The following is a 144,179-nucleotide window of genomic DNA, read 5'->3' on the forward strand; positions in this document are numbered from 1 at the left end:
AGACCCAATGTTTTTTAGGGCCTAATGCCTGAAAGGCCTGGTCCGCAACTGATCTGGTCTGCTTAACTTCTTCTAATTGCATGGTTGCTCTGACCGCTTTTAATAACGGCTGCGTGTCCTCTGGGGAAAAGAAGGATCTCCCTGAATAATCTTCATCCGAGGAGTCCGAATCACTAGTCAATAGTTGTCCGGATTCTCCGCCATCTTCGGAAGAGTCCAACTCAATACTGTCGTACTCTGTATCCTTCCCTGGTTTATCTGGGGACCTGGCACGGCTCTTACTGAATGCTTTAAAGGACGCCTTAATAATAGACTTCATGGATTTAGTAAGGGTCTGGGATTGCTCTGCTACCAGATTATCTATACACGCTGAGCATAACGCCTTCTGATAAGATGTAGATAGGGGCACTTTACATTCCGCACATTCCTTGTGTCTTGTCTTAGAAGACGATTTTTTAGGTGGTTTAGGGATCTAAAAACAATCATAAGAAACACCACATTAGAATAAAAAGGAACGCTCTCACCCTGAAGCTTTTCCCTTTTTCCCCATCCTCAGACCGGTACCGGACTTGCAGGCCTCAAGGGTTCCTGGGGTTCAGCGCGTCCCTCTGTAGGCTCCAACATGATTGCACCAGGATCGCTACACAGCACATCCAAACTGTGCCCCAGCTGGCTGCCTGAACCTGCCGCCGTATTTATATTTTAAAAAGACGCACTCCGGCCTCTACTTCCGGGACCTGCCAGGTGAAGCCCCGCCCCCCGACGTCATCTCAAAGAGACGGCCCCGCACCTGCGCATAAGCGCACGGACGCGCGGGCGCCATCTTGGAATCGGGGAGAGAGGAAAGCATGGGGAGCCGCCTGAACACGGCCACAGCGGCTCCCCGCAGGGCCGGAGAGAGGGCAGGCGCAGGCAGACTTATGGGGAGCGGCTTCCGGCACGGCCACAGAACTACCGCTCCCCAGGGATAGGACTTCCCACGGCACTCAGCCACAGACCTTCCCCAGCTCCGGTGTCTTGGAGGTACGTCTTCAGCAGTGCTGCTTCTCAGGATCTCCCATCCGGAGGACAGGAAACCTGAACTGGTGTTGTGTGGAGGTGTGTCCTTTTTATCTTCTCAGGTTTCCTGTCCTGATGGGAGGTCCTGAGTCGCACAGGGTGCCGTCATGGGTGAGGCGAAAAATAATATGAATAAGCCCCACCTAATTACCATACATCTAATCCAAAATGAAGATCCTGATTGATCCAAGCAAAAAGAGGAACATAAACTGCAGAGACTACCCCAGACTACCCCAGAGGAAGCAAAAAGAAAGGGACTGTGCTTCCACTGTGGGACGGCCAGGCACATTAGAAGAAACTGCCCCATGCTGTCCCCTTTGCAAAGCAAGTACTTGCTAGGAGAGGACGACTTGGAAACAGGTAACCAGATTGTCCATGAAATGAAGACAGGGAAAATCCAGCACCCAGCTTGGAGAAAAGCATTAAGTCCCGTCATGGATCCTTGGCCAGTCCAAGCCCAGAGCAGCAGCAGCAATTACAGGGACGGATCCAGCGGACTTGATAAAACATCAGCTTTACTGCAGAATTCTCATTAAAAAAAATTGCACATCATCTCAGCAGTCTTGGCGCGTTTCGACCGTACAGGTGTAGCTAGGCTATCTAGCACCCAGGGCAAGGATTCAATACGGCATCCCCAGCAACCACCGCCCACGCCCGCCACACACACACACACACTTGACACCCAACTTTATTAGATCAGAAAGATGGACAGTATCAGCAGCGCACATATTTTTTTTTTATACTAAGCCAGGCCTCTAACTCTGCCCAATGCAACTATACTCACCCAATCCCCTTAGAATTATGGGTTGATAGCTTAAAACGTAACTGTTAATATAGTATTATCCTTACGAATAATTGTACACCTGTTTTAGGAGTAAAAATAGTCACAAACCCATGTTTTTGCAACTATTTAGGAGTGGCAAGGGAGTGACGGTGGCCTGGACTACAGCCTTGACACATTTACTATCTTTTAGGCCGGAAAACAGGTGTAAAAGAGGAGTAAAAACTACTGGGGCCTGATTCATAAATTAGGCTTAGCCTCCGACACCGCTGAGGAGGAATAAAGATCGTCTTTGTACACAAAGCTGGTCTTTGTAAATGACCCCCAATATGTACACCTAATAAAATCTATCATAGGGTACACTGCAGTACCAATTTATTATAAATTGATGATGATGATCTATAGTCTTGTGTACACGCAGTCTTACCCTTAGGGCTTCGATGCGCTTAGCTGGCTGATTCAAGAAGAAGGCATGACACTTTGCCATGGGCTGCAAAGGCCTAGAGAATAAGGCACCTATTCCAGAGACTAATTTCCTAGCACTATCAAATGGAGAATCAAGAAAAAGGGAGGGAAGGTAGGGGGATCTCAAGGTTCAAAGGGTTCGGACGAGATATAGAGAATGTGAAGAGAACAAAATTAATAAACGTGAGGAAAAGGTATCTTTAAAATAGAAGGGACATTACCAACCGTGAATTTATAGACTAAGATTTAGGAAAACCCCCAAAATGATATGAACCAAAAATAAGTGTTATATAGGAAGATCAAACGCCTGTTTGAAAGGTAAGGTTTTCAGGGCACGTCTAAATGAGAGAAGACTGGGAATCAGTTTCAGGGCCAGAGGTAGGTGGTTTCAAAATCTGGCCCCTTGAGCCAAAAAGGATCTACCTCCAGGTCTGATGTTAAAATTCGCATTCGAGTTACTAGACCTCAATGTCCTCAACCTGGTGAATTTACGTCGCAGGTACAAGGGTCCCACACCATGGAATACCCTATGCATGAAGCATGCAATCTTGAACATCACCCGTTGTTGGACGGGGAGCCAGTGCAAGGCATTAAGAGAGGGAGTGATATGCTCTCGGCGGGCAACATTTTAAGTTGTATTTATTGTATGATATGAAAGCAGGAACGTCTCCCTGCCACACAAGGAGCAGATAATCAATGTATCTGCCATGCCATCTCACATTATTAGCTGCGATTTGCATCACTTTATATAAGGCCTCATGCACACGACCGTTGTTTTGGTCGGCATCCGAGCCGCCGTTTTTGAGGCTCGGATGCGGACCCATTCACTTCAATGGGGCCGCAAAAGATGCGGACAGCACTCCGTGTGCTGTCCGTATCCATTGCTCCGTTCCGTGGCCCCGCAAAAAAATATAACATGTCCTATTCCTGTCAGTTTTGCGAACAAGAATAGGCATTTCTACAATGGGCCGCCCATTCCGTTCCGCAAATTAAGGAAGGCACACAAGCGGCTTCCGTTTTTTGTGGATCCGCGGTTTGCGGACCGAAGAAAAACGGCACGGTCGTGTGCATGAGGCCTAAACTGGGACTCCCAGTTAGGCCTCTTGCACATGACCGTATGCCTTCCGAGATATACGGTCCATGAGCGGGCCATATGTCCCGGAGCAGCATAGATCATGTGCACGGGAGCGCGCAGCATCATATATTACAATGATGCTGTGCACATCGGGCCGTCAGTAGGGCTATTGTCCTGCACTCATAAGATCATATGAGTGCGGGACAATAGGGGCGGCCCGACGTGCACAGCATCATTGTAATCTATGATGCTGCGCGCTCCCGTGCGCACGATCAATGCCGCTCCAGGACATATGGCCTGCTCACGGACCGTATATCTCGGAGGGCATACGGTCGTGTGCAAGAGGCCTAAGTCATAGTCAGGTTTGCTAAGGACGGTGAATATTTTGCCCCCATGGAGACACCCCTATTTGGTATGAAAAACTTTTCCTCAAAGGAAGAGAAATTGCAACCAATCAAAAATGCTGTGACATCCAAGATATAGTTACTGAGGTCCAGTGTATAATTCATTATAAAATGTTGGAGATGAAAAGACAATGCCTCCAAAGCAACCAGAGTGTCCACACTGCCCCCATATGCTGCAAACACCTCCTGCCTCATGCCTTGAAAAAGTATTCATACTTTTCCAATTTTTTTCACGTTACACCCACAAACTTTATTGTATCTTGGGATTGTATGTGATAGACAAAAACAAAGTAGCAAATATGTGTGAAACGAAAATGATACATGGTTTTCAAAATTCTTAAATAAAAATCTGGAAAGTATGGCGTGCATTTGTATTTGATCCAATGTGACCAATTGACTTCGGAAGTCACCTAATTAGTTAATACAGTTCACCTGTTTACCTGCTCACTGTCGACAGCGCACCGACGAGCAAGTGTAATTACAAGCTGCCCCATTCACTTCAATGGGAACGCTCGTTACTATACACTTGAAGTGAATGGGGCGACTTGTAATTACACCTGCTCGGATAGGTCATCAATATTAAAATCCCGGAAAACCCCTCTAACCCCTTAAGTTTATTTCACCTTCTAGACTAAAACGCTTTGACTTATCCAGGCCATTCTGAGATAGCTTTTTTGTCACATATTGTACTTCATGACACTGGTAAAATTAAGTAAAAAAAAAATCTTTTTTATTTATAAAAAAATACCAAATTTACCAAAAATTGCACATTTCCAAGTTTCAATTTCTCTACTTCTATAATACATAGTAATACCTCCAAAAATAGTTATTACTTTACATTCCCCATATGTCTACTTCATGTTTGTATCATTTTGGGAATGATATTAAATTTTTTGGGGATGTTACAAGGCTTAGAAGTTTAGAAGCAAATCTTGAAATTTTTCAGAAATTTTCAAAAACCCCATTTTTAGGGACTAGTTCAGGTCTGAAGTCACTTTTCGAGGCTTACATAATAGAAACCACCCAAAAATGACCCCATTCTAGAAACTACACCCCTCAAGGTATTCAAAACTGATTTTACAAACTTTGTTAACTCTTTAGGTGTTCCACAAGAATTAATGGAAAATAGAGATACAATTTCAAAATTTCACTTTTTTGGCAGATTTTCCATTTTAATAATTTTTTTCCAGTTACAAAGCAAGGGTTAACAGCCAAACCAAACTCAATATTTATTGCCCTGATTCTGTAGTTTACAGAAACACCCCATATGTGGTCGTAAACTACTGTACAGGCACACGGCAGGGCGCAGAAGGAAAGGAATGCCATACGGTTTTTGGAAGGCAGATTTTGCTGGACTGGTTTTTTTGACACCATGTCCCATTTGAAGCCCCCTGATGCACCCCTAGAGTAGAAACTCCATAAAAGTGACCACATCTAAGAAACTACGCCCCTCAAGGTATTCAAAACTGATTTTACAAACGTCATTAACCCTTTAGGTGTTCCACAAGATTGGAATCTCGTAGTGATCACAGCACTCTATCTATTCTGACCGGTTTGGGTGCATGTCGTGGTATGTTCCTAGCTCCACCTCTTGGAACGTATAAATATTCAACAATTTAGACAGCACTCCAGATTTTGCTTAGGTAATTTTTATTTGCTTAACCGGACATGGTGGTCCTTTTGGTAACAACGTTTCGGGCAGAAAGAATGCCCTTCATCAGGCTGATGTAAAAAATAATAAACAAAACATTTGTAAATACATGATTCTTATAATACATGATTCTTGTGATACATGATTACAACAGGAAAAGAAAAGGAAAAAACCTATATGGATACATGATTCATATGATACATGATTCTTATGAAAAATTAATAATTGATCCCATTTCCTCCATGGGATAAATTCATGATCAAATAATGTGCAAATTCAATATGGCTGTTAAGTTCATGATGCAGACAATTATATGTCAAAGAAAACATACAAAAACTTAAATACATTAAATACATTAAACATAGGACAAGGGGACCACCAAGTAGAAATATGTACAACAGATAGAGTGAAGGTAGGTAGTAGTACAAAGACAAGGGCACTAATTGTATACACTAAGCTGCGTCGTGTATACATGGAGAAAGAGGGAAGTCTGGACCTTCCCATCATATTAGAGATAAATGAGAGATAAATGAGACGCCGTCTGAGAAGGTAACCATGCAATATCAGTTAAGAAAAAGCCAGGAAAGAAGTCACTGCAGGCTATATGAAGAGTGAAGTGCGAGTTGCTTACCTAGTCGTATGCACATGGGATGTGGATGGCCAGCATGATAGGTGCGCTAATATCCGCTCTTTAAATAGGCGGTTTCGCGCCATGTTACCGGCGGGCGCTCAAAATCTTGCGATATCGCGAGTATGTCACTGAGAAGCGCCGGCCCAGTCAGGTGACGTGTGGTTAGATACACGTCCGCGCGCATGCGCACAAGAGACGGAGGACGGAAAGAGGCCATCTTAGAATAGGGAAATTACTCATATATTGTGAAGGCTAGTATCAATGTAATCGCATGGCTTCAGAAATCGCATGGTGAACAAGAAATGCATATATGGCATAGCCTAAGTAGGGGATAATACTATTACAATGAGGCTATGTGACAGGAGTAATAATATGTAACCGCACAGCCTAAGGGGCGCAGGGGTGTGTACCTACATATGATATATACAGTCATGTGAAAAAATTAGGACACCCTTTGAAAGCATGTGGTTTTTTGTAACATTTTTAATAAATGGTTATTTCATCTCCGTTTCAACAATACAGAGAGATTAAAGTAATCCAACTAAACAAAGAAAACTGAAGAAAAGTCTTTTCAAGATCTTCTGTAAATGTCATTCTACAAAAATGCCTATTCTAACTGAGGAAAAAGATAGGACACCCTCACATGTATTCCCTCTTAAATTGGCTCAGATCTCACACAGGTATATCACACCAGGTGCACATAATTAGTAGATCGTTACTCTGCATGTTGAATGAGGCTTGCCCTATTTAAACCTCAGACATTTAGTTTGGTGTGCTCCTGACTGTTGAAGTGAGAGTGAGCACCATGGTGAGAGCAAAAGAGCTGTCAGAGGACTTCAGAAAAAAGATTGTAGCAGCCTATGAGTCTGGGAAGGGATTTAAAAAGATCTCAAAAGATTTTGAAATCAGCCATTCCACTGTCCGGAAGATAGTCTACAAGTGGAGGGCTTTCAAAACAACTGCCAACATGCCCAGGACTGGTCGCCCCAGCAAGTTCACCCCAAGAGCAGACCGCAAGATGCTAAAAGAGGTATCCAAAAACCCTAAAGTGTCATCTCGAGAACTACAGCAGGCTCTGGCTACTGTTGATGTAGAAGTACATGCCTCTACAATCAGAAAGAGACTGTACAAGTTTAACTTGCATGGGAGGTGTGCAAGGAGGAAACCTTTGCTTTCCAAGAGAAACATCGAGGCCAGACTGACATTTGCCAGCGATAAAGTTGACAAAGACCAGGACTTCTGGAATAATGTTCTTTGGACAGATGAGTCCAAAATTGAATTATTTGGACACAACAGCAGAGGACATGTTTGGCGTAAACCAAACACAGCATTCCAAGAAAAGAACCTCATACCAACTGTGAAGCATGGAGGTGGAAGTGTCATGGTTTGGGGCTGCTTTGCTGCAGCAGGACCCGGTCAGCTCACCATCATAGAATCCACGATGAATTCTACTGTGTATCAGAAGGTGCTTGAAGAACATGTGAGACCATCAGTTAGAAAATTAAAGCTGAAGCGGAACTGGACCATGCAACATGACAATGACCCAAAACATACTAGTAAATCAACCAAAGATTGGCTGAAAAAGAAGAAATGGAGAGTCCTGGAATGGCCAAGTCAAAGTCCAGATTTGAATCCCATTGAGATGCTGTGGGGTGACTTGAAAAGGGCTGTACGTGCAAGAAACCCCTCAAACATCTCACAGCTGAAAAAGTTCTGCATTGAGGAGTGGGGTAAAATTTCCTCAGACCGATGTCGAAGACTGGTAGATGGCTACAAGAACCGTCTCACTGCAGTTATTTCAGCCAAAGGAGGTAACACTCGCTATTAGGGGCAAGGGTGTCCTATCTTTTTCCTCAGTTAGAATAGGCATTTTTGTAGAATGACATTTACAGAAGATCTTGAAAAGACTTTTCTTCAGTTTTCTTTGTTTAGTCGGATTACTTTAATCTCTCTGTATTGTTGAAACGGTGATGAAATAACCATTTATTAAAAATGTTACAAAAAACCACATGCTTTCAAAGGGTGTCCTAATTTTTTCACAAGACTGTATGTGCTAAAGAATCGCAAGGCGACAAAATCATGTGTAGGGGATAGCACCATAATATTAAGGCAATGTGATCATAAACAATGGTGTATGACCACACAGATAATATTGGCACCATTATGGCAATGTGATCACAAATGATGTATGACCGCATGGATTAGGGGGCGCGGGAGCGCGGTCCTACATCTAATATGTATATATTGATATGCACAGGAGCCCTAGCAAATTAGTTGGTGAATATGTAGATCAGAGTCTAGTAAAGGGTTACGAAGTCTTATGAGCATATATGGGAAGAGTAATATGACTTCAATAATTATACATGATGATTATAATCTTGAAACAAACACCAGTGAGGAATATATACCAACTTCAGGACAGGGTGTACAGACACATCAGGCTAGGGCGTGCTTCACGGGTGTCGCCACCTGTCATTAGACGACTCTGGCCCTAGAATAAAATATAAGGAAAAAATTAGAAAGGAAGAAGAGGATGAATTTTCAATAGTCTAAAACATAATCTTTATTAAGTCCATTGGGTTGGAGGGTATTGAGAAGTCGGATCCACGACATCTCTCTCTCCTGTAGTTGCAGCTCACGATTACCACCTCGTCTTAGAGGGGGTATCCAGTCAATAACCTGGAAGCGAAGTTGACTAACTGCGTGGTTGTGTGTTATGAAATGTTGTACCGGGGGGCCTCTATTTTTACAGTGCGTATATTGGACTTGTGTTGGGATATTCGCTCCTTGATTTTTTGAATTGTTTCGCCAACGCATCCTAGGCCGCAAGGACATTTGATTAAATAAACTACATAGTTGGAAAGGCAGGAGTAGTGTCCATTGATGTTATATGTCTTACCGGTAGATGGATGTGTAAAGGTAGGACCTTTAGTGACGTTGCCACACTGTGCACAGAAAAGACAGGGGTATGTTCCCTTATTGGTAGTGCCAGTAATTGTGCTTTGGATACTGTGTACCTTGTTGGAGCCGAGATCGGATCGCACAATTTTGTCCTTTATGTTTTTAGCCCTCTTGTAGTGTAGTGTCCCACTAGGTAAATGTGGGCACTATACAAGGGTCAATTGGGTCACGTTGTTCTCCACCTCCTGTGGAACAGGGCCATTGTATTTTTATATGTCATTTTAATGTATAATGTCATTTTATTCATGTTATTTATGTGCATTTCCAGTTACCAGGCCTGTAGGGGTGTAGTTCATCCTCCTAGACAGTAGAGGGAGCTAGGGAACCCCCTAGTATAAATAGCCAGGTCTAGACCAGAGAGGAGAGTTCAGAGTTGTGGATTCCTGAAGTCAGTGTGCACCCTAGCCAGAGGGTAGCTGGGATCCAGCCTCTGACATGCAGCTAGATAGCCCAGGCTTCTAGTTGCCACCAGGAGAGGGTTTTACCTCCTGAGAAACCAAGTTCCTACAAGAGCAGAGCAGAGCCAGTATTCCAGCCAGACAAGAGAGCTGAAGGGTAGAAGGATTTATTTGAAAGCAAGGACATATACCTGAGGAAGTTTTCCCTAACCAAGGATAAAGCCAACAATAGGGCATACGGACCTTGGGATAAAGACAGACAGGATTTCTGCGAAAAGTGCAGCCTGGTCTGTAAGTGTTAACCCTCTGAGTATCTTGCAAGAACATTGTGCCTGCCATTTGTATAAGCCTGCTTGTGACTGTTGCTGTGACATATGGAACTGAACAAAAGACTGTAAATAGTTAATTGTTTCCAGTAAAAGGAAGTTTTGGTTCACCACAACATTGTGTTCCTCAATTATTCCTATCATAAATCGGTGTGCCACCGTTACCGGCACTGGCGTCACGAACTTAAAGGGATCTTGCCACCGGCACGTTAAACCTGCAACACCCAGGGCACCTCACCTACCACAGGCCTGGTCCCTATACATTGAGAGTGCCCCAGAGGACTCCTGTGCCAGCCTCTCCATCACTGCTGTAAGCCTGCCCAGGGTCTTTCATAAACTGTGAGTAACCAAGAGCAACCCTCGTTTGCCTATTAACCGTGACCTCACCATCGCAATACCCTGCAGGGCTGCGTACTGCAGTAGGACATTAGGGGTTTCTCGTGAAATATATTAGGGAAATTACCTGATAATGTGGACCAATGTTTGTATATGATCCGTTTGATATCAGGGCTCAGGAGAGAAAATGTGGTAACGCATGGGATACGTGTCTGTAGGCGGTCAGGTTTAGGAGGTCTAGGCTTGAGTAGTTCAGTTCTGGAGAGGTGAGTCGTTCTCTCAACATGGTCTTCTAAGACATGTTGTGGAAAACCTCTATTGAGGAATTTATTGGACATCTCTGAAAATCGAGAATTAAAGGTATCTGGATCCGACACAATGCGTTTGACTCTCATGAGTTGTGAACGTGGGAGAGAGCGAATTAGCCCTGGGGGGTGAAATGAATTGTGCCTTAGAAGACTGTTCCTATCTGTAGGTTTGGTTTAGAGGTCTGTATGTAATGTGTTGTTTCTTACCTTGAGGAGAACGTCCAGAAAAGAAATCTTGGTATCGCTGCAAGCCAAGGAGAGAGAGATGGAGTCTGTGGCCGAGTCAATGGTTCTGTGAAATGTATGTAAATCTTCTGACGGACCCTGCCAAATACAGAAGATGTCATCAATATATCTGTACCAACATTTAACATATTGGCAAAACAACTCATTGGTATATACACGATACAGTTCTCGAAATTATTCATGTACAGAACTGCGAAAGTAGGTGCCACATTAGGTGTTCCACAAGAGTTATTGGCAAATGGGGATGAAATTTCAGAATTTCAATTTTTGGGCAAATTTTCCATTTTAATCTATTTTTCCCAGTAACAAAGCAAGGGTTAACAGCCAAACAAAACTCAATATTTATGGCTCTGATTCTGTAGTTTACAGAAACACCCCATATGTGGTCGTAAACTGCTGTACGGGCACACGGCAGGGCGCAGAAGGAAAGGAATGCCATACGGTTTTTGGAAGGCAGATTTTGCTGGACTGTTTTTTTTTACACCATGTCCCATTTGAAGCCCCCTGATGCACCCCTAGAGTAGAAACTACAAAAAAAGTGGCCCCATTTTAGAAACTACGGGATAGGGTGGCAGTATTGTTGGTACTAGTTTAGGGTACATATGATTTTTGGTTGCTCTATATTACACTTTTTGTGAGGCAAGATAACAAGAAATAGCTATTTTGGCACCGTTTTTATTTTTTGTTATTTACAACATTCATCTGACAAGTTAGATGATGTGATATTTTTATAGACCTGTCACGGCCTATGGTGTGTTTTGTGACACTTTCCTTCACTTGCGGTTGCCCGTGGCAACGTGTGGTGTGCATGTGGTGGCAGTGTTTCGGCCTTGTGGCTGTTTCCCAGGACATGGTTGCCTCGCATGCCGTTGCCGGCGGTAACAGGTGGAGTCTGATGTTTGTGTGTACACTTCCCCTTTAAGTGGCTTTCTTCCCTTGCCTGGTGTTGGAAGGGTTAATTCCCTTCCTAGTGAGTGAACACTGGGTGTGTCTGTGTGTGGGTGTGGCTACTTGGGCTATTTAGCTCCTGCTGGATGCCAGTAGCTGAGGGGTACTCCAGCCATGGTGTTTGCTGGAGTCATCCTGGTCTCATAAGCCATCTGTCCAGTGAGGGCCACCCTTGTGGTCATAAGTAATGTTTAGACATAGATGTTCTTATCCTATTATATGTCTACTGGTGTCTCTATGTTCATTGCAGCTTATGGTTTCTGGGTTCCTGTGTGCTTTGTGTGTGTGCTGTGTCCTTTTGTATTTGGTGTGGACATTAGCACTTCTGCACGGGTTCCAGTCTGTGTGTCTGTGGCAGGTAGGTATTGTACTAGTTTTACTACCTGCCATTGCCATCGGCTGTATATGTTCCCCATTCCTTGCAGCTTGGCCAGTGAGACTCCTGTTCATCCGTGCCTAGGAGGAACAGGTCGTCTTACCCTGCTCCTAGTTCCAGGGCTATCCTGAGGGCTAGTAGGGACCCTAGGGTCCGCGGAGTATGAGCCCTCCTACCATCAGGGTTAGGCTCATACAGCTAGGAGTCAGGGTCAGATTTAGGGACGCTATAGGAGGTGACCTGCTCCCTGTTTCCTGTCCTGGCCCAGCAGCTACCCTTTATTATTGACACGGCACGGCTGAGGGTTTCCCCCACCCTCAGCCGTGACAAGACCAGGTTGTCACGGATGCGGTGATACCTAATATGTATACTTTTTTTTTATTTATGTAAGTTTTACACAATGATTTTATTTTTGAAGCCAAAAAAATCATGTTTTAGAGTTTCCATAGTCTGAGAGACATAATTTTTTCAGTTTTTGGGCGATTACCTTGGGTAGGGTATGATTTTTGCGGGATGAGATGACAGTTTTATTGGCACTAGTTTGGGGTGCGTGTGACTTTTTTTTGATCGCTTGCTATTACACTTTTTGTGATGTAAGGTGACAAAAATGGTTTATTTAGCACAGTTTTTATTTAAAAATTTTTACGGTGTTCATCTGAGGGGTTAGGTCATGTGATATTTTTATAGAGCTGGTCGATACGGACGCGGCGATACCTAATATGTATACTTTTTTTATTTATGTAAGTTTTACACAATAATATCATTTTTGGAAAAAAAAAAAAATCATGTTTTAGTGTCTCCATATTCTGAGAGCCATAGTTTTTTCAGTTTTTGGCGATTATCTTAGGTAGGGTCTCATTTTTTGCGGGATGAGATGCCGGTTTTATTGGCACTATTTTGGGGTGCATATGACTTTTTGATCGCTTGCTATTACACTTTTGTAAGGTGATAAAAAATGGTTTATTTACCACAGTTTTTATTTTTTTATTTTTTACAGTGATGAGGTGACGGTTAGATTGGTTTTATTTTGGTGGGCAAACGCCTTTTTGATCGCTTGCTGTTGTACTTTTTGTGATGTAAGGTGACAAAAAAATGGTTTATTCAGCACAGTTTTTATTTTTTACGGTGTTCATCTGAGGGGTTAGGTCATGTGATATGTTTATAGAGCCGGTCGATACGGACGCGGCGATACCTAATATGTATACTTTTTTTTCCCCCTATTTTTTACCAATTTTTTTTACTTTATTTGGGGAAAATGACGTTTTTGTTTATTTTTACTTGAAACTTTTAATTTTTTGGGGGGAAAACTTTATTTTTCACTTTATTTTTTGTCCCACTTTGGGACTTGAACTTTTGGGGGTATATTCCTTTACAATGCATTCCAATACTTCTGTATTGGAATGCATTGGCTGTATGAGTAATACTGTGTGTATTACTCATACAGCTTCCGGGGCCTGTGAGATCCATGGGGCTGGATCTCACAGGCTCTTCATCGGAAGGCAGTGCAGATGCCTCAGGAAGGCATCGCGCTGCCTTCCATGCCATTGGGTCCCCCCCACAGCCCCATGGGGACCCGATGGCACCACCGCCGCACCAGGTGAAAGCCGCAAACCGCAGGTCTGAATTGACCTGCGGTTTGTGGCGATCGCCGACACGGGGGGGGGGGGTCATGGGACCCCCCCGCGCATTTAGCCGAGGTGCCTGCCACCAATGATAGGGGGGGAGATCTTAATTAGGAGGGGGAGGGAGGGGAGAGGGCCCACTGGCCACCAACGAGTTAACTACAGGGGAGGGAGGGGGGGGCCCACTGGCCACCAACGAGTTAACTACAGGGGAGGGAGGGGGGCCGGCCGCACTGGACAACAAAGAGTTAACTACAGGGGAGGGAGGGGGGCCCACTGGCCACCAATGAGTTAACTACAGGGGAGGGAGGGGGGGGGGCCGCACTGGCCACCAATGTGTTAACTACGGGGGGGTCTGCCCCCTGCTGCCTGACAGCACCTGCCAGGCAGCAGGGGGCAGTCATGTACACAGTTCTTTTAGTATATTCTAACCTGAAGCGTCCCCATCACCATGGGAACGCCTCTGTGTTAGAATATACTGTCGGATTTGAGTTTCACGATCTAACTCATATCCGACAGTATATTCTAACATAGAGGCGTTCCCATGGTGATGGGGACGCTTCAAGTTAAAATATACCATCGGATTGGAGAAAACTCCGATCCTATGGTATATTAACTCCTGACTTTACATTGTCAAACGGATCTGTCCCCATTGACTTGCATTGTAATTCAGGACGGATCCGTTTGGCTCCGCACGGCCAGGCGGACACCAAAACTACTTTTTTTTTCATCCTCCAAAAATCAAGGAAGACCCACGGATGAAAAAACGGTCACAGATCACGGAAAAACGGAACCCGTTGGACCGCAAAAAAATACGGTCGTGTGCATGAGGCCTTACCAGCATCCTCATTAGCCGCAGAGGATGCTGGTAAGAAGCCCAGATTATTGCCGGTTGCAGTCATTAGCAGCGGATCTCTGCTGTTTGAAACAGCGGCGACCCGCCGGCCATGACGCCCACTGCACACGCGAGCAGGCTCCTTGTTTTCACTTCGCTCCAGCGCATAGCGAATAGGTTAAAGTGAGACATATGGTTTTTGCAATTTAGACTTCCATGTGCCTCACATTATTAGTAAGTGACCCCATCAAGTACCTCCTCACATAATGAGCAATCAATACTTTGAAAAAAAAACACCAAAAAATTCTCACATTAACCTTATGTTTTTTTTTTTTGTATGGTATAGAGTATTGCAATACCTTTTCTTGGAATAAAAATTGAATCAAAATTATGGTATTGTGACAATTAATTTAATTTTAATAGCAGTTCATTTTTTTACTGTATCACCTAAGTAGTACATTCTGCAACTCCTCCTGAATGGACTGAGAAAGCTAGGAATGAGAATGACACTACCATCATGATGTGCATAGTTAAATACTGGGTCAGCTATGTGACCAGTATAGATTACTGCCTGGTCAGACATTTATTCTGGTGCCAGGAACGGGCCATATACAGCCACTGTCACGTTAAACTTTAAACTAAAAATCACGGATAGACATCTGCATCTGGGACAGACATTGACCCATCATGCACTCCCCTGTCTGGTCACATCCACAGTTCAGAGCCAGGTCGGGAGACAATTAATAACATATTAACTAACAGTCAGGATATTATTCAGATGGTAACCGGGTGTAACCCTTTGTGCTCCAGGTCACCTTGCCCCATGAGCATTATGACAATATTTCTCAATTCTACTTATACAAGCAGAGCTCTTGTAGCACTCGATGGATGTTCTGCTGAAGTAGGGTTCCCACCCCTTTAACAATAGATACAAAGACTCCAGCTAAGTCGTATTTTGATGCAACTTGTTTATTTTGCGTATAAAGGTGGTTGCTGCGGCGGAGTGACGTTTCGGCAACTCTGTGCCTTCATCAGACTAGTGCCGCTAGTGGGAGAATAAGTCACGTTGGTGTGGACGCAGTAAGGAATGTAACATGAGGTAGTACCGCTGGGAGATAGAGGTTGCATCAAAATACGACTTAGCTGGAGTCTTTGTATCAATTCTACTTGTGTCATGATATTAAAGGGATATTCCAGCTTCAGCAAATGTTAATACTTCTGTAATGGAAAGTTTTCCAATATATTTTCTGCATCAGTTCCTCACACGTTTTAATACCTCTGCATGCTGTCATTCAATAGGAGCCTTCAAGGTTTACTTCCAGGGAATATAAATGTGTCCTGGTCATGTGAGCGACACTTGGCTTGTGAGGGTATATTCACATGTGGCGGTTTAATCAGCACCATAATGCTACTTGTAAATATATTATTAGGGCACATTCACACAAAAAATCTGCGGAGATTCTGTGCTGTTTCACGAAGATTTTTGCAGATGCAGTTTTTGACGCCTTTGGGGTGAATACTTCATTTCAAAACCGCATTTTCAGCTTTTGCTTTTGGTGCAGATCCAAGCCAAAATCTGCAGAGACATACACGGAGTATACGTTGCGTTTTTCAGTCATTTTCCATTCATTTAAATGAGAGATTTAGCACTAAAATAGGGCATGCTGCTTCCCACTGTTAGGAGTCACTTTTTGGCACCAATTCCGATGCGGAAAATGCGCCAAAATCAGCGTCAATAAACTCTGTGTTAACGGGTCCTTACAGTGCCTGTGTAGCAGAGCTCTAGTGAGCTGAGCCTGGATATATGTGTCCATCACATTACCAGAATAGATTTTTAACCCCCTTAGAGTAAACAATTTAAGGGGTTATCCAAGACTACAAAATACTGCCCCATATGCCGGGCCCCTCACAATGAATATACTTACCTGGCTGCTACTGCTTCTTCCCATGCGCGAAGGAAAAAATTCGGTGTCGGGGGAGAGCATCCAATGGCAAGTGGGGATGAGCCTCCCTAGGATCGCGGGTGACGCTAGGGAGGCTTGTCCCTGCGGGGACCAGGAGCAGCGCAAGGAGTGGGAGCCAGGTAAGTATATTCATTTTGAGGGGCATGGCGAATGGAGCAGCATTTTATAGCCTGGGATAACCCCTTTAAAGGATAACTGTCGTATTATTATTTTTTTTTGAGTATTGGATTGTGGTGATTAATATCTCCTTGGTGGCCCTATTTCAACTTTTCACTGTGTATTCAATTACCCCTTAATTCCACATTTTTGTTCCCTGTACTGCCTACGTTTACCTGTGCTTAAAATAGGGTTGCTAGGCATGGTCCCTCTAAACCAGGCATGCTCAACCTGCGGCCCTCCAGCTGTTGCAAAACTACAACTCCCAGCATGCCCGAACAGCCTACAGCTATCAGCCTACAGCAAGGCATTGTGGGAGTTGTAGTTTTACAACAGCTGGAGGGCCGCAGGTTGAGCATGCCTGCTCTAAACAGATAGACGGAGCACGCAGCGTGCAAGGTCACATTACTGACAGCCAGGGACTAAATGATTAAAGCCAGGTCCTCCCCAGCAGCTGATAACAGTGCCTGGGCTGTGTGCACTTCTCCCTGTCCCTGCGCTTGGCAGACGCTCCCTCACTCAGCAGAGCTGGACAATGCAGAGTTGAAGCAGCGCAGACCAGGGAAGGGAGATCTGCCATCTGCTCAGTGTATAAATGAAAGCAACATGTGGTAAGAGGACCCCTTTGTGCTGCAGAAGATTAACCCTTTAGGGGGGAGGGCTCTGGTTACTGACACTTTTGGGGGGCTATTGTTACTGGCTAGTGAGGGCAGGCGGGATTAGCCTCAGGGTGAGGGCAGTGGCGGCCATCTTAACTGAATAGTGAAACTGCAGTTTTATGCAGACTGGTTGCTAAGGGCTGAATCTTATTAAATATGGGGTAGGTCAGTCTAATAGTAACTGATTCTGGAATATCATGTTATTACTAACTACATATATGAAAATTGAAATTAGGGTCTAAATGTGACAGTTATCCTTTAAGGTTCAGTTAAATTCCAGCAAGCAAAGATTTTGAAAACTCAGAGGAATACAGAAAAGTATACCGGAAAAGTGGAAAACTTTTTATTACATAAAAATGTGGTAGTTTCATGATTTTTGTTAAAAACAGAAACTGCAATGTAGCGCCAGATCCATCACACAGTAGACCGCAATGGCACCCAATAGTCCCCTATGACTTATAATGGAGTCCATCAGATATTCATACATTTTTAATTTCAGATTTTTTTTATATAATTTCCTGAGCATGATTATGGAAGTAGCCATTTTGTCTGAGCTTTAACAAAATTTAAAACTTTTAACAAAATGGGGGAGAGGTCCGCTGTGACAATCAAATCACTGACAAGCTAATAGTGGTTTGCGTTCCACCATCAAAAATTAAATTACTGTAGATAGTAACGCTATGGGGATTAGATAAAACTAATACTTTATTAAATATACAAAAATGTGTGAGGAAAAGTAACCTACTAAATATATAAAATTCCAAGTGACCAAGATCTATCCACAGACCCTGAAACAGACCGAGGTATTACGTGGAGAACCACGGTCTGCGGTACCGCTCAGGTGTGGACACAGTCACTGGGAAATACACTTAAGGTGCACTACATAGGTTGCAAAACCACGCCAACCAGGCTATAGTTTTCTGTTCACAACCAGGTGTGCGCACCGTGGCACGGACAAGGAGCTCAGCTCAATCACCCAGTCTAGATGGCCCTGGACTAAATTAACAGACTAATCCGTTGATAAACATCTACTCACTAGGGCAAGCCGCATAACGTAGAACACCTGTTCATGTGTATGAACCGGATGCCTGAATGCCGGCCCTGTGAGCACGAATCAAGGGACACTGACTAACTGGGTGTAAGCGAAAAGCTTGAGTGCACCTGTTCACATACTACAGGGGGCTGGATTGACACAGACCACTTCTGTTATGTGAACGCAAATCAAGCATAATTCAAATACATTGGTTTGCCCCCACTGATAGCTCGACGCGTTTCGCCATATTTGGCTCGTCAGGAGCATAAAATGTGGGTAGAAGGACAAACAATCAAACCAGCTGCTAACCTCCGTGTCAGAGGCTGCAGCTACCAGCACTGAGTGGCCGTACGCGGCCGCAAGGACACGCGCTATATAAGGAGGAGACTCCTCCCCTACTCTGGATCAAGCCCCTGGGGCGGGCAATAAGAAGACAGGAGGCACGGCAACGCCGCAGCAAACTCCCCGCCCCATTTACCCGCCCCCTCTTTGAGGCGATCACAGACGAATGTCAAAACATTTGCATACTAATGTTAGAGCGACCAAACGGCGGTTTTTCAAAAAATAAGGCAGCGCAGCATTACAGGGACAGGGATCGGTGTCTTATTCTAGTAAGTAGTTATATGTAGTAAGTAACTGCTGTCGTCTTTGTTACTCATTTATGGTAACTCTGGAGTATTAGGAGTCATGAGTTACCGTAATGTATAGAGGTGATGCACCATATGGGTTACCATAATACATAGAGGTGACACACAGCGTACTCAACTCTGAGATACAAATGTAGGGCAGAGCACAAGATGCCGTATCCTCATTTGAATGTGGACACCGGAGACGCTCCCCATAGTACTGACAAGTTACGTGCACAGGGACTTCAAGGAAAGCAAACAAAAGAGTTGTACTCATTGAGTCCCTGCGGTTGAAGTGTGCGCAAGCGGTCATTCCACTGTGTCTCTTTTTGTAACAGTCGCTTGTCAAAGTCACCTCCTCTTGGAGATCTTCTCACCACCTCTATGGCCTGAAATTTCATCACATCTGCATTTCCACCATGTAAGGTGGATGTGTGTCTCGCAATTGGGGTGTCAGCACCCTTGCGGATGTCATTGAGATGTTCTCCAATTCTTCTGCGGAATTCCCTAAAGATTTTCCCCACATATTGTTTTCCACACATAGATGTGGCCAAATATACCAGCCTTCTAGTTCTGCAATTAACAAAGGATCTGATGGTGAACGTTTGCTCTGTTACACTGGAGGTAAATGTAGCACCTAGCTGGATAGCAGAACACGCCACACATCCTCCACATCGAAAAGTCCCTTTGAGGTTGGTACTCAGCCAAGTGGTTGTGGTGGGGGCTTGAAAAAAACTGTGGACCAGACGATCTCTCAAATTGCGTCCACGACGGTATGTTATCAAAGGTGTATCTCCCAGATGGCCGATGTCGGGGTCTGATTTTAAAATGCCCCAATATCTGGTAAGTAATTCTCTTACCATGTCATGTGCCTCGTCATAGGTGGCCACAATGCGTAATTGTTCCGGCCCAGATAGAACTGTTTTCGGTGTCAGCAAAGTGTTACGATCCAAGGCCAAAGAGTGTTGATAGGCCTTGGCTAACACATATTGTGGGTATCCCCTACTTCTGAATCTTGACTGCAGGTCATTAGAAGCAGCCCTGAAATCAGATATCCTGGAACAATTGCGCCGTACCCTGAGGTATTGTCCTTTAGGAATTCCTCTCTTCAAGGGCAGAGGATGGCAACTGTCCCACCTAAGGAGACTATTCGCGGCCGTTTTCTTCCAAAATAAACGAGTGCCAACGTTGCCATCACAATCCTTGAAGATAGTGAGATCAAGAAACGTAATTTGAGATTCCTGAATCTCAGATGTAAAAAACAATCCTATTGTGTTGTTATTCAGGTCTGTAACAAAGCTGTTAAATTCAACTATGCTTCCTGACCACAAAATCAGCACATCATCGATGTAACGTAGCCATAAATTAATATGGTCAGCCCATTTGTGGTTACTCTCAGCAAACACGACTTCCCGTTCCCACCAGCCCAGGTAGAGGTTGGCGAAGGTAGGTGCACAGGGGCTCCCCATCGCCACCCCCCTGAGCTGGTGGTACATACGGTGGTAAAAAATGAATACATTGTGTTCGAGAATAAAACTTAAAAGTTCAAGGACAAATTCATTATGCTGCCAAAGATGGATGTCACGTTTATTTAAGAATGAGGCTACCACTTCACACCCCTTGTCATGAGGTATGGAGCTGCAGAGTGCCTCCACGTCAAGGCTGGCCAGCATAACGTCTTCACCAATATGAATCTCCTCCAATTTCTTGATAACATCCATTGAGTCACGTACATACGAGGACAGGGCCACTGCAAATGGTTGCAGAATCCGGTCCACGTACGTACTGATGGGATGTGTCAGACTCCCTGTCCCAGAAACAATGGGTCGCCCCTTTAAAGGTGATAGGCCTTTATGTACTTTGGGCAATCCATAAAAACATGGGACCTGGGGATGTTTGGGAAATAGGAATTTATGTTCTGTCAGACCATGCTCATGTGCTGTGTCCAGGAGATTTTTCAGTTTCTTACTGAATAACTCAGTTGGATTTGATTCCAACACACGGTAGCATAGTTCATCACTGAGGATGCTGAGGCACATGATCTTATACTGGTCGTGATTCATGACAACAATGTTCCCTCCCTTGTCTGAAGGTTTGATGACAAGGGAGGTATCACATTCCAGAGAGAGTAATGCATAAATTTCTCTCTTTTTAAGATTCGATTTAGTCCCTCTAACTTTGTCTAGCATCCTCAACTGATCAGTCACAACATTCAAGAAAATGTCAGGGGGTGTACCATCTCCCAGAGGTGGATTCTTAGTAGAGGGCAACTTGAGATCTGTGAATGGACCCTCCCCAGGATCCCTCTCCCCCTCCTCCAGAAGATCAACCAATAGTTGCATATCAGGCAAATCTTGGATTTCAATACCAAGTTCACAACATTGTTGTTGGTTATGGGTTGCAAACATTTTTTTCCATTTTAGTCTCCTTATGAATAGGGTCAAATCCTTTACCCACTCAAAGGAGCTAAAGGAGCAAGTGGGGACAAATGATAGCCCCCTACTGAGCAATTCCATCTCAGTTTCCGTTAGGGTCCTATCAGATAAATTAATGATTTGCAACTTATCTATAGATTTGCCCAATTGTGTGGTATTGGCAACTTGGGGGCAGACTGCACTCATCCTTTGATGATGTGCTACAGATTTTTTTCTGTCCCTCAAAGTGTATGACGTGGTGGGTTGGGTCCCTAAAAAAACAAAAAAACAAACAGTGATCGAGGTCTCCTACCCCTTCCTCCTCTACCTCTAGGCCCTCTATTAGAGGATTGGAAGATGGGATATTGAATGTTAGAATAAGAAGTGCCCTCTGTTTCAGTTTCACCCTCCGAGGATGAGCGTTCCGTCTCAACCTCGAGGGTCCTGGCGGTCTTAGCTGCAATCTCTAAAATACGCCCTTCTTTAAAATATGCTGTGTCTTTCAAGAACTGGGAATGCTTGCGCTCTTTTAACTGAGCTGTGAACCGTTCCACGGTCTGCTGCAAGAATCCCTCCTTGCGAGAAGTCAGGGCTATTGGAAAATTTGTTAATAGCTGTGATTTGCTCCTGCAGCAATTGTGTGTTTTTGTTATAAAGGGCCTTCTCTTCCTCCAGGAGCAATGCCATCAATTTGAGTGAGCTTTCAATCGCCTCTTTTTCCCATTTTTTACGGAACTCCGGCGACTGAACTCTATTGGATGGAAGAAAGGGAATGCGCATACCTCTGGGCACTATCTTATGTTGGATATAGGTTTCTAGGGTCTGTTTCTCCCACCCCTCTGACTTAATCTTTGTACGTCTTGGTGAGTAATTTGAAAGAACCCATGATGCCTTATGTGCGATTTAAAGGGGGTAAATCTGCTTCCGAAAAGACAGCTTTGGCTTCCTCATCCCATTTGTCACTGCAGATGCCTGTTGCCAAAAAAACTGCCATCCCTCTAAAAGAGGGACTAAATATCAAATCACTGACAAGCTAATAGTGGTTTGCGTTCCACCATCAAAAATTAAATTACTGTGGTTCTCCACGTAATACCTCGGTCTGTTTCAGGGTCTGTGGATAGATCTTGGTCACTTGGAATTTTATATATTTAGTAGGTTACTTTTCCACACACATTTTTGTATATTTAATCAAGTATTAGTTTTATCTAATCCCCATAGCGTTCCTATCTACAGTGATTTAATCAGCTGTGACAATCACCTATTGTGATTGGTGTATACTGTGCTATCTATATGCAGAGGTTGTTATCTACCATTGTAATCCTGCCTGTGATGATAATGAGATGTCTGCTGGTAAGTGATCTCTACAGAATAGGAAGTCTCAGCCTATTATAGGTCTCAGTGAGTAAAAACTGTAAGATTTGACACAGAAAACTTAAAGGGGCTATCCTGGAAAAGATAACGATGACTTATCCTCAGGATATGTCATCATTATCACATCAGTGGGGGTCTAAGTCCCAGTATCCCCGTCGATCAGCCATTTCAGGAAGCCGCTACTTTCTGGTGAGCAATGCAGGGTCCCGGCAGCTTTCCAAGGACGCCGTACATTGTATAGTGGCAGTGCTAGGTATTTCAGCTTACCCGCATTGACTTGAATGGGGCTGAGCTGCAACTAGCCCATGTGACTGGTGTACAGTGATGTCACTGGCCTAGGAAAAGGCTGCGGCACTCAAAGCATCTTCTAACAGCTGATTGGCAGGGGTCGTGGGTGTCACACCTCTGCAGATCTGATACTTATGACTTATCCTCAAGATGGGTCATAAGTATCTTTTCATGGATAACCCCTTTACAAAAAAAATATCATTAAAAAAATAAAAAAAATATCCAAAACATGAAAACTTGGTCTGGCTCCTTCTGGTCCCCAGTGTGTAAACTTCCAGATAAGGTAATGTGAACTGCTGCAGAATCCTGTCACCATTGAGGCCATTGATTGGCTACAGCATTGCACATGACCCTTCCCAGAAGTTTACACACAAGGGACTGGAAGGGGCCAGAATGGACCCTCTGCACTTGAACAGAGTGGCAGGAAACAGGTATGGCTACTTTCACACCAGCGCTTTCCTTCTCCGCTATTGAGATCCATCATAGGGGACCGAACTCTCTGCATAAGCGCTGTCAGTCACAGCGAAGGGGCAGGGAAGGGGGCGTGGTTATCTTGACTTAAAGCGAGGAGGCCGCTGCCCCCTTGACTTCAAGCATGACTAGAGAAGCGCAACGGCAGGGGATAGAAGAACGTTTTCTGAGCTTTAGCCGCATCGGCCTTCAGGAAGACGCTGCTGGCTACTGTCAGGTACTGCTGGCGGCTTGGGATGGTTTTTGGAGGTGACAGGTTCCCTTTAAAGATAATACAACTGGATCCGTTCATAACGGATGCAGACTGTTGTATTATCATGACGGAAGCGTTTTTGCTGATCCATGACAGATCCAGCAAAAACGCTGGTGTGAAAGTAGCCTAAGGCCCCTTGCACACGACCGTATGCCCTCCAAGACATATGGTCCGTGAGCGGGCCATATGTCCCAGAGCGGCATACACTGTGCACACGAGAGTACACAGAATCATAGGTTACTATGATGCTGTGCGCATCGGGCCACCTGCGGGACTACTGTCCTGCACTCATATGATCTTATGAGTGCGGGAAAATAGTCCTGCGAGCGGCCCGATGCTCATTAGCATCATAGTAACCTATGATTCTGTGTACTCTCGTGTGCACAGTGTATGCCGCTCTGGGACATATGGCCCGCTCACGGACCGTATGTCTCGAAGGGCATAAGGTCGTGTGCAAGGGGCCCAAGTCCTTTTTTTTATTGGATTTGTATCCATTTATTTGGTATTTTTCCATTGACATAGTCATATGAGGGGTTGTTTTATGTGGGCTGAATTGTATTTTTAATGGTATAATTTTGGAGTACATCAATATATTGTTTAATTTTGGGGGGTGAATGGAAAAAAAACAAAAAACACAATTATATCATTGCTTTCAGGGTTTCATTTTACAGTGTTCACTGTACAGTAAAAATGTTACATTTAGCCCCCAGGTCAGTACAATCATAGAGATATCAAATTTATATGTTTATCATGTTTTAATACTTTTAAAAAAGACTTGAAAACCTTTTTTTAAATAAAAAAAAGTTGTTGTCTTTTATTGATACCATTTTTGTACATGTTTACTCTTATATGTATTCTACCACATCCTGCCAGCGGTTGTCCAAGATTTTGATATTGATGACCTATCCTCAGGATAGGTCATCAATATCATATTGGTGGAGGTCCTCCGGTGATGTCATGTTCATTGGTCACATGGTCTAGGCCAGGAGTCAGCAACCTTCGGCACTCCAGCTGTTGTAAAACTACAATTCCCAGCATGCTCCATTCATTCCTATGATATTTCTTAGAAGAGCAGAGCAAATATGCATGCTGGGAATTGTAGTTTTACAACAGCTGGAGTGCCAGAGGTTGCCTACCCCTGCTCTAGGCGCAGCTCAGTCCAATTCAAGTGAATGAGGCTAAACTGCAATACCAAGCACAGCCGCTATACAATGTATGGCGCTGTGCTTGGTGAGCTGCAAGGGGATCATGGCACTCAACAAAGCTGATCAGCGGGGATGCTGCATGTTGGACGTCCACCTATATGATATTGAAGACCTAATCCTGACAACATTTCATCAATATAAAAAAAATTAGAAAACCCCTTTAAGGGGTTAAGAAAGTCCTGGTTGCTCTGAGCCAAACAGATCCGTCCTGACACACAATGTAAGGCCTATTGCACACGACCGTATGGCTTTTTCAGTGTTTTGCGATCCGTTTTTCACGGATCCGTTGTTCCGTTTTTTGTTTCCGTTTCTGTTCCGTTTTTCCGTTCCGTTTTTCCGTATGGCATATACAGTATACAGTAATTACATAGATAAAATTGGGCTGGGCATAACATTTTCAATAGATGGTTCAGCAAAAAACGGAACGGAAACGGAAGACATACGGATGCATTTCCGTATGTGTTCCGTTTTTTTGCGGACCCATTGACTTGAATGGAGCCACGGACTGTGATTTGCGGGCAATAATAGGACATGTTCTATGTTAAAACGGAACGGAAAAACGGAAATACGGAAACGGAATGCATACGGAGTACATTCCGTTTTTTTTGTGGACCCATTGAAATGAATGGTTCCGTATACGGACCGTATACGGAACGCAAAAAACGTCCAGTAAACGGGAAAAAAAAACGTCCGTGTGCAATAGGCCTAAGTCAATGGGGACGGATCCGTTTTCTATGACACAATCTGGCACAATAGAAAACAGATCGGTCCTCCATTGACTTTCAATGGAGTTCATGGCGGATCTGCCTTGGCGATGTTAAAGATAATACAAACTGATCTGTTCTGAACGATTGCAGGCGGATGTATTATCTGAACGGATGCGTTTGTGCAGATCCATGACGGATCCGCACCAAACGCGAGTGTGAAAGTAGCCTAATACAACCGCCTGCATCCGTTCAGAACATATCCGTTTGTATTATCTTTAACATCGCCATGACGGATCCGTCTTGAACACCATTGAAAGTCAATGGAGGACAGATCCGTTTTCTATTGTGCCAGATTGTGTCATAGAAAACGGATCCGTCCCCATTGACTTACATTGTGGCTCAGTCTCGTCAGACGGACACCAAAAAAACTCTGCAGGCAGCGTTTTGGTGTCCGCCTCCAAGGCGGAATGAAGGCGGAATGGAGACGGAACGGAGACAAACTGATGCATTCTGAGCGGATCCTTTTCCATTCAGAATGGATTAGAATGCAAACTGATCCGTTTTGGACCGCTTGTGAGAGCCCTGAACGGATGTCACAAACGGAAACCAAAACGCCAGTGTGAAAGTAGCCTAATCTGAACGGATGCGTTTGTGCAGATCCATGACGGATCCGCACCAAACGCGAGTGTGAAAGTAGCCTTAGTTTGTTGTCATGAAGGTTTACTATTGTTCATGTGCACAATCTTGTTATTGTATTAAGATGCTGTACTATGGAAGAAATAGATTTTTGATTTACCTCCAAAGTAATTATAGTGAATTTTGAATACATTTCATGATTTGTGTCTTCATTTATTGTCCTATATACTCTACCTATTTATACGGTTATGAAATCAGCCTCCATATAGTAACTGTACAAAAAAAAACACATACATACATAGAATTTTTATGTTCCCAGTATGTGGGGCTATGATGCTTTCAAATGTCTTCTGTATAAGCTAGGAAGAAAGAATGTTTTATCACTGAAGAAAAGTGTTACATCACTGTGTCGCCTGGACAGTCATTACAAAGCAACCAGGACTTTCTTAACCCCTTAAAGGGGTTTTCTACGTTTTTTTTTTTTATATTGATGAAATGTTGTCAGGATTAGGTCATCAATATCATATAGGTGGACGTCCAACATGCAGCATCCCCGCTGATCGGCTTTGTTGAGTGCCATGGAGACGGAACGGAGACAAACTGATGCATTCTGAGCGGATCCTTTTCCATTCAGAATGGATTAGAATGCAAATTGATCCGTTTTGGACCGCTTGTGAGAGCCCTGAACGGATCTCACAAACGGAAACCAAAAGCCAGTGTGAAAGTAGCCTAAATGACCAAAACTTCCAATGTAACTTCCTTCATGTCATGCATCCAGCAGTAGGAGAACCTTCCATGTTTACACATGCTTTGTGTAGATGTTCAGTGGAAGGAGCCTCCATCGTCTCACTGCCTTCAGACTATATATCCTTAAAGGAACCTTCACGTTAAACATGCCGTACGATCTGCAGGCAGCATGTTATAAAGCATTCAATTTGTGGGAAAACATCGGTATAACTTGTAATTTATTCATTAACAATCCTGCTCATTGTGGACTTAGGAGTCTGGTGGCAGAGTTGCTTAAAAGGGTTATCTGACATAAAATATTGGGGCACTGGCAGGCAATTTGTTAGCTCCTTTAGTCGATGTTTCAATCCCCCCCCCCCCCCCCCCGACTTTAGTTTACATGGCTGCAGCAGTGAGGTGTTCATATACCCCACGTGACCACTGCAGATAATCGCTGGTCTCAGTGGTCCTGTGACATATGCAACTGGCTGCAAAAGTCACATGGGGTAAATGGCACATTGCTGCTGCAGTCATGCAGACAAAGCCCAGCAGGGAGGAGCAGCTTGCCTTCTTATCATCTCAGACAACTCGTATAATGACCGACAGTCATAGGGCTCTTTCACACTTGCGTTGTTCTTTTCCGGCATAGAGTTCCGTCGTCGGGGCTCTATGCCGGAAAAATCCTGATCAGGATTATCCCAATGCATTCTGAATAGAGAGAAATCCGTTCAGAATGCATCAGGATGTCTTCAGTTCAGGACCGGAACGTTTTTTGGCCGGAGAAAATACCGCAGCATGCTGCGCTTTTTGCTCCGGCCAAAAATCCTGAACACTTGCCGCAAGGCCGGCTCCAGATCCGGCCTTAAGCTAAACGTCGTTTCGGCGCATTACCGGATCCGACGTTCAGCTTTTTCTGAATTGTTACCATGGCTGCCAGGACGCTAACGTCCTGTCTGCCATGGTAAAGTGTAGTGGGGAGCGGGGGAGCAGCACACCCACCGTCTGCGCGGCCCCCGGGGTGCCCCAGGGCAACGCCAGGGCGCCCCACGAGCATGGACCACGCGACGCCACCCCGGAGCGCCCCGGGAGCCGCACGGGCGGCAAGCACACTGCTCCCCCGCTCCCCACCACGGCAACCAGGACTTTAATAGCGTCCTGGCTGCCATAGTAACACTTAACGCATTTTGAAGACTGATCAGTCTTCAAATGCTTTCAGTTCACTTGCGGTGTTACGGATCCGGCGGGCACCTCCGGCAACGGAAGTGCATGCCGGATCCCAACAACGCAAGTGTGAAAGAGCCCTTACCTATATGATTGTGCAAGCAATTAATCGCAAGGACCACCAATTGGACTCTTAAAGGGTTTTCCCATTTTGACATTTATAGCATATTAACACCCATCTCGAAAATGGGGGTCCCTCCACCATCTTGCGGCTACTGTGAAGAGGGGGGCACATATGCTGCTCTTTCCATTTACCTCTATGGAAGTTTCGGAAAAAGCTGCAGGCTATTTTCAGTATACCCATAGCAGCGAATGGGACGAGACAAGCGCATGTGGCCACCTATCCATTTACAGCAGACAAGAGACAATTGTTGAATAAACTCTCGTGTTTAAGATAGCTGTAGATCCGAGAACATACTGTGCCATAAATGTCAAGATGGAAATAACCCTTTAATGTTAGATTGAGCAAGAGTTTAAATTAAATAGTCGTTAATTTTTCACACATTTTAAAATAAATCAATAGTACAAGCGACCACAAGAAACTTTGTAATATGTCTTATCATGGAGAAATGTCTCTAGTTCTCATGCCATCAGTTGTTTACCTCTCCCCCCTTGCTAATTGCTTTTCAGTTTGAAAAATACTTTGTCTCCAGACAGACCAGATCTGCTGAAGTATATGGCACATGCAAATACAAGTGTATGGAGAGGGGAGGAGTGAGCAGAAGCATGAGTGAGAAATGACTGAGAGACACTAAAGAGGCTGCACAGCCACACAAGAAATGTATCTTTCAGAAAACACAGGTTAGTAAGCTCTGTAATGTCCTTGTGATCTTGAGGCTGCTTTTAAGTGGATAAGAGATTATTAGGAACTGATTCTCATCCCAGTTTCTGTGTACAGTGGATTTTTCCCAACAACAGTATATGTTAATCTGCTCCACTCCTCCTGCTCTAGAAAATGCTGCACACAGATAGCCATATGCTAATGTCAGCTAAACCTATCTAGCCTATTCCTACTTTTATCTATGCCCCCGTTACGCCAGAAATCTAACTTTTATAATATGCTAATTAGCCTCTGTTCCTGCTCCTAGAGGCTCTGTTCTTCCACCTTTGTCGCCTTCCTCCAAGTCCTGATTGACAGGGCCAGGCAGTCCTCGCATCTGTCTGCCAGCCCTGTGCTCTGGTGAAATCTCGTGCCGTTCAGCATTCAGCGCAGGCGCAGTGAGGTAAAGACGCTCGCAGGCTGCCAGCTTCCTCACAGCTCCTGCGCCGAATGCTGAACGGCGCGAGATTTCACCAGAGCACAGGGATGGCAGACATATGCGAGCGCTGCCTGGCCCTGTCAATCAGGACGTGGAGGGAGGCGACAAAAGGTGGGAGAACGGAGCCTCTAGGAGCACGAACAGAGGCTAATTAGCATATTATAAAAGTTAGATTTCTGGTGTAACGGGGGCATAGATAAAAGTAGGAATAGGCTAGTTAGGTTTAGCTGACATTAGCACATCGCTAATGTCAGCCAGCTAAATAGGGTTAAATCTTGTGACAGAATCCCTTTAATAAAAGCTACATAAACAGTGGAGGCACTTTGTAAATATATGACATTACTTATCTTATTTTGATCCTGAGCCATAAGTTATGGTCCGTGGTAGCGGAATGGATAACGCGCTTCTTTGATAACTCGAACCCGAACTTTAGACACCGAACTTAAAACACAAGTTCGCTCAACACTAGTTACAATTCTCCTGGTTGCTATTTGAAATAGTCAACAAGCATGTGGGCAGACACATCCTTAAAAAGGTTGTCCACCTTTGCCTTGCTTTTTTTTTTTCAGACCGCCCGGCGTGGTCAGACCAGTGGTGTTAAGCATACCTAGGCTACTTTCACACTAGCGTCGGGGCTCCGCTTGTGAGCTCCGTTTGAAGGGTCTCACAAGCGGCCCCGAACGCATCCGTCCAGCTACCAATGCATTCTGAGTGGACGCGGATCCGCTCAGAATGCATCAGTCTGGCAGCGTTCAGCCTCCGCTCAGAATGCATCAGTCTGGCAGCATTCAGCCTCCGCTTCGCTCAGCAGGCGGACACCCGAACGCTGCTTGCTGCTGGCCGTGCGGACGCAAACGGATCCGTCCAGACTTACAATGTAAGTCAATGGGGACGGATCCGTTTGAAGTTGACACCATATGGCTCAATTTTCAAACGGATCCGTCCCCCATTGACTTTCAATGTAAAGTCTGGACAGATCCGACTGAACAACTTTCAGACTTAGAATTTTTTCTAAACTATAATGCAGACGGATCCGTTCTGAACGGATCCAAACGTCTGCATTATAGGAGCGAATCCGTCTGTGCAGACACCAGACGGATCCTCTCTGAACGCTAGTCTGAAAGTAGCCTTAGCTGGTCACCGCTGATAGGTACCAGCTCCATCGCTCCCTCTCGTGCACAGCTGGACACATAACCCAGTGACATGACACATGGGTGATTAGTTACTATTGTGGCCAGTCTTTGGCTACAGTGGTCACGTGACCCACGTAAAAAAGGGTGAGGGGGAGCGATGGAGCTGAATGAAGCTATAACCCAGCAGCGGAAACTAGGTAAGTGTGCTCAACTGTGTGCTCAAAGAAAGGTGCTAATCTGAGTTCCTACAAAGCAGGAGGACCGTTTTTATTTTTACTGTACAGTGCCTGGTGTACATATGACACTCATAATGCAAATCACCAGCTCTGTGCAGATACCAAAAAACCAGGAAGAGTAGAGATTTCAGTTCTGAAGCTGCAGAATGTGAATGTAGCTCTGCCAGTATAATACAGGATACTCAGGATCAGTACAGGATAAGTAATGTATGTACACAGTGACTCCACCAGCAGAACCGTGAGTGCAGCTCTGGAGTATAATACAGGATGTAACTCAGGATCAGTACAGGATACATAATGTAATGTATGCACACCCTACCAGCAGAACAATGAGTGCAGCTCTAGAGTATAGCACAGGATTTAATTCAGAATCAGTACAAGATAAAGCAATAACAACTTTTTATGTAGATTAATTAAGTAAAAAGCCGATACAATTCGAGATATTCCTATGCCAGAAGAGAGGCACAATTAAAAGGGGAGATATGGAACTCATGGATGACACATTACAATATTAGTGTACTTTCACACTAGCGGCAGGGGACTCCGGCAGGCTGTTCCGGCGGGTGAACAGCCTGTCGGATCCGTCCTGCTGCTAGTTCACGTGTGCCCCCGGACTGCTGCTCCGTCCATATTGACTATAATGGGGGCGGGGGCGGAGTTCCGGCGGCAGCCAGACTAAAAGTACTGCATGCAGTACTTTTAGTCCGGCTGCCTATCGGCGTGCGCTGCCATCGGAATTCCGCCCACATCATAGTCAATGGGGACGGAGCGTCAGTCCGGCGGCACATGTGAACTAGCGGCAGGACGGATCCGACAGGCTGTTCACCCGCCGAAACAGCCTGCTGGAGTCCCCTGCCGCTAGTGTAAAACTAGCCTTACTCAACTCCCTTTCGGTTTAATAGGGCTATCGGTAACAAGAGACATGTCTGCAGGATGAGGAGGTTAAGGAGTGAGACTCTGACAGGGCCTGTAGTCTAGAGATGATGGGGTTTGTAGTAGAAATGTCGAGCGAAAGTGGCAGCTAGGCAGTATTGGATGAGAGATAGGGGATGGTCTGCTAGCCGGAAATAGTACACGATGAGTGCATGTGAATGTGATGAGAGTCTAATTGTGTGTGACACCGGTGAACAGCAGAAGACATGATCGAAGAACCACACAGAGTCAAGAGATAGGATATAAATCAGAAATTTAATGAAGAACCCTTAACAGAAACGTTACTATGGACAATCTCTATGTTGCAGTGAGGGTGAGTGGGTGGTAAGGGGGGGAGGCTGGGATAGTGGCCTGATTTCTTGAAAAACAACGAAATACAAGCAAAATGTTTAATAAAAATTATCAGTAAAAAGCCCGTAAAATAGTTCTTGTAGGCAAGCAAGTGCATTAATTATACAAGGTATTGTTTAGAGTTGGTTCTAATGCGCAGCCTTCAGAGTCTGACTTTCACGCTTCGTTTGCTCAGCAGGATTGATGGTGGCAAATATGGTTGTGGGTAAACTAGTCAAAATATAGTGACACATACACCATTCGACTATGTATGCGATTCAACACCCAAAAAAGGGTGTATATTTATAACCCGTATGAGCTTCGCTCCTGTTCAAACGCCATTATCTTTATAAAGTGCTGTGTATATCTATGTACCATAAATGACATGGACACATTGCCACAGAAATATTAGTATGTTCTTGGCAGTACCATTTAGATGACAGGAGTTGGAACTTTTGCTCTTATGGCCTGCCCTACATGCTCCTTGCCACCAAAGATTATTGTGGCATGCACTACATTCGCCCTTTTACTAAACATGGGGGGGATGGGTTGACCCGTAGGAGCTCTATCTGCCCGTCTAATAGGGCCCTTAGAAAATGGACTAGATAAACTGTCTATGCAGCTTAACCTTGGATCATGAACATTACAAACATTGTCTAAATAAATATCTCTACCGTGAAAAGCCTGTTTTGTGCCTCTTAAAATGCAAGCAATGAAGTTGTGATGGATTCATCATTACTGATGGTTCTTGGAGTTCCTCAGAAAGGGTTCTAGGATAAGGTCTGAGTTCTTCCCTTCACTCTCCTCATTGTACAAGTCATGTTTCTTGATGTAATCTAGGACAGGATCTGGCACCAGATATCGCACACTCATCCCCCTCCGCAGGGCTCTTCGGACCTTGGTAGAAGAGATATCATTGGTAATCCACTCATCCACCAGATGGACATTTTTCCTGTGCTTCCAGAGAACATCAGATTCATACATAAACTTGTGAGTGTCGCTCCCCATCCTACTGATACAGACCAGACCAAAAGTTGACACAATTTCTATGACGTGTTCAGGTTTCCAAAGGTTTGGGACCCCAAGAGACTCAAGGAAGTCAGCTCCACAAATAAGTTTAACCTGAGGAGAGGCTGAAAGGAAGAGAAGACTATGTTACTGATCTGGTGGCTCTTAGTGATTATCTTAAGCCCCATTCCCACTTACAGTGGAATCCTGACATTTTCTGGAGTTTACCCGGAGGGGCTGTATGTGTGAACGCACACATCAGCAATATCTGTCCCGGATTTTACCCAGACCTTTTCTCCCTAGAGCCCTAGTACTAACTCTGGATTTTGTCAGAGTGAGCACATATGTAAAAACAGCAGTAAATGTTCCAGAAAATCACAGTGGTAGGGTTGGGCGATATCAAAAATATTACCACGATAACGATATTAAGAAATTTATCGCGATAAAGATTTATATCACAATAAATACCTATTTAAAAGAAAAAAAACACTTAGGACCACAAGGAGACATTATACTGTATGGGGGCAGCCACAAGGAGACGTTATACTGTATGGGGGCAGCCACAAGTAGACATTATACTGTATGGGGGCAGCCACAAGGAGACATTATACTGTATGGGGACAGCCACATACTGTATTGACAACAAGTTTTGAACCCCACATCCCCCCTCAGTATAATAATGTCTTGTGGCCACCATACAGCAATGTCATGTTGCTCATAGATCAATGTGCAGACTGCAGCTTGAAGGCAGGAAGGAAGGACCAGGCCACAGGGCCGCAGAAGACATAGACAGACATAACACCTTTATGTATGACACCCGGGGCGGTTCTATTCTATTTTATGTTTAGGGTCTTGTCTCTCTCACTCCTCGCAGGCCAGGAGTCAGGTGAAGTGGCAAACTTTGTGTGTGGGAGTCGGAGAGAGTTTTCCCGCCTCACTCTTCTGCTCGCTTCAGCTGTTATCCAATTCCTATGTCAGTGGGCGGAGACATGACTATGGGAGCGAGGAGGAGCCGGGGACAGCCGCTGCAGGCAGTAATGTGTTTGTGGGTACTGGCATGCAGGATGCAGGGGCGGGCAGACATGGATTTAGAAGCGGTCAGCGCACATGTGACCGCTCCTATGATGTCACAACTTCCTCAGTGTTTAACAAATTACCAAGGTAGGTGAACAGAAAAAAATTGGATATTACTTCATGCCCATGAAAAAAGTATTCCTCCTTTCCTTTCTCCTTTTTTTTGGGATGGGGTTAGTATGGGCCATCATGGTGGATTCAAGGAAACGGAATTACCGGTAAGACTAATTACGGTTTTTCCACCTCATCCACCATGACGGCCACAATGAACTAACAAATAACTAACCTGGGTGGGATATTGCCTGTAGAACCTTCCGGGCAAACTGAATTTCCGTAGAATCAGGGAGACTAAGGCGAGTGTCTAACGAAAGTATTTACACTAGACCAAGTTGCGGCCTTACAGATCTGATCTAGGGATACTCCACCTTTTTCTGACCAAGAGGAGGCGGTGGCTCTAGTAGAATGAGCCCTAACCACCCCCGGGCCGGACTTATTTTGGATGGAATAACAGCACTCAATAGTGGATCTAACCCACCTGGCTAAAGACGATCTAGTAAGTTTCTTCCCTTTATTTTTCCCTGAGAATTGGACCAGCAAGTTATCGTCCTTCCTGAATTCTCTGCTGACTTTTAGATACTGTATAACCGTATCTCTAACGTCTAGGAGTCTCATCTTGTCTTCCACCTCCGTCTCATGGTGATTGGGAATGGAAGGCAAGAAAATCTCCTGGTCTCGGTGGAAGGAAGAGACCACTTTTGGCAAGAACCCTGGATCTAATCTCAGACGAATATGGTCCTCCAGAATCTGAAGAAATGTCTCTCTGCAAGAGAGGGCCTGTAACTCCCCAATATGCCTAGCCGAAGTAATAGCTATTAAGAAGGCCGTTTTTAGGGATAGATGTTTTATCGAAATGTTAGATAATGAAAAAAAGGGGGGCATTGTTAATCCCTCAAGTACAGTGTTCAGAACCCACCTGGGTGCCCTGGACCTTAGAGTAGGCCTTAATCTAACCGCTGCCTTAATGAATCTCCTTACCCACCTATGTTCATCTAGGCTAGTGTCAAAGAAGGTGCTCAGAGCAGATATCTGCACCTTAGCCCCTTAAAGGCCCAATAAACATATTAAAGGGGTTATCCGAGTTATGGGAAAAAAAATTAAAACCTCATAAAATTCATCAGGACATACATATACATTGGTTAAGCTTGATTTCTTAAGAGAGAAACCCATATGTCCACCTTCTCATGGTTCTGTTATTGCTGTGTTTACATGCTGAGGAGGCGTATAACAACAAAGCCTGAGCTCTCCCTCATGAATATTTGTGGGCGTGAACAACCTGACCTTCCCCTCACCCTGCTCTGCACAACCTAAGTTTGCATTTTAAAAAACAGTCACATGATCATCTCCTAGCTCACACAGGCAGATCTTCCTGTCACATTGCAGATACAGCTACGGCTCAGATACAGCTACGGCTCAGATACAGCTACGGCTCAGATACAGCTACGGCTAAGGCTAGCGTTCGGGGCTCCGCTTGTGAGTTCCGTTTGAAGGGGCTCACAAGCGGCCCCGAACGGATCCGTCAAGCCCTAATGCATTCTGAATGGATGCGGATCCGCTCAGAATGCATCAGTCTGGCTCCGTTTGTCCTCCGCTCCGCTCAGCAGGCGGACACCTGAACGCAGCTTGCAGTGTTCAGGTGTCCGCCTGGCCGTGCGGAGGCAAACGGATCCGTCCAGACTTACAATGTAAGTCAATGGGGACGGATCCGTTTGAAGTTGACACAGTATGGCTCAATTTTCAAACGGATCCGTCTCCCATTGACTTTCAATGTAAAGTCAAAATGGATCCGTTTGCATTATCATGAACAAAAAAAAAAAAATAATAATAATATTTTTTTTTTTTTTTTTTGTACATGGTAATGCGAACGGATCTAAGCGTTTGCATAATAGGTGCGGATCCGTCTGGGCACATACCAGACGGATCCGACCTAAACGCAGGTGTGAAAGTAGCCTAAGATGCAGCTACGGCTAAGATGCAGCTACGGCTAAGATGCAGCTACGGCTCGGATGCAGCTACGGCTCGGATGCAGCTACGGCTCTATCTATAAGATGGACATATAGCTGTATCTAAGCTATTGCTGTATCTAAGCTATCACTGATTCTAAGCTACCGCTGTATCTAAGCTACCGCTGTATCTAAGCTACCGCTGTATCTCAGCTACCTATGTATCTCAGCTACCTATGTATCTCAGCTACCTATGTATCTAAGCTACCTATGTATCTAAGCTACCGCTGTATCTAAGCTACAGTTGTATCTAAGCTATTGCTGTATCTAAGCTACAGCTGTATCTAAGCTACAGCTGTATCTAAGCTACAGCTGTATCTAAGCTATCACTGTATCTAAGCTACCTCTGTATCTAAGCTATTACTGTATCTAAGCTACAGCTGTATCTAAGCTACAGCTGTAAGCTATTGCTGTATCTAAGCTATCGCTGATTCTAAGCTACTGCTGATTCTAAACTATCGCTGTATCTAAGCTACCTCTTTATCTAAGCTATCGCTGTAACTAAGCTACAGCTGTATCTAAGCTATTACTGTATCTAAGCTATAGATTAGATAAAGATATATCTTGGATGCAGATATAGATATAGCTATAGCTATATCTAAGCTATATGATGGACAATTATTTCCTTTTTTCCCCAGGGGGGGTATTAACATTATAATGGGGACTTGTTGAGGGGGCCAGGGCTGTAATAACAATCCCCAGAAGCGGGAGGGGAACGTGTAAACTGGCCCAAGTGAGGGAAGGAGCCAGACACATACCCTGCTGCTGGTGCTGCTGCTGGAGAAAATCTATCACCTCGGCTCTGGTAAGTATCGCACATGAGCGATCGCTTACCATCACCGAGGCTGTGTGAGGAGAGGGAGAGAGGGGCGGGCACCAGAGGCTCTGACGTCTCGTTTACAGAGCCGAGCCACTCCCTCAAGCAGAGAGACGGCTGTAAACGAAACGTCATCAGCAGAGCAGAGCCGAGGCAGTGTGAGGAGAGCTGGAGGGGGGAGGGCACCAGAGGCTCTGACGTTTCGTTTACAGAGCCTGGACACTCCCTCAAGCAGGGAGAAGCTTGTAAACGAGACGTCAGCGCCTGAGCAGGGTTGATGACGTCGGGGGTCACATGACTCAAATGTGAACTGGCTAAACAGAGCAAAATAGCTAATGTAAGTGATTTACAAAATAGTTTCATATAATACTATAAGAGTTATTAGCATAAATGTATTTAACTCGGATAAACCCTTTAAGTTATTCCTATGCAGTCATAGGTCTATTAAAGTGTATTCCAATCACATAAGAGTACCCCCTGTCGGAATTTTAACCGCTTGCCGCACATGTAACGCCGAAAGGCGTCATTGCGGCGGCTCTCCCAGGCTACGCTAACGCCGATTGGCGTCATCTCGCGTGAGCCGAGATTTCCTGTGAACGCGCGCACACAGGCGCGCGCGTTCACAGGATCGGAAGGTAAGCGAGTGGATCTCCAGCCTGCCAGCAGCAATCGTTCGCTGGCAGGCTGGAGATGTGATTTTTTTAACCCCTAACAGGTATATTAGACGCTGTTTTGATAACAGCGTCTAATATACCTGCTACCTGGTCCTCTGGTGGTCCCTTTTGTTTGGATCGACCACCAGAGGACACAGGTAGCTCAGCAATATGTAGCACCAAGCACCACACTACACTACACCCCCCCCTGTCACTTATTAACCCCTTATTAGCCCCTGATCACCCCATATAGACTCCCCGATCACCCCCCTGTCATTGATCAGCCCCCTGTAAAGCTCCATTCAGACGTCCGCATGATTTTTACGGATCCACTGATAGATGGATCGGATCCGCAAAACGCATACGGACGTCTGAATGGAGCCTTACAGGGGCGTGATCAATGACGGGGGTGATCACTCTATATAGACTCCCTGATCACCCCCCTGTCATTGATCACCCCCCTGTCATTGATCACCCCCCTGTAAGGCTGCATTCAGATGTCCGTATGTTTTTTACGGATCCACGGATACATGGATCGGATCCGCAAAACACATACAGACGTCTGAATGGAGCCTTACAGGGGGGTGATCACCCCCCTGTCATTGATCACCCCCTTGTAAGGCTCCATTCAGACGTCCGTATGATTTTTACGGATCCACTGATACATGGATCGGATCCGCAAAACACATACGGACGTCTGAATGGAGCCTTACAGGGGGGTGATCAATGACAGGGGGTGATCACCCCATATAGACTCCCTGATCACCCCCCTGTCATTGATCATCCCCCTGTAAGGCTGCATTCAGATGTCCGTATGTTTTTTACGGATCCACGGATACATGGATCGGATCCGCAAAACACATACAGACGTCTGAATGGAGCCTTACAGGGGGGTGATCAATGACAGGGGTGATCACCCCCCTGTCATTGATCACCCCCTTGTAAGGCTCCATTCAGACGTCCGTATGATTTTTACGGATCCACTGATACATGGATCGGATCCGCAAAACACATACGGACATCTGAATGGAGCCTTATAGGGGGGTGATCAATGACAGGGGGGTGATCAATGACAGGGGGGTGATCACCCAATATAGACTCCCTGATCACCCCCCTGTCATTGATCACCCCCCTGTAAGGCTGCATTCAGATGTCTGTATGTTTTTTACGGATCCACGGATACATGGATCGGATCCGCAAAACACATACGGACATCTGAATGGAGCCTGACAGGGGGGTGATCAATGACAGGGGGGTGATCACCCCATATAGACTCCCTGATCACCCCCTGTCATTGATCACCCCCCTGTCATTGATCACTCCCCTGTAAGGCTCCATTCAGACATTTTTTTGGCCCAAGTTAGCGGAAATTTATTTATTTTTCTTACAAAGTCTCATATTCCACTAACTTGTGTCAAAAAATAAAATCTCACATGAACTCACCATACCCCTCACGGAATCCAAATGCGTTTTTTAGACATTTAGATTCCAAACTTCTTCTCACGCTTTAGGGCCCCTAGAATGCCAGGGCAGTATAAATACCCCACATGTGACCCCATTTCGGAAAGAAGACACCCCAAGGTATTCGCTGAGGGGCATATTGAGTCCATGAAAGATTGAAATTTTTGTCCCAAGTTAGTGGAAAGGGAGACTTTGTGAGAAAAAAATATATATATATCAATTTCCGCTAATTTGTGCCAAAAAAAAAAAAATTCTATGAACTCGCCATGCCCCTCATTGAATACCTTGCGGTGTCTTCTTTCCAAAATGGGGTCACATGTGGGGTATTTATACTGCCCTGGCATTTTAGGGGCCCTAAAGCGTGAGAAGAAGTCTGGGATCCAAATGTCTAAAAATGCCCTCATAAAAGGAATGTGGGCCCCTTTGCGCATCTAGGCTGCAAAAAAGTGTCACACATCTGGTATCGCCGTACTCACGAGAAGTTGGGCAATGTGTTTTGGGGTGTCATTTTACATATACCCATGCTGGGTGAGATAAATATCTTGGTCAAATGCCAACTTTGTATAGAAAATTGGAAAAGTTGTCTTTTGCCGAGATATTTATCTCACCCAGCATGGGTATATGTAAAAAGACACCCCAAAACACATTGCCCAACTTCTCCTGAATACGGAGATACCAGATGTGTGACACTTTTTTGCAGCCTAGGTGGGCAAAGGGGCCCACATTCCAAAGAGCACCTTTTGGATTTCACAGGTCATTTACCTACTTACCACACATTAGGGCCCCTAGAATGCCAGGGCAGTATAACTACCCCACAAGTGACCCCATTTTGGAAAGAAGACACCCCAAGGTATTCCGTAAGGGGCATGGCAAGTTCCTAGAATTTTTTATTTTTTGTCACAAGTTAGCGGAAAATGATGATTTTTATTTTATTTATTTTTTCTTACAAAGTCTCATATTCCACTAACTTGTGACAAAAAATAAAAACTTCCATGAACTCACTATGCCCATCACGAAATACCTTGGGGTCTCTTCTTTCCAAAATGGGGTCACTTGTGGGGTAGTTGGGTAGTTATACTTCTCCTGAGTACGGAGATACCAGATGTGTGACACTTTTTTGCATCCTAGGTGGGCAAAGGGGCCCACATTCCAAAGAGCACCTTTCGGATTTCACTGGCCATTCTTTACAGATTTTGATTTCAAACTACTTACCACACATTCAGGCCCCTAGAATGCCAGGGCAGTATAACTACCCCACAAGTGACCCCATTTTGGAAAGAAGACACCCCAAGGTATTCGCTGATGGCCATAGTGAGTTCATAGAAGTTTTTATTTTTTGTCACAAGTTAGTGGAATATGAGACTTTGTAATAAAAAAAAATCATCATTTTCCGCTAACTTGTGACAAAAAATAAAAAGTTCTATGAACTCACTATGCCCATCAGCGAATACCTTAGGGTGTCTACTTTCCGAAATGGGGTCATTTGTGGGGTGTTTGTACTGTCTGGCCATTGTAGAACCTCAGGAAACATGACAGGTGCTCAGAAAGTCAGAGCTGCTTCAAAAAGCGGAAATTCACATTTTTGTACCATAGTTTGTAAACGCTATAACTTTTACCCAAACCATTTTTTTTTTACCCAAACATTTTTTTTTTATCAAAGACATGTAGAACAATAAATTTAGAGAAAAATTTATATATGGATGTCGTTTTTTTTGCTAAATTTTACAACTGAAAGTGAAAAATGTCATTTTTTTGCAAAAAAATCTTTAAATTTCGATTAATAATAACAAAAAAAGTAAAAATGTCAGCAGCAATGAAATACCACCAAATGAAAGCTCTATTAGTGAGAAGAAAAGGAGGTAAAATTCATTTGGGTGGTAAGTTGCATGACCGAGCAATAAACCGCTAAAGTTGTGGAGTGCCGATTTGTAAAAAAGGGCCTGGTCACTAGGGGGGTATAAACCTGTGGTCCTTAAGTGGTTAAACCATGTAAAAACAACTTTATAATCATCTGTCAATCAGCTTCCTTTGTGCCCAAGGGGCGGTTTTTCACATCTCTTTATGCCCAAGGGGCGTTTTTACTCCTACCTTTGTGCCCAGCCGCGCCTCAACTGTCGCTTTCTAGCGCTGCCCAGCTCATTATTATTCACTGGCTGGGCGGCTTTTACAATCCCCGATCCTCCCGAGCCGACGCAGGCGCAGCAAGAGACGCTGGCATTGAATAAGGGACGCAGGCGCACTGTGAGTGAGGGTGCCGGGCAAGTTATATAACTTGCCCGGGATAACTTGCCCGGCACCCTCACTTACAGTGCGCCTGCGTCCCTTATTCAATGCCAGCGCCAGCTCGGGAGGATCGGGGACTGTAAAAGCCGCCCAGCCAGTGAATAATAATGAGCTGGGCGGCGCTAGGAAGCGACAGTTGAGGCGCGGCTGGGCACAAAGGTAGGAGTAAAAAAGCCCCTTGGGCATAAAGAGATGTGAAAAACCGCCCCTTGGGCATAAAGGAAGCTGATTGACAGATGATTATAAAGTTGTTTTTACATGGTTTAAAATGCGGACAGGGGGTACTCTTATGTGATTGGAATACACTTTAATAGACCTATGACTGCATGGGAATAACTTAATATGTTTATCGGGCCTGTCAGTGTCCCTTTAAGGACTCGGCCCTATTTCACCTTACGGACGTGGCCATTTTTTGCAAATCTGACCAGTGTCACTTTAAGTGCTGATAACTTAAAAATGCTTTTACTTATCCAAGCCATTCTGAGATTGTTTTTTCGTCACATATTGTACTTCATGACACTGGTAAAATGAAGTAAAAAAAAACATTTTTATTTATATAAAAATACCAAATTTACCCCAAAAAAAAATGTAAATTGCAAATTTCCGAGTTTACATTTCTCTACTTCTATAATACATAGTAATACCTCCAAAAATAGTTATTACTTTACATTCCCCATATGTCTACTTCATGTTTGGATCATTTTGGGAATCATATTTTATTTTTTGGGGATGTTACAAGGCTTAGAAGTTTAGAAGTAAATCTTGAAATTTTTCAGAAATTTTCAAAAACCCAATTTTTAGGGACCAGTTCAGGTCTGAAGTCACTTTGCGAGGCTTACATAATAGAAATCACCCAAAAATGATCCCATTCTATAAACTACACCCCTCAAGGTATTCAAAACTGATTTTATAAACTTTGTTAACCCTTTAGGTGTTCCACAAGAATTAATGGAAAATAGAGATACAATTTCAAAATTTCACTTTTTTGGCAGATTTTCCATTTTAATAATTTTTTTCCAGTTACAAAGCAAGGGTTAACAGCCAAACCAAACTCAATATTTATGGCCCCGATTCTGTAGTTTACAGAAACACACCATATGTGGTCGTAAACCGCTGTACGGGCACACGGCAGGGCGCAGAAGGAAAGGAATGCCATACGGTTTTTGGAAGGCAGATTTAGCTGGACTGTTTTTTTTGACACCATGTCCCATTTGAAGCCCCCCTGATGCACCCCTAGAGTAGAAACTCCATAAAAGTGACCCCATCTAAGAAACTACACCCCTCAAGGTATTCAAAACAGATTTTACAAACGTCGTTAACCCTTTAGGTGTTCCACAAGAGTTATTGACAAATGGAGATGAAATTTCAGAATTTACCATATTTTTGGGGAGGAAAATAAGAAAAAAAATATTTTTAACCAAAAGGTGTGCTGTGTGTTTGGTGGGTTTGGAACTAATGGTGGTCTGTGGATGGCACTATTACTGGGGATCTGTGGATGATGGACACTGTTATGGGGGGGATCTGTGGATGACAGACACTGTTATGGGGGGGATCTGTGGATGACGGACACTGTTATGGGGGGGATCTGTGGATGACGGACACTGTTATGGGGGGGATCTGTGGATGACGGACACTTATGGGGGGGATCTGTGGATGACGGACACTTATGGGGGGGATCTGTGGATGACGGACACTTATGGGGGGGATCTGTGGATGACTGACACTGTTATGGGGGGATCTGTGGATGACTGACACTGTTATGGGGGGGATCTGTGGATGACGGACACTGTTATGGGGGGGATCTGTGGATGACGGACACTGTTATGGGGGGGATCTGTGGATGACGGACACTGTTATGGGGGGGATCTGTGGATGACGGACACTGTTATGGGGGGGATCTGTGGATGACGGACACTGTTATGGGGGGGATCTGTGGATGACGGACACTGTTATGGGGGGGATCTGTGGATGACGGACACTGTTATGGGGGGGATCTGTGGATGATGGACACTGTTATGGGGGGGATCTGTGGATGACGGACACTGTTATGGGGGGATCTGTGGATGACGGACACTGTTATGGGGGGGATCTGTGGATGACGGACACTGTTACAGGGGGATCTGTGGCTGGCACTGTTACAGGGGGGGGATCTGTGGCTGGCACTGTTACAGGAGGGGATCTGCGGATGGCACTGTTATGGGCTGGGGGGATCTGTGGGTGGCACTGTTATATATGTGCCATCCACAGACCCCCCAGCCCATAACAGTGCCATCCACAGACCCCCCCCCAGCCCATAACAGTGCCATCCACAGACCCCCCCCCCAGCCCATAACAGTGACATCCACAGACCCCCCCAGCCCATAACAGTGCCATTCACAGATCGCCCCCGCCAGTATACAAATATAAGATGTTATATTCATTTATTGGTTATTAAACATGCCCCTCAGTCATATTACTACCTTACATCCTAATCGCTTCTGTAGAATTCAGGCAGCCCAAGCCGGGCGGCTGGCGCGTCTCTCACTGACGTCACTTGCCTGCGCCGCCGGCTTCATTCAGGCACATGACAAGAGTTACGCTGCCGCCCGCCTGGCCTGCCTGAATTCTACAGATGCGATTAGGATGTAAGGTAGTAATAGGACTGAGGGGACATGTTTAATAACCAATAAATGAATATGACATCTTATATTAGTATACCGGAGCGGCCGGGCTATACTACACTGACTGCACCGCCCCGCCGCTATTGCCAGCCCCCAGATCCTCCTCCCAGTCCCTCCCCGAGTCCCCGCTCGCTCCTACATCGCAGCTTGCGATGTAAAACTGCAAGCATTCGCCCCATAAGACGCAGGGGCATTTCTCCCCCATTTTGGGGGAAGAAAAGGTGCGTCTTATGGGGCGAAAAATACGGTAAATTTTTGGTCAAATTTTCCATTTTAATCCATTTTTCCCAGTAACAAAGCAAGGGTTAACAGCCAAACAAAACTCAATATTTATGGCCCTGATTCTGTAGTTTACAGAAACACCCCATATGTGGTCGTAAACAGCTGTAAGAGCACACAGCAGGGCGCAGAAGGAAAGGAATGCCATACGGTTTTTGGAAGGCAGATTTAGCTGGACTGTTTTTTTTGACACCATGTCCCATTTGAAGCCCCCCTGATGCACCCCTAGAGTAGAAACTCAAAAAAAGTGGCCCCATTTTAGAAACTACGGGATAGGGTGGCAGTATTGTTGGTACTAGTTTAGGGTACATATGATTTTTGGTTGCTCTATATTACACTTTTTGTGAGGCAAGATAACAAGAAATAGCTGTTTTGGCACCGTTTTTATTTTTTGTTACGGTATTTACAACATTCATCTGACAGGTTAGATCATGTGATATTTTTATAGACCAGGTTGTCATGGATGCGGCGATACCTAATATGTATACTTTTTTTATTTATGTAAGTTTTACACAATGATTTCTATTTTTTAAACAAAAAAAAAATCATGTTTTAGTGTTTCCATAGTCTGAGAGATATAATTTTTTCACTTTTTGGGCGATTACCTTGGGTAGGGTATGATTTTTGCGTGATGAGATGACTGTTTTATTGGCACTATTTTGGGGTGCGTGTGACTTCTTGATCGCTTGCTATTACACTTTTTGTGATGTAAGGTGACAAAAAATGGTTTATTTAGCAGTTTTTATTTTACATTTTTTACGGTGTTCATCTGAGGGGTTAGGTCATGTGATATTTTTATAGAGCCGGTCGATACGAACGCGGCGATACCAAATATGTATACTTTTTTTTTATTTATGCAAGTTTTACACAATAACAGCTTTTTTAAAACAAAAAAAATTATGTTTTAGTGTCTCCATATTCTGAGCCATAGTTTTTTTTATTTTTTTGGCGATTATCTCAGGTAGGGGCTCATTTTTTGCGGGATGAGGTGACGGTTAGATTGGTACTATTTTGGTGGGCAAAGGCCTTTTTGATCGCTTGCTGTTGTACTTTTTGTGATGAAAGGTGACAAAAAAATTGTTTATTTAGCACAGTTTTTTTTTTTTTTTTTACGGTGTTCATCTGAGGGGTTAGGTCATGTGATAGGCTTATAGAGCCGGTCGATACGGACGTGGCGATACCTAATATGTATACTCCCCCCCCCCTATTTTTTACCAATTAGTTTTAACTTTACTTGGGGAAAATGACGTTTTTGTTTATTTTTACTTGAAACTTAATTTTTTAGGGGGAAAACTTTATTTTTTTCAACTTTTTTTTTCAATTTATTTTTTGTCCCATTTTGGAACTTGAACCTTTGGGGGTCTAATCCTTTACAATGCATTCCAATACTTCTGTATTGGAATGCACGGGTCACGGGAACTATGCCGTACCGGTACGTCATGGGTCCCTAAGGGGTTAAGCGGACTGGCTCCCGTCCGCTCTGTAAGAAATCTAAAATTTTGCTAATAGGGGGAGAGGTAGTATCGGGATGGTCATCACCGAGCCTGGAACAAAACCTTGAGGTAAATGGAAGAAGTACCTTTCTTCCTACTAGCTTTGAGTGTGAGGATCACTTTTTCAGAAAGGGCCCTTCTTCTCAATGTTTCACTCTCAGGATCCATACAGCTAACCTGAATATCTGGGGATCTGGATGAATTAGAGGACCCTGGACAAGCATATCCTTCTGGAAAGGAATCTCCCAAGGATCCTCCAGTGCTAGTGGTTTTAAAATAGGAAACCAGCTTCTCTTGGCCCATAGAGGGGTTACCAGGATTATCGTAGCAGTCTCTCTTTGGATCTTCTGAATAACCCAGGGTATAAGAGGTATTGGAGGGAACGCATATACGAGTCTCCAATTCCAGCTTATTGAAAGGGCGTCTACCGCCCAAGGCTTGTCCCTTGGATCTAGGGAACAAAAGAGATTACCTGAGCATTTTCTTTTGAGGAAAATAGATCTCTCTTGGGGAGACCCCATTATTTCCTGGAAGATGTCCCTGTTTAGAGACCATTCTACTGCATCTACACTGCGTGCAGAATTATTAGGCAAATTAGTATTTTGACCACATCATCCTCTTTATGCATGTTGTCTTACTCCAAGCTGTATAAGCTCGAAAGCCTACTACCAATTAAGCATATTAGGTGATGTGCATCTCTGTAATGAGAAGGGGTGTGGTCTAATGACATCAACACCCTATATTAGGTGTGCATAATTATTAGGCAACTTCCTTTCCTTTGGCAAAATGGGTCAAAAGAAGGACTTGACAGGCTCCGAAAAGTCAAAAATTGTGAGATATCTTGCAGAGGGATGCAGCACTCTTAAAATTGCAAAGCTTCTGAAGCGTGATCATCGAACAATCAAGCGTTTCATTCAAAATAGTCAACAGGGTCGCAAGAAGCATGTGGAAAAACCAAGGCGCAAAATAACTGCCCATGAACTGAGAAAAGTCAAGCGTGCAGAAGCCAAGATGCCACTTGCCACCAGTTTGGCCATATTTCAGAGCTGCAACATCACTGGAGTGCCCAAAAGCACAAGGTGTGCAATACTCAGAGACATGGCCAAGCTAAGAAAGGCTGAAAGACGACCACCACTGAACAAGACACACAAGCTGAAACGTCAAGACTGGGCCAAGAAATATCTCAAGACTGATTTTTCTAAGGTTTTATGGAATTATGAAATGAGAGTGAGTCTTGATGGGCCAGATGGATGGGCACGTGGCTGGATTGGTAAAGGGCAGAGAGCTCCAGTCCGACTCAGACGCCAGCAAGGTGGAGGTGGAGTACTGGTTTGGGCTGGTATCATCAAAGATGAGCTTGTGGGGCCTTTTCGGGTTGAGGATGGAGTCAAGCTCAACTCCCAGTCCTACTGCCAGTTTCTGGAAGACACCTTCTTCAAGCAGTGGTACAGGAAGAAGTCTGCATCCTTCAAGAAAAACATGATTTTCATGCAGGACAATGCTCCATCACACGCGTCCAAGTACTCCACAGCGTGGCTGGCAAGAAAGGGTATAAAAGAAGAAAATCTAATGACATGGCCTCCTTGTTCACCTGATCTGAACCCCATTGAGAACCTGTGGTCCATCATCAAATGTGAGATTTACAAGGAGGGAAAACAGTACACCTCTCTGAACAGTGTCTGGGAGGCTGTGGTTGCTGCTGCACGCAATGTTGATGGTGAACAGATCAAAACACTGACAGAATCCATGGATGGCAGGCTTTTGAGTGTCCTTGCAAAGAAAGGTGGCTATATTGGTCACTGATTTGTTTTTGTTTTGTTTTTGAATGTCAGAAATGTATATTTGTGAATGTTGAGATGTTATATTGGTTTCACTGGTAAAAATAAATAATTGAAATGGGTATATATTTGTTTTTTGTTAAGTTGCCTAATAATTATGCACAGTAATAGTCACCTGCACACACAGATATCCCCCTAAAATAGCTAAAACTAAAAACAAACTAAAAACTACTTCCAAAAATATTCAGCTTTGATATTAATGAGTTTTTTGGGTTCATTAAGAACATGGTTGTTGTTCAATAATAAAATTAATCCTCAAAAATACAACTTGCCTAATAATTCTGCACTCCCTGTATTCTTCTTCTGCTTAGGTAGTCTGCCTTTATGTTTTTGGAACCCTTCAAGTGGATTGCAGATAACGATAGGGAATTTTCTTCTGCCCAAGTGAAAATCTTCCTTGCTACCTCTCCTAGAGGGGTGGATCTTGTTTCCTCTTGGTGTTTTTGATATGCTACCGTTGTTATGTTGTCGGACAGAACTTTTAGATGTTGTGCTTTTAGAAGCCATCCTCCTTCTTTTAGAGTCATGAGGACTGCGTATAATTCTCTGAAGTTGGATGATCTTCTTTTTATGTTTTCTGGCCAGGTACCCTGGAAAAAAAAAGATGTCCGATTTTTGCACCCCAGCCCGAGGCGCTGGTGTCCGTTATCATCTGAATCTCTGGCTGATTAAACAAACTTATTCCCTAAAGGAGGTTTCTTCTGAACTTCCACCAACCGAGATCGGTCTTCACGCGTTGTGGTATCAGGATCTTCCTGTCCAAATCCGTCTGATTTCCGTTCCATTCTTTCAGGATCCAACTCTGTGTTATTCTTGAGTGGGCCTGGCTCCAAGGAACTGAAATCAAACAGGCAGTTAGATTCCCCAACAGACTCATAGCCTCTCGTATGGAACATTTGCGAGATCTTTGGAACCCTGAAATCTTCTGTATAAGACACTCCGCTTTATCCTGCGGTAGGAAGGTCTTTTGAGAGACCGAATCTAATTCTACTCCTAGGAATCTTATCCTTTTTGATAGAGTAAGAGAAGATTTCTTTATGTTTATAATCCATCCTAACCCTGGAAGGACGTTTAAGAATCTTTGGGTTGCCTCTATATTCTCTTCCTTTGACCTGACGACAATCAGGAAGTCGACGAGGTAGGGGATAATGATTAATCCTTATCTGCGAAGGTAAGTGACCATTTCCACCACTAGCTTTGTGAATATTCTGGGTGCGGAAGAGATGCCGAATGGAAGTGCAACGTACTTTAAGTGGTGTAGAGTACCTCTCGGATCTTTTATTGTAAAGCGTAGAAATTTCCGTGAGAGTTGGTGGATGGGAATGTGATAATAGGCATCTTTGAGGTCTATTGAGGACATGAATGCCCCTTTTGGTATAAGCGGGATTGTGGATCTGATGGATTCCATCTTGAATTTTCTGTACAGAATGGATCTGTTTAGCGGTTTTAGATTTATAAGGGTACAAAAAGACTGGTCGGGCTTCTTTACTAGGAAAATGTTTGAGTAGAAACCCTCCCCTTTTTTTGAATTTGGGAGCCTCTGGATTACACCTGAGCTTAAAAGTCCCTGAACCCCCTTCCATATCTTGGGTAATTCTAACCCGTTTTGTGACAAGGTTAGGAATCTTTTGGGGGGGGGGGGGGGGGGGGGACTGAAGAGAATTCTATCCTGTACCCCTGAGCAATAATGTTTAGTGCCCAGGGATTTGTTGTGACCTGCTTCCAAGAAGATAGAAAACCTATCAGTCTGCCCCCCACCTTGGCGTCATTGTTTACTAGACTGTCTGTTTTGAGGGTTAAGGATGAAACCCCTTCCTCTTCCCCCTTTGGGTTAGGTCCATCTGCCCGATTTTCCTTTTCCCCTATATGATCTCTGATGGGATTGAAACTGCCGAAAGGGGTTCTTCTTTTGATCCCTATCCTCCGAAAATCTTTTTTTCTTATCAGCAGCCTTTTCCAATATTTTGTCTATTGTAGGGCCAAAAACAAACTCTCCTGAGAAGGGGATTGAACATAGCTTAGCCTTTGAAGCCTTGTCACCAAACCAGGCTTTCATCCATAAGGCCCAAAGGGCGGCATTAGATAGAGCCGCCTCCTTAGCGGAGAAACAAATAGATTCTGCAGAGGCGTCGGCTAAGGCCATAGCGGATCTAAGAAAAGGGATAAAGTCTCTGATCTCTTCTCTAGGGGTTTTGTTTTTAAGATGCTCATCCAGTTCCCCTAACCAGATGTACATGGCCCTAGCCACGGATGTTGCTGCTATGTTAGCTTTTACGCTGAACATAGACGATTCCCAGGCCTTTTTTAATAAACCGTCAGCTTTACAGTCCATGGGGTCACCTAGTTGGTAGGAGTCCTCAAATGGTAACGCTGTTCTTTTAACCACCTTCGCCACCTGAATGTCTACTTTGGGTGTTTTATTAACCTCCTCCCGTCCGCCCATAGGATATAAACGTCCTATGGGTGGACCTCTATTTCTGAAAGCACGTTTTAAAACGTCCTTTCAGAAATCGCAGCTGCACGCTAATCGTGCAGCTGATGATCGGGTTGCCCGCTGTCAGTGACAGCAGGGCAACCCTAAGACAAGGCAGGGACAGTGCCCAGGTGTCCCTGCCTTCTGGATCGCTGCATACACAGCGCTCACCGAGTGCTGTGTATGCAGAGCAGGAAGCGCTGTGCGCTTCCTGTTCCGGCCCGGCGGTCATGTGACCGCCGTGACCGGAGAGTGCAGGGGCTGTGTGAGGTCATCCACAGACCTCGATCAGTCCTGCACTGAGGCTGTACAGCACAGTATTATGCTGTACAGCCTCTCTGGGGGGTGCATTTCTCCTGTAACTGGGGCTACTATGTCAGCCCCAGTTCCAAGAGAAATCAACAGTGAAAAAAAAAAGTGAAGCAAATGTGCCCCAGAGGTCTTGTATGACCTTATGGGGGACGAAAAGTGTAAAATAAAAAAAATAATAATAAAGGGTTGAAAAAATAAAATAAAAAAAAGTTTCACATGTAAAAAAAAAAAAGTCCCCAAGTAAGGAATAAAAAAAATAATTAAAAAATAGAAAAAATAAAATAAAATAGACATATTTGGTATTGCCGCGTCCGTAAAAACCAGCTCTATAAAAATATCCCATGACCTAACCCCTCGGGTGAACACCGTAAAAAAATAAAAAATAAAAAAAAATATGTGTCAAAACAAGCAATTTTTGTCAACTTAGATCACAAAAGGTGCAACACCAAGTGATCAAAAACGCGTATGTCCCACAAAATGGTACCAATAAAACAGTCACCTCATCCCGCAAAAAATGAGCCCCAACATAAGAAAATCTCTCAAAAAATAAAAAAACTATAGCTCTTAGAACATGGAGACACTAAAACATAATTTTTTTGGTTTCAAAAATGCTATTATTGTGTTAAAGTGAAACAAATAAAAAAAAGTATACATATTAGGTATTGCCGCGTCCGTAAAAACCAGCTCTATAAAAATATCACATGAGCTAACCCCTCAGGTGAACACCGTAAAAAAAAAAAAAAAAGAAACTGTGTCAAAACAAGCAATTTTTGTCACCTTGCATCACAAAAGGTGCAACACCAAGTGATCAAAAATGCGTATGTCCCACAAAATGGTACCAATAAAACCGTCACCTCATCCCGCAAAAAATGAGCCCCTACATAAGAAAATCTCTCAAAAAATAAAAAAAACTATAGCTCTCAGAACATGGACACATTAAAACATAATTTATTTGTTTCAAAAATGCTATTATTGTGAAAAACTTTAATAAATGAGAAAAAGTATACATATTAGGTATCGCCACGTCAGTAACAATCTGCTCTATAAAAATGTCACTTGACTGAACCCCTCAGGTGAACGCTGTAAAAATAAATAAATAGAAACTGTGCTAAAACAACCAATTTTTTGGTCACCTTGCCCCATAAAGTGTTATAATGAATGATCAAAAAATCATATGTACCCAAAAATAGTACATACTGGCACCTTATCCCCTAGTTTCCAAAATGGGGTCACTTCTTGGGAGTTTTTACTGTAAGGGTGCATCAGGGGGCTTCAAATGGGACATGGCATCTAAAAACCATGTGGAGTTCCTTTTCTTCTGCGCCCTGCCGTGTGCCCATACAGCAGTTTATGACCACATGTGGGGTGTTTCTGTAAACCGCAGAATCTGGGTAATAAATATTGAGTTTTGTTTGGCTGTTAACCATCGATGTGTTAAAGAAAAAATTGGATTAAAATGGAAAATCTGCCAAAAAAGTGAAATTTTAAAATTTGATCTCCATTTTCCTTTAATTCTTGTGGAACGCCTAAAGGGTTAACAAAGTTTGTAAAATCGGTTTTGAATACCTTGAGGGGTGTAGTTTCTACAATGGGGTCATTTATGGGGGTATCCACTATGTAGGCCCCACAAAGTGACTTCAGACCTGAACTGGTCCTTAAAAAGTGGGTTTTGGCAATTTTCTTAAAAATTTGAAGAATTGCTTCTAAACTTCTAAGCCTTCTAACGTCCTAAAAAAATAAAATTACATTTCCAAAATGATGCCAACATAAAGTAGACATATGGGGAATGTTAAGTAACAAATATTTTATGAGGTATCACTTTCTGTTTTAAAAGCAGAGAAATTGAAATTTAATTTTTGGGTAAATTTGGGATTTTTTCATAAATAAAGGTGAAATATTTTGACTCAAATTTATGACTATCATGAAGTACAATGTGTCACAAGAAAACAATCTCTGAATGACTTGGATAAATAAAGACGTTCCAAAGTTATTACCATATAAAGTGAGATATGTCAGTTTTGCAAAATTAGGCCTGGTCAGGAAGGGGGCAAATGGCCCAGATGGCAAGTGGTTAAAGATTTTACACTCAGACTGGACAAAACAAAGTCTGTTTCGAAATTCCTTAGAGACACCCAGTCTCCTCTCCGGGTCTAGCCACTCGTCCATAATCATCTCTCTTATGTTTTCATTTATCGGAAAAACTATTGATTTCTTAGATCTAAGGCCTCCGAACAGGTCGTCCTGGACTGTGCGTGGTTTAGGTGTGTCCTCAATCCCCATAGTGGATCTGACGGATCTTAATAGTTCCTCCATCTGTTCAGATGAGAAAAAATACTTCTTATCCTCCTCTATGACCTCTCCCCCAGATAGAGGATATTCCTCCATAACCTGTTTAGAGGAGACCGAAATTTCTTCAGCCTTGTCTGCGTCAGAGGAGGACTGGACAGAAAGCATCCGTTTTTTTGGAGGATGAAGGGGACCACTGGGAGTGGATATACATGCTAAGGAGGACTTTGTTTCATCCTGAATAAAGGATTTCATCTCCGAAAAAATATTTGGTTGTTCCTCCTTCCATATCTCAGACAGACAAGACTTGCAAAGTCTTTTCTTATCATTTTCAGGGAGTTTCTTAGAGCAGGCATTGCACTTTAGTATCTTTATCTTTGATCTAGAGTCTTTTGTGCCCTGGAATCAAAGGAACAACCAAATATACATCCCGTTAGCTAATAGAGCTAGTACACTTGCATAAAAAGAAATGTGGTGTCTAGCACTCAAACCCCCGCAGGGGACTCACAGTACTGGCGCAGAGTGATCCGGGACCTCCTGACGAGGAGTAGGTGTCTCAGACATCGCGGAGTGAACTGCAGGCAAACGCTGAGTGAATTCCCGTGATTTATTCAAATTCCGGCGTCTTACGTCATCAAGCTGCGCCCCGGGCTGTCGGCTTGTTCATGCGCCGCACAGCCCCTTAATGCCTGCGCCTCATCTACTCCCCTGCCGGTCACCTGGTTAGTACAAGAGGATGCTGGATTCGCACGCGAACCTTTCCGTGAATCCGGCGCAGCTGACTGCTTCCCCAAGAGGAAGGAGGTCTGTTGTATGTGAAGGACCACAGGCTCCAGCATAAGCCAGAACGAGGGTCCTTGATGCTCCTGCTGCCCAGCCTTAGCCCTTGCCGCTGGAGGACAGCTGGAGATCCGGTAACCCCATAGTTTCTTCCTTCTTTCCTCCCTCCACAAGGAGGGCTCTCTCCACGTGTTAACCCCCGTAGGGGCAGGAAAACACTGAGGGGGTGGAGGGGTGGGGGAAAATTTAAACTCTCTGTGTGTTCCTGCCTCTACAGAGGTCAAGGGTCAATCTCATTGTGGCCGTCATGGTGGATGGAGGTGGAAAAGTGGTGCATCAATATGCCTTAGACTTTTCCTGCCATTCATCAGCTCAGGGCACACTATGAACAGCACAGGCAGCGCATTGGATGTAGGCAGGCTATTATAGCTAAATGATAAAATACATGGATAATATACAATATTGGATTGTAGTGTTCAGGTTAAATTGCCGTGTGGGTACTTCACGATAAATAAGTGGGTTTTGGGTTGCAGTTTGGGCACTCGATCTGTAACAGGTTCGCCATCACTGGCATAGAGTATAAAAGAACTGTATTATGGTCACGTCTAGTGGTTGGGTCATGTTGGGGGTTTATTGCTCTTTGTATGGAGTATAATAGAACTGTATTATAGTCAGGTTGGAAGGTGCAGTACAGAGTATAGTACGAGATAACAATCTAGGATTCCTTTAATATGACTTCATACCTTTACTCTCTGGACAGTTATAGTCTGGAATGTCTTGGCAGACATCATTTCTCTTCCTCTTTTGACCCTTCCTGCACCCAGCTTTCTTCTGGATTTCCCCATTATCTGTACATTTCAGCTGCTGCTGGTAATGTCTGGTGAGCACAAACAGAAATATATTTCTCATCCTGCAGATCAGTGACAGCTCTGTGTCCTCTTCTTCTCTCCTTTACCTTAATACTAGCACTGTCTCTGTCCACTCCTTCTTGGTACACTCCCAGGGGTCTACTTCTATCCAGTCCGAAGTCTCAGTAGCCAGTTGGGCCATGGCTAGGCGGTGAGAACCTTCTACAAGCCCTTTCTTCTTATACCCATCACTCACTGGAGAGATGATACCTTTTACAACCTTATATTTCCCTGTGGGAAGACAAATAAGATAGGTACATAATTAAGGCACGTTACAGTGTAGATATAATATTAAGGTACATAAAAGGTGGCGTCACTGTTTAAGTACATTATATCACTTAGGGTCCATTCAAAAGGACCATATTTCTGGGTCCGCATCCGTTCCACAATTTTGCAGAACGGGTGCAGACCCATTCATTTCAATGAGGCCGGAAAAGACACAGACAGCACACCATGTGATGTCCGCATCCGTAGTTCCATTACTCCGCCGCACACAAAAACAAAAAAACGCAATCGAAGACAAGAATAGGGATTTCTATCATAGAGCTGACCTGTGCTTTCTACAACACACAGAGCCAGCGTGCGTTGTGTGCCCATACAGCAGTTTATGACCACAGGTACGGCATGTTGTCCTGGTACTTAAGGACACATGACGTACCGGTACGTCATGTAAAGTTCCGATCACCGCCGGCCCACCAGTTAAATCCACCGGAGCCCCCTGCCGGTGAACTTGTCTGGTGTACCCCAGAGCGATTTGAGCCCGTGATTCCTGATTTTGTGGGCCAACCAGAAATCCAGATTTCCACAGTGGGCTTCACTGAATATTACTTTTTTAGTCATTTTTTCAGTGACCAACTGGTAAATCTAATGTTGGAGCAGACGAACCTGTACGCCCAACAGTTCGTTGCTCAACACCCGGGCTCCTTTTTGGCTAGGCCCGGTGGCTGGACGCCGGTCAGTGCAGCCGAGATGAGGACATTTTGGGGCCCTGTGCTGCATATGGGCCTAGTCAAGAAACCTAGTGTCAGGCATTACTGGAGTGGGGACATCTTCTACCAGACCCCACTTTACAGTACGGCCATGACACGCTCCCGGTTTGAGGCCATCCGGAAATGCCTGCATTATTCAGATAATGCAGCATGTCCCCCCCGAGGTGATCCTGCCTATGACCGCCTGTACAAAATCAGGCTGGTCATCGATCACTTTGGGGCCAAATTTGTACAGGCCTATGTACCTGGAAGGGAGGTCGCGGTTGATGAGTCTCTCATTGCGTTCAAGGGGAGACTCATTTTCCGCCTGTATGTTCCCTCAAAGCGGGCAAGGTATGGCGTGAAGCTGTACAAACTTTGTGAGAGTATCTCAGGGTACACTTACAATTTTCGTGTGTACAAGGGGCGAGATTCCCGTATTCAACCCCCAGAATGTCCCCCCACTCTGGGTGTTAGCGGGAAACTTGTGTGGGACCTTCTGCATCCACTGCTAGATAAGGGTTACCACCTGTACGTGGATAATTTTTATACTAGTATCTCCTTGTTCCAGTCCCTCGCCGCCAGATCCACGTCCGCTTGTGGGACCGTGCGGAAAAATCAACGCGGCCTCCCTGCCCACCCCCTCCAGGTACCTATCCCCAGGTGCGAGACCCGTGCCCTTACCACTGGAAACCTGTTGCTGGTCAGATATACACTTTTTCAGGTGTGGTCCCCCATACTGGAAAGAAGGGACGGACCCAAAAAAGGTGCAGAGTGTGTCACAGGAGGGGGATACGGAAGGACACCACTACTCAATGTGACACGTGCCCCGATCATTCGGGCCTCTGCATTATTGGTTGCTTCAGGGAGTAGAACACTTCCATGGAGTACTAAATTTATATCCCAATTTAGCCACTGACAATCGGATAAAAAAAATAAAAAAAATATGGTTCTCAGACTTGACACCCCAAAAAATTGTAAAAACTAAAATAATTTAAAAAAGTATACAAATTAGGTATCTCCGCGTCGGTAATAATCTCCTTTATAAAAATACCCCATGACCTAACCCCCCAGATTAACATGGTCCAAAAAAATAAAAAATAAACGGTGAAAAAAAAAAAAGACTTTTTTTGTCACCTTATATAACATAAAAAGTTTAATAGCAAGCGATCAATAAGTGATATAGCCCCCAAAATAGTGCCAATAAAACTGTCCTTTCATCCCGCAAAAAATGAGCCCCTACATAAGATAATCGGCTAAAAAAAATTAAAAAATTACTCAGACTTTAGAGATACAAAAAATATTTTTTTGTATCAAAAAGGATAATATAATATAAACCTAAATAATTGTAAAAAAGTAGACTTATTAGGTATCGCCGCGTCCTCTATAAAAATACCCAATGACCTAACCCCTCAGATTAATACGGTCCAAAAAAAAAGAATTTTTAAACGGTGCCAAAACAGCTATTTTTGGCACTTTTCCATTTCAATCAGTTTTTTCCGGTAACAAAGCAAGGGTTAACAACCAAACAAAACTTAATATTTATTACCCCGATACTGCAGTTTACAGAAACGCCACATTTGTGGTCGTAAACTGCTGTATTACTAAAAGGCAGGGTGCAAAAGGAAAGGACCGACATGGTTTCTGGAAGGCCGATTTTGATGGCCTTTTTTATTGACACCATGTCCCTTTAAAGCCCCCGTGATGCACCCCTAGAGTAGAAACTCCCTAAAAGTGACCCCATCTAAGAAACTACACCCCTCAAGGTATTCAAAACGGATTTTACAAACTTTATTAACCCTTTAGGTGTTCCTCAACAGTTAATGGCAAATGGAGATGAAATTTCAGAATTTCAATTTTTGGTAACCTTACCTCACAAAAATCTAATATAGAGCCACCAAAAATTCTATGTACCCTAAAAATAGTCCCAACAAAACTGCCACCTTATCCCGTAGTTTCCAAAATGGGATCACTTTTAGGGAGTTTCTACTTCAGGGGTGCATTAGGGGGGCTTGAAACAGGACACCGGTCCATAAAAATCAGCCCTCCAAAAACCACACGGCGCTCCCTTCCCTCTACGCCCCGCCGTGTGGCCGTACAGTAGTGTACGCCCACATATTGGGTGGTTCTGTAAACGGCAGTCAGGGCAATAAAGATAGTCTTGTTTGGCTGTTAACCCTTGCTTTGTTAGTGGAAAAAATTGAAAATTTGGCAAAAAAATGAAATTCTCAAATTTCTTCCCAATTTGCCAAAAACTCTTGTGCAACACCTAAAGGGTTAACAAAGTTTGTAAAATCAGTTTTGAATACCTTGAGGGGTGTAGTTTCTTAGATGGGGTCACTTGACCATCTAGCAACCCATGTTCTCAGCTGTATACACAAAATCCTGGTGACAGGTTCCCTTTAAGGTGAAATAAGGCTGTGTCCTAAAGGGGTTAAAGGGGTTGTCCGGGCTTTTTAATATTGATGACCTATCCTCAGGATAAGTCATCAATATCAGATTGGCAGGAGTCCGACACCTGGCACCACCACCGATCAGCTGTACGGGGAGACATCCTGAATTATATTCCAGAGCTGCACTCACTATTCTGCGGGTGGAGTCGCTGTGTAAACACATTACATTACTTATCCTATGCTGATCTTGAGTTACAGCCTGTAATAAAGAGTGAGGCTCTAGAGTACAAAACAGGTTGTAAATCAAGTTCAGTACAGGATAAGTAAAGTAACATACTTATGTACACAGTGACACCACCTGCAGAATAGTAAGTGCAGCTCTAGAGTATATTACAGGATGTAACTTAGGATCCATACAGGATAAGGACTGTAACATATGTACAAAGTAACTTCACCAGCAGAATAGTGAGTGCAGCTCTAGAGTATAACACAGGATGTAACTCAGGATAAGTAATGTAATGTATGTACACAGTGACAACACCTGCAGAATAGTGAGTGCAGCTCTAGAGTATATTACAGGATGTAAGTTAGGATCAGTACAGATTAAGGGCTGTAACGTATGTACACAGTAACTTCACTAGCAGAATAGTGAGTGCAGCTCTGGAGTATATAACTTAGGATCAATACAAGCTAAGTATTTTATCAAAGTGACCACACTTAAATCTATATGTAAAATTAAATTCTAAAAGCTGGTGTATATATATATATATATATATATATATATATATATATATATATATATATATATATATAGTCAGCCCCTCCATTTTAGAGACTGTGCAGGGCTCAGTGTCCCCTTACAGATAACATTTTCTTACATGTCTGAATGATTGTATATTGCACAAGGAACCAGTGCTGCATGTATTACTTTACCTGTCCCATGCAGGTAGTCACGTGCCAATTCAAACAGTCGCAGGTGCATCATAGTGATAGGGTTAAAAGAGCCCGTAGCCAGGAGGACAACCTCCACCGGCTCATCTGACTTCTCCATCTCTTCTGCCGAAAACCAGGATGTAAAGTGGATGGGATTAGGTTTTCTTAAGCAATCTATAGAGGAAGAAGCCAAAACGAGAAGACTGAGCTGAGTCATAGGCTGTGAAATGTCATAGATGTATTTTATATATGTATAGTATATCACTGGAATCAGCTCCAATATACCATAAAGACATCCATCTAGAATCATCATGCAAACATAAGGACGAGTGTCACATCTACTCAGACTTCCTTTACATATCTCTCCCTAACACGTGTTGGGACTGTACAACATTTTATTTACATTTGGTCACTAGGACCATAGATGTCCCTGATTTACACGTGTTATAAGTTCTAAAATTTAGCATTTATTTCTTGTCCTTAAAATGTAATGAACACTACTATTAAAATAATCAGCTATGCATACTGGATACATATATAAATAGTGCCAGTGATACTGTTTCCTGAGTTCTCAGTGTTGCCAATAGAGGGCGCTTATGACCATAGGCTGTTTAAGGCTCTCCTGCCTGTAATTATAATGCCCCGATACTAGGTTGGTGCGCTCTGTTATTAGCACAGTGCGCTACTTTCAACAGCGGACGCCCTAACCCCTGAACATGTCGGGGGGCATATAGCGTGTTTTAGCCAGCTTATGCATGACTAGGAAGGGATCTGTAGAGGATACAGAGTGAGAGAGTGTACCTTATGAGGGCGTCCGCTGTTGAAAGTAGCGCACTGTGCTAATAACAGAGCGCAGCAACCTAGTATCGGGGCATTATAATTACAGGCAGGAGAGCCTTAAACAGCCTATGGTCATAAGCGCCCTCTATTGGCAACACTGAGAACTCAGGAAACAGTATCACTGGCACTATTTATATATGTATCCAGTATGCATAGCTGATTATTTTAATAGTAGTGTTCATTACATTTTAAGGACAAGAAATAAATGCTAAATTTTAGAACTTATAACATGTGTAAATCAGGGACATCTATGGTCCTAGTGACCAAATGTAAATAAAACATCTACTCAGAAGCACAACAAGCTGCTTACCTTTGCAGCTGTATCATCTCCGACTCCTGCCGGGTTTTCCTTTTTCTTCCAGTATCCCCTGTTTGGCCACTGTCAGTGTCAGTGTCATTAGATTTGATACCCAAAAGCAGTGTATTCCAGTGCCTCAGCCACTGACACTGAGGACTACCAACCTGACAATTCTCTGACATAGGGTGGTGAAATGAACCCACAGTGGCCGAGCAAAGGAGGCTAGAGGAAAAGTGGTGCAGGAGTCAGTGATAATTTGGCTGCAAATGTATACCGCCAGTTGAGCTTCTGTAAGAACCTGGCAGGTCCTCTTTAAACTGGTAACGGTAATTTAAAAGGGTTGTCCGGGTGTTTAAAGGGGTATTCAGGTTATATGATGTTATTCCCTATCCACCTGTTAAAAGGGTACTGATCTGAGAGCAAAGTGGCTGAGTGGCCAGAAGCACCATGGTGTAGGGAAATTCTGTGAAGGAGCCACAGGGCTTTTTTCTTTTGCTGCAAGCAATCCAATCTGAGGATCACGAGGGTCCTGACAGCCGGACCACCACAGTAAGTGATGGTAAGTAAGAAACCAGCTCTTCATACAGAACTTGTAATGGTAGACACACTTTTTCAAAACAGTATAAATAAATGAAATATTTAAAGGGCATCTGTCAGCAGATTTGTACCTATGACACTGGCTGACCTGTTCCACGTGCACTTGGCAGCTGAAGGCATCTGTGTAGGTCCCATGTTCATATGTGCCCGCATTGCTGAGAAAAATGATGTTTGCATATGTGCAAATGAGCCTCTAGGAGCAATGGGGGCGTTACTGTTACACCTAGAGGCTCTGCTCTCTCTGCGACTGCCATGCCCTCTGCACTTTAATTAACGGGGCCAGGCAGTAAAAATATCATAACGCCTGGCCCCATCAAAGTGGAGAGGGCGTGGCAGTTGCAGAGACAGTGGAGCCTCTAGGTGTAATGACAACGCCCCCATTGCTCCTAGAGGTCCATTTGCATATATTAAAACATAATTTTTCTCAGCAATGTGGGCACATATGACCATGGGACCAACACAGATGCCTTCAGCTGCCAAGTGCACATGTGACAGGTCAGCCAGTGTCATAGGTACAAACCTGCTGACAGATGCCCTTTAAAAACTTGACTGGTGATTTTTTTGTTTTAGGGAGAATTTGTTTCTTAAATGTCACATTATGAGGAATGCGACCATAGTGGCAGAGAAAGGGTTACCTGTGCTCATGGCGTAACATGGGTGCTGTAATATAGCCTGCTCAGTATTGTTACACCATTTACTGTACTAAGTAACCACACTGACCCTGCATACAACACATCGGATTGAGAAATGGGAATGAGGTTAGAGGTAAGAAAGTAACTTGAAGGCTGCCAATATTGTGCAATTATTTCATTACAGCAGAAGGATTGGGCAAGCAACAAACCACAAAGAATCACACGCATAAAAAAATAATTAAAAAAAATATCTAAAGCTCGCTGGAAAAAAATACCCCGGACAACCCCTTTAACGTGGTATATAGCTGTGTATGGAGGTTGCAGTTTTTGCTTCCACACAAAGACCAGTCATTGGGCTATCATCCTCAGGCATTTCCTTTTTTGTTAGAAGGATCCCCAATGACATGCTGATCACAGCTTGTTTCACTGCTCGGAACCCAGCGATCATCTATGATCTGTAGAGGAACTAGTGTTCAATTTCCCTACAGCACCACTACAGGGGAAATAAGGAATTACACAATTCTCATTGAACTGAATAGGCAGCCCATGTAATGCACAGATATGTTGGATCCTCCAGAGTGAGAGCAGCTCTTTGTAGCCATTCTCAGCTCTTGTTAATAGTCGAGGGTCCTGAAGTCCCATTCTATGGTCTATAATAAGTTCACTGCAAAGTATGTACAGAACAGTAAACCAAAGGATTTGTGGACTCGTCTGACTCTTTATGTAGACTTCGTCTGGGACAATTTTTTTTTATGATTGCATTCTACTCATTTGGGGCTAAAAATCTTTTTTTAAATTGGTCTTTATTAAAAATATTGAGTCGTTCTGTCACAAAGGGTTAACTGTTTTTCTAGCTGTGTGCATCCTACTTTCACTTTTGTGCCCTCATCTAATAACTCTTATCTTTAAATTACTTAAAGCCCTATTACACAGGCAGATTATTGTTAAGATAATCGCTAACAACCGTTCATATGAGCGCTCAGTAGTGATCATGTGGCAATCTAATACTGCCACCGAGTACCAATAAACGATCAAGTGCTCGTTGATCAGGATATGTTAACATGTTCAAAAATCCTGGTTTGCCGGCAGCAGATCACACAGTGTAATAGGTGCTCTGTTGCCGGCAAACAATAAGACAGTATAGGGACGAGCAATGCATTGGCAATCGCTCGTCCCTATACCGAGGAGGAGATCACTGCATGTAATAGCAGCAGTCTCCTCTTCTAGCGAGCAGGCGATTGACGGGACAATCGTCTCCTCTATCTGCCCTTGCAATAGGGCCTTAAGAGGTCATAAACACTTATTTAAGCCAAATTCTTATCAGTAGGATAGGGATTGAGCTTTGATGAGTGTTTATAAGGTCTGAGAGCAGAGATAAGGAGCCCGTCTGCTCCCTGCCTGATGAAGCAGAGAGAAAATTCAGCTCTGTACAGAGAAAAAGGACTTCATATTTTTAATAAAGACCAATTACAAAAATAATTTTTTAGCTAATAATGAGTACAACGCACTAATAAAAAAAAAATGCCTCCAAAAGTTGTACATAGCCTTTAAACTGTGAAATACAAGCCATGTTTTTTTTCAGACAAAAACAAGTGTTAAAAAATATTGGGGGACATTTATCAATGCTCTTAACACCACAATTGTGGCGTAAAAAAGTCACAACATACTGGTGCATGGCATCTGTGCACCATAATTTGCGATTTTTTTTAGCTCCTTGGCACTTTTCTGAAGTGCTGAGGAAAAGGGGCATGGCTTCGCGCCGCCGAAGCATTTACCATAATATTCAACAGAAAGTGGCGGAAGTTATAGCTAAAGTCTACGCCAGCTTTGGCCTCTTAACAAATCAGTCGCAGTGCAGGGAGATCAAGTCTTGATATATCTCCCTCATTGTGTATAGTATTGCATCTCATCTCCATTCACTTCAAAAGAGCCGAGTTGCAATACCACAGGCAGCCTGTGGACAAGGGTGGCTTTGTTTTAGAAGAAATCCTGGACAATCCTTTTAAAACGTTTGGAATGTGACTGAAGTGATATTGAATGATGAGAACAACTATCTGTCCTGCGGTCATTTGATCAGACAATGGGCAAAAATGAAAATGACAGAAATAAAAATAAATACAATAACATAAAACTCACCCTGTGCCCACTGTGAGCTCCTTATGGTGGTGCCACCCTGAGGCAGTATTACCAAGCCCCTGATCAGTGTTTGCCTGTGGTTACTATACCACCATGTGCAGACATTACTGGGGTCCCTGTGCCTGCACTTGGAGAGTCTGAGGCATAGGGTTAAAACTATTCTGGATAATCCCAACATAAGAACCTGGGAGGATGGTTGACACCAAATCCAGGGTGCTATGGCCTATCACTGATAAAATAAAAAGAAGAAAAATGCAAATGATAAAAGAAAAATACAAATCAATAAACGTAAATAAAATAAACAAAAGCAGTGTCTAAATAACAGAACAATGGAAGGGGAAAGCAAAAGTACAGAAAGTAACCAGAAAATGATGCAAATACCTGAGTTACAGCATGTATTACACTGCAGAGCTGCAATCACCATTCTGCTAGTTGCTACTGGAAACAGCAAGCACGTCGAAAGACACACCTTAAAAGCTTATCTAAGCCTCTGTAATACAACTGCACAGTTAATTTTTTCCAGCACAGTGCCTCAAGTAAATGTAAATCACCAGAGTAAGCACTATACAGTCGTGGCCAAAAGTTTGGAGAATGACACAAATATTAGTTTTCACAATGTTTGCTGCTAAACTGCTTTTAGATCTTTGTTTCAGTTGTTTCTGTGATGTAGTGAAATATAATTACACGCACTTCATACGTTTCAAAGGCTTTTATCGACAATTACATGACATTTATGCAAAGAGTCAGTATTTGCAGTGTTGGCCCTTCTTTTTCAGGACCTCTGCAATTAGACTGGGCATGCTCTCAATCAACTTCTGGGCCAATTCCTGACTGATAGCAACCCATTCTTTCATAATCACTTCTTGGAGTTTGTCAGAATAAGTGGGTTTTTGTTTGTCCACCCGCCTCTTGAAGATTGACCACAAGTTCTCAATGGGATTAAGATCTGGGGAGTTTCCAGGCCATGGACCCAAAATGTCAACGTTTTGGTCCCCGAGCCACTTAGTTATCACTTTTGCCTTATGGCACGGTGCTCCATCGTGCTGGAAAATGCATTGTTCTTCACCAAACTGTTGTTGGATTGTTGGAAGAAGTTGCTGTTGGAGGGTGTTTTGGTACCATTCTTTATTCATGGCTGTGTTTTTGGGCAAAATTGTGAGTGAGCCCACTCCCTTGGATGAGAAGCAACCCCACACATGAATGGTCTCAGGATGCTTTACTGTTGGCATGACACAGGACTGATGGTAGCACTCACCTTTTCTTCTCCGGACAAGCCTTTTTCCAGATGCCCCAAACAATCGGAAAGAGGCTTCATCGGAGAATATGACTTTGCCCCAGTCCTCAGCAGTCCATTCACAATACTTTCTGCAGAAGATCAATCTGTCCCTGATGTTTTTTTTGGAGAGAAGTGGCTTCTTTGCTGCCCTTCTTGACACCAGGCCATCTTCCAAAAGTCTTCGCCTCACTGTGCGTGCAGATGCACTCACACCGGCCTGCTGCCATTCCTGAGCAAGCTCTGCACTGGTGGCACTCTGATCCCGCAGCTGAATCCTCTTTACGAGACGATCCTGGCACTTGCTGGACTTTCTTGGACGCCCTGAAGCCTTCTTAACAAGAATTTAACCTCTTTCCTTGAAGTTCTTGATGATCCTATAAATTGTTGATTAAGGTGCGATCTTAGTAGCCACAATATCCTTGCCTGTGAAGCCATTCTTATGCAACGCAATGATGGCTGCACGCGTTTCTTTGCAGGTCACCATGATTAACAATGGAAGAACAATGATTTCAAGCATCACCCTCCTTTTAACATGTCAAGTCTGCCATTTTAACCCAATCAGCCTTACATAATGATCTCCAGCCTTGTGCTCGTCAACATTCTCACTTGAGTTCACAAGACGATTACTGAAATGATCTCAGCAGGTCCTTTAATGACAGCAACGAAATGCAGTGGAAAGGTTTTTTTGGGATTAAGTTAATTTTCATGGCAAAGAAGGACTATGTAATTCATCTGATCACTCTTCATAACATTCTGGAGTATATGCAAATTGCTATTACAAAAACGTAAGCAGCAACTTTTCCAATTTCCAATATTTATGTAATTCTCAAAACTTTTGGCCACGACTGTACAGACAACAAACATTAGGGAATTTTAAGAAGGCTTCTTAGCTGAAATCTTTATAAGTCAATGTTCAGCTCTTTAAATAGGCCTTGAGACATGACTCGGATAATAAATAAGCCAGCACCTTATCTGCAGACAGCTGTTTTGGGATGACTACCCCTCATCAGTGCAGAGAGTACTGGCTCTGCATTAGAGGCAAAGCTTGTTAAGAGCTCATTTGCATCCCTTTCTTCCCAGAATTCCAGAGGAGCATGTATGGCCTATAAGTCTTGTCACATCGCCGAAGGCGCTCTCTCCCCAAGGAGAGAGAGTACCCCCCAAATCCTGACTTTGGCCTCTCACCCAGTTAAGCTAGTACTCTCTGCTCTGCACTGATGAGGGGCAATCACCCCGAAACAGCTGTCTGCAGATGAGATGCTGGCTTATTTAATATCCGAGTCATGTCTCAAGGCCTATTTAAAGAGCTGAACATTGATTTATAGGATAGCTGCCTTACATCTGGTGGCATGAGAGGCAGAGCTTGTTAAGAGCCCATTTGCATCCCTTTCTTCCCAGCTAAGAAGCCAGCAGAATGGTGATTATAGCTCTGAAGTATAATACAGGTTGTAACTCTGGATCAGTACAAGGTAAGTAATTTCCAAATATAAGGACATACTGATGTAAATCTCTATGAATGTGTTACTATGACGGGATGTTCATACGTTGGTGCTATATAACTAGTAATTATTATAGTGTGTGAAAAGCACTGCATTGTTATTCCTCATATTTAGTGTTGAGCGAGCATGCACAGCCGAACTACCGTTCGGCTCGAGCATCGATATTCTCGGCACATCAGAGTGCTCGGCCAAATACTGCGGGTGCTCGAGTACAATTTAATACAATGAAAGTGAATGGGAGACCCGAGCATCAAACCAGGCACCCCCTGCTCGGAAGAGAAGAGGGTTTCTGGTTCACAAAAAAAGGTTAGAAATTGATGGAAACCCCATCAAAATGGTTTGGAAACAGCATTAAGAGGATAGCTGGATGCATCTTGGACTCCTATTATCTACGACATACAATAGACAGCCACACAAAGGCTATATGCCAACAGTCACATATGTGCAAGCCATGAATCTATCCATGAGACAGATAACAGGCTGAGTCAGCATACCTTACAATGGCAGCCTTGTGCACTGAGACATTCCAAACCAGCTCTCATATGACAGAGCCAGTAAGCCTCAAAGTTACTTCAGATCTGTTAGATGGCTTGGGTGGACCTGCGCACCTAGATCAATATCATTAGAGAGACAAAAAGTTTTCTGATTGTCCTAACATAATATTCAATAACCTTTCTATACAGTTTTGTCATGTAAAAACTAATTTGCATTAACATGGGCATATGGGAAAGACATGCAAATGAGCAGAATGTGCCTTGTTTTTCAGCTGAAAAACAATTTGCATGGAAAATGTGCGATCTACTCATGAACAGCGCCATCTATTGGTTTCATAGTCTTATGACAAGAGTAATAGTATTGTCATAAGACTATGAAACCAATAGATGGCACTGTTCATGAACATGGAAACAAAATACCTTTGTGTGCATGAGCCCTTATGCAGAGATTACTTTATACTTTGAACTGTGCCATTACATGTTAGAATTGTGCATACCACAAATCAGACACATTTGGTGTCAGTATATACTGGGCTTTTTTTGCATGCCATTAAAAATAATACAAATTATTTTTTTTTTTACCTGTGCAATGATTACTATATACTTTGAAATGTGCCATTATTCACTACAATTCTATATTCCATATGCTATGATTTAAATACACTTGGTGTCAGTATGCACCTCTAGTATTATATTCACTATATTTAAAATAACACACACCAACCACAGTATTAGGCCTCATGCACACGACCGTATGCATTTTGCGATCCGCAAAAAATACAGATGACATCCGTGTGCATTCCGTATTTTGCGGAACAGAACAGCTGGCCCCTGATAGAACAGTACTATCATCCATAATGTGGACAATAATAGGACATGTTCTATTTTTGCGGAACGGAATGACCAACATACGGAAACGGAATGCACACGGAGTAACTTCAGTTTTTTTTGCGGACGCATTGAAATGAATGGTTCCGTATACGGTCCGCAAAAAACACGGAACGGACAGAATATACGTTCGTGTGTATGAGGCATTATACATAGATCACTATACTTTGAACTGTACCATTACATGATGAAGTCACACACACACAAACTTTCAGCTCTTTTTAAGCACTATGGGGCACATTCATTAAAGACCGACGTTTTAGACGCCGGTCTTAATAAAGCCCCTGCGCTGGCGGTGGATCCGCCGAAGTTATGAAGAAGCAGCACCGGCCTCTCCATAACTTCGGTGCATCGAGCACCAGTTCTAAACGTAAGACAGCTTCCGAGCCGTCTTACATTTACAATATTTTTATGCCTAAAACAATGTGCGTAGAAAATGTTGAATGAGACAGGCCTGCCGGGGCGAAGTCGCAGATAGCGGCGCAACTAACCACTGCGCCGCCATCTGCGCCTGAATTACACCTAATTTAGGTGTATTTCAGCTTAGTAAATGACCCCCTATGTATTTCCTTCTTGAAATCAACATTTCAAAATTTAGTTATGTTTTATTATCTACTGCATTTCCTGAAATCATCTGCCTGTGGATGATACTAAAATAAAGGACGACCAATGGAAAGTTATGAAGCAAAATCACTCCCATCATTGTGAATAAATAACCAGTGTGCCAACAGTAAAAAGAGGTGGATTCTCCCAACGTCATTAATGGAGATGTTTTCCAATTGGACAGTTCTCCAGTGAATTGTGGTCATTTCAGCCATACGGCTGAGTGAAATAAATTTATAGTGAAAACTATCACAACCCTGCAAATCTCCCCCATCTATGGCCCCATTTCACTGGCCTTTAGTAAATACAATACCCGCCTAGGTCCACCAGGGGGCTCTGAATACAAAAGGCCTCACAGTCTGAACAATGGTCCCACAGTGCAGCTGCCAGATTCCCACACATCACATAGCTCGGTTGAATACTTTTGTTTGCATCCAGCCAAAGCACAGAGATGTTACTCCTTGCCAGGACCCTCTCCTCCCCCTCTCAAAGATGCCATGCTGCCTGGTACCACTATCATCTCTTAACAGCAATCGCCATGCTCCTGTGGGTGGTTCAGTCTCTGGCTATCACGGTGATGGTCTGTGTAATAGTCACTAACTGGTGTGTAGTCAAGAGCACCGAGTTTTTAAAGGGTGTGATCCGTAAACTCTGGTAAACAAGGCCTGGAGTCAACTGTGAAGAACTAACTCCCTCTACATTTACGTCCCAACTGCATCCAGAGAACAAACACAGCGGTTACACGGCCTGGCTAAGAAGAGCACAAAGGAGTGCACGGAAAAGGGAACGGAGGAGAGTGGGGAAGTTGTTGTCTGCGTAGTACTGGTCTGTACAGGTGAGTACAGCATGACACTGGATATGTTTAATCAAATGTCCCCTAGTGGTCCTTGTAAAATTCTGTAACTTTCTAATAGAATTTGAGCCCATTTTGAACATCTCTGCTTGTTGGCAGTGAATGAAAACATTCTTCTTTACATCCAGAGGATTTGTTACAACTGTATATAGTTTAGACAATCCTAGAAGCCCTTTGGACTCCAGACTGATACATATTTGGCCATGTTCACATTTTGTTTTCATTTACATAGCAAATTCTGCTTCTAAATAGAAGTGTGGACCTGCCGCGTACTCCAGCATCCAGAGAACAAGCACATCTGTGGGGTGCACACCTGGAACACACATCTAGCTTACGGGTTCCATACCTAAAACGACTTCTTAAATCAAGGCTAATTATTACTGTGGGTACATGGACGATTTAAAGGGGGTTCAATGGGCTTTATTGTATGTGAACAGTAAGACTCACACAGTAAGGAACACATCTGCAGAGTTCAGTTTCAAGTTTTAAAGTGGTTTTCCAGTTAAAAAATTAATTACCGAAGTTATTCAACGAAGTCATGCGCGACTTTACGAATAAGTAACTTCGGCTCATCGGAGCCCATACATTCTTAGGCTCCATTCACACGTCCGCAAAATGTGTCCGCATCCTTTCCGCAATTTTGCGGAAAGGGTGCGGACCCATTCATTCTCTATGGGGACGGAATGTGCTGTCCGCATCCACATTTGCGGATCCGCACTTCCGCATCCGTGCTTCCGTTTCCGCCAAAAAATAGAACATGTCCTATTCTTGTCCGCAATTGCGGACAAGAACAGGCATATTCTATTATGTCGGCAATGTGCGGTCCGCAAAATGCGGAATGCACATTGCCGCTTTTCGTGTTTTGCGGATCCGTGACTCCGTGTTTCCGCAAAACACATTGCGGACGTGTGAATGTAGCCTAATACTGTATAGAGATGAATCTCCGTACTGTATTATTCCGAAGTTTTGACCAAAACGACTTCGGACGAAGCATCTGAAGCTCGCTTCGCTCAACACTAGATGACAATTCTTTGGTCAAATCTGCATATGTTACATGTGGATTCTGTGGCGTATTGGCGCAGATTTCACCCTCATGAACTACAAAAGGGTAAAATCCTCTGTGGAAATCCGCAACATAAATTGCCATGCGGTGGCTCTGAAATCCACATCACAGGTCAATTTACGCTTCATATTGTTTTTGCAGCTTGTGGATTCAAATTTTTTAAATGTAATCCACTTTTGTCATCCTGTAAAACGCTGTGGATTTGCTGCACGCAAATCTGAGATGACAAACTTGCAGTTTTGAAGGGTCAAAAAATCTTTTGATATGTCATAAAGATATATGTTAAAAGTTTAGATAGGTGGGGGTCTGAGTGCCGAGACCCCCGCCGATCACTAGAACAAGGAGAGAGAAGCGCTTGTATATCACACTCTATCCTCACTGCAGAGGACGGATCAAGACGGACCCCTACACCTCCATTCAGCCTGTCTAGCAATTGCTGGGGGTCTCAGCACTCAGACCCTCATCGATCAAAACTTTTAATATGTCTCTATGACACAAGTTTTTTGAAAACTCAGTGACCCATTAAGTCCTGTATGGAGGTACCCTAAATGCTACGGTTTACCACAGACTACACCGACTGCATTGTAAAATATGCAGATTTAAAATCCACATTGCAGGCCAAATGATGTGCAAGAGGGGTTTTTTAAAGCCAAATTTTAAAGACTTTGCTACTGTATACTGTGTTAAATTTCCAACACGCAAGATCACAGCTGGGCAATGGAGCTTTAGAAGCAGAACCTGCTATATGTAAGTTAGGGCTCATGCAAACAAAATGTATTTTTTCCCCCCGTGTCCATTTTTTTTGCGTATGTGGAACAATGCACTTCAATGGGGATACAAAACAAGCCTAAATGAGTCTGTGTGCATTCTGTGTCCTTATGGTCGTTATGCAAGAAACAGAACATGTCCTATTATTCTCTGCATTATTCTCAGCCTATAGGAAAGAGAGAAAACAAGCCATGGTGTGTTTTGCGGTCCGCAAATCGCGGATCCGCAAAACACGGATGGCGTCCGTGCGCGTTCCGCAATTTGTGTAACGGCGCGGACATCCTTCAATATAAATGCCTATTCTTGTTCGCAAAGCGCGGACAAGAATAGGACGTTATATTTTTTTTGCGGGGCCACAGAACGGAGCAACGGAGGCGGACAGCACACGGAGTGCTGTCCGCATCTTTTGCGGCCCCATTGAAGTGAATGGGTCCGCATCTGAGCCGCCAAAACGGCGGCTCGGAGGCGGACCCAAACAACGGCCGTGTGCATGAGGCCTTAAGGACAAGGATAGGACTGTTCTATTAGGTGCCGACCATTCTGTTCTGCAAAATGCGGAATGCAGACGGCATCCGTGTTTTGCGGACTGCAAAACATCCAACGGTCATGTGCACGAGCCCTTATGTAGTAAAGTGATTGCTGTGCACAGAGGTTTTTCTGGAAAAGCTGTGTGACAACCTAAAAGGCTGCATTCATAGATAACACTAGGTTTTCACCCAACCACAACAACAAATCTGTGATTCAATAGATCTTTATGCAGCACTACCAGGGCAATGTCACAATATATAACTAAACAGATTTAGTATTCAGGAGTTTGGGAAAGCTGGGTGACAAACAGCGATGGCTAACCTCCGGCACTCCAGCTGTGGTGAAACTACGACTCCCAGCATGCTCCATTCATTTCTATAGAGTTCTGAGAACAGCCAAGCAAGTGTACATCTTGGGAGTTGTAGTTTTACCACAGCGGGAGCGCCGGAGGTTAGCCATCACAGGGTTATGGTAACTGAAGCCATAAGGGATGTCAGCTTTCTGTAGCAGAAGAAGGGGTTGATGGTGGGAAAGTCACTGCAGAATTGTACTAGAACCATGGGCGATTAAGAACCGGACAAGTGTCATGGGGTCCAAAGGGAGAAGGGCAGTATTATAGATGACACAGTAAGGAACGAGCAGGGAGCCGAGTTACATTATTCATGGGCAGGAGATCAGGTGACGGGCAGGATGTTCCACTACTTTATAAGTCACTGCTTCTACCACCTCAGCTGCTGGTTACCCCAAACCCACAAACCCAGGCTGTGAGTCCGAGACATATTTACTACATCAGCAGCATCTACTGCCGAGCATGATTATTACCAATCTTGCTTGTTTTCTCTCTTTCCTATAGGCTGGTGGCGGTGGCATTCCTAGGGGTCGCCCTGATCGTGCCTCAGGTGTATACACTTTTCAGGTCTGTATAATTCTTTTTAATTGAAGGGGTGGGGGGGGGGGGCGACAAGAAAAGTGTAATTTTGCCAAAAAGAATATATGTTTTATGCCCATCTTAGTAACTATAGCATGAATGCATTAAGGTAACAATGCAAAGTAAAAATACATTTTATATTACAATGTGACAGCTCTATAGCTAGTATATAATAAGGTTTAGAAACCATGCAAATACCTCCCAACTGTTACACTGTCATATATGCCATAGTGCTCATCTTATATGGGAGGGGTCTTACCTGTCCTCCCAGCATGACTTGTGGTCCTATATAATCTTGAGATGATCGACCCTACGGCCTGTCCCATAGCTCTATCTCCTGCTCACAGCATCCTCCATGATAAACCTAAGTGCTACATACTACAAGGTATAAAACCTTCATAAAGATGATGCAGTAAATAGGAAGGCAGCACTATAACACATAGGACAGTGGTGGCGAACCTATGGCACGGGTGCCAGAGGCGGCAATCCGAGCCCTTGCTGTGGGCACCCGCACTAAGGCATATGGTGTACCAATAAGCCTTACACTTTTCCTGCCATTAATCAGCGCAGGGCGCACTATGAACGGCACAGGCAGCGCACTGAATGTAGGCAGATTATTATAGCTAAATTATAAAGTACATGGAAGATATACTGTATTGGTATTCAGGGTAAATTGCCATGTTGGCACTTTGCGATAAATAAGTGGGTTTTGGGTTGCAGTTTGGGCACTCGGTCTCTAAAAGGTTCGCCATCACTGACATAGGATAAGCTCTACATTATCTCCACCATGGTACCCCATCCCAAGTCCCATGATTGGTGCAAGGCTTTAGAATAGGTATAAGACATATATTATAAAGTTGTAACCCCTTTCTGGTTGGAGCCAAAGAATTGATCACCTTAAAGGGGTTATCCATTTTAGGTAAGCTCTTTGTTAAAAGGATACCACAATAATAAGCTGTATGTAGGCAGATGTCCAGCTTCTGGGACTAACTCTGGTCAGCCAACATTGGTAGGAGAATTCTTTATGAATAGGTTATGATAATTAGAAATTGTCAAACCACCTTAGTGGTCCTACTGCTCCTAAGTTCACATACTACGTGACTATGGGGGCTACTGCAGTCACTAGTTATATTACTCACTAACTTTCATACCTCCTGACCTGGCCTTTACAATGATTTGGGTTCTTTTTCCAATGCAACGGAACAGATAACAATATCTATGATTTGCTCCACAGGCCAAGCTCTTCTCGTTTTTGCGGCCAACCACTTCTCAACAACCTGATCTGCAACATCATCTTCAGCCTGTTCACAGCAGGTGAGGTTCGTCTACATCATTAGCATGGCTCATATCAGCAGACTGGGAACTGGCCATGTAAATGTGCTAGTTCATCAGGTTATCCTGTCATTCATGCAGGCACCACCGATCCTGGCTTCTGGGCAGCAGATGACATAATTGGGTGGGGGCAAGCTTTTTATTTTTACTATATCTTGATGGGTTCTAAAAATGATGAGAGACACAGAGAGAGACTACCTGTATTAGGCCCTTTAAAACGTAACCTTTATTTGATTGCATTCAATGAAATTAAAACAAAAGTAACTAAATATGTTAAAACTTTATTGCAGAGTCATCAGGGGACAAAAGACATTAGAACCCCAAGAATAACTTAAAGCCACACATAAAAGTGCAAGAATTACATCTTTATTAGTCAATATAAAAGACAATGACAACAACAATAAAATGCAAGGAGTGTTGGAATGTAGAACAGAAGACATATTGCTTGTTACGTAAGAAGCAAAATTATGAGAATGACAGAATACAAGAAGTGATGTAACTAGCAGTGCAAAAAACAGAGACCCACTTATACACCTGACCAAAATCAACAAGTGGCACAATACAGACAATAAAGTACAGACCAGTTTGGGGAGAGCCAAAAGTCCGTATACGTTTCGCTGGTGCGCTTCTTCCGGGGGGCGTGCTTTACTGTGTCCTAAATTCACATATATATACATATACATACACACACACACACACCTAAAGAATTATTAGGAACACCATACTAATACGGTGTTGGACCCTCTTTTGCCTTCAGAACTGCCTTAATTCTACGTGGCATTGATTCAACAAGGTGCTGATAGCATTCTTTAGAAATGTTGGCCCATATTGATAGGATAGCATCTTGCAGTTGATGGAGATTTGAGGGATGCACATCCAGGGCACGAAGCTCCCGTTCCACCACATCCCAAAGATGCTCTATAGGGTTGAGATCTGGTGACTGTGGGGGCCATTTCAGTACAGTGAACTCATTGTCATGTTCAAGAAACCAATTTGAAATGATTCGAGCTTTGTGACATGGTGCATTATCCTGCTGGAAGTAGCCATCAGAGGATGGATACATGTTCTCATTCTGTTTACGCCAAATTCGGACTCTACCATTTGAATGTCTCAACAGAAATCGAGACTCATCAGACCAGGCAACATTTTTCCAGTCTTCAACAGTCCAATTTTGGTGAGCTCGTGCAAATTGTAGCCTCTTTTTCCTATTTGTAGTGGAGATGAGTGGTACCCGGTGGGGTCTTCTGCTGTTGTAGCCCATCCGCCTCAAGGTTGTGCGTGTTGTGGCTTCACAAATGCTTTGCTGCATACCTCGGTTGTAACAAGTGGTTATTTCAGTCAACGTTGCTCTTCTATCAGCTCGAATCAGTCGGCCCATTCTCCTCTGACCTCTAGCATCCACAAGGCATTTTTGCCCACAGGACTGCCGCATACTGGATGTTTTTCCCTTTTCACACCATTCTTTGTAAACCCTAGAAATGGTTGTGCGTGAAAATCCAGTAACTGAGCAGATTGTGAAATACTCAGACCGGCCCGTCTGACACCAACAACCTTGCCACGCTCAAAATTGCTTAAATCACCTTTCTTTCCCATTCTGACATTCAGTTTGGAGTTCAGGAGATTGTCTTGACCAGGACCACCCCCCTAAATGCATTGAAGCAACTGCCATGTGATTGGTTGACTAGATAATTGCATTAATGAGAAATAGAACAGGTGTTCCTAATAATTCTTTAGGTGAGTGTATATATGCCTCTTAATTGGTACCAATTAAGTTCTAATTACCCAATGGGCGTCCCCGTATTAAATCAGAGTGCCAAACGACGATGCCGATATCGCGAGAATAGAGCCGCAAAGAACATGCATACTGACAGCGCAGATATCGCGAGATTCTAGCATGAGAGCCTGCGGTAGGGTCACGTGATCGGACACATGACCGCAACTCAAATCACCCGCTACACCTACTATATAATTTGTAGATAGCACGAGATTGCACCATGAGATCACATGACTATGTCACATGATCGGATATGCGATCCCAACTCGAATCGCCAACTCCACCTACCACGTAATTTGTATATGCTAAAAGAGGCGAGGATCCCCACGCCTCCCAAGCCTATTATTCAAAGAAGGGATTGGCTTAAAAGACACCAAGGATTCAATAAATAAACCCACCGTATTGGCACCCATTATTGCATTATTATTTCTTTTTTTTTTGTATTTTACATATTTCTCATTATCTACTATCACTTGTGGTGGTGGGGGTGCGGGGGTCTTCTATTCTACATTCCAACACTCCTTGCATTTTATTGTTGTTGTCATTGTCTTTTATATTGACTAATAAAGATGTAATTCTTGCACTTTTATGTGTGGCTTTAAATTATCCTTGGGGTTCTAGGTATGATCACACACGTTATGCTACTTTTTGTATCTATGGATGTTTGACTACAGACATTAGCAAGATTGACATGCCAATCTTGCTAACGTCTGCAGTCCCCTGATAACGCTGATAGCATAGCCAAACAGGTCTGAAGGGCAGTAGCTTATTAATTGCTATGTTAATAGCACCACTATTGTTGCACACTCAACTAGGGCTCTGGTTTTTAGAATGAATGTGTGAGCTAGAAATGGGTAGTGAAGCGAACAAGTAGGAGCCTCTAACCTCCTAAATTATATACAGTGAGGCTATCAAACAAGTTGCCTCTAACTCAGAAACTATTAGGATGAAGGTGCAATAAGGTTTTAACACCTTTAGGTACTTTCACACTAGTGTTTTTCTTTTCCGGCACCGCGGTCTGTCCTAGGGGCTCTATACTGGAAAAGAACTGATCTGGTATATCCCCATGCATTCTGAATGGAGAGTAGAGTAATCAGGAGGTCTTCAGTTCAGTCTTTTTGACTTTTCAGGACGGAGATAATACCGCAGCATGCTGTGGTATTATCTCCAGCCCAAAAAACTGAACCCTTGCCTGAATGCCGGATCCGGCATTTTTTTCCATAGGAATGTATTAGTGCCGGATCCGGCATTCAAAATACCGCAATGCCGGATCAGTCCTTCCGGTCTGCGCATGCGCAGACCTTTAAAAATGCGAGAAAAATAACTACCGGATCCGTTTTGCCGGATGATACTGGAAAAACGGATCTGGTATTGCAATGCATTTGACCTGCATTTGCATACAGTTTGCCTGATCAGGCAGGCAACGGAACTGCCTGCCGGAATCAAACAACGCAAGTGTGAAAGTACCCTTAGGGTACTACTTTCACACTAGCGGCAGAACTGTTCACCCTGTCGGATCCGTCCTGCCGCTATTTCGCCGTGCCGCTGCTCCATCCCCATTGACTATAATGGGGACGGGGGCGGAGCTCCGGCGCATCACGCGGTGAGAGGCTGCCGGACTAAAAAGTCGGACATGCAGTACTTTTAGTCCGGCGGCCTCTCGCCGTGCTGCGCCGGAGCTCCGCCCCCTGTCCCCATTATAGTCAATGGGGACGGGGCGGCAGTCCGGCGAAATAGCGGCAGGACGGATCCGACAGGGTGAACAGCTTGTCGGATCCGTCCTGCCGCTAGTGTGAAAGTAGCCTTAGTTAGGGTACTTTCACACTAGCGTTTTTCTTTTCCGGATCACACCGGAAAGACGAATCCGGCATTTCAATGCATTTGGAAGACTGATCAGGATCCTGATCAGTCTTACAAATGCCATCAATTGGAATACGTTATGACGGATCCGGCAGGCAGTTCCGGTGACGGAACTGCCTGCCGGATTCCTCTGCCGCAAGTGTGAAAGTAGCCTTACCTCTGTTTCTGTTTCATTTAATATAACCAAAGTTTAAGTTTTAAAGGGCCTAATAGCTAATGCTATACTTATAAATTAGAGATGCTTGGCAAATACATTTTGTACAAAATTATTTGAGCCCGTCTGCCGCACGTCAAGGCGATCTCTGTAAGACTGGTTCCTAACACTAAATACTACCTGTTATGTGCCATGACGGCTACCATACAATTCAGGGAGTGTAGGTTCCACATGCATGCTTGGCCCGCTTTAATTTCTGTCATCTTTGGTGCCAAAATGGCCTCCATTATATCCAAGGAATGCAGGTACCAACATGCATGCCGAGCCCACTCCACACCATGTTGGTACCTGCATTCCTTGGATATAATGGAGGCCATTTTGGCACCAAAGATGACAGAAATTAAAGCGGGCCCAGCATGCATGTGGAAACTACACTCCCTGAATTGTATGGTAGCCGTCATGGCACATAACAGACATGGCAATGTCTTTTGCCTCCTATCTACATGGACGTACATTTTGATGATTCATACACTATCTATTGTCACTATAACGATAAAGTTCACTGTTTTTATGGATATACCATTACCACTTTGGAAACACATTATCAGATATATAGTGGTTGGATACATCTTAATAAGGTCATCACTGCACTTAATTTTACGCACAATGTGTATTGGTATTTGAATACGTAATTGATCACAGGATGTTGATATGCTAATTTGTCACATGATTTTGTATTTGAATTTTTATTGGTCACTAGATTATTTGATTGCTATTTAATGTTGGCACATGCTTGTATACCTTTGCTTGAGAAAGGCACAGTTGTGAGCTGAAACGTTGCAATTGTTCCACATGGGTGAATAAATACATCACGTCTTTTCTCAAGTCTTGGAGTGCTGTCCGATTTCATACGTATATTAAGGGTGAGAAGCTAATTCCCTTGGACCTTGCACCTGAGCCCTGGTGCAGCCGAATTTATTTTTCTCTATATATATATATATATATATATATATATATATATATATATATATATATATATATAATTTCTTTGAGTTTATATGACAGAAGGATGATCTCACTGAACCATGGACAATTACTTATCATGAGGTTGAACAGTCAGACCAAAAAGTCTATGAGCCACACCTGAATTCTTCAGATCTCCCTTTCGAGTTACTTTGGTCATTTGGCTTCCAACATTTCCAGTCTAGGAGAAAATGGTGAGACAATACAACCATAGGCAGCAGCTTGGTTGTAAGGTGGGTGTCAGAGCCTGATCTGTGATGGGCCACTGAACATGATCCCAATGTGTCAGTCCTTGTTCTGGTAGACGGGTGCTGACTACGATGGTGAGTGTAGGAGGAAACAAACTGCTACCCTGCACTGACAAGTCTACCTTCTATTGCAGCGTTTGCACTCATCCTCATTCTCGTGGAGCCGTTGCCATGCTGGCTGAAGTCACTTTTCCACGCTTTTGGGGTGGCCTCCTTCATTGAGGGGATCTGCACTGTCTTGATCTCATCACTGGCGGCAGAATGTGTAAGTTCTCACGATGCTGATCAGAACTCAGGAATCATTACATGGAGATGAACTATTAGTCAAGGTTTAACCTTTACAGAACTAAATCTATAAGGAAATAGGATAGTCGTCTAGTCTGGCTCTTATGGATGGAAACCTTCCCCAGCATGAAGCTTGAAGCTTCTAGGCTCAATATAAAATGATCCCTGCCCTAACTAACATGTGCCAGTTTTCTGCCTCATTATCCATAGTATTTAACCCACCACTATATTGCTGGACATCATTTTTGCCATTCTAGGTAAGTTGAATAACAAACCCTGTGAGACCTTTTATAGTAGCAATAATGGTCATCATCCAACCTTTCCAAAAACCTGTAACGTAGAGACAGACTATAAAGCTGGAGTCTCCCTTCTTCTGCAGGCCATAAGCACACCAGCGCTGTACCACCTGTCTGTGGTGCTGTCCACCATCAGTGTCCTATCCACAGGTATGTACACACCTACCACTATATACACCCACACACTGACATGATGATACATGCGTTATCCCTCCCAACTCCACAGCCCACCTGCTATAAAGCTTCAGGTCATACATAAACTGAGCTTTGGCTATCATTTATGGTTGCAGTTATGGGGGCTCTGATTTCTGCTTCATGTCATTATTATTGGCATCTTGACACTTAAAAGAATTTCCCAGAAAGATGATTTTTATGACAGGTTTAATGTGATCTTCTGCCTGCGTCCCCATGACAACACTTCCTGTCCTGACACCCATCTAATGTCATAGGGACACTGGGACATTACACTAAGAGCTTTTTCAAGTGACCATGTCCCATTGTCCATCCCAAAAAATGCCCAGCTTCCGTGTGTACTCACTCACAAACAGAACATGGATACATTAACCCCTTCAGCAACCTGTGATTTTCTGTTTTCATTTTTTACTCCGTGCCTTCCCGGAGCCATAATGTTTTTTTATTTTTCAGTTGACATAGCCGCATGAGGCCTTTTTTTGCTAGTTTTTGTTGTGTTTCTTTTCACCCCCATAACTTTTTTATAGTTCTGTCTATAAAGCTTTGTGTGGGCTCATTTCTGTGGAGTAATCTGTAGTTTGTATTAATACAGAGTGTGTATGACTTGATCAATTTTTAGAATTTTTTTTTGGAAGGTGAAGCAATAAAAAAAACCACACTCATTTTGATTAGAGCGTTCACCATATAGGATACGTTTATATTTTAATAGTGCAGGCGTTTTGGGACATGGAAATGCCTATAACGTTTGTTTAAATTATGGGAGAAGAGGAGGGGTTTGAATTTTTATATATATTTTTTTTAACTTTTTCTTTAGCTCACCCTAGGTGGCTATAACAAGCAATCATTTGCTTCTCCAATACATTGCAATGGATTACCACTGCAATGCAGCTATAAAATCCTTGGTCTCTTCAGGGACACCAGGGCTTTTATACAGATGCAACAGTTTCCTCGATCTCCGCACGGAGAAGCTGCTGATGCGCTGGGACCACAGTGTTCCTAGGGAAAGCTGCTTCAGGTGCTGTGGTCACAAATGACCATTGCATCTGAAAGGGTTAAACGTCTACAATCAGCGTTAGTCCAGTGTGTAACTGTATCAGTTAGACCTTGGTGGCATCTTTATTCGATATTCCATCACAAACGAGTTAAAGGGGTTATGCCATGATTTACGCAAAAAATAAGAATCAAACACCATATAGTACCTGAAAATCTTTTTCTAACAAACCTACAACCAGGCCTGTACGGCACATGGATCCAGAGATCCCCACATTGCCGTGCTAGATTTATTTTAGGCAAATTGCGGTCCCCAATGCACGGAAAGGCCGTGTGCATGAGGCCTTATAAAGTGAAAAATCCAGTACATGCAGTTACAAAAGTATTCATATCCAGGTGTCCATTTGAAAAATGTAAAATATTTTTCATGGCACAACCCCTTTAAAGAAACACTTTTGCCTGCAGTGAATGTGCCACATAGTAGAACGTGAACTACTGCTTTTTGTTATCACCCATTTTGAGCTGGTAAGAAAAATCCCTCCACTTTATGTCACAAACTCTGTCGAGAAAACCTTTAGACTGAGGCACATTCACAGGAGTGACAGATCAGTCAATTCTATTACATGTATGAACTATTTTTTTTTTTATCGTTTTTTAATGCAGTGTTTTTCCTCATCGCTGGCCCCTTTTGGCTTTCAAACTTCATCTTCCCTGGGATGGTCCTCAGTAAGGAGTCTAGAACGGGCATCTGCTACGAAGTAGTGACCTGCTGCCCGTGCACATGGCACGTCTAAGGAGTGGAAACTGCACTGGTTTATAAAGAACGACTGATGGAAGAAGAGGCGGCCCGAGCACAGTGAGGACAAATGCACCTCCTCGCCCTGCAAATCACTGCACAAAACCGGCAGAACAGAGGAGCATTCAGCTTCTGTGGGAAACAAAGGGGCCTTCCCACTATGGAGCTGGGGAGAGCGATTTCTAGCAGCAGCCACAAAGGGGGAGATGGGAGGGGGGCTCCTGGCTGCCTCAGTCTCCCACTGATTGGCAGCCTCTGTGCTAGGACTTGTTGGCCGGGATCCTACATAGACAAATTCAGAGATTAGTGAGCAGAAATAAAGGAGCAGAGGAAGAAGGGGGGGGGGGGCATTTACTACTGCAGCAGATCAGAGACAAAGCGAATGGCTGAGAACCTGCACTAACACAGAGGCATGCCGATATACGGGGGTATACTAATCTCTGCGGTTTAGAAGCATTTCCCATTTACAAAACAGTAACTAAAAAATGCATCGTCATTATGGTGTGAAAAATAACAGTAATTACGCCACAGCCTTACAAGTGTGCAGCTTTATAGTCTAGTTTATTATATCTGTCCTAGGAGCTAAAAATTAGCAGTGGGCAAAAGGAACATCAAATATGGATTGCACAGCTATTTACATGAATAACCAGAAGATGGCGCTGTTGTAATGGCAGTTTACATACAGAAGCTTAGGCTGGATGATAAACTTGGTGCATGGCTAGACACTTTGGGGTCATGTACCACTGTCCTAAGCCAGTTTTTTTGGCTAGTGACACCCTCGCCATAGACACTGCCCCTGTCGCACATCGCTTGGTCCTTGACCATAAACCAAAAAGGTCAAAACACACTTATTCTAGGGGATCGATATCTTAAAGACTCATTGCTGTTTCCAAGGTAAATAGGGTTCTAGGAGGCTCATTTTATTTTGCTTATTATAACACCCATTACATGAATAAAATAAAACATATGGATTTCTATCATCATCATGCACTTCTTAAGGTCATATACTTGGTTCCTAATAAAATAAACTTACAAAAATGTAGACCTATGTGTTCTTATAAGTTTGTTACATTGGTGGGGTCCCGCCACTGCGAAGGTTGTGAATAGGCCCCTCCCCACAATAAATATATAAATGTACATGTAGCCGCCAGCAGATTTAGTCACATAAATAAAAGGCTCAGAGACATTGGGGGTCATTTACAAAGCTTACGCCAGTCATTGTTTCCCCTCTGCGCTGCAGGAGGATGCACCTAATTTAGGATCAGCCGCGCGCCTTGTCATAAATTAGGCACCCCTCCGGCAGTGCGTGTGCCTGGAGTAAAAACTACTGCAGCCTCTGACTGGAGTACTTTTTACTCCTCTTATACTTCTGTTTTCAGAAGTAAATCACAGTAAACTTGCCGGAGACCCGGCCCACGACACTCCCAAGTGGTGAGGATGGTGTAAAGTCTCTGTGGGACAAAATATTGATGCACAGGTATTTAAGTCCCAAAAAAGGGGTCTTGCAACTTTTTTATTTTATTTTTTTTACACCAAAAACTGGGGTGAATGACCCCCATTATATCCATCCTAAAGGGAATCTCCAATGTGGACAATCTGTACTTGTTAGAAGGGTCCCTTGAAAATACACTGATGACAAATTGTCCTCCTTCTGGTACCCCCAGCAATCCGCTGTAATATGTGGGGATCCTGGGAATATGCACACAGTTTCCCTGCAGTGCCACTACAAGGGAAAACTAAGGCCACATGTATATGGCAGTGTTTATGCAGATTTCGCAGCGTTTTCTCGCCAAATCCACACCAAAAATCCACGCGTTACATGTGGATTTTAATATGGATTTGCCCGATATCTTACCTTTGGCCAAAGGATAATATCTTCACTGGCAAAATTGACATGCAACTGGTGATTTTTAAAATTTCATCTGCTTAGCTGGTAATGGATTAGGCTGCAGATTTTCCACATGCACCATGTGCATGCGGCCTAAAAGCATCACAACTAAATCAGTGGTCTCTGTGCAGTGCAGGACGGGACAACTGCTCCAGAGAGGGAGAGGGACAGTGAATGAGAAGAATGCTCTTTGTAATTGCTCTCCCCGAACTTAGAATTGACCAATAGGTTGTATGACATTTTTTATATTGGATTACCTCTTTGGGTAAATCAGTGGTCAGTATGGTCATTGGTGATGCTATTCATATGTCTTATTGGGGAAGAAGTTCAAAACCTCTGAGAGTCACTAGAAGAAGCCAATGGGGTCATTTGTCAAACTGGTGTAAAGTAGAACTGGATTAGTTTCCCATAGCAACCAGATTCCACCTTTCATTTTCCAAAGGAGCTGTGATAAATGAAAGCTGGAATCTGATTGGTTGCTATGGGCAACTAAGCCAGTTCTACTTTACACCAGTTTGATAAATGACCCCACATATAAAGCTATTATGAACAGATATACTATTCCAGAACCAAATGAAAGAAGGCAACGTCTGCAGCAGTAAATCACTGAAAAGGAGTGGATGACATGTGTGGACCTGCCATGGTGGCTAGCCAAGGGATGTGGATGACAAAGACAAGAAGGCGTTTCTACAGTCGTGGCCAAAAGTTTTGAGACTGACACAGATTTTAGATTTCACAAGGTAAAGCAATTTGAATTAACTCCGGATTGTTATGAAGAATGATCAGATGGATTGCAATTAATTGTAAAGTCATGCCTTGTCATGAAAATTAAAGGGGTTCTGCAGTTTGTTTAAACTGATGGTCATCCTCTGGATAGATCATCAGCATCTGACTGGCGGGGGTCCGACACACGGGACCCCCGCCGATCAGCTGTTTGAGAAGGCAGCAGCGCCGCGGCCTTCTCACGGTTTACCGCAGGCCCAGTGACGTCACAACTAGTATCAACTGGCCTGGGAGCGGCTAAGCTACATTCAAGTGAACAGAGCTTAGCCGCGCCCAGGCCAGGTGATACTAGTCGTGACGTCACTGGGCCTGCGGTAAACCGTGAGAAGGCCGCGGCGCTGCTGGAGCGCCGCTGCCTTCTCAAACAGCTGATCGGCAGGGATCCCGGGTGTTGGACCCCCGCCGGTCAGATGCTGATGATCTATCCAGAGGATAGATCATCAGTTTAAACAAACTGCAGAACCCCTTTAAGGCTACATTCACACTAGCGCCAGCCTTCTCCGGCAGGCTGATCCAGCGGGTGAACAGCCTGCTGGATCCGTGCTGTCGCTAGTGCACGCTTACTGCCGGAGGTCCTCTCCGGCCCCATTGACTACAATAGGGGCCGGCCATTGTTTCGGCGGCAGCACGGCAAACATGAAGAGAGGTGGCCAGAATAAAACTACGACATGTAAGGCTGCCGCTAGTGTGAAAGTAGCCTTACTTAATAAAAAAATAAAAAAAACATTTCCACCCGATTGCAGCTCTGCCACAAAATGACCTGCCAACATTATCTCAGTGATCTTTATAATAGCTCTGGAGAAAGTGTTAGTGAGGACAGGCAGCCGATATCACTCTGTCATGCTGACTGAATTAGAACAGCATACTTGTTGCGGGTGGTGGTGCCTGAAAACATTGTCTTCTGCTGTTAACCATGGTTACCTCCAAGGAACATGTGCGGTCCTAATTGTTTTGCATCAAAAAGGCTTCAAAAGCAAGTACTTTGCTGCTTGTAAGATTGCACCTAAATCAACCATTTATCTGATGATCAAAAACTTCAAGGAGAGAGGTTTATTTGCCGTGAAGAAGGCTTCAGGGCTCCAAAAAAGTCCAGAAAGTGCCAGGACTGTCTCCTAAAGAGAATTCAGCTACAAGTTTAGGTCAACACAGTGTAGAGCTTGCTCAGGAAAGGCAGCAGGTAGGTACAAGTGCCTCTGTACGCACAGTGAAGCAAAGGCTTTAGAACAGGCATGCTCAACCTGCGGCCCTCCAGCTGTTGTAAAACTACAACTCCCACAATGCCCTGCTGTAGGCGGATAGCTGTAGGCTGTTCAGGCATGCTGGGAGTTGTAGTTTTGCAACAGCTGGAGGGCCGCAGGTTGAGCATACCTGCTTTAGAAGGACGGCTTGGGTCTAGAAGGACAGCAAAAAAGCAACTTCTCTCCAAGAAAAACATCAAGTTCAGTGACAATCTGCGGGAAGTACAGGAATTGGACTGCAGAGTACTGGGGTAAAGTTATTTTCGCTGATAAAGCCCCCTATAGGCTGTTTGAGATGTCTTGAAAAACGGCAAAGTTAGCGCTACCATGAGTCCTGTGTCATCTCAACAGTAAGGATACGGCTACATGGCAGCAGCGGTCGCATGACATCTGTCGCGGCCAGGATAGTAGAGTAACAGTGGTCCCACAGAGATTAATGGAATTGCTGCGCAAGTCACAAAAATTATAATTTTTGCAACTCTCGCAGTGATCCCATTCATTTCTATGGGATGACTGCTACTCTGCTATCCCGCAACAGATTTCATGCACGAATATTGCGGTGTAGCAGTACCCTAGAGCTTGAGAACGGTCTCAGTAAGAGGACTGAAACGTCGCATTGGGTGAATAAAGGACTTCACATTTTTTTCACCAATTGGAAGTGCTGCAATCTTTTCCTTAGTACCCTAGAGCAGTGATGGGCAAACTGCGGGTCTCCAGCTGTTGTAAAACTACAAATCCCATCATGCCCTGCTATTAGGAAGACTGGGCATACTGGGAGTTGTAGTTTTACAACAGCTCGAGAGCCGCAGTTTGCCCAGCCCTGCCCTAGAGCATTCTGAGTAGGGGTGATCAAACTAATTATAACAAATCAATTTGTCTGCTTAGCAAAAGTTTTTCTCACCTATGCGGGGCTTGCTTCCCCCCCCAGGTGAAGACGCACGCACCTGCCTGTTGATTGACAAGGCCAGATTGCGCTTGGATGAGAAGCTACTCCACACATGCATGGTCTCCAGATTAGGGATGCGCAAATCAATTCCTATGAATAGATTCATTTGTCTGCCTGTTGACTGACCAGGCAGGGCAGACGCTATGCTTCCGCACTGACTATTTATGCACCTCTACCCGGAAGTACAGAGCAACAGCACAGAAACCAAATTTTCACAGCCCGGCGAGATGTCCGGCCCTGTCAATCAACAAGCAAACAATTCGCTCATCCCTAATTCTGAGACGATTCATGTGTGAGGCTGCTTCTCATCCAAGGGAGTAGGCTCACTGACAATTTTGCATAGGAACACTGCCATGGATACATAATGGTATTAAAACATCATCGAAGAGCCACGTCTCCCAATCATCTAGGAGCAATTGATGACCAATTATTTTTCCTGCATGATGGAGCACCATGTCACAAGTCAAAGGTGATAGCTTAGTGGCTTCATGAAAAAAAAATATTGAAATGGAACTTCTCAGATCTCAATCAAATTGGGAACCTATGGTCAGTCCTCAAAAAGCAAGTGGACATCAAAAACACAGAAACGGTGATAAACTCCAAGCACTGATGAGGCAAGAATGGGTTGCCATCAAGTCAGGATTTGGCCCTGAAGCAGATATTCAGCATGACGGGGTGAATTCGAGAAGTCTTGAAAAAGAAGGGTCAACACTGGAAATATTGAGTCTTTGTATCAACTAGACCAGGCATGCTCAACCTGCAACCCTCCAGCTGTTGTAAAACTACAACTCCCGCCATGCCCTTCTGTAGGCTGATAGCTGTAGGCTGTTCGGGAATGATGGGAGTTGTAGTTTTGCAACAGCTGGAGGGCCGCAGGTTGAGCATGCCTGGCGTACAGCTATCAGCCTACAGCAGGGCATGGTGGGAGTTGTACAACAGCTGGAGGGTCGCAGGTTGAGCATCCCTGAACTAGGGTATCTGTCAATAAGAAACCTTAGGAAATTCTTATAATTGTACTTCAATATACCAGAGAAACATCTGACAAAACGATCTAACAAACTAAAGCAGCAAACTTTACGAAAACCGAAATTTGTGTCAGTCTCCAGACTTTTGGCCACAACTTTAGTCGTGCCGCAGACCAGGAAGGCAGTCTAAAATATGCCACAGACATAGAAGTCAATCCTAGCAGGGCGAAGAAGAAAGACAAAAGGCTATCCTATGACTGCTACAAAAAAAAAGAAGGCAGTCGTAGGATGGCCCTAGACAAGTGAGGTGGTCCTAAGATGCTCGAAGACAAAGAAGGATCTCCTTGGAGCACCATAGCCAAAAGGAGGTGGTTATGGACAAAAGGGGTAGTCCTGGGAGGACCACAAACAAGGAAGGCAGTGCTAGGATGGTCAAGGACTTGAGGTGGTCCTAAGAGGGTCATGGACAAAAGAGGAAACCCGTAGGAGGGCTATACACAAAGGTGGCTTCCCTAGGAGAGCATTGGACAAAGGAGGTGGCCCTAGGAAGGCCACGGACAAGGGAGGCAGTCCTACTCGAGCCACGTACACATATAGGCTGTTAGTGGGAGGTGGCCTTAAGACGCACAGATGCATTCACAAGGGCTCATACACATTAGATGAACATCACCTGGAGTGGCCTGTTATGTAAAGTGTATGGGCTGCTCACAACTTTCAACCAGGAGAAATAGCTGTCAGCTAAATAAAAGTTCGGTCAACAGTGGTCTAAGGGTGGGGCTACATGGTGATCTTGGGCACAACAGATAGAATGAAACTAAGGATCGCATTGCAGCCATAGAAGTGAATGGGATAGCAGTGCGACTCTCAAGGTGCCAAGAATGCAACCCCAGAATGACAAAAAAAAAAACAATCTTCCTAGATTTTTGTGACTCTGGGGTTAAGGCAACTTACGAATAGCACTGCAACCCCATTCATTTCTATGGCTGCACTGTGATTTTTAGCTGCATGACATCTGTCGAGCTCAAGATCACTGTGCAGCCCCCTTACCTGTATAGCCACAAACGAGCTAAGTTGTCTCAGGACACACAGTGACATGTCTGGTGGTCCTAGGATGGTCATGGACATGCAAAGGGGCAGTCACTGTCTGGAGGTGGCTGACACAGTGAGGTAAACCAGGGATGAACTCACAGGGAAGGTCCCGAGATATCCCTAAGCACAAAAATCAATGACTGCCACCATACACTGGAATAAGCAACGTGGCGAATGCCAAAAGCTTGTCGCTGAACTCCTACACCTGCTATTTACTGTCCATGTTTGGGACCCCGGACATTCATGACCTTTAACATACATCAACACTAGGCACCATAGCACCTCTTATCGTAACCCCCGGTACTCACCATCCCACGGGGGAAGACAATGAGCGCTGCACACGGAGGTAACGTTCTTCCTGATTGGACAAAACGTACGCCCTGCTCGTCTATTGGTTATCCTCCGTGACGTCATCAGGATGCGTGTGCTCCTAGTGAAGCCACCTCAGGAGTCAGGTAGGGAGGAGTAATGTGGCCGCACTGTGTCTATTACCTGTTACCGGCTTGTAGTGCTGGGTGTGACCGGGGCCTGTAATGGGATGTCCGGGGCGCTGTGCGTGTCGTACCCCTGACTAATCTTATATAGGCAAATGGCTCAGTACAAGCAGCAGTTCTGTTAGGTTTTCTATACAAAGGGGGGAGGAGGCAAATCATTGGTGTTATCTAGTAGCAATACATGCAAAGCACACGTCATGTTACAAAACGTGGATATATGTTACAGTCTGGGCACCTGAACATTACTGGTGTGCTACCTGCCATGGCCCACATGTGTCATCTATGGCGGTGGTCCGCAACCTTTTTTGTGCCAGGGACTGGTTTCACTAAAAATAATTTCCCCGCGGACCGGTGGTGTAGGGGTGGGTGGGTCGTTTTATAAATCGGGCACATAACAAAACCCAATAATTAATAATCCTGTTTAGGTTCCCACTCAGTGACGTTGAGGTGATGTCTCTTCTGGCTGGAGGCGCTCTCTTTCCTTTTTCTCAGTTTTCACAGATCCCTCTGATGGCGTCTCCAGACCATAACTCAGCATAATTGAATACACCCATTTAGTATAAATGCCTGCTTTTATGCCCCTATTTAGTAATCATCCCCGTTTAGGCCCCAGTAAAAATAACCCCCCCCCCCCCCAGTAGTGCCCTATGTACATATAATACCCTCAGTTGTGCCCTCTTCACATATAATGCCCCCCCAGTTGTGGCCTCTTTAAACAAAGTGCCCCCTATTTGTGGTCTCTTTACATATAGTGCCCCCCCATTAGTGCCTCTTTACACAGCAGTGCCTATTTACATATAGTGCCCCCATTAAAATATACATTCAACCTCACTTCCTTGGTACCCACAGTAGTCTTCACAACTGAAAAAAATATATAAAAATACTCCCCTCAGTTGGCTGTGATGCAAGCCTCTTCCAGCCTTCTGCCACGGCTACAGGCAGTCGCGAACGTTAGTGAGATCTCCTACTCTGGCAGCATGATGACATCCTGCACCTTAGCACTGCTTCATAGGCCACAGGCCTATTGGCTTTCAGTCTGAGGCTAAACAGTGGGGCACAGGAGCCAATAGTTCCTGTCCCTACAGTTCAACACCGGCGCTCCCCACTTTCAAGTACCAGATGATCCACGGCCCAGTACTGGTCCGTGGCTAGGTGGTTGGGGACTGCTGATCTATAGTACATACCAGGCCAATGCGTGTCACCTACGGTACAAGCCAGGCCCACCTGTGTCACCTACGGTACAAGCCGGGCCCACCTGTGTCACCTACGGTACAGGCTGGGCCCACCTGTGTCACCTACGGTACAGGCCGGGCACACCTGTTTTACCGATGGTACAGGCCGGGGCCACCTGTGTCACCGATGGTACAGGTCGGGGCCACCTGTGTCACCGATGGTACAGGCCGGGGCCACCTGTGTCACCGACGGTACAGGCCGGGGCCACCTGTGTTACTGACGGTACAGGCCGGGGCCACCTGCAGGGCTGTGGAGTCGGTAGATAAATACTCCGACTCCTCAGTTTTATGTACTTCCGACTCCCCGACTCCGACTCCTCTGTATTAATATGCGAATGTATTTTATACATTCCTTGAGGGAAAGAAACGCAACCTACCATTTATTCTAAAACATGATTTTCCTAGGAGAATCCCATAGTCATGTTTAAAGTTTAAGCTAACAATCTGAGTTTACAAGTTTTTGTAGCCTTAGCTAAATGACAGCAGTTTTTCCAATGGTTTACAGCTTCAGTCTTGAACTATTGGCCCTCCATTCCCTTCACTTATACAAGTGTCTCACTCTCTAGTCCTGCAAAAAACATATTTATTTAATCCCTTATCAGTGAGAGGCTAGGTTACACATGGACGCTGCGTGTAACACAACACTATGGAAAGTATAAGTATTGCAGCTCCTAATTGTGCGTTGCGTGCCATATAGTGAAGCACATGAAAAGCATGCTTCTTCACGGTCACTTAACATGTTCGTTTTGCGGTTACGTGAGGCACTGCTTGCATTGGTCTTTATTCTTACAGTAGAGAAGTCATTAATTATAACTTTTTGTGAATTGGGACATTTAAACTTGCTTTTTTTTTTTATTCCAATCTAAATTTAGTAGGAGTCGGAGTCGGTGCATTGTTTGCCGACTCCGACTCCAGGTACCCAAAATTTCCCCCGACTCCTCGACTCCGACTCCACAGCCCTGGCCACCTGTGTCACCGACGGTACAGGCCGGGGCCACCTGTGTCACCGAAGGTACAGGCCGGAGCCCACCTTTGTCACCTACGATACAGGTCGGGGCCCACCTTTGTCACCTACGATACAGGTCGGGGCCCACCTTTGTCACCTACGATACAGGCCAGGGTCCACCTTTGTCACCTACGGTACAGGCCGGTGCCCACCTTTGTCACCTACGGTACAGGCCGGGGCCCACCTTTGTCACCTACGGTACAGGCCGGGGCCCACCGGCGCAATAGTTTGGGCAAACAAGAATTGTTCAGTAGCTGTGCACGCTGTAATGTAATTACATGCTCCCTTCACTTACAGCCTCAGGCGAAGATCCTCAGTTATCACATGCTTTTCATTACCAGCCAGGAGCATTTCTTCTCTCCTCACATGCTGATAGTCTGATAGCTGCTGTTTCTCCATCTCCATTCCAACCTCCATTATTAGGCTACATCCACATCTCCGGTAACCTGTCCTGGCAGAGAACAAACTGCCACAGATCCAGCATTGTCAGACACTACCATTCACCACTGGACCCTTTTGACTAGGTTCCAGCAGGAATCTGACTGTCTTCTGGCAGAAGACCTGGAATTTGGCCAGACAAAAAATGTTGCATGCATAGTCTATAGTGTCCGGTGGGGAGCGGCTGGATCCGGCACAGTTTTTCTGTACCGGAGATAAACGCAGCTTTAAAAGGGTAGTGATTATCTTACAATATATTAGTGACCACATTCATCTGCACAAGAGCCTGGAGATCCAATCTCTTAGGTTTAGTTGAACATATGGGGCCTAACATTCGGAGTCACGGGCAGAATTCTAACAATGATCATTTCCTGTTCTTAGTGACAACATGGCGTCAAGAGGGACGAGTGAGACCAGTAAACTCAGACAGAACTTGGAGGAGCAGCTGGATCGTCTGATGCAGCAGCTTCAAGACCTGGAGGAATGCAGGTATTGTACTACAGTACTATGTGGAGACAGCCTTCTTGAAGAAACAGCGAGTTCATCATTTTCCAATCACTCAGCTGCCTCTGAACGGTTGCTAGTTCTTGGCTAATCGTCTGATAACCGTGGTGACAGACATTTTGTCTGCACAGCTTGGTGAAAAACATTGCTGTGTTGCAGAGACACACTGGCAACCTAAAGTGGCCCAACCAAATTGACAGAAGGTGGGGCAACGCAAGTAGGCAGGGTCAGCCATACCATCTGCAGTGCAGGCCACAGTCCTCTTTCAGCCTGAGGCCTTAGATGCCTTCTTCAATGTGTTTTCCTTACACTGCCTCATAGTTTTTAAGCCTAGTGGCCTATTTCTTATGAGGGTGAATGGCAGGGCAGGAAGCCATGGACTCCTATGTCCACCACAGTATTCAACTGTATCACCATACTGATTATGGTGATACAATTGAATTGATGAGGGCACCTATGGTACCTGTCCAGGTACATAAGTATCTAATGCTCCCATCAATGATTAACATTGGGAGTGTCAGATCGTTACATACCCGGCTTCTTGAAAAGGGCTCAGGTGGCCCCTGGGCATCAGCCCACTGGAAAATTTTAACTGTGGGGTCTATGGCCAGTTCACCCCTGCTGTGTATTATGTGAACCTACCATGGAGTAATTTGGTCCTTTCTCTTTTCAGAGAGGAGCTGGATGCTGATGAATATGAAGAGACCAAGAAAGAGACACTGGAGCAGCTGAGTGAGTTCAACGACTCTCTGCAGAAAATTATCGCAGGGAATATGACGCTGGTGGATGAGCTCGGAGGGATGCAGCTGGTGAGAAAGTCTATTACGTAAATCAGTGATCAGCAACCTGTGTCTCACCAGCATGCTCTCACACCCCTCTTGCCTTTCAGGCCATTCAAGCAGCTATCAGCCAAGCTTTCAAGACCCCAGAAGTCATTAGAATGTTTGCTAAGAAGCAGCCTGGGCAGCTGAGGACTCGGTTAGCTGAGGTGAGAGATAGATCTTGTTTCTTCATCAAGTTAGTAGAAAACATTGCATCAGGTTCTGCCATGGTTTTGACGAAATTCTGGAAAATAAATATGGCGTGTGTCCTCCTCTTTAGGGTACTTCCTGTAAGATGTAACTTCAGCAAAACAGTCTACTGTGGACCTAGTTACATGCGGAATTGTTGCAGATTTATGTGCAGATTCCAACATATGCATTGCAAATGGTGAAATCTGTGGTGGAAATTCACAGCATAAATTGACACACTGTGGATCTAAAATCTGCAACACAGGTCAATTTTCTTTGCACATTTTTTGAACAGCATCTGGATGAGATTCTGCAGTGTGTGAACATACCTTAATAGTTCATCCTCTTTTTTTTTTTGTTTTGTTTTACAGATGGACCGAGATTTAATGGTGGGCAAATTAGCCCGAGATGTTTACACGCAACAGAAAGGAGAAATCCTGACTGCTCTGCGGAAACTGGGAGAGAAGGTAAAATATCTATATTATCCCCTACTGTTAATTATATCTATCCTCCTGGAAACAGGAAATATAAATCATCCTTTTTTGTGGCTTGCTGGTACCACTAGGGGGAGCTCAGTACATACAGATTTATACAGCTTCCATTGAACTCAATAATAATTCTGTATACAGGAAGCTGCATCTTGTGATGGCTGCAGACAGAACGAACTTTATCATATAATGTCTATTGAGGGGATTAGGAACTCTGTCTCAGAAAAACTGTACGTTGGCCCCCTATAATGGTATATTATTAAAGTAAACAGGATTGTCTGCTTATTTAGATAAAAACTGAACGACTGGCTTATATTTAATATAAGAACTCCTTCCCTTATCTGTTTCTGTTCAGTTGACCCCAGAGGATGAGGCTTTCTTATCAGAGAATGCAGGAGCAGCTCTCAGCCAGTTTCAGAAGGTGTCGGAAGGTTTAGGTAAGTCCTATTATTACTTACCACTTGCAGCAATGCCAGATTTGTCCTCATTAAATTGTCTAAAGTATCAGAATGAAAACAAGTGTAGGAACACTATAGGAGGAGTAGCTGATATCAGTCACACGTATGTATGTAAATGTTGCTGGAGATGTCACACAATGTAGTGATCTTTGGATGGCAGGGAGTTTTCTGGAGTATCTGTCTCATCACACATTACAGTCAGCCTCTACCCGTAACAGCAGATAATGAGGAGTACAAGACTGTATTCAGATGCAGATATGACATTTTAAAGGGGTATTCTGATGAGAAGCCTTTACTTATGGCCTTTATTATGCTATTAATGTCAGCTAGGGGAAGCTAGTACCTCTGGGACGCCACCTCTTACCCCTGTTTAGTTGTAAAAGCATGACATAGCTAAAAAAAAAGAAGTAGACAAGAGCAGATCTGGCTCCGAGATATTCATGGATATATCATAAGTTTCCCTTGTTGGAAAACCCCTTTAGCACTCTTTCAGTTTTTGCATAAATCAATATTATAAGCCAATATAACAAATATTATAATATATTATAATAGAGAAAAATGCCTCTTTCTCCACTTATGAGCCACTTCTTCTTCTCCTCCTGCATTGATCATTCATGTGCTGAATATGGACATCATAGCAGCTGGTTTCATCCATTCTGGAACTGAGATCAGGGAAACTGACAATTTGAGATGAAGCCTGCAGAGGGGAAAAAAAACTGTGAAAAACATCATTAAATGTTCAGAAATCGAGATGGGCGATATCAAAAATATTCCCACGACAACGATATTAAGAAATTTACTGCGATAACGATATACAGGGTGGGCCATTTATATGGATACACCTTAATAAAATGGGAATGGTTGGTGATATTAACTTCCTGTTTGTGGCACATTAGTATATGTGAGGGGGGAAACTTTTCAAGATGGGTGGTGACCATGGCGGCCATTTTGAAGTCGTCCTTTTTGAATCCAACTTTTGTTTTTTCAATAGGAAGAGGGTCTTGTGACACATCAAACTTATTGGGAATTTTACAAGAAAAACAACGGTGTGCTTGGTTTTAACGTAACTTTATTCTTTCATGAGTTATTTACAAGTTTCTGACCACTTATAAAATGTGTTCAATGTGCTGCCCATTGTGTTGGATTGTCAATGCAACCCTCTTCTCACACTCTTCACACACTGATAGCAACCCCGCAGGAGAAATGCTAGCACAGGCTTCCAGGATCCGTAGTTTCAGGTGCTGCACATCTCGTATCTTCACAGCATAGACAATTGCCTTCAGGAGACATTATAATGTATGGGGCTTATACAGTAAAATGTCTCTGTGATGACCCCATACATTATAATAAGTCTCCTTGTGGCCCCACTGTTCCACATCATGTAATGAGGCTTAGGCACAGGGATTTCTAAATGAATTGGTCTGCATTCGATCAGATGCAGACTGGAAATACAGTCATGTGCATCAGGCCTTAAAGACATATCTGGGAGGATATTAAATGCAATGCTGCTAAACATACAGGGTAACACAGAGCCACATACTTCTTACATCCAGTGATGCTCCTCTTATACAGATGTTCTCTTTCTTCCTATTCTTCATTCAGACCAGACCGTCATGATGATTTCTTCCAGCCGCGTCTCGTCTCTGCAGAGTTTGACACATAGACATCTTAGATTTCTCACTTTTCCGTCATCCTCCCCATCCTGCTGCTACCCTCTATAGTGCAGAGATAATAGTGCCACACAGATAGTCCCCCCCCCCCCTCAATAGCTCAGACTGCCCTCAATAGTAATAGTGCCCCCTACAGTACCCCCAATAATAGTAATGCCCTCAATATTGTGCCCAATAATAATGCCCCCACAGTACCCCAATATTTCAGAATAGGCATTAGTGTCCACATTTATTTAATGCACTCTCTTGGTTGCCAAAATGTGCACAACCCCTTTAACCACTTCCCATCTGGGCCATTTGCCCCCTTCCTGACCAGGCCTAATTTTGCAAAACTGACATATCTCACTTTATGTGGTAATAACTTTGGAACGCCTTTACTTATCCAAGTCATTCAGAGATTGTACTTCATGATAGTCATAAATTTGAGTCAATATATTTCACCTTTATTTATGAAAAAATCCCAAATTTACCAAAAATTTTGTAAAAATTCGCAATTTTCTAAATTTCAATTTCTCTGCTTTTAAAACAGAAAGTGATACCTCATAAAATATTTATTACTTAACATTCCCCATATGTTTACTTTATGTTGGCATCATTTTGGAAATGTCATTTTATTTTTTTAGGACGTTAGAAGGCTTAGAAGTTTAGAAGCAATTCTTAAAATTTTTAAGAAAATTGCCAAAACCCACTTTTTAAAGGGTTTCTACCACTTCATTTTCACATAATTAGCTTTCAGACACTAGCGATCCGCTAGTGTCTGCTCTCCCAAACAATCCTAATATAACTGTTTATTGTCCTGCCGTTTCGCAAAAAATCGAACTTATATAGATATGCTAATGAGCCTCTAGGTGCTATGGGGGCGTCATTAGCACCTAGAGGCTCGGTCTACCTTCACAAAATGCCGCCACCCAGCGCGTCCCTCCAGCCTGCCCATCTCCTCCGGAATGCGGTCAAGCGGATGAATTCTCGCGCATGCGCCGTGCGCGTCTGTATTCGGCGCATGCGCAGTGAATGTCTGACCGCTTCCCTGCTCAGACATCTCCACTGTGCCTGCGCCGATGATGTCATAGTGCTCCGAGGAACAGGCGCAGTGGAGATGTCTGTGCAGGGAAGCGGTCAGACATTCACGGCGCATGCGCGAGAATTCGTCCACTTGATCGCATTCCGGAGGAGATGGGCGGGCTGGAGGGACGCGCTGGGCGGCGGCATTTTGTGAAGGTAGACCGAGCCTCTAGGTGCTAATGACGCCCCCATAGCACCTAGAGGCTCATTAGCATATCTATATAAGTTCGATTTTTAGCAAAACGGCAGGACAATAAACAGTTATATTAGGATTGTTTGGTAGAGCAGACACTAGCGGATCGCTAGTGTCTGAAAGCTAATTATGTGAAAATGAAGTGGTAGAAACCCTTTAAGGACCAGTTCAGGTCTGAAGTCACTTTGTGGGGCCTACATAGTGGATACCCCCATAAATGACCCCATTGTAGAAACTACACCCCTCAAGTTACTTAAAACCGATTTTACAAACTTTGTTCACCCTTTAGGCGTTCCACAAGAATTAAAGGAAAATGGAGATCAAATTTTAAAATTTCACTTTTTTGGCAGATTTTCCATTTTAATCCAATTTTTTTCTTTAACACATCGATGGTTAACAGCCAAACAAAACTCAATATTTATTACCCAGATACTGCGGCTTACAGAAACACCCCACATGTGGTCATAAACTGCTGTATGGGCACACGGCAGGGCGCAGAAGAAAAGGAACTCCACATGGTTTTTAGATGCCATGTCCCATTTGAAGCCCCCCTGATGCACCCTTACAGTAGAAACTCCTAAGTGATCCCATTTTGGAAACTAAGGGATAAGGTGCCAGTTTTATTGGTACTATTTTTGGGTACATATGATTTTTTGATCATTCATGATAACACTTTATGGGGCAAGGTGACCAAAAAATTTGTTGTTTTAGCACAGTTTTTATTTATTTATTTATTTATTTTTACAGAGTTCATCTGATGGGTTCAGTCAAGTGACATTTTTATAGAGCAGATTGTTACGGACGTGGCGATACCTAATATGTATACTTTTTCTTATTTATTAAAGTTTTACACAATAATAGCATTTTTGAAACCCAAAAAATTATGTTTTTAATGTCTCCATGTTCTAAGAGCTATAGTTTTTTTTATTTTTTGAGAGAGTTTCTTATGTAGGGGCTCATTTTTTGCGGGATGAGGTGACTGTTTTATTGGTACCATTTTGTGGGACATACGCCTTTTTGATCACTTGGTGTTGCACTTTATGTGATGTAAGGTGACAAAAATTGCTTTTTTTGACAGTTATTTATTTTTATTTTTATGGTGTTTATTGGACTGGGTCGATTATGTGATATATTTATAGAGCCAACCATCACGGACGCGGCAATACCAAATATGTCTATTTTATTTTTTTTCTATTTTTAACCTTTTTTTTTATTCCTTACTTGGGGAATTTTTTTTTTTTTACATGTGAAACCTTTTTTTTATTTTATTTTTATAACACTTTCTTTTTTATTTTTTATTTTACACTTTTCGTCCTCCATAAGGTCATACAAGACCTCTGGGGGACATTTACTTCACTTTTTTTCACTGTTGATTTCTCCTGTAACTGGGGCTGACATAGTAGCCCCAGTTACAGGAGAAATGCACCCCCCAGAGAGGCTGTACAGCTCAATACAGCGCTGTAGAGCCTCAGTGCAGGACTGATCGAGGTCTGTGAAAGACAGCTCCTGCACTGTGTATGCAGCGATCCAGAAGGCAGGGACACCTGGGCACTGTCCCTGCCTTCTCTAAGGGTTGCCCTGCTGTCACTGACAGCGGGCAACCCGATCAGCAGCTGCACGTTCTGGAACGTCCATTCAGAAATAGAGAACCACCTCCCGGATGTTTATAGTCTATGGGCGGACGGGAGGTGGTTAAGGAAAATGCATTGTATTTCACCAAAATAAAATAAACACTCCTATGGTATTATCATTGTTTGGCCCAGGAGTCACCAACCTCCGGCACTCTAGCAGTTTTGAAACTACAACTCCCAGCATGCTACATTCACTTCTACGGGAGTTCTTAAACCAGCAAAGCAAGTGTGCATGCTGGGAGTCATAGTTTCACCACACCTGGAGTGCCGAAGGTTGCTGACCACTGGTTTAGCCCTTCACAAGCATTTAAAGGCAACAGTTTATAGACTTGTCCATTTTTGTTGCCTTTTAGTAATTGGATCCTCCAAAAGTTGTCTCCACCTGTAACTAGTTTTATATGGGGGAGTTTACAGCATCGCCTTCTGTCCTCTGTGTTCTGGTAATTGCCTTCCAGCTCATAGCTTTAATTACTTGTATTTTTGTGTTGTAGGATCGGGAGACAAAGTTTTAGCTCTGGCAAGTATTGAGGTGGAGAATACAAAGAAGTGAGGCTGCAGGACAGAGCCCAGACGATACCTTGGTGTGTTTTCTTTGCACAGGCCGGCCAGATCTGGATGACTGGTGGATGTACGTGTTCAGTTTTGTATCAGCAGTTTTCATACTCTGGGGATTTTCTAGGATCCATCCCGTGCCACCGTCCGTGTAGCTTTTTTATTTTAATCTTTTTTACAATGCATGGAAGTGTTCATTATCATTTCCACATACTTATTTCATAGGTTTCTTTTTTGTAATGTGAATGAGTGTACGAGAATAAATTATAACAATACTGAGTATTCTTCTCCTTGGAATATATACGGTGGGAATCCATCTTCAAATATGTGTAAACTAATGGCAAATTCAGTATTTCAAGCTTAAATTTACACTAGCATTTCAACAAATTTTGCATAAAGCAATAGTACAAGCGCAGATAAGAAACTTCATAATATATTTTAGAAAAAATTCCTCCTTCTCCACGTCTTAGCCAGTTTTCTCTTGCTCCCTACCTCATTCACTCTCACTTTACTGGTGAAAATTTGGTACATCTTGAGAGAGGCAGAGATAAGACAAATTATCAAGTTCACTGAGTATTTGTGTTACTGTAGCTGCCCATACAAGTCTATAGAGAGAGGGAAGATTCACAGCTACACTGCTCAGTACTGCTGGATAATGTCTTTAATGCTACTACTGCTTCTCAGTAGATGTAAGAGAAAGACAGGGCAGCAGGAACTCTTTTATACATGTGCTATATAAAAGACAGCATAGAATCTAGTCACCACCTCTGGAGCTGAGCGCAGCAAAAATTGACAACTAGATATAGAGCCTGCAGAGAGATGCAAGTGGGTGAGAATTTAGAATACAGGTCATGTTACATCCATAGTGTTATCCTCCATGTACACATGCAACTGCCTATTCTGAAGTCACCTAAAACAACTGGTACACTTTAAAGGGTAACTGAGTTTTAGAGCTTATCACAAATTAAGTTTGGCTTTTGCTGGGGACAGTGTGAGGATCCATTCCAGCCTCTTATGGTCTGCTTATATTAACTTCTAGCTGCCCCAGTGTGCTGCTCCTGCGTTCAGCAGTTCTCCTCAAGACTGGAGGTGTGTCCAAATGCAGTCACTTTGTCAGTACTATACTGGTCTAGACTTCCTTTCCCATACTTCCAGGCCAATCATCAGTGAGCACTACCTTAATCCTTGCCCCTATCCTCTGCACACATGGGAGGAGATATATCAAGGCTGGCAGATCTATCCGCTAGTCTTGATCTCCCTGCACTGGCGTGAGATGCGCCTGATTTGTTAAGAGGCAGAAGCCTCTTAATAAATCAGGCACATCTTTGCCCTGCTGTGTGCCAGAAAGTGAAGTCTATGCCAGCTACAGGCTGGCATAGACTTCAGCTATAACTTCCACCACTTTTTAGCAAAAGTTATAGTAAATGCAGCGGGCAGCGCAAAGCCATGCCCCCTTCCGATAAGCCACACCCCCTTTTCTCTGGGCTTCAGGAAAAGTGCTGAGAACCACAAAAAGTCGCAAATTATGGTGCACAAATGCCGTGTGCGCCTTAATTTGCGACTTTTTTACGCCACAATTGTGACGTAGAAACAATGATACACGTCCCCCCTGGTGTGTAAAAGACAGTTTTTGCTCACAGCACACATATCTAGGACTCAGAATACACATTATAATGACAGCATAGAGAGGGGAAATAATTGCAAGTCACAGAAGTGAGTTTATGGGAGAGAGCGAGACTTTGAGGGGAAAGATCCAGAGCACAAGAACATTGATTACAGCACAGATGGGGCAAGGACTATGTAAACTGATGCAGAGGTTGTCCATTGAGGGATGCTGACTAAACCCAACACATACAGAGGGACTAAAGCACTTCCTAAATTTATTTATTTATGACTGGCCTAAAGATGTTGGTGTCATACATAGAATGCAGCAATCTCAGATGCTGAGCTTTCTGCAGTGTTCAAGCACCGAGCCCTGGATGGGGATGGGGCCTCTGCACTGAGCTCAGAAGCTCACTGAGCTCCAGGACCAGCCAGTGAAGAAAGACACACCCACTTCCTTCAGTCCGTCTATGCTGCTAAGGACGGGATCTACCTATTAACAATGAGTGGACAGCAAAATTGCTATGATGCGTAGTGGCAGAGATTTCAGAAGTTTTTTTTAGGGTGGATAACATGAACATTTTTAATCAAAGTGATTTACAGACTTGTTCAGGTTCACCTAAAGTGACCTTTGGGAAGAAGTTGTTTGATAAGTTAGTACCCATTTAAGTTCCACTAGAAACATAGGCCCTGATTTATCGAGACTAGCGTGTGCTACGCGTTCTTGATGGGCCCTGCGCTGCCAGAGGAGGCATGTAGCTTATGACAAGGTACAAGACCTGTGATAAATGGCTCCTCTGGCAGCTCGTGTGCCAGTCTGTAATCTTGCCACACCCCCTTTCAGAGCGTGCCGTCGTGAAAATGCCAGTTGTGACTAAATCTAGTCGAAATTACATTTAAAAAGTTTTGCAACTTTTTAGCACTCAATCCATGGCACAGGAGGATGATAAATCTTCCTCGTTAGTGTTCTTGACCGCAGCTTCATTTATACAGGGAAAGATGGAACCCCATTTCTTGTGATCACTGATCAGATTCTTATCCCCTATCCTGTGGCTAAGGGATAAGTATAACATTGGCACAACCACCTGACCTATATCATATGTTCATTTACATAGGTCCCAATTTATTTGATTGGAATGAGTGAAATCTGACATATAGGGAGTCAGTGGTGTAGATGCAGAGGATGAAGGTGCACAATGCCTGGAGTGTGAGAGGTTCAAATACATTTCTTGCATGTAGCAGTACAACAGCAATAAAATGGATGTGATGGTTTGGGCCAGGGAGGGGTGTTTGAATTTTTGTATTGGGGCCCTGTAGGTTGAAGCTATCCTTCTGTAAGGAGTTTTGTTAATTTTAAACCCATCTGTGAGTATGTAGTAAGTACATCATGTTAGCAAAAAAAAGAGAAAAATATTTATATGATTTATACATTTTAATACATTGTCACTCATTAATATTCCTCTCTTGTAATAACGTTCAGCCGCCTCTCCCTTGTGTGCAGCAGAGAAGGATTAAGTGTTGTAGCTAATGAAGAAAAATAATCCTTCCAGCGTTCCTGCTGTTGTCATTTTTTCTGTGCTATGAATTTGTAAATTAAAACCCCTATTGAGTTAAATGTGCAGCATTAAGTGCTCACAGAGCTGGAAACTGCTGGGAAGATTTGTTAAATAATAGAGTACTTATTCCGGGGCAGGCTGACATTACACCATCAAGCTGAGTTATAGAGACATATCTATACATATATAACTGTCTGGGTTTACATGTAAAATCAGGTCTGTTCGATACTCCCCCCCCCCCTTCCCAACACATACTTCTGTTCTGCAATCCCATATTTGCTAGAGACTCTGCAAATAATGAGCAATTAACAAGAGAATGGCTACCCACTAATGGCATTCTGTGCAGAAGAATATTATGTTGACATTCTTTGTGTCTAATCCAGTGCTTCTCAAACTGTGAGGCTCTGCTGTGACAGATTAAGTGACCCAAAGACCCGGGCTGTTCTGCAAGTTTGAGCTGCACAAGTAAAAAAAAAATATATATATATATATATATAGTGCATTATATACCCCCAGCCCTACTGCTATAGACATATTTAGATGGAAATTACATTCAGTGCTACCAGACATACAGTAGAATATAGCACTACATATCTATTACATCCAGTGACGTCTCCTCTGATGTACAAGTTCTCTTTCCTCATCTTCTCCTTTCAGACCAGACCGCCATGATGATTTCTTTCAGCTACATCTTGTCTCTGCAGAGTTTGTCACACAGACGATTTCTTTCTTTTCCATCATGCCCCCTTCCTCGTGTCCAACACGGTGCTCCTCAATGACCCCAAATAACATACTGCAAAAATAATAGTGACATACAGATAGTCCCCCCCCATATTAATAGTGCTCTCCTAAGTCCCACTTACAGTAATTCTCTTTGAGTGATCTTAGTAATAACGCCTCTACATTGCCTACATATTATTCCCACTAATAATGCCCCCTAGTAGTGCCCAAAGTAGTAGTAAAGCCCCTCTACAGTATCCCCAGTAGTAATAAAGTCCCTCTATAAAGCATTCCTATAGAGCCCCCGGTAGTAATAAGTCAACCTTTATAGTGATCACAGTAGTAATAATGCCCCTTATAGTGCCCCCAGCAGTTACATTGTCTCCTATAGCACCATCAGTAGTTACACTTTACCCCATAGTGCCACCAGGAGTTATAATGCTCCCTGTAGCGCTTCCAGTAGTTATATGTCCCAGTAGTTATAATATGCACTATTAGTTATATGCTCCCCCAGCAATGTCCCTAGTATTCATAATGCCCTTTATGCAGTAGCTTTATTGTCCCGCTTTAGAGCCTGCGGTCTGAGTTGCTAGCCTCCAGACACAGGCGGTAATGATAATGTTATGGCGCCACCTGGATCCAACTTTAGCCCCAAATTTTTCTTTTTCACAAGGGGTACCTCTTAGGCCTCATGCACACGACCGTTGTGTGCATCCGTGTTCCGTTTTCCGTGATTTTCTGCGGACCCATTGATTTTCAATGGGTCCGTTGAAAACTCGGAAAATGCACCGTTGTTCATCCGCGTCCGTGATCCGTGTTTCCTGTCCGTCAAAAAAATATGACCTGTCATCCGCGTCCGTGATCGGTGTCCGTAGGCTACTTTCACACAGACGGATCCGCAGATCAGTCTGCATAAAAGCTTTTTCAGATATGAGTTTTCACTTTGTGAAAACTCAGATCCGACTGTATATTCTAACACAGAAGCGTTCCCATAGTGATGGGGACGCTTCAAGTTACAATATACTAATAACTGTGTACAAGACTGCCCCCTGCTGCCTGGCAGCACCTGATCTCTTACAGGGGGCTGTGATCAGCACAATTAACCCCTCAGGTGCCGCACCTGAGGGGTTAATTGTGCGTATCATAGCCCCCTGTAAGAGATCAGGATCAGGTTCTGCCAGGCAGGAGGGGGCAGACCCCCCTCCCCAGTTTTAAATTTATTGGTGGCCAGTGCGGATCCCCCTCCCTCCCCTGTATTACATTCATTGGTGACTAGTGCGGCCCCCCATTCTCCCTCCCTAGTATTATATTCATTGGTGGCCAGTGTGCGGCCCCCCTCCCTCCCTCCCCAGTATTATATTCATTGGTGGCCACTGCGGCCCCCCTCCCTCCCCAGTATTATATTCATTGGTGGCCAGTGCGCCCCCCCCTCCCTCCCTCCCTCCTCAGTATTATATTCATTGTTGGCCAGTGCGCCCCCCCCTCCCTCCCCAGTATTACATTCATTGGTGGCCAGTGCGGCCCCCCCTCTCCCCCCCTCCTAATTAAAATCCCCCCCATCATTGGTGGCAGCGGAGAGTTCCGATCGGAGTGCCAGTTTAATCGCTGGGACTCCGATAGGTTACCATGGCAACCAGGATGCTACTGCAGTCCTGGCTGCCATGGTTACTTAGCAATTTTAGAAGCAGTATACTTACCTGCGCTGTCTGTGACCGGCCGGGCGCTCCTCCTACTGGTAAGTGAAAGGTCTGTGCTATAAGCAATGCGCCGCACAGACCTGTCACTTACCAGTAGGAGGAGCGCCCGGCCGGTCACAGACAGCGCAGGTAAGTATAATGCTTCTAAAATTGCTAAGTAACCATGGCAGCCAGGACTGCAGTAGCGTCCTGGTTGCCATGGTTACCGATCGGAGTCTCTCCGCTGCCACCAATGATGGGGGGGCGGGGGGATTTTAATTAGGAGGGGGGGAGGGGAGGCCGCACTGGCCACCAATGAATATAATACTGGGGAGGGAGGGGGGCCGCACTGGCCACCAATGAATGTAATACAGGGGAGGGAGGGGGGGCCGCACTGGCCACCAATGAATTTAAACCTGGGGAGGGAGGGGGGGTCTGCCCCCTCCTGCCTGGCAGCACCTGATCTCTTACAGGGGGCTATGATACGCACAATTAACCCCTTAGGTGCGGCACCTGAGGGGTTAATTGTGCGGATCACAGCCCCCTGTAAGAGATCGGGTGCTGCCAGGCAGCAGGGGGCAGTCATGTACACAGTTATTAGTATATTCTAACTTGAAGCGTCCCCATCACTATGGGAACGCCTCTGTGTTAGAATATACAGTCGGATCTGAGTTTTCACGATATAACTCAAATCCGATGGTATATTTTAACATAGAGGCGTTCCCATGGTGATGGGGACGCTTCAAGTTAGAATATACTAATAACTGTGTACATGACTGCCCCCTGCTGCCTGGCAGCACCCGATCTCTTACAGGGGGCTGTGATCCGCACAATTAACCCCTCAGGTTAATGTTACTAATTTTTTTCCTAAATACAGTAATAGCCCATATGTGGTTGTAAACTGCTGTATGGGTACACTGCAGAGCTCAGAAGGGAAGTAGCACCATTTGTCTTTTAGAGGGTAGATTTTGCTGGAATGGTTTATGGGAATTTATCGAGGGGTGTATTAAGTGTTTTGACCCCACAGGAGTTTCATGGCATTTACAAACACTGTAAAAGTGAAAAATTAAATTTTTGCCAATAAAATATTGCTTTAGCCCCAAATTTTTCAGCTGTTTGGGTACACTGCAGGGCTCAGAAGGGAAGGAGTGCCACTTGGCTTTTGGAGGGAAGATTTCACTAGAATGGTTCTCAAGTGCCATGTCACATTTGCAGAGCCCCTGAGGTACCAGTACAGTGTAAAACCCAAAAAGATAGCCCATTTTGGTAACTAAACCCTTCAAGGAATTCACCTACGAGTATAGTGATTGGCTTGACCCCACAGGTGCCTCATAGAATTTTTTTAAGGTTGGGACATGAAATAAAAAATGACATTGCATTTCAATTATAAATGTTCACATTTCATTTTCACAAGTGGCAATAGGAGAAAAAGCACACATTTTTCCAGAGTATGGCAATACCTCCTATGTGGGCGTAAACTGCTCTTTAGGCAGACTACAGGGTTCAGAAGAGAAAGAGCACCATGTGCATTTGAGGCTTAGGCTACTTTCACATCTGCATTTTTGCTGGATCCGTCATGATAATACAACCGTTTGCATCTAGTATGAAAAATTATCTCTAAAATAGCCACGACGGATTCGTCATGAACACCATTGAAAGTCAATGGGGGGTGGATCCGTTTTCTATTGTGTCAGAGAAAACGGATCCATCACTATTGACTTACATTGTGAGTCATGACGGATCTATCTTGTTCCGTATCCCAGGAAGCACTCAAATACGCTGCTTGTAGCGCTTTTGTATGCGTCATGGGAACGCAATGAAACGGAATGGAATGCATTCTTGTGCACTTAATTTCCTTCAGTTCAGTTTTGTCCCCATTGACAATGATCTCAATAGCGGAAAGGGAAATCGCAGGTGTGAAAGTAGGTTTTGGCTACATGCACACGAACGTTGTTTGTTTCCGTGTCCGTTCCGTTTTTTTTTTAGGATAAGATACGTACCCATTCATTTCAATAGGTCCGCAAAAAATGTGGACAGCACACCGTGTGCTGTCCGCATCAGTATGTCCATTCCGTATCCCCGCAAAAAAAATAGAACATGTCCTATTCTTGTCCGTTTTAGGCATCGTTACAATGGATCCGCAAAAAAAACAAAAAACAGCATACGGATGTGCAATTTTTGGACTGCAAAACACATACGGTCGTGTGCATGTAGCCTTAGGCCTCATATACACGACCGTATTTTTTTGCGGTCCGCAAAACGGGGTTCTGTTTTTCCGTGATCCGTGACCGTTTTTTCGTCCGTGGGTCTTCCTTGATTTTTAGAGGATCCACGGACATGAAAAAAAAGTTGTTTTGGTGTCCGCCTGGCCGTGCGGAGCCAAACGGATCCGTCCTGAATTACAATGCAAGTCAACGGGGACGGATCCGTTTGACGTTGACACAATATGGTGCAATTTCAAACGGATCCGTCCCCCATTGACTTTCAATGTAAAGTCAGGAGTTAATATACCAATCTCCAATTCTCCAATCCGATGGTATATTTTAACTTGAAGCGTCCCCATCACCATGGGAACGCCTCTATGTTAGAATATACCGTCGGATTTGAGTTACATCGTGAAACTCAAATCCGACAGTATATTCTAACACAGAGGCGTTCCCATGGTGATGGGGACGCTTCAGGTTAGAATATACTAAAAGAACTGTGTACATGACTGCCCCCTGCTGCCTGGCAGGGGCTGCCAGGCAGCAGGGGGCAGCCCCCCCCCCCTGTAGTTAACACATTGGTGGCCAGTGTGGCCGCCCCCCCCCCCTCCCTCCTCTGTAGTTAACTCATTGGTGGCCAGTGCGGCCGCCCCCCCCTCCCCTGTAGTTAACTCATTGGTGGCCAGTGGGCCCCCCCCTCCCCTGTAGTTAACTCATTGGTGGCCAGTGTGGCCGGCCCCCCTCCCTCCCCTGTAGTTAACTCGTTGGTGGCCAGTGGGCCCACCCCCCTCCCTCCCCCTCCTAATTAAAATCTCCCCCCTATCATTGGTGGCAGCGGAGTGTACCGATCGGAGTCCCAGTTTAATCGCTGGGGCTCCGATCGGTAACCATGGCAACCAGGACGCTACTGCAGTCCCGGTTGCCATGGTTACTTAGCAATTTGTAGAACCATTATACTTACCTGCGAGCTGCGATGGTCTAAGAGCTTCTCCACTGCTTTGCAGTAACTATATGGCGTCATGTATTTGACCCTGTTCACACATTCACCTGTTCACTTAGTCTTAGCGCATATAGTGGTGTGCTGCTACTGTTTTTTGTTTGCTGTATTATTGCCGGGTAGCTTGCACCTGCGATTTGTCTCAGGAGGTGCTGTTCCGTTTTTTGATATATATATAGTATAGAGGACTAGGCATCCTCTGTGGAACTTAGCACTCCTTGCCCATCCCCCACCCCTTGGTGCTTTTAATCAGAGAAACAATGGAGCTGGACATTCCGTGTTAGAGTAGGTCCCACCTGATGAGAAGCGACCTTGCCGTCTGGTAGGTGGGCCCGACATATTTTTGATCAATAATATGCGCTAAGAGCTTTTCCACTGCTTTGCAGTAACTATATGGCGTCATGTATTTGACCCTGTTCACACATTCACCTGTTCACTTAGTCTTAGCGCATATAGTGGTGTGCTGCTACTGTTTTTTGTTTGCTATATATATATATATATATATATATATATATATATAAAAGAATAATGATGATAGGTGAAAAAATATTTGTAATAATAGGTGAAAAAATTATGGAAATAGGTAAAAAAATATAATTATAAAAATTAAAATAAAATGAGAGTATAAAATAGGTATAAGAGTAAAATAATGGTCCAATAAATAGTGGAAATAGTCGGTGGGTTGATCCAATGTCACTTGTGCATATTGGTTAAAATCGTGCTTGTTAGCAGAGCAGATGATATATGCCGGCAGAGGGGGTATTAGTGGTATTGTTAAGTGTTCAAAGTCTAGTGTTTGCTATTGTCGGTGGCGTCCCACACGGCAAATAGCTGTACTCACCCCGCTGTCCAATCTCTGCTGTGCTTGAGTGAGGCGACAGTCGGTGTAGGTCTCCAGTGAGATGCTTCCTCACGCTGTGTGTTGCGCGCTTTCTGGAGCTGATTCGGCGTCTCATGTGATCTGACACGTGGTTTCTTCTGTGCCGGTCAGCTGATGTTTCTCTCGTATGTTAAGTTGATCGCATTGGTTTCTTCTGGTTGTGCGGCAATCCAAGTGCTTTCTGGAGCTGATTCGGCGTCTCATGTCATCTGACACGTGGTTTCTTCTGTGCCGGTCAGCTGATGTTTCTCTCGTATGTTAAGTTGATCGCATTGGTTTCTTCTGGTTGTGCGGCAATCCAAGTTTCCTTTGCGAAGGTGTGGGTATTGGTGGGTAGTCTCAAGGATGATGCCAGGTAGCCAGACGCGTTTCGAGGTATTCAGACCTCTTCCGACCCCTTCCTAAGTGGCCACTGAGGAAGAGGTCGGAATACCTTGAAACGCGTCTGGCTACCTGGCATCATCCCTGAGACTACCCACCAATACCCATGCCTTCGCAAAGGAAACTTGGATTGCCGCACAACCAGAAGAAACCAATGCGATCAACTTACACATGCTGTTATATTCTGGTATTATAAAAAAACACCCATTTTGGGCAAGATAAAACATTTGCAGCCTTTGTTGCATTTGTGACAGTGAAATACAAGCTTTAAATACTGCATATATATACTGGGTTTAAAGGGAACCTGTCACCAGGATTTTGTGCATAGAGCTGGGGACATGGGCAGCTAGATGGCCGCTAGCACATCTGCAATACCCAATCCCCATAGCTCTCTGTGCTTTTATTGTGTTAAAAAAACGTTTTGATCCATATGCAAATGAACCTGATATGAGTCCTGTGTCCGGAGATGAGTCCAGCGGAAAGGAGCCCAGCACCGCCCCGCGTCCTCCGAATCTCCTCCTTGCTGGCTGACGTCACAGAGCTGGAGCGTCGAAATCTCGCGATGCGCGAGCTAGCGCATGCGTAGTTCGTTCCCTGTGCTGATGCCAGCACAGGGAATAAACATGATGCCGACACTGCGCATGCGCTAGCTCGCACATCGCGAGATTTCGGCGCTCCAGCTCTGTGACGTCAGCCAGCAAGGAGGAGATTCGGAGGACGCGGGGCGGTGCTGCGCTCAGAAAATTGGACTCATCTCCGGACACAGGACTCATATCAGGTTCATTTGCATATGGATCAAAACGTTTTTTTAACACAATAAAAGCATAGAGAGCTATGGGGACTGGGTATTGCAGATGTGCTAGCGGCCATCTAGCAGCCCATGTCCCCAGCTCTATGCACAAAATCCTGGTGACAGGTTCCCTTTAAATAAACACCCATTATTTGCAAGACCCTACATCTGGGGCCTTTGCTGCATTTATCACAGTGAAATACAAGCTTTAAATACTGCAATTATACACTCACCTAAAGAATTATTAGGAACACTTGTTCTATTTCTCATTAATGCAATTATCTAGTCAACCAATCACATGGCAGTTGCTTCAATGCATTTAGGGGGGTGATCCTGGTCAAGACAATCTCCTGAACTCCAAACTGAATGTCAGAATGGGAAAGAAAGGTGATTTAAGCAATTTTGAGCGTGGCATGGTTGTTGGTGCCAGACGGGCCGGTCTGAGTATTTCACAATCTGCTCAGTTACTGGGATTTTCACGCACAACCATTTCTAGGGTTTACAAAGAATGGTGTGAAAAGGGAAAAACATCCAGTATGCGGCAGTCCTGTGGGGAAAAATGCCTTGTAGATGCTAGAGGTCAGAGGAGAATGGACCGACTGATTCAAGCTGATAGAAGAGCAACGTTGACTGAAATAACCACTCGTTACAACCGAGGTATGCAGCAAAGCATTTGTGAAGCCACAACACGCACAACCTTGAGGCGGATGGGCTACAACAGCAGAAGACCCCACCGGGTACCACTCATCTCCACTACAAATAGGAAAAAGAGGCTACAATTTGCACGAGCTCACCAAAATTGGACTGTTGAAGACTGGAAAAATGTTGCCTGGTCTGATGAGTCTCGATTTCTGTTGAGACATTCAAATGGTAGAGTCCGAATTTGGCGTAAACAGAATGAGAACATGTATCCATCCTCTGATGGCTACTTCCAGCAGGATAATGCACCATGTCACAAAGCTCGAATCATTTCAAATTGGTTTCTTGAACATGACAATGAGTTCACTGTACTAAAATGGCCCCCACAGTCACCAGATCTCAACCCAACAGAGCATCTTTGGGATGTGGTGGAACGGGAACTTCGTGCCCTGGATGTGCATCCCTGAAATCTCCATCAACAGCAAGATGCTATCCTATCAATATGGGCCAACATTTCTAAAGAATGCTATTAGCACCTTGTTGAATCAATGCCACGTAGAATTAAGGCAGTTCTGAAGGCAAAAGGGGGTCCAACACCGTATTAGTATGGTGTTCCTAATAATTCTTTAGGTGAGTGTATTTTGGTTTAAAAAAAAAAAACACCCATTTTGGGCAAGATAATACATTTGCGGCCTTTGTTGCATTTGTGACAGTGAAATACAAGCTTTAAATACTGCAATTATATACTGGGTTTAACCACCTCAGCCCCCAGTGCTTAAACACCCTGAAAGACCAGGCCACTTTTTACACTTCTGACCTACACTACTTTCACCGTTTATTGCTCGGTCATGCAACTTACCACCCAAATGAATTTTACCTCCTTTTCTTCTCACTAATAGAGCTTTCATTTGGTGGTATTTCATTGCTGCTGACATTTTTACTTTTTTTGTTATTAATCTAAATTTAACGTTTTTTTTGCAAAAAAATGACATTTTTCACTTTCAGTTGTAAAATTTTGCAAAAAAAACGAGATCCATATATAAATTTTGCTCTAAATTTATTGTTCTACATGTCTTTGATAAAAAAAAAATGTTTGGGTAAAAAAAAAAAATGGTTTGGGTAAAAGTTATAGCGTTTACAAACTATGGTACAAAAATGTGAATTTCCGCTTTTTGAAGCAGCTCTGACTTTCTGAGCACCTGTCATGTTTCCTGAGGTTCTACAATGCCCAGACAGTACAAACACCCCACAAATGACCCCATTTCTGAAAGTAGACACCCTAAGGTATTCGCTGATGGGCATAGTGAGTTCATAGAACTTTTTATTTTTTGTCACAAGTTAGCGGAAAATGATGATTTTTTTTTATTTTATTTTTTTCATACAAAGTCTCATATTCCACTAACTTGTGACAAAAAATAAAAACTTCTATGAACTCACTATGCCCATCACGGAATACCTTGGGGTCTCTTCTTTCCAAAATGGGGTCACTTGTGGGGTAGTTATACTGCCCTGGCATTCTAGGGGCCCAAATGTGTGGTAAGGAGTTTGAAATCAAAATCTGTAAAAAATGACGAGTGAAATCCGAAAGGTGCTCTTTGGAATATGGGCCCCTTTGCCCACCTAGGCTACAAAAAAGTGTCACACATCTGATATCTCCGTATTCAGTAGAAGTTGGGGAATGTGTTTTGGGGTGTCTTTTTACATATACCCATGCTGGGTGAGATAAATATCTTGGTCAAATGCCAACTTTGTATAAAAAAATGGGAAAAGTTGTCTTTTGCCAAGATATTTCTCTCACCCAGCATGGGTATATGTAAAATGACACCCCAAAACACATTCACCAACTTCTCCTGAATACGGAGATACCACATGTGTGACACTTTTTTGCAGCCTAGGTGGGCAAAGGTGCCCAAATTCCTTTTAGGAGGGCATTTTTAGACATTTGGATACCAGACTTCTTCTCACGCTTTGGGGCCCCTAAAATGCCAGGGCAGTATAAATACCCCACATGTGACCCCATTTTGGAAAGAAGACACCCCAAGGTATTCAATGAGGGGCATGGCGAGTTCATAGAAAAAATAATAATTTGGCACAAGTTAGCGGAAATTGATTTATTTATTTTTTTCTCACAAAGTCTCCCTTTCCGCTAACTTGGGACAAAAATTTCAATCTTTCATGGACTCTATAAGCCCCTCAGCAAATACCTTGGGGTGTCTTCTTTCCAAATTGGGGTCATTTGTGGGGTGTTTGTACTGCCCTGGCATTTGAGGGTCTCCGCATTAGGAGTTTGTACTGCCCAGCATTAGGAGTTTCTGCTATTCTCCTTATATTGAGCATACGGGTAATGAGATTTTTTTTTTCCGTTCAGCCTCTGGGCTGAAAGAAAAAAATGAACGGCACAGATTTTTTCATTCGCATCGATCAATGTGGATGAAAAAATCTCTGCCAAGAAAAGAAAAAGGAGGGGAAAGGCGTCTGCCAGGACATAGGAGCTCCGCCCAACATCCATACCCACTTAGCTCGTATGCCCTGGCAAACCCGATTTCTCCATTCACATCAATCGATGTGGATGAATAAATCATTGCCGGGATTTTTTTTTTTTATATATATATACAAAGTGTTTGCCAAAGTATATGAACACCGCCATCTCCTCAGCTCATATGCCTCGGCAAACGTATCTTTTACTGCAGAGGAGAAATCTCGTCTTGCAGCGCCGCATACACCGACTTGCGTGTAATCTGACAGCAGCGCAATGCTTCTGTCCGAATGCACATCAGTGCTGCAGCTAGTCAATCGGTTGGTCCACCTGGAAGGTAAAAAAAACAAAAGAAAAAAGAAAAAACCAGGCCGCAAAGCAATAACTTTATTAACTTTAGAACAGAACATATTAACTTTTTTTTAACTTTTTTAACTTTTTTACTTACCGGTAATTTTTTTTTTGTTTCGTTTTTTTTACCTTTATAGAACAAACCTCTCCTTCCCCATGGGACAATGTGCAAAGCGCAAATCGCCCAAAGATGTGGCAAAGTACGTTATGCACTTTATCCCAGGTGAAAGGAGAGGTTTGCAGCAGCTGTGAGTAAAAGGGCCCTAATAGCCCTGTGTGCCTGTCCTGTGAGATGCAATCCCTATGCTAAGTGTACCTGTGTGTGGTACTTCCGGAAACACTCTCCATAGCATAGGGCAGGGTGGTCAGCACAGTCAGGACAGAAATAGCGGGTGTCACGCCTTATTCCACTCCTGCTACAGACACGACATCTTTTTCGGGGTGACGGTTGGGTTGAGGTACCAGGAACGACACTGGGGAAATGTCGCTCGTGTAGACGGCTAACTACATTGGTGGATGGGGCCACGGAACCTCCTGGGTAAAGGAGGTTCTCGATGATCTCTTCCTGGAATTTGAGGAAAGATCGTGTTCTCCCAGCCTTACTGTAGAGAACAAAACTATTGTACAGCGCCAATTGAATTAAATATACAGACACCTTCTTATACCAGCGTCTGGTTCTGCGGGAAACTAAATACGGAGACAACATCTGGTCATTGAAGTCCACCCCTCCCATGAGCGCATTATAGTCGTGGACACAGAGGGGCTTTTCAATGACACGGGTTGCTCGCTCAATTTGGATTGTCGTGTCTGCGTGAATGGAGGAGAGCATGTAAACGTCACGCTTGTCTCTCCATTTCACCGCGAGCAGTTCTTCGTTACACAAGGCAGCCCTCTCCCCCCTTGCAAGACGGGTGGTTACAAGCCGTTGGGGGAAGCCCACGCGACTAGTTCGCGCGGTGCCACAGGCGCAAATCCGTTCTAGAAACAAATGCCTAAAGAGGGCCACACTTGTGTAGAAATTGTCCACATAAAGATGGTACCCCTTGCCGAATAAGGGTGACACCAAGTCCCAGACTGTCTTCCCACTGCTCCCCAGGTAGTCAGGGCAACCGACCGGCTCCAGGGTCTGATCTTTTCCCTCATAGATCCGAAATTTGTGGGTATAGCCTGTGGCCCTTTCACAGAGCTTATACAATTTGACCCCATACCGGGCACGCTTGCTTGGGATGTATTGTTTGAAGCCAAGGCGCCCGGTAAAATGTATTAGGGACTCGTCTACGCAGATGTTTTGCTCAGGGGTATACAAATCTGCAAATTTCTGGTTGAAATGGTCTATGAGGGGCCGAATTTTGTGGAGCCGGTCAAAAGCAGGGTGGCCTCTGGGACGGGAGGTGGTGTTGTCGCTAAAATGCAGAAAACGCAGGATGGTCTCAAATCGTGTCCTGGACATAGCAGCAGAGAACATGGGCATGTGATGAATCGGGTGCGTGGACCAATATGACCGCAATTCATGCTTTTTTGTCAGGCCCATGTTGAGGAGAAGGCCCAGAAAAATTTTAAGTTCGGAAACTTGGACTGGTTTCCACCGGAAAGGCTGGGCATAATAGCTTCCCGGGTTTGCGGTTATAAATTGTGTGGCATACCGGTTTGTCTCTGCCACGACTAAGTCCAAGAGCTCCGCAGTCAAGAACAGCTCAAAAAATCCCAGGGCCGAACCGATTTGAGCCGTCTCAACCCGAACTCCAGACTGGGCGGTGAAAGGGGGAACTACTGGTGCGGCTGAAGTTGGTGACTGCCAATCAGGGTTTGCCAGCACCTCAGGGATTCTAGGGGCTCTACGGGCCTGTCTGTGCGGTGGCTGCGACGGAGTAACTATTGCACGTGCCACCGTACCAGCTTCAACTGCCCTTCTGGTGCTCGCTACTTCACCATGTTGTACGGCAGTGCTGGTACTAGGTCCAGGAAGGGCTGCGCTGCTGGTGTATGCCTCACCACGTGATCCGGCAGCGACAGCCCCACTCTGCTGCTCTTGAAGCGGATCCTGCGCAACCTGTGGTCTAGCGACATGGGGCCGGGTACGCCTGGTGCTGCCAGGGACCTCCTCGTCCGAACTTTGGGTCAGAGAGCCACTGCTTTCCACAGGTTCATATTCTGACCCGCTAGATTCGTCAGATGAGGGTTCCCACTCCTCATCCGACTGGGTCAGAATCCTGTAGGCCTCTTCAGAAGAATACCCCCTGTTTGACATTTTGGACTACTAAATTTAGGGGTATTCCCTGAGACTACCCAAGAAAAAAAGCAAACCTGTCTTACAAAGGGGAGGCTAGCGAAGTACCGGAGGCCGCTGCGGTTGATAAAAAATATCAAAACTGATTTTTTTATCGCCGCAGTGCGTGTAAAGTGAATGTGCAGTGATCAAAAAAAAAAATTTTTTTGTCACTGCGGTGGGGCGGGCGTGGGTGAACGCACGTGTGGGCGACCGATCAGGCCTGATCGGGCAAACACTGCGTTTTGAGTGGAGGGCGAGCTAAGGTGACACTAATACTATTATAGATCTTACCGTGATCAGTTTTGATCACTTACAGATACTATAAAAGTACAAATGCTGATTAGCGATACGCTAATCAGCGAATAAAAGTGACTGCGGTGCGGTGGGGTGGGCGCTAACTGACGCTAACTACCTAACCAAGGGGCCTAAACTATCCCTAAAACCTAACAGCCAATACTAGTGAAAAAAAAAAGTGACAGTTTACACTGATCACTTTTTGTCTTTCACTAAGTGATTGACAGGGGGCGATCAAAGGTGTGATCAAAGGGTTAATTGGGGTGCAGGGGGGGTGATCAGGGGCTACAGTGAAGTGTTTGGTGCTACTCACAGTTCAGTCTGCTTCTCTGCTGGATCCAACCGACGAAAAGGACCAGCAGAGAAGCAGAGAAGCCATATAACAGATCATATTTACTAATATGATCTGTTATATGGCCAGTGATTGGATTTTTTAAAAATCGCCAGCCTGCCAGCCAATGATCGTTGCTGGCAGGCTGGTGACGAACTTCTTTTTTAACTTTTGCCGGCCCGCGATGCGCTGGCGCGGGACGGCTTTGAGCGAAATCTCGCGTCTCGCGAGATGACGCGTATATGCGTGACTCTGCGCAGCGCTGCCACCTCCGGAACGCGATCCTGCGTTAGGCGGTCCGGAGGTGGTTAAAAAAACACCCATTTTTTGCAAGACCCTACATCTGGGGCATTGCTGCATTTGTCACAGTGAAATACAAGCTTTAAATACTGCAATTATATACTGGGATTAAAAAAAACACCCATTTTTTGCAAGATAATACATTTTGGGTCCCTTGCTGAATTTGTGACAGTAAAATACAAACTTAAGGGCTCTTTCACACCTGCGTTCTTGTCTTCCGGCATAGAGTTCCGTCGTCGGGGCTCTATGCCGGAAGAATCCTGATCAGGATTATCCTAATGCATTCTGAATGGAGAGTAATCCGTTCAGGATGCATCAGGATGTCTTCAGTTCCGGTACGGAACGTTTGTTGGCCGGAGAAAATACCGCAGCATGCTGCGCTTTTTGCTCCGGCCAAAAATCCGGAACACTTGCCGCAAGGCCGGATCCGGAATTAATGCCCATTGGAAGGCATTGATCCGGATCCGGCCTTAAGCTAAACGTCGTTTCGGCGCATTGCCGGAGCCGACATTTAGCTTTTTCAGAGTGGTTACCATGGCTGCCGGGACGCTAAAGTCCTGACAGCCATGGTAAAGTGTAGTGGGGAGCGGGGGAGCAGTGTACTTACCGTCCGTGCGGCTCCCCGGGCGCTCCAGAGTGACGTCAGGGCGCCCCAAGCGCATGGATCACGTGATTGCATGGATCACGTCATCCATGCGCATGGGGCGCTCTGACGTCATTCTGGAGCGCCCCGGGAGCCGCACGGACTGTAAGTATACCGCTCCCCCGCTCCCCGCTCCTACTATGGCAACCAGGACCTTAATAGCGTCCTGGGTGCCATAGTAACACTGAAAGCATTTGGAAGACGGTTCCGTCTTCAAATGCTTTCAGTACACTTGCGTTTTTCCGGATCCGGCAGGCACCTCCGGCAACGGAAGTGCATGCCGGATCCCAACAACGCAAGTGTGAAAGAGGCCTTAAATTAAACACTGCAGTTATGTTCTGGGTTTAAAAAAAACACCCATTTTTTGCAAGACCCTACATCTGGGGCCTTTCTTGCATTTGTCACAGTGAAATACAAGCTTTAGGCCTCTTTCACACTTGCGTTGTCCGGATCCGGCGTGTACTCCACTTGCCGGAATTACACGCCGGATCCGGAAAAACGCAAGTGTACTGAAAGCATTTGAAGACGGAACCGTCTTCCAAATGCTTTCAGTGTTACTATGGCAGCCAGGACGCTATTAAAGTCCTGGTTGCCATAGTAGGAGCGGGGAGCGGGGGAGCGGTATACTTACAGTCCGTGCGGCTCCCGGGGCGCTCCAGAATGACGTCAGAGCGCCCCATGCGCATGGATGACGTGATCCATGTGATCACATGATCCATGCGCTTGGGGCGCCCTGACGTCACTCTGGAGCGCCCGGGGAGCCGCACGGACGGTAAGTACACTGCTCCCCCGCTCCCCGCTACACTTTACCATGGCTGCCAGGACTTTAGCGTCCCGGCAGCCATGGTAACCACTCTGAAAAAGCTAAATGTCGGATGCGGCAATGCGCCGAAACGACGTTTAGCTTAAGGCCGGATCCGGATCAATGCCTTTCAATGGGCATTAATTCCGGATCCGGCCTTGCGGCAAGTGTTCCGGATTTTTGGCCGGAGCAAAAAGCGCAGCATGCTGCGGTATTTTCTCCGGCCAAAAAACGTTCCGTTCCGGAACTGAAGACATCCTGATGCATCCTGAACGGATTTCTCTCCATTCAGAATGCATTAGGATAATCCTGATCAGGATTCTTCCGGCATAGAGCCCCGACGACGGAACTCTATGCCGGAAGACAAGAACGCAAGTGTGAAAGAGCCCTTAAATACTGCAATTATATAAAAAAAAATTCTGACAGTCCAATACAAGTGTTAGATACTGCTGTTATATTCTGGTTTAACCCCTTAAGGACTCAGCCCTATTTCACCTTAACCACCTCAGCCCCCAGTGCTTAAACACCCTGAAAGACCAGGCCACTTTTTACACTTCTGACCTACACTACTTTCACCGTTTATTGCTCGGTCATGCAACTTACCACCCAAATGAATTTTACCTCCTTTTCTTCTCACTAATAGAGCTTTCATTTGGTGGTATTTCATTGCTGCTGACATTTTTACTTTTTTTGTTATTAATCAAAATTTAACGATTTTTTTGCAAAAAAATGACATTTTTCACTTTCAGTTGTAAAATTTTGCAAAAAAAACGAGATCCATATAGAAATTTTGCTCTAAATTTATAGTTCTACATGTCTTTGATAAAAAAAAAATATTTGGGTAAAAAAAAAATGGTTTGGGTAAAAGTTATAGCGTTTACAAACTATGGTACAAAAATGTGAATTTCCGCTTTCTGAAGCAGCTCTGACTTTCTGAGCACCTGTCATGTTTCCTGAGGTTCTACAATGCCAGACAGTACAAACACCCCACAAATGACCCCATTTCGGAAAGTACACACCCTAAGGTATTCGCTGATGGGCATAGTGAGTTCATAGAACTTTTTATTTTTTGTCACAAGTTAGCGGAAAATGATGATTTTTTATTTTTTATTTTTTTTTCTTACAAAGTCTCATATTCCACTAACTTGTGACAAAAAATAAAAACTTCTATGAACTCACTATGCCCATCACGAAATACCTTGGGGTCTCTTCTTTCCAAAATGGGGTCACTTGTGGGGGTAGTTATACTGCCCTGGCATTTTAGGGGCCCAAATGTGTGGTAAGGAGTTTGAAATCAATTCTGTAAAAAATGACCTGTGAAATCCGAAAGGTGCTCTTTGGAATATGGGCCCCTTTGCCCACCTAGGCTGCAAAAAAGTGTCACACATCTGGTATCTCCGTACTCAGGAGAAGGTGGGGAATGTGTTTTGGGGTGTCATTTTGCATATACCCATGCTGGGTGAGAGAAATATCTTGGTCAAATGCCAACTTTGTATAAAAAAAATGGGAAAAGTTGTCTTTTGCCAAGATATTTCTCTCACCCAGCATGGGTATATGTAAAATGACACCCCAAAACACATTCCCCACCTTCTCCAGAGTACGGCAATACCAGATGTGTGACACTTTTTTGCAGCCTAGGTGGGCAAAGGGGCCCATATTCCAAAGAGCACCTTTCGGATTTCACAGGTCATTTTTTACAGAATTTGATTTCAAACTCCTTACCACACATTTGGGCCCCTAGAATGCCAGGGCAGTATAACTACCCCACAAGTGACCCCATTTTGGAAAGAAGACACCCCAAGGTATTCCGTGAGGGGCATGGCAAGTTCCTAGAATTTTTTATTTTTTGTCACAAGTTAGTGGAAAATGATGATTTTTATTTTTATTTTTTTTTCATACAAAGTCTCATATTTCACTAACTTGTGACAAAAAATAAAAACTTCCATGAACTCACTATGCCCATCAGCGAATACCTTGGGGTCTCTTCTTTCCAAAATGGGGTCACTTGTGGGGTAGTTATACTGCCCTGGCATTCTAGGGGCCCAAATGTGTGGTAAGGAGTTTGAAATCAAATTCTGTAAAAAATGACCTGTGAAATCCGAAAGGTGCTCTTTGGAATATGGGCCCCTTTGCCCACCTAGGCTGCAAAAAAGTGTCACACATCTGGTATCTCCGTACTCAGGAGAAGGTGGGGAATGTGTTTTGGGGTGTCATTTTACATATACCCATGCTGGGTGAGATAAATATCTTGGTCAAATGCCAACTTTGTATAAAAAAATGGGAAAAGTTGTCTTTTGCCAAGATATTTCTCTCACCCAGCATGGGTATATGTAAAATGACACCCCAAAACACATTCCCCACCTTCTCCTGAGTACGGAGATACCAGATGTGTGACACTTTTTTGCAGTCTAGGTGGGCAAAGGGGCCCATATTCCAAAGAGCACCTTTTGGATTTCACAGGTCATTTTTTACAGAATTTGATTTCAAACTCCTTACCACACATTTGGGCCCCTAGAATGCCAGGGCAGTATAACTACCCCACAAGTGACCCCATTTTGGAAAGAAGAGACCCCAAGGTATTCGCTGATGGGCATAGTGAGTTCATGGAAGTTTTTATTTTTTGTCACAAGTTAGTGGAATATGAGACTTTGTATGAAAAAAAAAAAAAAAAAAAAATCAGCATTTTCCACTAACTTGTGACAAAAAATAAAAAATTCTAGGAACTCGCCATGCCCCTCACGGAATACCTTGGGGTGTCTTCTTTCCAAAATGGGGTCACTTGTGGGGTAGTTATACTGCCCTGGCATTTTCCAGGGGCCCTAATGTGTGGTAAGTAGGTAAATGACCTGTGAAATCCTAAAGGTGCTCTTTGGAATGTGGGCCCCTTTGCCCACCTAGGCTGCAAAAAAGTGTCACACATGTGGTATCGCCGTATTCAGGAGAAGTTGGGGAATGTGTTTTGGGGTGTCATTTTACATATACCCTTGCTGGGTGAGAGAAATATCTTGGCAAAAGACAACTTTTCCCATTTTTTTTATACAAAGTTGGCATTTGACCAAGATATTTCTCTCACCCAGCATGGGTATATGTAAAATGACACCCCAAAACACATTCCCCACCTTCTCCTGAGTACGGCTATACCAGATGTGTGACACTTTTTTGCAGCCTAGATGCGCAAAGGGGCCCAAATTCCTTTTAGGAGGGCATTTTTAGACATTTGGATACCAGACTTCTTCTCACGCTTTGGGGCCCCTAGAATGCCAGGGCAGTATAAATACCCCACATGTGACCCCATTTTGGAAAGAAGACACCCCAAGGTATTCAATGAGGGGCATGGCGAGTTCATAGAAATTTTTTTTTTTGGCACAAGTTAGCGGAAATTGATATTTAAATTTTTTTCTCACAAAGTCTCCCGTTCCGCTAACTTGGGACAAAAATTTCAATCTTTCATGGACTCAATATGCCCCTCACGGAATACCTGGGGGTGTCTTCTTTCCGAAATGGGGTCACATGTGGGGTATTTATACTGCCCTGGCATTCTAGGGGCCCTAAAGCGTGAGAAGAAGTCTGGAATATAAATGTCAAAAAATTTTTACGCATTTGGTTTCCGTGAGGGGTATGGTGAGTTCATGTGAGATTTTATTTTTTGACACAAGTTAGTGGAATATGAGACTTTGTAAGAAAAAAAATGTCTGAATGGAGCCTTACAGAGGGGTGATCAATGACAGGGGGGTGATCAATGACAGGGGGGTGATCAGGGAGTCTATATGGGGTGATAACCACAGTCATTGATCACGCCCGTGTAAGGCTTCATTCAGACGTCCGTATGCGTTTTGCGGATCCGATCCATCTATCAGTGGATCCGTAAAAATCATGCGGACGTCTGAATGGAGCTTTACAGGGGGGTAATCAATGACAGGGGGGTAATCAATGACAGGGGGGTGATCAGGGAGTCTATATGGGGTGATCACCACAGTCATTGATCACGCCCCTGTAAGGCTTCATTCAGACGTCCGTATGCGTTTTGCGGATCCGATCCATCTATCAGTGCATCCGTAAAAATCATGCGGACATCTGAATGGAGCTTTACAGGGGGGTAATCAATGACAGGGGGGTGATCAGGGAGTCTATATGGGGTGATCACCACAGTCATTGATCACGCCCCTGTAAGGCTTCATTCAGACGTCCGGATGCGTTTTGCGGATCCGATCCATCTATCAGTGCATCCGTAAAAATCATGCGGACATCTGAATGGAGCTTTACAGGGGGGTAATCAATGACAGGGGGGTGATCAGGGAGTCTATATGGGGTGATCACCACAGTCATTGATCACGCCCCTGTAAGGCTTCATTCAGACGTCCGGATGCGTTTTGCGGATCCGATCCATCCATCAGTGGATCCGTAAAAATCATGCGGACGTCTGAATGGAGCTTTACAGGGGGGTAATCAATGACAGGGGGGTAATCAATGACAGGGGGGTGATCAGGGAGTCTATATGGGGTGATCACCACAGTCATTGATCACGCCCCTGTAAGGCTTCATTCAGACGTCCGGATGCGTTTTGCGGATCCGATCCATCTATCAGTGCATCCGTAAAAATCATGCGGACATCTGAATGGAGCTTTACAGGGGGTTGATCAATGACAGGGGGGTGATCACCACAGTCATTGATCATGCCCCTGTAAGGCTTCATTCAGACGTCCGGATGCGTTTTGCGGATCGGATCCATCTATCAGTGCATCCGTAAAAATCATGCGGACATCTGAATGGAGCTTTACAGGGGGGTAATCAATGACAGGGGGGTGATCACCACAGTCATTGATCATGCCCCTGTAAGGCTTTATTCAGACGTCCGGATGCGTTTTGCGGATCGGATCCATCTATCAGTGCATCCGTAAAAATCATGCGGACATCTGAATGGAGCTTTACAGGGGGGGTAATCAATGACAGGGGGGTGATCACCACAGTCATTGATCATGCCCCTGTAAGGCTTCATTCAGACGTCCGGATGCGTTTTGCGGATCGGATCCATCTATCAGTGCATCCGTAAAAATCATGCGGACATCTGAATGGAGCTTTACAGGGGGGTAATCAATGACAGGGGGGGTGATCACCACAGTCATTGATCATGCCCCTGTAAGGCTTCATTCAGACGTCCGGATGCGTTTTGCGGATCGGATCCATCTATCAGTGCATCCGTAAAAATCATGCGGACATCTGAATGGAGCTTTACAGGGGGTGATCAGGGAGTCTATATGGGGTGATCACCACAGTCATTGATCATGCCCCTGTAAGGCTTCATTCAGACGTCCGGATGCGTTTTGCGGATCGGATCCATCTATCAGTGCATCCGTAAAAATCATGCGGACATCTGAATGGAGCTTTACAGGGGGGTGATCAGGGAGTCTATATGGGGTGATCACCACAGTCATTGATCATGCCCCTGTAAGGCTTCATTCAGACGTCCGGATGCGTTTTGCGGATCCGATCCATCTATCAGTGGATCCGTAAAAATCATGCGGACGTCTGAATGGAGCTTTACAGGGGGGTAATCAATGACAGGGGGGTAATCAATGACAGGGGGGTGATCAGGGAGTCTATATGGGGTGATCACCACAGTCATTGATCACGCCCCTGTAAGGCTTCATTCAGACGTCCGGATGCGTTTTGCGGATCCGATCCATCAGTGGATCCGTAAAAATCATGCGGACATCTGAATGGAGCTTTACAGGGGGGTGATCAATGACAGGGGGGTAATCAATGACAGGGGGGTGATCAGGGAGTCTATATGGGGTGATCAGGGGTGATCAGGGGCTAATAAGGGGTTAATAAGTGACGGGGGGGGGGGTGTAGTGTAGTGTAGTGGTGCTTGGTGCTACTTTACTGAGCTACCTGTGTCCTCTGGTGGTCGATCCAAACAAAGGGGACCACCAGAGGACCAGGTAGCAGGTATATTAGACGCTGTTATCAAAACAGCGTCTAATATACCTGTTAGGGGTTAAAAAAAAACACATCTCCAGCCTGCCAGCGAACGATCGCCGCTGGCAGGCTGGAGATCAACTCTCTTACCTTCCGTTCCTGTGAGCGCGCGTTCACAGGAAATCTCGGCCATCGCGAGTTGACGCTTATATGCGTGACGGTGCGCAGCGCTGCCACCTCCGGAACGCGATCCTGCGTTAGGCGGTTCGGAGGTGGTTAAAGGATAACTGTCACATTTAGACCCTAATTTAAATTTTCATATATGTAGTTACTAATAACATGATATTCCAGAATCAATTACTATTAGACTGATTTACCCCATATTTAATAAGATTCAGCCCTTAGCAACCAGTCTGCATAAAACTGCAATCTCACTATTCAGTTAAGATGGCCGCCACTGCCCTCACCCTGAGGCTAATCCCGCCTGCCCTTACTAGCCAGTAACAATAGCCCCCCAAAAGTGTCAGTAACCAGAGCTCTCCCACTAAAGGGTTAATCTCCTGCAGCACAAAGGGGTCCTCTTACCACATGTTGCTTTCATTTATACACTGAGCAGATTGCAGATCTCCCTTCCCTGGTCTGCGCTGGTTCAACTCTGCATTCCCCCAGCTCTGCTGAGTGAGGGAGCGTCTGCCAAGCGCAGGGACAGGGAGAAGTGCACACAGCCCAGGCACTGTTATCAGCTGCTGGGGAGGACCTGGCTTTAATCATTTATTTACAGTCCCTGGCTTTCAGTAATCTGACCTTGCACTGCCTGCTTCTGGGTCCTCCTTCCTTCAACAGATAGACGGAATATGCCTAGCAACCCTATTTTAGGCCTCTTTCACACTTGCGTTGTCCGGATCCGGCGTGTACTCCACTTGCCGGAATTACACGCCGGATCCGGAAAAACGCAAGTGTACTGAAAGCATTTGAAGACGGAACCGTCTTCCAAATGCGTTCAGTGTTACTATGGCACCCAGGACGCTATTAAAGTCCTGGCTGCCATAGTAGTAGTGGGGAGCGGAGGAGCAGTATACTTACAGTCCGTGCGGCTCCCGGGGCGCTCCAGAGTGACGTCAGAGCGCCCCATGCGCATGGATGACGTGATCCATGTGATCACATGATCCATGCGCTTGGGGCGCCCTGACGTCACTCTGGAGCGCCCGGGGAGCCGCACGAACGGTAAGTACACTGCTCCCCCGCTCCCCGCTACACTTTACCATGGCTGCCAGGACTTTAGCGTCCTGGCAGCCATGGTAACCACTCTGAAAAAGCTAAATGTCGGCTCCGGCAATGCGCCGAAACGACGTTTAGCTTAAGGCCGGATCCGGATCAATGCCTTTCAATGGGCATTAATTCCGGATCCGGCCTTGCGGCAAGTGTTCCGGATTTTTGGCCGGAGCAAAAAGCGCAGCATGCTGCGGTATTTTCTCCGGCCAAAAAACGTTCCGTTCCGGAACTGAAGACATCCTGATGCATCCTGAACGGATTTCTCTCCATTCAGAATGCATTAGGATAATCCTGATCAGGATTCTTCCGGCATAGAGCCCCGACGACGGAACTCTATGCCGGAAGACAAGAACGCAAGTGTGAAAGAGCCCTTAGGCTCAATTCACACCTGAGCGTTCTGAAAGGAGCGCTCTGTATGCGCGATTGTACGGACGTTTACAAGCGCGCATACAGAGACAAGTGTGCACACAGTGTCGCGCGTTCCCGAAAGTCTATGTACGGGAACGCGCGACAAGCGCCCAAAAAAACGCTCCTGTACTTGTGTGAGCGTCGGGCGTTTTACAGCGCGATCGTACGCGCTGTAAAACGCCCAGGTGAGAACCATTCCCATAGGGAAGCATTGGTTTCTCCTTGTTGAGCGTTTTACAGCGCGTAGGAACGCGCTGTAAAACGCTCAGGTGTGAATTGAGCCTTAAGCACAGGTAAAAGTAGGCAGTACAGGGAACAAAAATGTGGAATTAAGGGGTAATTGAATACACAGTGAAAAGTTGAAATAGGGCCACCAAGGAGATATTAATCACCACAATCCAATACTCCAAAAAAAATTAAAATACGACAGTTATACTTTAAAGGGAACCTGTCACCGGGATTTTGTGTATAGAGCTGAGGACATGGGTTGCTAGATGGCCGCTAGCACATCCGCAATACCCAGTCCCCATAGCTCTGTGTGCTTTTATTGTGTATAAAAAACTGATTTGATACTGTTGAGGAACGGTTGAGACGTATGCATATATATCCATGCATGCCTGCAAACACGTGCGGGCATGTATGGTATATATGTGCATACATTAACCACAGCATCATGGGACGATGTGCGCAGATGTGCCCAGCATCTGCGCACGTCTGCCCATGGTGATCCCCAGGGGCTCATGGTGGCCCCTGTGGGAAATATGTGCCCCCTTATAATGTAGGGGCCTGTGCCCCCTTATAATGTAGGGGCTTGTGCCCCCTTATAATGTAGGGGCTTGTGCCCCCTTGTAGGAGCTTGTGCCCCCTTATAATGTAGGGGCTTGTGCCCCCTTATATAATAATGTGCCCCCTCTAGATATGTCCCTAATATTAATGTATACATGTGTATGGATGTGCCCCAAGCATCCATACGCAGGTATATTATATATATCCCCCCCCCCCCTCCTCCTACACCTGAAACCAGATGCATCGGTGTGAATGTCCCCCAAGCTTTCACACCGATGCAATCTGGCTAATTGCATCAGAATGACCGGACAAGGGTCCGGTCATCCTGATGGATACATAGCGCTCAGATTCAACAGAATCTGAGCCCTTTGATATAATTGTCGCCAGCGCCGCTGGAGACAATTATACATGATAGGAGAAGGGGAGAAGCCTCCCCTCCTTCTATTATGCGCATTCCGGCAGCGAAATTAACATCTCGCTGGCCGGAATGCACAGTGCCACAGGCGGGAGATCAAAGGCTTCTCCCGCCTGGTGTGCAGCGCGTCCCCGATGTGCGGGCCGGCGCAGTGACGTCATATCACTGCGCCGGCCCACGTGGATGATGGGCGCGCGCGTGCGCCCCCTGGTGCACGGCGCGGGAGTGCGGGCCGCCGGGGATAAATATCCGGCGGCCCCTGCACTCAGAGTTAGGGTCTGGGCCCCCACATGGAGGAACGCGTCTTGCGCTCCGAGAGAGAGGATCGGGACCCCCCCCACCTGAAAGGGACCCCTGCAGCCCTTACACCCACCTTGAAGGAGAGCGCATCCTGCGCTCAGGAAGAGGGACCCTGCCGGACATCTCCCCCCCCCCCCCGATAGGAGCGGCATTAACCCCTGGACGAACGAGCAACAAAACCTTGAGTATCGCCACCCCTAATTAACCCTTCCATACCCCTTAACCCCGGATCCATACCCCTATCCCCTACATTCTGGGCCCCTGAGTCCCTAGTGGCCCATCCTGATTAACCCCTGGTGGCAAACCCCTGCCCTGCCACAACCCCCCCCCCCCTTACTGTAACTCCAGCAGCATTGCTGCTGTCCTTAACCCCTGCTCTGCTGACAGAAAAGAGCGTTACAGTGCTCTGTTCTCTGTTGAGCATTCCCCTGCTAACCCTTTACCCTGCCCTGCTGAGTATCCCCTATCCCACCAACGATCCCTACCACTATCCTGACCCCCTACAGCACCACCTCCCCTGATTAACCCCTGGGTTACCCCTACCCCTCACATCCCCTTATTATCACCCCTGGTCCTGTAACCCCTATATTTGTGTCCCTGATGTGCACCTTGGGCCCTGATTAACCCTTGCCCCTGATGTGTACCCTGGGCCCTGATTCACCCTTGCCGTGTTACTGGACACCCTGATCCCCCAAACCCTTGCCTTATTGTATCCTTGTGTGTACCCCTGATCCTGTGCCACTGGTTCCCTGATCCTGTGCCCCTGATTGTATTTGTCGTTCAGTTACACCCCCCTGATGACCCCCACTGTATCTCACCCCTATTACTGTATTAGTGTCTGTGGACTACATACACTCCTGTAGTGCCACCGTGTAACCCTCGTCGTACCCCGTAGGGACAGTGAATAGTCAGGTGGGGTGGGTTGTTATAAACTTGTATGTGTGAACTGTATAGTTAGTTGATGGGTGGAATTGGGAATGTGGAGTGTAGTTTAGGATTGTATATTTAGTGCTGTATTGTTAGTGAATTGCGTGCGTAGTGTATTGTTAGTAATAAATACTGTGTTACTTGTAACTATCTGTGTAACGTGTAGTTATTGGCGATAGTTAGTAAGGCGCATGCAGCTAGCGTAGCGATCAGTGTAAAGCATAGCGAAGGTATTGTTATTGTTATATAAAGGTATAAATAGGCGGAGTCATCAATAGACGGCTCCTCCTATTTATGAATATTAATTATCGATATTTGCATAAATATTGGTGATTAATATTCCCCCTTTACAGATACATATGCAAATTAACCTGAGATGAGTCAGAGCTTGAAAATATGACTCTTCTCTGGTCACACAAGTAAGATATGACTCTTTTATGTTAATTTGCATATATATCAAATCTTTTTTTTTTACACAATAAAAGCACACAAAGCTATGGGGACTGGGTATTGCGGATGTGCTAGCGACCATCTAGCAACCCATGTCCTCAGCTCTATACACAAAATCCTGGTGACAGGTTCCCTTTAAGGACTTGGCCATTTTTTGCAAATCTGACCAGTGTCACTTTAAGTGCTGATAACTTTAAAACGCTTTGACTTATCCAGGCCATTCTGAGATTGTTTTTTCATCACATATTGTACTTCATGACACTGGTAAAATGAAGTAAAAAAAATTCATTTTTATTTATAAAATAAATACCAAATTGACCAAAAACTTGTAAAAAATTGCAAATTTCCAAGTTTCAAATTCTCTACTTCTATAATACATAGTAATACCTCCAAAAATAGTTATTACTTTACATTCCCCATATGTCTACTTCATGTTTGGATGTTACAAGGCTTAAAAGTTTAGAAGCAAATCTTGAAATTTTTCAGAAATTAAAAAAAAAACAATTTTTAGGGACCAGTTCAGGTCTGAAGTCACTTTGCGAGGCTTACATAATAGAAACCACCCAAAAATGACCCCATTCTATAAACTACACCCCTCAAGGTATTCAAAACTGATTTTACAAACTTTGTTAACCAAATTTCAAAATTTCACTTTTTTGGCAGATTTTCCATTTTAATAATTTTTTTCCAGTTACAAAGCAAGGGTTAACAGCCAAACTAAACTCAATATTTATGGCCCCGATTCTGTAGTTTACAGAAACACCCCATATGTGGTCGCAAACCGCTGTACGGGCACACGGCAGGGCGCAGAAGGAAAGGAATGCCATACGGTTTTTGGAAGGCAGGTTTTGCTGGACTGTTTTTTTTGACACCATGTCCCATTTGAAGCCCCCTGATGCACCCCTAGAGTAGAAACTCCATAAAAGTGACCCCATCTAAGAAACTACACCCCTCAAGGTATTCAAAACTGATTGTACAAATGTTGTTAACCCTTTAGGTGTTCCACAAGAATTAATGGAAAATAGAGATACAATTTCAAAATTTAAATTTTTTGGCAGATTTTCCATTTTAATAATTTTATTCCAGTTACAAAGCAAGGGTTAACAGCCAAACCAAACTCAATATTTATGGCCCTGATTCTGTAAACCTCTGTGGTCGTAAACCGCTGTACGGGCACACGGCAGGGCGCAGAAGGAAAAGAATGCTTGGTTTTTGGAAGGCAGATTTTGCTGGACTGTTTTTTTTTACACCATGTCCCATTTTAAGCCCCCCTGATGCACCCCTAGAGTAGAAACTCCAAAAAAGTGGCCCCATTGTAGAAACTACGGGATAGGGTGGCAGTATTGTTGGTACTAGTTTAGGGTACATATGATTTTTGGTTGCTCTATATTACACTTTTTGTGAGGCAAGATAACAAGAAATAGCTGTTTTGGCACCGTTTTTATTTTTTGTTATTTACAACATTCATCTGACAGGTTAGATCATGTGATATTTTTATAGACCAGGTTGTCACGGATGCGGCGATACCTAATATGTATATTTTTTTTATTTATGTAAGTTTTACACACTGATTTCATTTTTGAAGCAAAATAAATCATGTTTAGTGTTTCCATAGTCTGAGAGACATAATTTTTTTTAGTTTTTGGGCGATTACCTTGGGTAGGGTATGATTTTTGTGGGATGAGATGACGGTTTTATTGGCACTATTTTGGGGTGCGTGTGACTTTTTGATCGCTTGCTATTACACTTTTTGTGATGTAAGGTGACAAAAAATGGTTTATTTAGCACAGTTTTTCTTTTAAATTTTTTACGGTGTTCATCTGAGGGGTTAGGTCATGTGATATTTTTATAGAGCCGGTCGATACGGACGCGGTGATACCTAATATGCATACTTTTTTTTTATTTATGTAAGTTTTAGGTTGGTTTCACACGGGCGTTGCGGGAAAAGGTGCGGGTGCGTTGTGGGAACATGTGCGATTTTTCCGCTCGAGTGCAAAACATTGTAATGCGTTTTGCACTCGCATGAGAAAAATCGCGCATGTTTGGTACCCAAACCCGAACTTCTTCACAGAAGTTCGGGCTTGGGATCGGTGTTCTGTAGATTGTATTATTTCCCTTATAACATAGTTATAAGGGAAAATAATAGCATTCTGAATACAGAATGCTAAGTAAAATAGGGCTGGAGGGGTTAAAAAAATAAATATATTTTTTAACTCACCTTAATCCACTTGTTCGCGCAGCCGGCATCCCATCTGTCTTTAACTGTGAGCAATAGGACCTTTGATGATGTCACTGCGTTCATCACATGGTCCATCACATGATCCATCAAATGTGATGAATGCAGTGACATCATCAAAGGTCCTATTGCTCACAGTTAAAGACAGAAGATATGCCGGCTGCGCGAACAAGTGGATTAAGGTGAGTTAAATATTTTTTTTCTTTTTTTTAACCTCTCCAGCCCTATTTTACTTAGCATTCTGTATTCAGAATGCTATTATTTTCCCTTATAACCATGTTATAAGGGGAAATAATAATGATCGGGTCCCCATCCCGATCGTCACCTAGCAACCGTGCGTGAAAATCGCACCGCATCCGCACTTGCTTGCGGATGCTTGCGATTTTCACCCAACCCCATTCACTTCTATGGGGCCTGCGTTGCGTGAAAAACGCAGAATATAGAAAATGCTGCAATTTTCACGCAACGCACAAGTGATGCGTGAAAATTTACTGCTCGTGTGCACAGCCCCATAGAAATGAATGGGTCATGATTCAGTGCGGGTGCAATGCGTTCAACTCACGCATCGCATCCGCGCGGAATACTCGCCAGTGTGAAAGGGGCCTTACACAATGATTTCATTTTTGAAGCAAAATAAATCATGTTTTAGTGTTTCCATAGTCTGAGAGCCATAATTTTTTCAGTTTTTGGGTGATTACCTTGGGTAGGGTATGATTTTTGCGGGATGAGATGACGGTTTTATTGGCACTATTTTGGGGTGCGTGTGACTTTTTGATCGCTTGCTATTACACTTTTTGTGATGTAAGGTGACAAAAAATGGGTTCTTTAGCACAGTTTCTTTCTTTATTTATTTTTTACGGTGTTCATCTAAGAGGTTAGGTCATGTGATATTTTTATAGAACCGGTCGATACGAACGCGGCGATACCAAATATGTATACTTTTTTTTTTATTTATGTAAGTTTTACACAATAACATCTTTTTTCAAACAAAAAAAATGATGTTTTAGTGTCTCCATATTCTAAGCCATATTTTTTTTATTTTTTGGGCGATTGTCTCAGGTAGGGGCTAATTTTTTGCGGGATGAGGTGACTGTTAGATTAGTACTATTTTGGTGGGCAAACGCCTTTTTGATCGCTTGCTGTTGTACTTTTTGTGATGTAAGGTGACAAAAAAATGGTTTATTTAGCACAGTTTTTATTTTTAATTTTTTACGGTGTTCATCTGAGGGGTTAGGTCATGTGATATGTTTATAGAGTATGTATACTTTCCCCCCCTCCTATCTTTAACCATTTTTTTTTACTTTATTTGGGGAAAATTACGTTTTTGTTTATTTTTACTTGAAACTTAAATTTTTGGGGGGGTATATTCCTTTACAATGCATTCCAATACTTCTGTATTAGAATGCATTGGCTGTATGAGTAATACTGTGTGTATTACTGATACAGCTTCCGGGGCCTGTGAGATCCAGGGGGCTGGATCTCACAGGCTCTTCACCGGAAGGCAGCGCGATGCCTTCCTTAGACATCGCGCTGCCCTCCATGCCATCGGATCCCCCCTACAGCCGCATGGGGACCCGATGGCACCGCCCGATCGCCACTGCAAACCGCAGGTAAAGCCGCAAACCGCAGGTCTGAATTGACCTGCGGTTTGCGGCGATCGCCGATACGGGGGTCACATGACCCCCCCGGCGTTGTGACAGGATTCCCACTGAATGATTTCAGCGAGCATCCTGTTCCGATTAACCCCCGCCGCGCCGCAATCGCGGTTTAAACCCATGACGTACCGGTACGTCATGGGTCCTTAAGGACTCGGGAACCATGCCGTACCGATACGTCATGGGTCCCTAAGGGGTTAAAAAAACACACCCATTTTTTGCAAGACCCTACATCTGGGGCCTTTGCTGCATTTGCCACAGTGAAATACAAGCGTTAGATACCGCTGTTATATTCTGGTTTTAAAAAAATACCCATTTTGTGCAAGACACTACATTTGGTGCCTTTGCTGCATTTGTCACAGTCAAATACAACCAGTCAATACTGCAGTTACATTGTTGGTTGACAAATTAACATTTTTTGTGACCGTGAAGTAATTGTATAAAATTTGCCTGTCACACTGTTGTGTGACCTCAAGAAATGTTTCATCTTTATGACACCGGCACTTCCTTACCCTCATTGAACTTAATAGTTGACTATTGGCGGTTACATTGTCGCCTGACATAAATCATCTGTTAGTTTGGGGGGTGATTGCAAAGAATGATGAGAGCGTCAAATAAGGGACGTGGCCCCGGTCGTGGTGCTGCTGGTGGAGCTCCTGTTGCAGGGAGAGGACGTGGTCGATCTGTGCCAGCTACACGCACAGGTGAAACACCTTCCTCAGGTGAGAGTAGGCGACAGAACCTTCAGCGTTATTTGGTAGGGCCGAATGCGGTTCTACAAATGGTGAGGCTAGAACAAGTACAGGCGATAGTAGATTGGGTGGCTGACAGTGCCTCCAGTTCCTTCACATTACAGTTTGTTTTGGGTGGCTCACCTGGTTTTAACCATGTATCGGGTGCTCAAAATCTATCTGATTCACCCAATCAGTAAAATGAAATCTAAAATGTAATATATAAACGAGCACTCCTCATCCGGTCTTATGCAGAAAATAATATTTATTAGTTAAAAAGTGTATAAAATTTTTAAAAAATATATGTTTGAGGAAGATATAATATACAAATAAATGGCGTATATACACTCACCTAAAGAATTATTAGGAACACCATACTAATACGGTGTTGGACCCCCTTTTGCCTTCAGAACTGCCTTAATTCTACGTGGCATTGATTCAACAAGGTGCTGATAGCATTCTTTAGAAATGTTGGCCCATATTGATAGGATAGCATCTTGCAGTTGATGGAGATTTGAGGGATGCACATCCAGGGCACGAAGCTCCCGTTCCACCACATCCCAAAGATGCTCTATTGGGTTGAGATCTGGTGACTGTGGGGGCCATTTTAGTACAGTGAACTCATTGTCATGTTCAAGAAACCAATTTGAAATGATTCGAGCTTTGTGACATGGTGCATTATCCTGCTGGAAGTAGCCACCAGAGGATGGATACATGTTCTCATTCTGTTTACGCCAAATTCGGACTCATTTGAATGTCTCAACAGAAATCGAGACTCATCAGACCAGGCAACATTTTTCCAGTCTTCAACAGTCCAATTTTGGTGAGCTCGTGCAAATTGTAGCCTCTTTTTCCTATTTGTAGTGGAGATGAGTGGTACCCGGTGGGGTCTTCTGCTGTTGTAGCCCATCCGCCTCAAGGTTGTGCGTGTTGTAGCTTCATAAATGCTTTGCTGCATACCTCGGTTGTAACGAGTGGTTATTTCAGTCAACGTTGCTCTTCTATCAGCTTGAATCAGTCGGCCCATTCTCCTCTGACCTCTAGCATCCACAAGGCATTTTTGCCCACAGGACTGCCGCATACTGGATGTTTTTCCCTTTTCACACCATTCTTTGTAAACCCTAGAAATGGTTGTGCGTGAAAATCCCAGTAACTGAGCAGATTATGAAATACTCAGACCGGCCCGTCTGGCACCAACAACCATGCCACGCTCAAAATTGCATAACCCCTTAAGGACGCAGGGCGTATCGGTACGCCCTATTTCCCGAGTCCTTAAGGACTCAGGGCGTACCGGTACGTCCTAACTTGAACTCAGTATTCCGGCGCCCGAGGGGTTAAACGGAACGGGATTTCGGCTGAAATCCTTCAGCCGGCATCCTGTGACAACGCCAGGGGGGGTCATGTGACCCCCCCGTGTCGGCGATCGCAGCAAACCGCAGGTCAATTCAGACCTGCGGTTTGCTGCGCTTTTTGCAGTTTCTGATGCCCGCGGTCCCTGACCGCGGGGATCAGAAACTTTTGAGTGCCTATAATCAATATTTTTCACCCCCCCCTGCACCCCTGCACGATTTTATGCCGGCGGGTGGTGCGGGGGGGGTGTCGCATGCGGTGGGGGCGGTGCGGGAGGCGGGCGGTGCGGCAGGCGGGATCGCGATCCCCCGCCCGCCTCCCCATGAATGATCGTTGGCTTCTAGTGGTTATACCAGGGTGCCAGCACATTGCTGGCACCCTGGTATAAACGGCTGACATCTGTGCAGATGTCAGCCGTTTAACCCTTTCCATACCGCGGTCCGTACGGACCGCTGTATGGAAAAAGTTAACTGTCGTCGGTCAGGGAGCTCCCTCCCTCTCCATCGGGGGGCTGCTGTGCCTTTGCAGCCCCCCGATGGAGAGGGAGAGAGCCCCCCTCAGCCCTGTGCTTACCCTTCCCCGTCTGCGAAGTTCTGAGCAGACGGGGAGGGTTCCCATGGCAACAGGACGCCTGCTCAGGCGTCCTGCTGTCCATGGTGCTGAACAGATCTGTGCTGAAAGCATAGATCTGTTCAGTGTAAGTAAAATACAGTATAGAACAATATATATTGTACTGTACTGTATTATACAGACATCAGACCCACTGGATCTTCCAGAACCAAGTGGGTCTGGGTAAAAAAAAAAGTTAAAAAAAGTGAAAAAAGTTAAGATAAAAAAAAAAACATTCATCACTGAATAAAAATAAAAAAAATAAAATACACTACACATATTAGGTATCGCCGCGTCCGTAACGACCTGATCTATAAAATGGTCATGTTACTTTCCCCGCACGGTGAACACCATAAAAATAAAAAAATAAAAACTATGAGAAAATTGAAATTTTGCCCACCTTACTTCCCAAAAAAGGTAATAAAAGTGATCAAAAAAGTCACATGTACGCCAAAATAGTACCAATCAAACCGTCATCTCATCCCGCAAAAATCATACCTTACCCAAGATAATCGCCCAAAAACTGAAAAAACTATGGCTCTCAGACTAAAGAAACACTAAAACATGATTTTTTTTGTTTCAAAAATGAAATCATTGTGTAAAACTTACATAAATAAAAATAAAGTATACATATTAGGTATCGCCGCGTCCGTATCGACCGGCTCTATAAGAATATCACATGATCTAACCCCTCAGGTGACCACCGTAAAAAATAAAAAATAAAAACGGTGTAAAAAAAGCCATTTTTTGTCATCTTACGTCACAAAAAGTGTAATAACAAGCGATCAAAAAGTCATATGCACCCCAAAATAGTGCCAATTAAACCGTCATCTCATCCCGCAAAAAATGAGACCCTACTCAAGATAATCGCCCAAAAACTGAAAAAACTATGGCTCTTAGACTATGGAGACACTAAAACTTTTTTTGGTTTTAAAAATGAAGTTATTGTATAAAACTTACATAAATAAAAAAAAGGTATACATATTAGGTATCACCGCATCCGTGACAACCTGCTCTATAAAATTACCACATGATCTAACCTGTCAGATGAATGTTGTAAATAACAAAAAAAAAAAAAAACGTGCCAAAAAAGCTATTTCTTGTTACCTTGCCGCACAAAAAGTGTAATATAGAGCAACCAAAAATCATATGTACCCTAAACTAGTACCAACAAAGCTGCCACCTTATTCCGTACTTTCTAAAATGGGGTCACTTTTTTGGAGTTTCTACTCTAGGGGTGCATCAGGGGGGCTTCAAATGGGACATGGTGTCAAAAAAACCAGTCCAGCAAAACCTGCCTTCCAAAAACCGTATGGCATTCCTTTCCTTCTGCGCCCTGCCGTGTGCCCGTACAGCGGTTTACGACCACATATGGGGTGTTTCTGTAAACTACAGAATAAGGGCCATAAATAATGAGTTTTGTTTGGCTGTTAACCCTTGCTTTGTTACTGGAAAAAAAATATTCAAATGGAAAATCTGCCAAAAAAGTGAAATTTTGAAATTGTATCTCTATTTTCCATTAAATCTTGTGCAACACCTAAAGTGTTAACAAAGTTTGTAAAATCAGTTTTGAATACCTTGAGGGGTGTAGTTCCTTAGATGGGGTCACTTTTATGGAGTTTCTACTCCAGGGGTGCATCAGGGGGGCTTCAAATGGGACATGGTGTCAAAAAAACAGTCCAGCAAAATCTGGCTTCCAAAAACCATACGGCGCACCTTTCACTCTACGCCCCGCTGTGTGGCCGTACAGTAGTTTACGGCACATATGGGGTGTTTCTGTAAACGGCAGAGTCAGGGCAATAAAGATACAGTCTTGTTTGGCTGTTAACCCTTGCTTTGTTAGTGGAAAAAATGGGTTAAAATGGAAAATTAGGCAAAAAAATGAAATTCTCAAATTTCATCCCCATTTGCCAATAACTCTTGTGCAACACCTAAAGGGTTAACAAAGTTTGTAAAATCAGTTTTGAATACCTTTAGGGGTGTAGTTTCTTAGATGGGGTCACTTTTATGGAGTTTCTACTCTAGGGGTGCATCAGGGGGCTTCAAATGGGACATGGTGTCAAAAAAACAGTCCAGCAAAATCAGCCCTCCAAAAACCAAACGGCGCACCTTTCACTCTACGCCCTACTGTGTGCCCGTACAGTAGTTTACGGCCACATATGGGGTGTTTCTGTAAACGGCAGAGTCAGGGCAATAAAGATACAGTCTTGTTTAGCTGTTAACCCTTGCTTTGTTAGTGGAAAAAATGGGTTAAAATGGAAAATTAGGCAAAAAAATGAAATTCTCAAATTTCATCCCCATTTGCCAATAACTCTTGTGCAATACCTAAAGGGTTAACGAAGCTTGTAAAATCAGTTTTGAATACCTTGAGGGGTGTAGTTTATAGAATGGGGTCATTTTTGGGCGGTTTCTATTATGTAAGCCTCGCAAAGTGACTTCAGACCTGTAGTGGTCCCTATAAATTTGGTTTTTGTAAATTTCTGAAAAATTTCAAGATTTGCTTCTAAACTTCTAAGCCTTATAACATCCCCAAAAAATAAAATATCAATCCCAAAATGCTACAAACATGAAGTAGACATATGGGGAATGTAAAGTCATCAAAATTTTTGGGGGTATTACTATGTATTACAGAAGTAGAGAAACTGAAACTTTGAAATTTGCAAATTTTTCAAAATTTTTGGTAAATATGGTATTTTTTTATGCAAAAAAATTAACTTTTTTGACCCAATTTTAGCAGTGTCATGAAGTACAATATGTGACGAAAAAACAATCTCAGAACGGCCTGGATAAGTCAAAGCGTTTTAAAGTTATCAGCACTTAAAGTGACACTGGTCAGATTTGCAAAAAATGGCCAAGTCCTTAAGGTGAAATAGGGCTGAGTCCTTAAGGGGTTAAATCACCTTTCTTTCCCATTCTGACATTCAGTTTGGAGTTCAGGAGATTGTCTTGACCAGGACCACCCCCCTAAATGCATTGAAGCAACTGCCATGTGATTGGTTGACTAGATAATTGCATTAATGAGAAATAGAACAGGTGTTCCTAATAATTCTTTAGGTGAGTGTAGTTACTTATTGAAGTTCCCACATAAATATAAAATCGATATGGACTTGATCACATTGGTGCAATTGTGCAAAGAAAGTGCATGTGCAGTGAAAAAGAATAAATCAATGAAGGTAGATAGAAAATAAATAAAAAATACAAATATAAGAAAAATATGAAAAATGTAAATATAAAAAATATAATAAAAATAAGTGTCCAATCTAGTTAACAGGTTGATCCTGGTGCTAGTCAATTAATTGTTGCTGATATTCCACTCCATCTTTTATGTATACCTCGAGATGGTATATAGAAGTTCCATAGGTAAAGTGCGGGTTAACCACTGAGGAAGGAGTCAGTCTCAGAGTCCGAAACACGTATGGTGTAAAGAAGGACTCTTGCCCGCACTCTATATATGAATATTTTGGCATAACTTCATCTCCTTTGGAAGCGCTTCCAATCACCACAGTAAAACCTGCCCGTGGATCGGCTAGTACAAGATCGTTACTATACATGTGGGACGTCGAAAGACCGAGGTCTAATCCACACGCCCGCTGACTTTACAAGGGCGAATACAAGCAGGAGAGTGAAGACATCACACAGGTAACGGCCATTTGGAGTTGTTACCAGCAGCTACGTGGGACACCACGGCTGACCTGACAACCCTCTGCCTGAGAATTACATCTACCTACTGAATACCATTGTATTTGAAATATCATAACAGTATCCAGTAGAATCGGGTAATCCTTCACTGGAAAGCTATAATTTTTCATATAAACGGGAATACCGCTGCATTGAAACATTGCAATAGTATTCAGCAGAACTTTATCAATCACTGCCAACATATTGATACATTGTGAAACATACTATTAGCAGCTCTATTATCTATTGTTAATCACTGCTAATTCATTGGGACACTGTGTAATACAAATGCTAGCTATCTATGACTATTACAGCATTAACTATTATGGAAGAACAGAATCTTTCTACAGAGGAAAAGAGAATATAAATCTATAGGAGAAGACACTGAACTTTTTATATCACAGCGATATATATACAGTTGTGTTCAAAATTATTCAACCCCCAATGCTGTAAAGGGTTTTAGGGAATTTAGTGTACATTTGTAATTGTGTTCAGAATGAAATCTTACAAGGACTTTTTAAAGAACCAAATGCAACTAAAATGACATCAATTGTTTTTGTAATACAGTATTAAATGTTTTTTTGTGATTTCTTCATTGACACAATTATTCAACCCCTTAAAGACTACCACTCTTAAGAACAGAGGTTCATTCAAGTGTTTTGAAAACACCTGTGGATGTCAAGGAGCAGCAATCAAGCATAATAAGCACCAATTAGGCAGATTTAAAAGGACTGTGATACTCAGCTCATTCTAGACATTTACTGGTGTGTTTACAAACATGGTGAAGTCAAGAGAATGGTCCAGGAAGACAAGAGAAGAGATGATTTCTCTTCACAGGAAGGGCAATGGCTATAAGAAGATTGCAAAGATGTTAAACATACCAAGAGACAACATAGGAAGCATCATTCGCAAATTCAAGGCAAAGGGCATGGTTGAAACGCTACCTGGTCGTGGCAGAAAGAAGATGCTGACTTCGACTGCTGTGCGCTACCTGAAGCGCAAAGTGGAGAAAAGTCCCCGTGTGACTGCTGAGGAACTGAAAAAAGATTTGTCAGATGTGGGTACTGAAGTTTCAGCTCAGACAATAAGGCGCACACTGCGTAATGAAGGCCTCCATGCCAGAACTCCCAGGCGCACCCCCTTGCTGTCTCCAAAGAATAAGAAGAGTCGACTGCAGTCTGCCAAAAGTCATGTGGACAAACCACAAAAGTTTTGGGATAGTGTTCTGTGGACTGATGAAACAAAATTAGAACTGTTTGGGCCCATGGATCAACGCTATGTTTGGAGGATGAAGAACAAGGCCTATGAAGAAAAGAACACCTTGCCTACTGTGAAGCATGGCGGGGGGTCAATCATGCTTTGGGGCTGTTTTACTTCTACAGGTACAGGGAAGCTTCAGCGTGTGCAAAGTACCATGAATTCTCTTCAGTACCAGGAGATATTGGATGAAAATGTGATGCAGTCCGTCACAAACCTGAGGCTTGGGAGACGTTGGAACTTTCAACAGGACAATGATCCAAAGCATACCTCCAAGTCCACTAGAGCATGGTTGCAGATTAAAGGCTGGAACATTTTGAAGTGGCCATCGCAGTCACCAGACTTAAATCCGATTGAGAACCTCTGGTGGGACTTAAAGAAAGCAGTTGCAGCGTGCAAGCCTAAGAATGTGACTGAACTGGAGGCTTTTGCCCATGAAGAATGGGCGAAGATACCCGTAGATCGCTGCAAGACACTTGTGTCAAGCTATGCTTCACGTTTAATAGCTGTTATAACTGGAAAAGGATGTTGTACTAAGATTGAATGTCACTTGGGGGTTGAATAAAACTGATAATGATGTGAGCACAGAAAAGACATTTGTGGTTATTTCATTATAAATGTTATGTTATATTTGTCTGACTTACAAGTGCCTCTTTGATTTAATTGTAAACAAGATGACTGAAATGATCAAAATCAATGTCAAACTGGCCAAAACACTCAATTTCAGTGGGGGTTGAATAATTTTGAACACAACTGTATTTCTACAGACATTTTTTCATCTATATTTTTTGATCTTCTATCAAGAATATCAGCAACAATTAATTCACCAGCACCAGGATCAACCTGTTAACTAGATTGGACGCTTATTTTTATTATATTTTTTATATTTATATTTTTCATATTTTTACATTTTTATTATATTTTAATTTTTTTTCTTTCTACCTTCATTGATTTATTCTTTTTCACTGCAAATGCACTTTCTTTGCACAACTGCACCAATGTGATGAAGGCCATATCGATTTTATATTTATGTGGGAACCTGAATAAGTAACTGTATACGCCATTTTATTTGTATATTATATCTTCCTCAAACATATTTTTGAAAAAAAATGTATACACTTTTTAACCTTGTCACATCTAGAATTTTTTTTTTGGGGGAGGGCAGAATAAATATGATATACAAAATGTTGTAGGTTCATGCGTCTGTAAAGTACCTAGTTTCTGTTGTTTTGTATGTTTTTATCATGGTCCATGGTTTCCATTATGTCTTTTATGTTCCTTCTGTTGCCTTTAATTTGCCTTTAATTTCGTATCATATTTTTTTTATAAAATTAGGCATTGGGGGTGGGGGCAAATAGAATATGTAGAGGGATCACTTTTCATCTCGGCACTGTTGGCCTATTTAATATTTTTACAGAGAACATGCTGTAATAGCGGCTTCTTGCCTTTGTAGCTTTTATTTGATGCTGCTCAAATAGGAAAATGCGCAGGTCACCCTCATGGCTGTCAGTCAGATCTTGAGAAGGTCACTTTGATTTTGTGAACAGTCGCTTGAAGATGCCACTTGGGAATACCAATTTAAATCCGACAGGGTTTCAGCGACAAGAATAGGCAGCGGTTCTGTGACTAATTACACTTGGTGCTGAGGCGGCTGCGCTCGCTGTGATGGATAATTTAGATGTGGATGTGCAGAGGTTTTCTCCTCATTACATGTCAAATTCAGCAAAGAATATCCTAAAAGGCCTTATAACAATGGATTTCACCTCACAAGTATATGAATAGGAGAATGTTACAGTGCAGATGACACCGAGGTACAGATCAACCCCCTTCTAGGCTTTATAGCGCAGGGGCCCATATAGTAGTAAAGTGACTATGCAGCAATTCCTTAAAGGAAAGGGGTTGTGCCAAGTTTAGAAGTTATGCCCTATCCACAGCATAGGGAATAACTAAGTGATAATTGGGGGTCCAACAGCAGGGTCCCCCACCAATCCCGATAACAGGGGTCCCATTCACCCGAGCTGATGGAGTAGTAGGTTGGGCACGTAACTGCCGGAGATAGCCGAGTAAAGCATTTATCTATTCCCAGCGGTGCTATAGAGAAAGAATAAAACATAAGGGAGCATGTCCAACCAGCCGCTCCATCAGCTTAAGGGAATGGGACCACTGTTATCGGGATTGGAGGAGGTCCCAGCAGTCGGACCCCTCAGTGTCGTGTAAATTTTTATTAGCATAGGATGACTATAGTGGACTTTCTCTTTAGCTTAGGAATGTTATGTAGGTTTATTTTGTATATGCCTCCCTGTGTAAGGTCTGACCGGATTACGGTTATAAAGGAGCGTGATCGGGTCACGACGTTGCAAGGGAAATTCTATAGATCAGCACTCGGGTTCCTACCCCCCCATGTGAAAGCCGCCACCGTTGGTTTGAGGGGGATCTAATGGCTGCTGGCTCTGAGAGCAATGTTCTTAGTGAAAACTACCAGCGGATCCTCATCAGCAACGGTGGGGTATAGCACACTGATGCCGGTCTCATTGAACCATGGGGGCCCCAACATGCTGCAAAATATTGGTTGGTGGGACTGGTGGCCATGTGAATGCTATATCACCTTTCTTGGTCGACCCTGTTTTAAAAGACCTTCCTCAGGGACTGATCCCCCTTTCGGAACAATGTCTAACAGAGGTTCACTTTGGGTCAGTAGGATATCTGTACCGAATTAAATAGATATTGTCCGATTAGGGCCATATCTGTTTAAATAAAAGGCTGATTCATTTGGAAGCATTTGCACGTGTTCTGGGTGTGGTAGTGGATTGCGAGCATGTTTGAGCTCCACCCACCTGCATTCTCAGGAAGTGTGCAAATGTATTCCTATTGATCAAGGCATGAGGTGGATTGTACCTGCCTATCTGTAATATTATTGGGCGGCCATGTGCCATGGAGGGCGGGGTTAGCCCAGTAAAAAGGTCTAACACATGTTAACAGACACAGAATTTCTTGGACACGAAGCAGACTGTACGCGAGTCTTATTTCATCGGTGCTGGTTGCTTACACTTGCAAGTCTCCATATATCTAAAAGAGCTAATAGTACTTCACAAGGATCAGAATCCGACGGTACCAGTTTCCAAAACTACCACTACATCAGCAATCAGTTAGTCCTGTTATAGAGACAATCCTGTGGATAGGAGATAACGTCTAAACTTGGCACAAACCCTTTAAAGAGGTATCATATCATATCTAAAATACTCTATCCTTTGATCCATGTTCCTCAAAAGCATTTGTTTTTCATAAAATGATGACAAATAACAATAATCAAGCAAGATCATAAATTTCAAGATACCATTCTAGACTCAATGAAGTACATTAATCTGTCACTAAGAATTAATTACTTGGAGAAGTCTTTCTCTACCAAGAACATAACACACCGAAATATACACTAATAGATAAATAAAAGAGGTTGTCTCACTTGAGCAAAAGGCATTTATCATATAGACAAAGTAAATACAAGCCACTTACTAATGTATTGTGATTATCCATATTGCCTCCTTTTCTGGCTGGATTCATCTTTCTAACCATGAAAACGAGCAGTGTATAATGTGATGGAAAAATGAATCCAGCCGGCAAAAGAAGGCAATATGGACAATAATAATAGATTAGTAAGTGGCCTGTATTAACTTTCTCTACATTATAAATGCGACTTACTAAAGGGAGACAACTAGGGGCGTAACCAGAAGTGACTGGGCCCCACAGCAAATATTTGTAAGGGCCCCTCCAGCGCGCTTCGCACCTCCCTCCTCCTGTGTAAACCCCACTCCTTTGGCACAGTGTAGCGGTATACTGTATATTGTGGGGCACAGTGTATCGGTATACTGTACATTGTGTGGCACAGTGTATGCTATATGTGTATAACATAAACATATTTCATATGAAAACTTACAGTTACTTGACTTGGCCCTTGGGGATCTCGGACGCCACTTCCACACTTTGGTCGGGGGCTCGGTGGAGCTGATGTTGTGCTTTATCCTAATGAGAAAGATTTCATAATAAGGATTTGGAGAAGGGGCAGAGGAATAGCAGAGCAGGGAGAGGCTGGTGCTGCTACTAGGGGCTCATACCATGGGGGAGTAATAAAGCCCACCATAATGCCCCCCCAGTAGAAATAATTCTCCTTATAATGTGACAGTGCAAAAATACCCCCTTGTAATACCCCCAGTTGAGCTAATGTCCCCATAGTGCCCCCATAATGTCCCAGTATAAAATACCACTATATAGTGCCCCCAGTAAATTCCCCCATAGTGCTCCTCTCCCCCCTTCCTGCTAGTGCCCCCCATAATGTACCAGTATAAAAAGCCCCATAAATAGTGCCCCAGTAGATGCCTCTTAGTGTCCGGACTCTGATAGGCTGCCGGCCTAGTGTCCCCCATAATGTGCCAGTAAGTGTCCCCATAGATGCCCCCCCATCATGTGCCAGTATCAAGTGCCTCTCTCCTCCCCCCCACATGTCCCAGTATCATAGTGCCATCTCCCATCCCCCCAATGTGCCAGTATCAAGTGCTTCT

At 44.1% G+C, this 144,179-nt stretch overlaps 2 protein-coding genes and 1 long non-coding RNA gene across 4 annotated transcripts; 2 read left to right on the forward strand and 1 right to left on the reverse strand.

Moving 5' to 3' along the window:
• Window positions 1-32,205: 32,205 nt before the first annotated feature.
• On the reverse strand, window positions 32,206-88,333 carry LOC120999810 (nicotinamide/nicotinic acid mononucleotide adenylyltransferase 1-like). 2 transcript variants are annotated; one of them, XM_040430812.1, is made up of 5 exons: window positions 88,293-88,333; window positions 58,723-58,896; window positions 54,476-54,659; window positions 54,264-54,397; window positions 32,206-33,176 (listed from the first exon to the last, which is right to left on the reverse strand). In XM_040430812.1, exons 2-5 carry the CDS (start codon window positions 58,838-58,840, stop codon window positions 32,779-32,781), a joined length of 834 nt encoding a protein of 277 aa, XP_040286746.1. In that variant the 5' UTR covers window positions 58,841-58,896; window positions 88,293-88,333; the 3' UTR covers window positions 32,206-32,778. The 2 variants fall into 2 exon arrangements, with proteins under 2 accessions (XP_040286746.1, XP_040286737.1); XM_040430803.1 differs by lacking the exon at window positions 88,293-88,333 and adding an exon at window positions 63,226-63,454.
• On the forward strand, window positions 68,347-81,567 carry LOC120999835. Its single transcript, XR_005778657.1, has 6 exons — window positions 68,347-68,820; window positions 72,051-72,113; window positions 73,360-73,439; window positions 78,651-78,781; window positions 79,181-79,247; window positions 80,943-81,567. It is a non-coding gene; the product is annotated as an uncharacterized LOC120999835 (long non-coding RNA).
• A 65-nt stretch (window positions 88,334-88,398) lies between the features above and the next one.
• LZIC (leucine zipper and CTNNBIP1 domain containing) lies at window positions 88,399-98,862 on the forward strand. The gene is made up of 7 exons (XM_040430825.1): window positions 88,399-88,439; window positions 91,536-91,643; window positions 92,332-92,467; window positions 92,548-92,646; window positions 93,040-93,135; window positions 93,512-93,593; window positions 98,662-98,862. Exons 2-7 carry the CDS (start codon window positions 91,543-91,545, stop codon window positions 98,718-98,720), a joined length of 573 nt encoding a protein of 190 aa, XP_040286759.1. The 5' UTR covers window positions 88,399-88,439; window positions 91,536-91,542; the 3' UTR covers window positions 98,721-98,862.
• The last annotated feature ends 45,317 nt before the right edge of the window (window positions 98,863-144,179 follow it).

Source organism: Bufo bufo, chromosome 1 (assembly GCF_905171765.1).
Source record: "Bufo bufo chromosome 1, aBufBuf1.1, whole genome shotgun sequence".
Taxonomy (NCBI): domain Eukaryota; kingdom Metazoa; phylum Chordata; class Amphibia; order Anura; family Bufonidae; genus Bufo; species Bufo bufo.

Coding starts and splice junctions, on each gene's coding strand:
- LZIC (XM_040430825.1), top strand. CDS start 91,543: ATGGCGTCAAGAGGGACGAGTGAGACCAGTAAACTCAGACAGAACTTG. Junction 92,647..93,039: donor TGAGGACTCGGTTAGCTGAG/GTGAGAGATAGA, acceptor TTTGTTTTACAG/ATGGACCGAGATTTAATGGT. Junction 93,136..93,511: donor TGCGGAAACTGGGAGAGAAG/GTAAAATATCTA, acceptor GTTTCTGTTCAG/TTGACCCCAGAGGATGAGGC.
- LOC120999810 (XM_040430803.1), bottom strand. CDS start 63,403: ATGTTGGGATTATCCAGAATAGTTTTAACCCTATGCCTCAGACTCTCC. Junction 58,897..63,225: donor GAGCTCACAGTGGGCACAGG/GTGAGTTTTATG, acceptor CTTCCTCTATAG/ATTGCTTAAGAAAACCTAAT. Junction 54,660..58,722: donor TGACTACCTGCATGGGACAG/GTAAAGTAATAC, acceptor GTCTTCCCACAG/GGAAATATAAGGTTGTAAAA.